Source organism: Rhynchophorus ferrugineus, unplaced genomic scaffold, assembly GCF_030347505.1.
Source record: "Rhynchophorus ferrugineus isolate W39M unplaced genomic scaffold, kcgeb_rfMv2 rfM102, whole genome shotgun sequence".
Taxonomy (NCBI): Eukaryota; Metazoa; Arthropoda; class Insecta; order Coleoptera; family Curculionidae; genus Rhynchophorus; species Rhynchophorus ferrugineus.
In genome coordinates, this window is record NW_027472680.1 from 135278 (window position 1) to 279456 (window position 144179).

Sequence of the window (144179 nt, forward strand, 5' to 3'; positions counted from 1 at the left end):
AATTCTTGACATTTATTTTTGATATAGGTGAATTTTACAGCAGATGAAATTTGTGCCATGATGGTCAAAAAACGAAACATCCGTAATATATCCGTCATAGCTCACGTAGATAACGGAAAATCATTTTTAACAGACTCCTTAGTAGCAAAAACTGTTATTATTGCTGGTGCCGAAGTTAGAGAAATACATTTTACAGACACCGGAAAAAAATAACAAGACAGATTTATAAGCATATTAAGAATATGTAGTCTTTTGAAATATTGAACGACGAAATTTACAAACCACTGAACTTATGTGATAATTTTGATTAGTGATTCTGAAGCTTTATCTCTTTAAAATAAAACTGGGTATTTGTTATAACAAAAATACTAACCTTTTTCATAAATAATATTGATTAACGCGAAAAAGAATAGAAAGTTTTCTTGATTAATTTGATTGGTTCCTCTGGGCACATAGATTTCCGTTCTGAAGTACCTACTGCCCTTCGTATAACTGATGGTGCTCTTGTAGTAGATTGTGTTTCGGATAAGTAAATTCCTAAATAATTATTTGTATAATAAATTAAATAATTATGTATGTATTTTTGGTGTTACTTCACTTTGTATTAATTTTACTAAAGAACATGCATAATGCAATTCAATGCAAATGCAATAACGCATATCTAAATATATATCTGTGGTAAAGACAATTTATTAAGAACTTCCGAATTACAGTAGGAAACATTGTAGTGTCTTTACAATCTTTTAATTAATCGTGTTGTCATATCCAACGGCCCCAGGCCATCATCGGTTAATGATGGGTGCTACTGATGCTGCTAATTCGCTATAAATTATGAATTAAGTTAGAAACAATTTTGTAATAATGAATTATTTGCAGGTGTGTGTACAACCGGAAACTATGTGACGTCAGGCTATCGACGAACGTATTAAGCCAATCTTGTTCATGAACAAGATGGACCGTACCCATTTGAAATTGCAGTTGGATGCTGAATAACTTTACCAAACTTTCTGACGATTAACAATCTATGGGCTTAGGAATATTTCAACCCAAAAACAGAACAATAATCACAAAAGATCGTTTTATATGTACATCTTGAATCCATCTACAAAATTTTTGACTTGATTATGAACTGCAAGTAAACATCTGTTTTATTATTAAAAAAAAATTCTTCCAGCACAATTAGGCCACTATACAGTTTACAAAATAACTTTTATGAAGTCATTAGGAAATAAATATATTGTTGGCAGTGCATTGGAAGAAAATTATTAGCCTAGGTATTAAACTCTTTCATGTTACCTCTATCTTTATATCCTATGGTGACAAGCTGTTATATCCAGAATGCATTATATATTTTTAGCTCTTGGGTGTAACTAAAATTTTTATTTTAGGAAAGAAGAATATTCTCTCTACACTGCGCATTAACTTGAAATATGAAGACAAGGATAAGGATGGAAAACAATTTAGTTGGACATGGTTACCTGCTTGTGGGCCTTTGCTTCAGATGATTGCCGTTCACTTACCATCCCCAGTAACTGCTTTGAAATACAGAATGGAAATGTTATACGAAAGTCCACATGATGATGAAGCCGCTCTTGGTATGTGTCACCTATATGGTTTTTAAAACGCGTTAAATTTTGGTATTTATTTGTACGTGACGATTTGTAATTTACAACTCTAGGCTGATTCCTATGATGATGTGTCTAAAATGGTACTCACTTCTAATAAAGGTATTTTCTACGATTTTGGTCCTGTTTTTTCCGGTAAAGTAGCCACCGGCATGAAGGCCCCTATCCTGGGACCTAACTATATGGCCTCAACAAAGAGGATTTACACGAGAAGACAATTCAGGGAGCCATCCTCATGATTGGTCGTTATATAGAGACCATGGAATATGTCCCATCTGGAAATATTTGCACTTTGTTCGGTCTGGATCAATTTTTGGTTAAGCCCGACGCCATCGCCACATACACAAACAAGTAGAACATGAATGTCAAGAAGTTTAGCTTATCTTCCGTAGTACGTGTAGCTGTGGAACAGAAGAATCCGACCGATTCAGAAAAACCTGTAGAAGGTACGCAAATGTTCGCTTTTATAGTGTGATTATCACTAAGTAGTCTTTACAATCTTTTAATTAATCGTGATGTCATCTCCTACCGCCCCAGGCCGACATTGGTTAATGATTGGTGCTACTGATGCTGCTAATTCGCTATAAATTATGGATAAAGTTAGAAACAATTTTGTAATAATGAATTATTTCAGGTGTGTGTACAAACGGAAATTATGTTACGTCAGGCTATCGACGAACGTATTAATATTATATCGAGAATGCATTATATATTTGGAGTTCTTGGGTGTAACTAAAATATTTATTTTAGGAAAGAATTATATGAAGCCCTTCTCTTCTCACTGCCAACTAACTTGAAATATGAAGACAAGGATAAGGATGGAAAACAATTTAGGCGGACATGGTTACCTGTTGGTGAGACTTTGCTTCAGATGATTGCCGTTCACTTACCATACTCAGTAACTGCTCTGAAATACAGATTGGAAATGTTATACGAAGGTCCACATGATCATGAAGCCGCTCTTGGTATGTGTCACCTATATGGATTTTTTAAACGTGTTAAATTTTAGTATTTATTTGTACATGATGATGTGTAGTTTACAACTCTAGGCTGACTCACTGTGAATGATTGGTATAAACTAAACAACAATTACCAATTATTATTATTATTTTTTTAATATTTGCAAATGACTATATTTTGTTTTTTGTTTTTAGGTATTAAGAACAGTGATCCTAACAGTCCTATGATGATGTGTCTAAAATGGTACTCACTTCTAATAAAGGTATTTTCTACGATTTTGGTCCTGTTTTTTCCGGTAAAGTAGCCACCTGTATGAAGGCCCCTATCCTGGGACCTAACTATATGGCCTCAACAAAGAGGATTTACACGAGAAGACAATTCAGGGAGCCATCCTCATGATTGGTCGTTATCTAGAAGCAATGGAAGATGTTCCATCTGGAAATATCTGTACTTTGTTCGGTGTGGATCAATTTTTGGTTAAGCCTGATACCATCACCACATTCACAAACATGCAGATCTTGAATTTCATGAAATTCGGCGTAACTCTCGTAGTACGTGTAGCTGTGGAACCCAAGAATCCGGCCGATTCACCAAAACCTGTAGAAGGTACGCAAATGTTCGCTTTTATTGTATTATTATTACTAAGGTTTGTGTCATTTGTCTTCAGGTTTGAAACGAATGGCTAAGTCTGACCTTATGGTACAATGTGTCATGGAAGAATCTAGGGAAAACATCATTGCCGGTGCCAGAGAGTTCCACTTAGAAATCTCTCTGAAGGCCTTGGAGGAGGATCGATCATGCGTGAATTCAAGTTACTTAATCCGGCCCAATAGTGCCCTTCGTGTAACTGATGGTGCTCTTGTTCTAGTAGATAGTATTAGGGGTAAGTAAATTCCTAAATAATTATTTGTATAATAAATTAAATAATTATGCATGTATTTTTGGTGTTACTTCACTTTGTATTAATTTTACTAAAGAAACATGCATAATGCAATTCAATACAGATGCAAGAACGCATATCTAAATATATTTCTGTGGTAAAGACAATTTATCAAGAACTTCCGAATTAAAGTAGGAAACATTGTAGTGTCTTTGCTATATTTTAATTAATCGTGATGTCATCTCCAACCGCCCCAGGCCGACATTGGTTAATGATTGGTGCTACTGATGCTGCTAATTCGCTATAAATTATTAATAAAGTTAGAAACAATTTTGTAATAATGAATTATTTCAGGTGTGTGTACAAACGGAAACTATGTTACGTCAGGCTATCGACGAACGTATTAAGCCAAACTTGTTCATGAACAAGATGGACCATACCTATTTGAAATTGCTGTTAGGTGCTGAATAACTTTACCAAATTTTCTGACGTTTAACAATCTATGGGGTTAGGAATATTTCAACCCAAAAATAGGATATTGGTAACAAAAGATCGTTTTACATGTACATTTTGAATCCCATCTACAAAATTTTTGACTTGATTATGAACTGCAAGTAAACATGTGTTTTATTATTAAAAAAAATTAATTCTTCCATCACAATTAGGCTACTACCCAAAGAACTACTTTCCAAATAACTTTTATGAAGTTATTAGGAAATAAATATATTCTTGGCAGTGCATTGGAAGAAAATTATAGGCCTAGGTATTAAACGCTTTCATGTTACCTCTATCTTTATATCTTATGGTGACAAGCTGTTATATCGAGAATGCATTATATATTTGTAGTTCTTCGGTGTAATTAAAATTTTTATTTTAGGAAAGAACAATATGAAGCCCTTCTCTCCACACTGCGCATTAACTTGAAATATGAAGACAAGGATAAGGATGGAAAACAATTTAGTCGGACATTGTTACCTCTTGGTGGGACTTTGCTTCAGATGATTGCCGTTCACTTAGCATCCCCAGTAACTGCTCTGAAATACAGAATGGAAATGTTATACGAAGGTCCACATGATGGTGAAGCCGCTCTTGGTATGTGTCACCTGCATGGATTTTTAAAACGCGTTAAATTTTGGTATTAATTTGTACTTGATGATGTGTAGTTTAAAACTCTAGACTGATTCACTGTGAATGATTGGTATAAACTAAACAACAATTACCAATTTTTTATTAATTTCTTAATATTTGCAAATGACTATACTTTGCTTGTTTTTGTTTTTATGTATTAAAAATTGTAATCCTAACGGTCCTATGATGATATGTGTCTTAAATGTTGCCCACTTCTCATAAAGGTTATTTCTACGATTTTTGGTCCTGTTTTTTCCGGTAAAGTAGCCAACGGCGTGAAGGCCCCTATCCCAAGACCTAAATATGTGGCTTCAAGAAAGAAGATTCGAGAAGACAATTCAGGGGGCCATCCTCATGATGGATCGTATGGTCGTTATATATATAATTAGAAAATGATATATATTAGGTGAGTTAGTGTACAGTTCTTTTGGTTTAATTTTAAAATACTTCTTCCGTACTCTGGAACAAATAAAACACGCACTATATAGAGTTTTGAACGAAAAGTTGCAGGCGTCTGAAAATTTTGAAACAAATGTGCTGTCTGGTATCTAGTACACTAAGAACAACGTTACTAATTATGTTCCTGTTTTTGTCTATATGAATCTTCCACTGGCTTTTGGTTTATAGATCATACCAATTAATAAGCAAAAAAATGGCAACGCCCTCTTAATTTATTTTTTAAATCATATTTAATGGAGTGAGTTTTATTCTTAATTCTATTTACAGGATTCCAATGGGCAACAAAGCAATCCATCGTGGTGGCGGTTAGATCATTCCTACAACCCGTCGTATGTTGTCTTTATGCTTGCCTATTAGTCAATATGTTATTAGAAATTCAATAGTCTGGGCAGACGTCCAGCCCAAACTCATTGAACTTGTTTGTCAGTGTGAAATTCAGGTAAATCTTTTATACAATTATATTTTCACTCCATCTTAGAAATACGTTCCATATCACAGAAAGCGGCACCAGATGATACAGCGTTGTATAAGTAGCAATTTTGAATTGTTTACATAATTATATCCCGGTTGATTTAGAACTTCTATTCATTCTCAGATGATTCTCTAGAATCGACTTGTTGTAGGTATTTGAGTAATTAAAGTACTGGATACAACTTAGTCCATGCATATTTATACTTTACAAACATCTCGATTAAAGCCACAACACAGAAATGAATCAAGAGTGAGGGATCTTCATCTTATCCGGGTGGTTTTATCACGAGCATACGCCGTAGCGTTTTTACGATTTTATATACAAAGCAACTACTCTTAACATTTAATTATTCAACAATATATAAGCCGATTCAGTATATAGGCGCATCCACCCAATTATTATATGTCCAACTATATGTGTAACATTCGCAAGATATGTTATATTAATGGTATATTACTTTCGAATCTAAAGAATTCTTACTTTTTGGCCATTTGGAATAGGGGAACTAATAAAACATTAACAATCGTTAACAAAATTATTATATTAACAAATGTTTTATTAAAATATATCCAAAATTACCTGATTTCTGCTATAGATTTAATTGGCTGGTTTTCACAATGTGTCAACATGCTTGTTGAAAAATATGATTTATAATGTTTCGCATTTATAATTTAATTTTTGGAGATATTTCTTCAAGTTTAATATGTTTAAAAAATATACCAAAAACCATACCATAAGTCATATATCTAATATTTGACCGAACTGTTTTATTATTGAATTTTCCGTTTTAATATTATAATTTTTCTGGAAACATAATTATCAGATTATTTATTTATTATAAAAGCTAGTACTGTACTAATATACGAAATTCTTTTTTAACATATCTAATATTTTATTTTGTTGTTTTTCAGGATACATATAAAATAAAGAAAGTTTTCCAGATCTCAGTCAATACTTGGAGAAAATGTAAACGCGTCGTTAATGACAATCCATTTTTTTCTATAGTACAAATAAAAAGGGCGTGATCCACGTTCTCATCAGAGAGTAGACGGCAGACTGCATCTGCTTTTTAAATCCCAAATATAACAACTTGAGGGAGTCCAAACTTGCTGGAGAAAGCGAATTATAGGAGAATTGGGGAATTGGACAGTAGGGGTTGACAGTACTTTGGTTGAAGGCTGCAATCCGACGAACTGTAGCATTTAAAAAGGATGAGCAATTTAATATATATTTGGGTATACATGTATGCTAGAGCCTGGTCTGGAATAAGGCGTAAAATACAGCTATAAGAATCACTCTCTGTTCGGTGAACTTGAGAGGACAGTTTTGTCCAATTTTAAGGTCCACCCGATAGAGGTGCGGTGGGCGTGGGTAGAAGAATGAGTCCATTAGGTTTATTAAGTTGTCTTTTTATAGCATTCATATGAATCGTAAAATTCAATTAATGTTATCAACGTTTTTAGTATTTAAATTTCAAACGTTAATTCATCAATAAACTATTATATTTCTTGTCATAGATTTTATAATTAATTAATAAATTTTTTTGGAAAAATGACTTGTTTTAATGCTTGACCATAAAAAATGACACAAAGTTTTAAAATTACTTTCCTGACGATGTGCATCCATTATAATATTTTTTAGAACCGATTTGGTGAAGGTAATTGGGCAATTAAAATACTGAATTCAGCTGAGCCGCTCTGTATTTATACTTTATGAATAAGTCGATTATGGCCACATCACAGAATTAATTAAGATGCCGGAATCTTCATCCTGCCCGTGAGGCTATAACTCGATCTTGCTCCGTAGCGTTTTACATATTTATATTTCAAGGCAGCAAAACATTTATTTATGCACTCGTGCTTAAAAGCGCATTTACCATATAGGCGTCTCTAATCAATTATTTGTGTCTAAAATTCGGCCACCCTGACCTCGCAAAACTTCACTCCGACCTGCTCTTGGAATATGGTGGTTCTGGTTTTTCTATAATGGAGACATACTCTTAACTACTTGATCTTTTAAAATTTCTTACCTTGTTGATGATTTTTTCTTTATAGTTCCATTTTATACTTTCCATACTGTGTATTTTATAACTTCTGTGAAGTCAATTTTTTTATTTTTTGGGGTGACCTGCAGTTTATTCCTTCGGTGAGGTCTGGCTGCCAGACACCATTTTAAATTCTCTTAATGGTCTGGTATATTCAATGACTCTTTTTCTGTTTTCTTTTTTTTGTTGTGGTGACTACCGATTGGTTGGCTACTCCTGTGCTGGCAGTAAACGTTCATAGCAACGTCGCTCGTGATGGCCCCCAGTTTTTGCTACCCTTCATATCATCAGCTAATTTGTTGTCACGTGCATTGGTTGTTCTTATCGTTGGAGTACCCCACATAGATATGCCCCTTTTGCAAGCCCTCTTTACTTTCCTAAATATAACTATATATTTGTATTAGATATCGATGTTCTTTCCAGTTGCTCTATGTATTTGTGTTCTGAATCGCATCTTAAATTAATGATTTTTGTCTAACACGATCTCAGAATAGAATATATATTTTTATTGTGTAAAACTATCGAACACTTGTTACCTCCTACTGTCCAACCTCTTTGATAAAATTACTTTGAGCGGAAAGATAAAAAATAATTTGAATACATTTAGTGTCTAATATCTTACTATGTATTTTATAGCTTATCACTTTTGGCGCATAAAAAATATAACACACATTTATCTAATTTTTAGGCATTTAATTTTTAATCCTAAGCAAGCAGACCTTGATACTCAACAAGGCTTCTACCTATTGGCATATCAAAACACCAAATGATAGATAATCGAGGTAATAAAATAAAAAAATTAATGAATATGTTAACAATAAAAAAATAAAATACGGAATAAGTTTTACAAGGAATAGACTATTTATCTCTAAAAATATTTTTCAACTGTATAATTAAATAATATATAGTTAATAAACATACATTAAGCACATTTTTATAACATAAAACAATGAATTTTCAATAAATCACATAAACACTTCATATCGCACACTTATAATAAAATTTTAAAATAGAACATAATTTATTTGGTTTGGATAATATAGCTTTTGGACTTTTCCAATTTTTCGTTATTACATCACTTATTGCGTCAGGTGTTTTGTCTTTGTTTGTGATGAAACCACTGGTGTTTGTGGTATGTTTGCCTAAAAAGAAACCAATCAAAGCAAGTCAAATTTTGAAGAAAAACTCAAAAATTCATATTACATTTTGACGATCCTGACAACTATTCAATTTGGATTTATTGGATACGGCAGTGTCTGTAAGTTGTCCTATTCTCTGTCTTTCAGAATTCCGAAAATTCCGTCTCTTTGAAGCAGACTCTGTGTCTAAACGTCTCAATACTTGATGTTCGAGACAATATTGCTCTGCATTATAAGTTGGGCCCTCACTCTAAAAATACAAAAAAATTATAATATTTATAGATTATTAGGATTTTCTAAAATCATAAATTACGTTATCCCAACTATCATCAACTGGTACAAGTTTAATAGGTTCTAGAGGTGTTACCACCTTTTCAACTTCACTGCCTTCTTTTATTAGCTGCAATTCTATACACTTTTTATCCGGGCACATACTATGGTGTAACTAGTATAAAAAAAGTACTGTATTGATTTTCTTTAATAAATAATACACCTTACATTTAATTCTTCTGGTGGTACACGGTGACATGTATTATAATCACAAGGGACTAGTACAATATTCCCGCTGTTAGCAGCTTTGCATTTCTTCAAATGTAATTCCATCCTTGATACTCTTATGTGATGTGAGTTATTGTAAGGACAAATAACTTTTTCATTGGGACTGTAAAATATCGGTTAAGTATTATCTTTAAATTCTTTGGTCATACATTACTCTCTTAATATCTCCATTGTTTAAATTTCTGTATTATATGTTTTTAAGATATTTTAAATATACACTAATATAAATTGTTAATAGTTAAATTATAAACGTTTATACGTGAATAAATGCACTTAAACTTTGAAATATTTCAAGGTAGCAAACATTGTTTATCAAATTCTTTTGTCAAAATATTTTATGTTTTCTTATTGATTACATATATGGAAGATCAAAGAATAAACTAGAGATGATGAAAGAAAATCGATTGTAACTTCCGATGTATCGATAGTTACATAAATTATTCCATAAATATTATAAAACCTTTTAATCATTTTTAATAAACTATTAAATTTGGTACTTAACCTTAAAAGATTAGCTTCTCTACACAAATTAAAATAAAATATTTATTAAAAAATTCGATACTTTAATGCACATTTTACAATCTTTAAATAATATCGATATTTTTTTGGGCCTGCCCTGTGTGTATGTTAAATCGCAATTTAAAATACTGATTTTATTTCTAACATGATCTTAGAAAAAAAAACATTTCTAAAATGTAAAACATAATCGAAACATAACGATTAATATACTTTGAAAACGGATATTTAATTTTATATACTAATATACTTATTAATATACTTTTTACAGTATTTACAAAACATCGGCCTATATATCAATATTTTTATTTTTTATTAAAAAATCTACATATTTTTTGTGAAATATCGAAGTATTTTCCAGTAGCAGTAGCTGTTAAAAAATATTTATATTTTATTCATCCCTTATATCCATATACTTTTTTTAAAAGTTGACCTTGAAAGTGAAAGGAATACAACAAGGAATACATTCAACATCTTCCATTCAAGATCAAAATGATATTAAGTTGACTGCACGTTGTCGATATGTTCCCGTGCCGCACCACCGAATGGTTCCAGAATAGTCTCCGTTAGTTCGTTGATCGAAACGCATTGCCTTGTCTTACCTGTCGGACCAATAAGGTAGTATTTTTGTCGAATAAATGCCTCTTATTTAAACAAATAAGGTTAGAATATAATGAACATTTTAAAGACTAGAACATCTGTGCTGAGGTTATAACAGTGAGTTAAATAAAAATTTCTTTATTAAAATAAGTGGTGACAGTGATAAAATAGCCGATGGATTATCCCCTTCAAAAATGGTAAAATCAGACTGTGTAGAAACTTTGCTTTTCGTCTTATCAGAACAGAAGCTGGAAATAACTGAATTAGCGTAAAAATGCTGTATGGCGTGGTAAAATTCTTCATCTGGTGCTTCTAATGCACAAGCTAGAATGGTTTGGATATGCAATTAATCTAAACTAAAAATTAGGGGTAAGTGATAACATTATAATTGTTAAGGCAAGTCAATCTGTCAAAGTCCGGTACATACTATACAGTACATAGTTACTATTTGAATGTTAAGCTATATATAATAGTACAGGAAAAATATGTAGCAGACCTTATTCTTGGGTTTACTAACAAATAATTTCCGAGTTAACTTGTCTATAATGCAACAACTCTCTGAATTGGCGTCAATGTCCTGTATGAAATACTTTTATTTCTTGGTAAATAAAATACAAATAATCAAAATACAAATTCAAATATTATAATGGTCACTATCTTGATAATATACTAGGTGTTGCAACGGTGATTACAATAACAATCGTATATCAACTACGTCAGCAAAAAACTCTTCGAGAGACTCTAAGAAACTATATGATTTCTGGTCAAGGCGTCGGCCTTTGTAGCCAAAAAGTGTCCATCTCAGCATTCCCATCGCTCGGTCCCGATACCACGTCTGTCTCGATTAGCGAATGAGTCATCAGGTGCCCTCTATGTAATCGGTTAACAATACCGATCTATATTTTGTTATAGCCCATCTCTCAGTGATTATGGAGAATTTCACTTGATTCATTTACCACAACGATCTACTTTGACGCACTGTATTAAGTAACATTGAATACGGACTATATCTTTTTACTCTGCATAGAAATAAAAAATTCTGGGAATATACGAATAGTTAATTTAAATCCAGAAAGAAGTCATCCGTTTGTATTCAATCATTGCAAAAAGGCCCATGCTGAAATTAGTTGTTGGTTAAAAAATTTTAAACCAAATAATACTAATTGTTCTACTATACAACAAAAGAAATCTCCATAAAATCCCTATTCCTACTCTGTTGTGTGATAACAAGACATAGCATTTCATTATAATGATGACTGTGGTGCAGAAACATCTACTAGAGGATAGAAACACCACTTAAAATCTGTCATTCGAGGGCAAAATGACGGCAAATCGACTGCTACGTTGTCGATATTTTAAATTATTATTTACATATAGGGAAAATAGTTTAGTGGAGGATTTACAGATTTGCGGCTAGCTGCATATTAAAATTTTGCAGTAAGTCTTAAGTCTGCAATACGTTAACCTAATTCACAAACATACTGAATAATTTTTTCTGTTAATTAGATTTTGCAAATAGTAAAATATCGCAATATAATATAGTTTTAAGCAATATAAATAAATATAGTTTTGCATAGTACTAGGATTTGTATTAAAAGTTTGAGTCTCGTTTTCCTCATTTTTCCGCTTTCTACCTTTAAAACTTTTAGGGCGCTTTGATTTCATTTGGATTATTTTATCATATTTCATATCACATCATAATGCAACCAACAGCAAAAAGAACATAAATGAATAAATGGAACTAAAATGTATTAAGGCAAATAATCTAAATTTGCCTACAATATAACGACTACTGTGTGACTATAACTAAAATAATTTTAAAAATAGTTTAATAATATTTTTCTTTGTACTTCGAGATTTTGACTGTTTATGATCTGTGATCGGTGGTTAATTGAAATATTACTCCAAAAATATAAGGTTTTTTTTTGTTCTGGCCTAAAAACCAGGCGGTGGAATGCATGACGCATACCTGGTCGCGGAGACTTGCCCTGGAGTGACAAGTTGGACCGGGTTATGTGGGACTGCCTCTGGGCTTACCAATACACTAAACCGAAACCGCCTCACAGTTGACCCCTGTGGATCACTACTGCTACTGCATTAGATTTGGGGATATGGCACCCGCTGATCGGGCAGCCGTTATTGGGCACGAGGGCCCGGCGATTCTATTGATTCTCGAACTTGAGTTAACACACAACTGGGTACTGTTCTATGGGGGCAAAAGTTATGACTGTAGCGATGGTTGGGGTCGTTTCAGCCTGGAAAAGGGGGAGAGCTTAGCGGTGACGCGGTGCTAAGGTCCCAGCATGTGGACCAGCTCGCGAACAAGCGCGTTTTCAGAAGAACTTGAGCTGAGTTGTTGTTTGTGGAATGATTGAGATATGAAGTGCTTGATTTCTGGAGTGTCAGTTTCCCTATGAATTTGATTATTTCTGACAAACCATGGAGCGTTTAATATTTTCCTGAGGAGCTTATTTTGGGAAACTTGAAGCCGTTTGACCTGGTTGGGTGCAACAAACTTGAAGTAGACATTAGATCCGTAGAGGAGTACGGACCGAATTAACATCTTGTAAAATAAGCATTTGATGGAGATGGGAAGTCTGCTAGAAGGGCAGATCAGAGAAGATAGCAGGTTTGCTATCCCCGAACCTTTATGGATTGCTTTCTGGATTTGGGAATGCCAACCGAACGCCGGTCGAAGTGAAGACCTAGGTACGTGACGTTATCCCGCCATGGAATTATTGCGGTGTCGATCTTAAGTTGCGAGACGCGCAGTGCGTAACGCTTCTTGTGGAAAATGATGGCCTGGGTTTTCAGGGGGTTGATTTGCAACCTCCAGAATTTGAACCACTTGACCGTATGATCGAGCAGCTTCTGTAAACTTCATGAATTGTAACTTCGAACCTGGCGGCCGTGAAGAAAGCAGTGTCGTCAGCGTAAAAGGCGACGTCAGTATGCTCTATTCTCGGCATATCTAAAATAAAGAGGTTAAATAAGGCTGGGGCCAGCGGGGAACCTTGAGGAACGCCAGCATCGATTTGTTTACGACTGGAAAGTGATGCCCTGATCTTGACCTGGAAAGATCTGTCCGAGAGATAGGACTTGATGAGAGCGGTTAGGTCTTCTGGGAGGCCTAACCGCACGCACTTTGCGAACAATCCGTCGTGCCAGACCTTGGCTTTGGTTAGGTCCAGAAGAATTGCTCCAAGCTTTTTACGTTGGTCAAGAGCATGATGGATGCGTGCAGCCAGACGGGAAGCTTGATGGACGGATGATTGGTGAGCGCGAAAGCCGAATTGTTCATCTGGAATGATGTTGTTTTCCTTTCTGAAAGAGTTGAGAGCGTAGAGTATTGCCCTCTCAGCAAGCTTCGAAATGGCGCTGAGAAGGCTGATAGGCCTGTAATCAGATGGAGATGATTTTGCTCCTTTCTTGGGTATAACCGTTATATGTGCGTGTTTCCAAGACGCCGGGAAGTGTTGCAGTCTCATGATGGAGTTAATGATGTTTGCCAGTTCTGCGAGCTGCTTATGCGGGAGCTTTTTTAACTGGGTAATCGATATTCCATCGAAACCTGGAGATTTTTTGTTTTGAAGTTTGGCGATCATAGTCTGTAGAGACTTTGGAGACACAAAATGGTCGAGAAGAAAGGCGGGGATTACTGGTCTTTTGACGGAGTTGGATTCGTTGATGACAGTGTCAATGTCTTTAGCTTTAGTGTTCTGTGCGGGTGGAAGGCATTTAATTTGAGCTTCGTAGGTCTCTGCAAGGAGCTCGACTTTTTCTTGGTCAGTGACTGCGAAATTTCCTGTAACCGCTGACTTCAGGGGAGGGATGACATTGTGCGTCTTCCCCACGACGCATTTGGAGACACGCCAGAAGGAAGGGGGGCCATCCAGCCTTTGGTCCGCGAGAAATGAGTTCCAGTTCTTTGCTCGCCAAGTGGAGACGGCCGCCCTTACCCTCTTGCATGCTCTGGGTGAAGCAGCATCAAGGGTGAATCGAGCTAATCTGCATAAACCGTTTTTGATGCGAATTTCACGTTTAAGAGAAGCGGGAAGGTTGTTTTTCCACGGCTGGGGTTGTGATGAAATTTTGACTGTGGCAGATTCGTGAGCAGACTGAATATTGCGAGTTAGCTTCAGTACGGCTTCCTCGAGGTGTTCTGGTGTGTTAATTTTCGGAATTGGATCGAATTTCAGGAGAAGAGATTGGTAGTTTTTCCAGTCGGTTTTTTTCCTGAATCTTGTTAGTGGGACTTGAGTGGTGGCGCAGATTCCGAGTTTGAGAAGGACCGGACGATGATCAGAGTCTAGTTCGTCAAGGACTCGAACTTCGGAATCACGATTTACGTCTTGAAGAATAAAGAAATCAAGGATTCTTGCTGCGCCTTGAGAGACTGTACTAGGGTGATGGGTGGGTTCATCTGGCAAGGCAAGACCGTAGCCCAGATCTGCACTTAGAGCTACGATGGCGTTACCTGCGGGATTCGCTCTGGAACACCCCCAGATGGGGTGGTGGGCGTTGAAGTCGCCACCTATTATTTTCGGAAATTTTCCTTCCACGAGTGATCGGTATTCGGCATAGTTGAATGCAGAAGATTTCCTGTACAGGGATTTAATCACGAAGGGACGTTCTTGGATATCGGTTTTAATGGAGGTTGTTTCGAAGTTGTTTACTGATAACGATGGAAGGAGCTCGTGTTTGACTCCTTTTCTGACGAGAATAGCGGTTCCACCGCCTCGACTCGGTGTTCTATCGTTTCTGTAGACCAAAAAGTGTTCGAAAGAGAGACGATGCGAAGGTTTCAGGAAAGTTTCCTGGATGAGCACGATGTCGACGTCATAGAATGTCATGACATCTTCCAATTCTGCTTGCTTTCCGCGTAAGCTATTTGCATTCCATGTCATCAGTATAAGAGATTTCGGAACAGCCATTTCGAAGAGTTAAAGGCTGCTGGAAGTTATAGAGACAGGTAAGTGTTGCCGCCTAGGCAGCAACATTTGGAAAAAGACGAGCAAGTTGGTGAGCTAGGGCGATCACTTGCAGGAAAGCCTGCGGGTCAGTAAACGCCTGTATTGTGGAGTTAAGGTCCGGTGTATTGGTTGGAGCAGGAGTTTGAGTTGGAGCAGGCTGGTTGGCGCTGGCTAATTTTTGGGCTAGCTTCCTGCCACCTTGGTTATTCCATGCAGAACCTTGTGGAGTCCTGGTTTCGGTCGGAATTTTTGGTTTTCTTGGAGCAGGAAGGCAGCTGCAACCGCTGAAGTTTGCGGTATGAATTTCACTGCAGTTGCTGCACTTTCGAGGTGCTTCTGGGATTTTGGTACAGTATCTAGTGTCGTGATGCCCGGCACATTTGACGCAACGTGGGGGGGCTCGGCAATATGAGCTGGAGTGCCCGAAAAGTTGACAGTTGAAGCACTGCACTGACTGGCCGTTTCCCCTCTGGACCTCGACCTTCACTGTGATGACGCCGAGTTTGGTCATATATATGATCTGTCGCTCTTCGCGAGGAACAACTACCTGAACAATTGGTAGTTCTATACCGGATTTTAATTTCCATTGTTGTGATTTGGGAGCCTGTTTTCCCTTGTTGCCGGCCTTCGGCAGCTGGCTTTCCTAAGGTGGAGAGACGGGCCCTCTTTTCCTTTTTCCCACCAAGGTGAAACCGTTTAGCTGGTGTCTGGGTCTGGATTTCTATGGCAGCGGGAATCTTTACTTCCATGGCATCTTTTTGATGCTTCATGAATTGTGTTATCGTAGCTGTGAGAGTTTTGATTTCTTCCTTGAGATCTTCGGAAGCCTTTTCGCTCTTTTCCAGCTTTTCCGTCTGTTTGGGCTTTTGCGAACGTTTTAACGTCAGCTATCTGCTTTCGCAGGTCTTCGTTCTGTAAAAATATAAGGTCTAAAAGGATTAGTTTTCCAAACAATTGACAATGATCCTATTTCAATTGTTTAGTATTTTATTTACGTATTTGTTAATATTCGAGAAGCTACCCGGTCGTTCGGTTTTACCATTATCCCTCAAGTCGGAAAGAATTAAACAAGTTACAAAATTTTAAGCATCTGTTGTTAATATGAATTGCTTATCAAAGTTAGGATACATTAAAATACTATCAGATGTTATAATTTTTTTACATTTTTCAAAATATGTTTTATTTTTTTTAATATGGAATTAAGAGATTTCAAGAAATTTTAAACAAATTTAGAATATCAAAAAGACCTATAAATTTTTTTAAAATTGGAAAATATGGAATTAAGAGGTTTCAGAGATCTGACAAAAGGCTTGCCGGTGATAACCCCAAGTTGTCGTTATTGTGGAATATTTGTAATTTTTTCTATATATGTAGGGAACGACACCTGATCCATCTGTCTGACGGAGCCGTATCTACGTTTCAAGAATACGCTCTGAATGGTTAGCTTGTTTGTGGAATAGCCGCCACCGAAAGAATACGTTCGAGTGGCATACAATAATGATTAGTTTTTAATTTTTTGTTATATTAATTTTGGTTATAATTTATATTAACAGAAGCAACCGTACAATTATTATTCTTGGCTTGCCATAAATTATGAATTATGTGTAATGTAACACCTATACACTGATACACCTATATACACTAAACAAGTTCCTGTGGTTTGGTTCGCTTCGATCTTCTGATTTCCCGCGTGTTGTCCAATAGCTGTATAGCTTTCACGTTACTGTGATTATGCAACCGTAGTTCAAGGCGAAATCTTGGATCACTTCTTGTATCCATTTGATTTCGAGGTCATTGATAATTATTCGCAAAACTGTTTGATGTTTGGCGTATTATCAATATATGGCATTTGTCAACCCCTTATGTGCACACCATGGATCCAAATTGGCTTTATGATTGACTGATAAACCAATCTCTTTGATTTTAGGTTAAGTGGAGAGTATATTTCAATTAACCAATACATTTTCTTGACTTTGAATCTAATCTGCTCTGCTTTTTGTCTAACATGAGGTTTTTAGTTTAACCTACTATCGAGACATATTTCGACGTATTTAACTGATTCTGCTTGAATCAGGCATCTGTTAAGTGATATAATTATGTATTTGTCATTTTACTTCAATTCAAAATTAACATGGACGGATTTGGAGCGATTAAGCCATATTTTTCAGTCTCTAGTCCATTTGTAGATTTTTTTACCGCTACTTGTACGTTATCTACAGCCTTAGACAACTTAGACAATTTTTAATATGAAAACTGTGTCGTCGGCAAATGTTCCAAGTATTGTTTCTTCTGTTGTAGGGATACGTGGATCTTCAGCTGAAATAGGGTTGAGTGTAGAGATTGCTCGTGCATCTAAAACTCTAAATTTTTTCAAAATGTTATTATTCGAGGAGTCGACAGTAATTGGGGGGAAGCAATCTGTTCATTTTGTATATTAATCCCAAATGCCGTACCCGGTCAAAAGCTTGTGAGACGTCCAGTAATATTGCAGGGCAGTATTTCTTTTCTTCGAGTTCCTTTTTAATTACCGCTGTTACTCTATGCGCTTCGTCCATTTTTGAGTGGTGATTTCAAACTGCAAATTGGAAATCTGGTATTTCTATAAATTACTTAATGCGTTTTAACAGCAGTTTCTCATATAATATTGTTATCGTAGGTAACAGCGAAATACACTGGTAAGATATAACTTGGTCTACTGGTTTATCAGGTTTTTTAAGCAAATGAATTCGAGCAACATTAAATAATTCCGAAACATGCTTCAGTCTCAAACAGGCATTGAATATTCAATATATCTTTTATTAACCAGCCTTTTTAGGATTGATGTTAATATAAATTTCTGTGGCAACTTCCATTGGAGAAATCTGATTTACAACAACATCGGTCTTATGAACAGGATTTGTATCTATTGCAGATTCTATAACCGTCGGTTGGAATACGTTATACGTTTTTGCATTATAAGACTAAACGGGTCTCTGCTAGTAAATGTGTTAGTTGGATTGGGTTTGTTTGTTTTTTTCAGATTTGTCGCATCTAGTGCTAACAATACTGGAGTGTGATCAAATGATACTTAGCAAAATCTCTCGATTTGTATTTAATTTGAAGAGATGCCTTTCGAAATGTAAAAGTCCAGTAGGTCTGATAATTTTTACTGCCCCAGTAAGTGGGTTTGCGCCCAGAGTAATAATTACATGTAGTTATATTTATTGCTGCGAATAGTTCGCTGGGTTTTCCAGGTATTATTAACCGTGAACCTCAGGCTGTATGTTTAACATTTTTTTATTATTTAGTTATTATATTGTTACTAGTCGTTTCCGTCTAACCTACGATTTGTCTTTGTAATAACTTAAATCTAGGTATATAACTAGGAGGACCCATCGGCCCTATCTCAGTCTTTGGTGAAATAATGTTTATACGTGTCACTGCTGAATTTTTTAATATATGCACCTCACTACACAATGCTACACAAGATCAGGTGATTTGATTTTCTTGAGTCTATGTCGTGTTCTGGTGGTATCTTTCCTCATGCTCCCTTGCAATTCTCTTGATTTCTTGACTGACTGTGGGTATCTGAAGGTCTCGATGTAGGTAACAAGTGCTATAGTATTTGGGTACACCCACAAGACCTCTCAGGACTTTGTTCTGAAAAACTTATTTGATTTATGTTACTCTTTGCAGAACATCCCCATAATTGAACTCCGTATGTCCATATATGTGTTAGTAATTGCTTATATATTAGCAATTTATTATATACTGTTAATTGTGATTTTCTTCCAATTAGTCAGTAGATTTTCCTATTTTTCAACTCCAGTTCGTTTCTTTTCTTCTTCATATGTTCCTTCCAGCGAAGTTTTGCATCGAGATTCATTCGAAGATGTTTAGCGTTGTTGCTATATGGAAATATAGTGTTATTTAATCTTATTGGTGCTTGTACGGTCTGTTTATATTATGAACTGCACGTGTCCAATTATTTAAATTGTCACTTGCCTGTTGTAATTTTCGTGAGGCTTCTTCAGTATTATCTCCGACAGCTATAATCGCAGTATCATCAGCAAATGTAGCCTTCGTAATATTTTCCATTTGAGGTATATCACAAGTGTAGAGCAGATAAAGCATTGATCCCAGTACACTTCATTGTGGTACACCTGCTTTAGCTTCTTTTATTGTAGAGTAAGCTTCTTCTTGTTTGACTCTGAAGATTATGGTTGTAATGTATGATTTTAATAGTTAGGTGTGTTGTTTTGGTAGTATTTTCTGTAGTTTATGCATAAGGCCTTGATGCCAAACCTTATCGAAGGCTTGTGTTACATCTAAAAATATAGCTGAGCATACTTTTTTACTTTCGTAGGCTTTTTCAATAACATCTGTTATTCTGTGGACCTGGTCAACTGTTGAGTGCTTGTTAAAAACCCAAACTGGTGTGTTGGTATTAGGCTTTTTTTCTTTATATGATCGGTTTTATTCTTTTCAACAGGAGTTTTTCAAAACCTTAGATATTATTGGGAGCAGTGATATAGGTCTAATTTTCACATAGGTCTCTTATAGACGAACTGTGTAGACATGAACGCTTTAAATATTTTGGGACTTTCCAGATTGAGTAATCAGTCTCTTTATCACGTGTTACATTTCTCAGATAATCATTTATGGTTTTGTTTTTTATTTCCCTTTTCACTCTTTGAGTTATATTGTTTAAACTATTTTTATTTTCAGGTGTTCTGTTTTGTTGCCATTTTTTTCGTAAGTTACGTTTTTCAGCTACCATTTCCTTCACTTCTTTTGGATAATTAATTCCTTTAGTTGTACTATTAATTTGTGGAGTATTATTCCAAGCAGCTTGTTGAATATCAACTACGAATTTCTCTGCTTCAAAATTTAATTGTTCAGTTGTCTTGAGGGGTACGTTTAGTTAAATTCGTTTGTTCAATTGTTCAGCAAATCGTTCCCAGTCTGTTCTCTTGATTGTTAATGTTGGGTTTCTTTCTTGTCTTATTATATTTTCGCTCAACGTCAGAATCACTGGCGTATGATCTGAACTTATCTCAAAATTTTCTTCGATCTTTTTATAGTTGGCTGTTATGTTTCTTACTATGAAGAAATCTAACAGGTCTGGGGTTTTCTCTTTATTAGTCGGCTAATAAGTTGGTTTTCCAGTTGACATGTAACTACATCATTGTTCAGCAGCTGCTTTATGCCGTTCATTGCCTTTAGTTGATGTCATTCTGGGTCCCCATCTAGTATTTTCTGCATTGAAATCAACTCCAATTTTAAATATTTCTCCCAGGTTGCTTAGGACATTCAAATAAATTTCCTTTTTTTGATTGTATCTTCTTCTTCACTTCCTTCTCTTGCGGTGTTAGCTGGATGTATGGTATGATAAAATGTATATCCTCTAAATTTTATAAGGACTCTTTTGTTAAATGGGTTTCTGATATTAGGCAAATATCTATTTTTTGCATATCTAGGAATACTTTTAAGGTAGCGTGATGTTTCTGCATTTTGCACTGTATTTTGGTTTAGTTCTGCATTAATTTTTCACTTTTAGCTGATGATGGAAGCGCTCTTGCCATAGCTTTGATGCCTCTGTTTTTTTTGTCGTCATAAGAGTGCCATTACAGTTTCAGCAACTCTGAACAATCTATTATTTTTGTGAATATTGTACGACATTCGGCGTCGAGTTTTATTTGTCCATTGTTCAGTACCGTTGCTTTGAATATTATATACTTGGACCTCATCGTAAAGCAAGTCAAAATCGGTAATATTACTTACCATACTTGGGGGTGACCTGGGCATTCTAATTTCTTTATTTTGTTCATTATTTGGTTTTACTTTTATTTGCTGTGATGATGATCCCCGGGGAATTATTTGCTTTTATTTTTTTACTTTTACCCGTTATTCAGCCTATTTCTTTCTGCAATTCTTCTTCATCTGTTTCGTATATAACAATTGGACTGCTTTTGTTGGCTTGGTGGTTTGTCCTTGCCTTCAGAGCTTTGTTTATTTAGTTGTAGCTGGAGGGCATATATTTATTTTTGAATATTGGTTAATGCGATTTCAAGACTCTCTGACTTTTCGTTCATCCACGCATTGTAGAGTGCCCGTTCGTTCTGGGTTCTAGTTGTGTTTTCTACATTCAAAACTGCATTATGTGATATCCTGATGTCGATATTTCCATTTTATCTATTTTTTGTGTAGTGTTCTCATATTTTTTACGTGTTGTTGAAATAATACTGTTATTTTTATGTTTAAAATTATCCTACCCTGCATTTGTGGTCCAGATATTCAGTTTCGGCTCTTAACGTTTTATGACATTTTGCATTTATTTTCTACTGTACTGACCCTTTTTTCCGATGGCACTTTCACTTTTTCTGTTTATTCTAAAATCTCCTCCAATAATATATCTTGGGCTTAATTTTAACAATAAATGTCTATAACATGAACATAATAAAGGAGGATTTAATAAATAATAAATGGAAATTAGAAAGAGAAAACTGGAACACTCTATGAACAAATTATCATGAAACTCAATCAGGGTGGTACAAAAGACACTAGAAATAGAAAATAAGAAAAGCGTAGTAATTCTGAACATGGCGTCTTTGGAAATTATGTGTTATGAAGTTCTAACATCTCTAGGATGTGTTACAACAACATGTCGTCAAAATGTGGACAAATTGTACATTTAAAAAGAAGTGGCAATCCCGTCTAGTTCATTTACACTTTCCTTCAAATTTAAGAAAAAACATAACTGACATTAAATTAAACGGTCTAAAATATCGCATTACTAGATCGATTTCTATGTACCATAGATATTTGGAACCATTCATGATTTTCTTGAATAGTACAAGTCTTCGTCGGTATTTTTGGCCAAAATGTTGAGAAAATATTAACAGTAGAACTCGCTTTTATTCTATTATGTAATATCTAGAGGAATAATACTAAAATTATGGATTTTAAATACATAAGGATTGATAATAAATTTATCATAAACATATAAGTTGCATTTAATATATCTTAATATTAAACTTGAAAATCCGTTGTAGATCCTTCAGGTCTCTCCTAAAACCTTCTCTGAATATCAATAATCAAAATTCCCAAATTTAAATAAAAATATGCTACCTATCTAAATATACATATATTTATCTTAATCAATTTTAAGGCATATTGATATTTATTTTTCTTGTAAATACTCTAATATGCATCAATGATGCTGATGTTATAACAAAGCGATATTTAAGTTCAAAATAGCTATTCATTTCAAAAATATACGAAATATCTAATACCTGCATAACTAGACATTCAAAACTCTTTTGATTTATTTGTAATATAAATATTGTAAGATCAATTTCGTATTAAAATGGTACTGATAAAATAAATTGATTATGGCCAAAAGCATACCCTTTATCTAGTATTATTTTATCAACCACCTTATAATACACTAATATTAATGATTTACTGAAATCCTTATTTGGGATTTTTATTAATTAGACCTCATAAATGAAATTGACGATGGGCGATAATTGAAATTACAATTACTGACATGTTTAAATGTACTAGGTAAACTAATACATATTTATCTCAAAATATCTACGTTTCACTTATGAAATTAGGAAAAATACAAAACAACAATATTACAATAAACATAATTTATTTAAGTATAAAGGACAATAGGATAAAGTTATGTTATTTGTGTTACATCCACTTCATCGATTTTCTCTGGACTATTTCTTAAGGGTCTAAGTTATATAGACTCACTAAGATTGTGGTAACATTGGCCAATAACTGCAAATTTATCATCTTCTTTCTAATTGAGGTAGACGTCCATATATCCACCTTGTGGGTTATATAACAGTATACATCTTGTATCTTTCAACTCATTTGCCCATGGTTCTACACTTATGGCGTCATTTTCATCTCTATTAGCTGTGGATTCAAAACCATAAGCTGCTTTTATGTTTTGGAACTCTTCGTGAGTCACTAAATCTATTCTTCTTACATTAGTAATATCCACATCGTGTCTTACATCATCCTCTATAACATTAAATGGTATTTTAGCTGCTCATTTGGTTACAATTTATTCTCTATTTGTTTTCGAGAGCTGCAGGAGTTTAAGGTATTTTCATGTCCAAAATATGTTTTGGTGAATTCTACTTCATATTCTTCACCTTCGTTCTAATTTAATACTTGCTAGGCAATGTGTATTTATCTTGTTTCTTCCTTGAACTTCCTTGGACCCTGAAATATTATGCTAGCACAATATAAAGAAATATAGCTTCTTCTCTCTTGACACGAGGTTGGGGCTTGCTCCATATCATTTTCCCATATTTGAATTTCTTTAAAGGTATTAAATTTCAATAACTCCTCAACGTTTAAGTTATGAGTTGACTGTAAATGATTCATTAGAAGATTCGCTTACATTGTAGTATGCTCGCATAACTTACATGTGTACAGTATTTTTGTTACTTTGGTATCTTCATTAATAGCAGGATGCTTTGTTTTGGATCCAGGCTGTTTCAATATTTGTTTGCTGCTATATTTATTTTCGCAAGTAAAATATTTAAAAATGAATACACCCTTCAGATTTAATGCAGATATTTTTCTAAAACATAAAATTATTGTAAGATTCAGCAGGAAATTCTCTTGTTATGGACATTCAAATTAGAGCAGGTATATAACTTCGTACAGTTTTCAAAATAGAAAAGCTTCTTTTGTTCCATGTTTTGTCTTTCCATAGCAATTTGATTTTCTTATATAATTACTTAATTCTACTATTATAATATAAAACAAAGCAATATATATAGAAAAAATTAGTGTATACAATAATATAAACTAAATATTTCAATCAAAAACTAAATAAACTAAATAAATTATATTTCAATACAATCGTAAATTAAACTATCTAAAATTATAAAAAAGACTAATTAAGTAATAATTTGGTTAAAAAAAATTTGCGGTTGCACTCGAAGAAGCGCAATTTTCCCCACTAAGAACACAAAGCGAAATGCACGTAACAGCCTTGGCGTGAAATTTAAATAAAAAACAATTTTTTTCTGGAAATAAATTTGTTAAATTAAATTCAATTAAATAAATATATATTTATATATATATATATATAAAAAATATGATATATAACAATAAATATAAATTTATAATGTAAATTTATATACATTTATCTAAATTTATCTAAAAATATAAATATAATATAAAAAATATATATCAATAAAATATAAATATTATATACATAAATATAAACCATAAGCAAAAAACTTTGGTGCATAGCAAAATAAAATTACCTCTTCCATCTTTCCGTCAGTACTTTTAATATTTTATCCGAAAGATCATTATGGAATGTACAATTGAAGGAGTTTTAATTTACATTTTTAAAACATTTGACAAAAATTTTGTTATATAATCGACATGGCAAAATCGCTGAATAATTTAAGATATAGCTCAAAGACCTACTGACTACTTGTATATTAAAACAATTTTGTTAGAGTTTGGGACACGATATATTGTCTTGTCTCTATAAAATCAGTCTCAATTTGTGGGTCTACTAATTTATTCATAATTGTATGTAAACAAAAATCATATTTCATATCTTTTTTAAAATGTTATACTAATTAACCTGAGATATACACTACGGTACAACGTAAAACTTTGTTTGCTGTTATAGGAACAGCTGGACTGAAGTTATAGTCAAGTAATTAACAGTAAAAATGAGCAGAAAGGGGGATACTAGTTGAATGAATACAAACTTTACCATTACCTTCTGGAGTTTGTTCAAATGTCGATGATACTTGCTTCGAACACCCTGGTTGCGGGCCTGGAATGATGGAAATAGGTACTACCAAGTAAGACAGTTTTGAAATTAACAATTATGAACAGAGATGTGATTGAGTCCTTCAATTTACCTTCGATATAATTTTGATTTTGATCCACTTCAATTTGTACATGTTCTGGGCTCGTGATATTATTTTCACCATAACTAAATTGTTCATAAGTACTTAAAGGAAGGTTTAAATGTATCACACAAATATCTCACGTGGTAACGATAATAAATTATGCCTCATGTTTAACCAACCAGTTTAGGATTTTAAAAGTTTTCTACTCACTTCTTAAGGATCGCTTTTTTAACGGAAAACGATGATGCATTTCCTCACTATCTGTGCATCCGGACACACAACACTTCATAGATCGGGAATACATTTCAACTACGGACTTCTACCTAGTAATAAAATAAAATAATAATTTAGTCTATAAACGTTATAAAAAGCTGACCACACTGTTCTCTACATAGGGCACGTTAAAAATGGGGTGCAAAATAAACAAACCATAGAACGAAATGAACGAATCAGATTCCGTCGCGGCTCTTAGCAGTTTCATGTTGGACGTGGCGAAACATTTCGCCAAAATTTCCATAAATTTCCATATATTCGCAAAATTTTACCAAAACACCCACCTACGAAACTTCCTGCCCTACTCGTATTTAACATAATAGTTAGGGGAGCATAATTGCCAACGCCTCCGACCGTTTTAATTTGGTAATATTAGGTACGTCTGTGTTTCTATCCGGTAGTTTCCAGAACAGTTTCAAATTTAAAAAATTAAAATAATATTTTTAAATTTTCAAACAAATTCCGGTACATTGTTACTATTTGATTGTTAAGCTATATGTAATAGTACAGGGAAAGAATGTAATTGACCTTATTCTTGGGTTTGCTATAAATAATCTTGTTCGTTGATTGAAACATATTGCCTTGTCTTACCTTTCGGACCAATAAACTAGTATTGTGGTCGAATAAAGGCCTTCTATTTATCCTGTCAAGTGTGTGTGTTTAGAATATAACGAACATTTCAAATACTATAACATTTGTGCTGAGGTTGTAATAGTGAGTTAAATAAGAATTATTCTATTAACATAAGTGGTGACAGTGATAAAATAGCCAATGGACCATCCCCGTTAAAATGGTAAAATCAGACTGTGTAGGAACTTTGCTTATCGTCTAATCAGAACAGAAGCTAGAAATAACTGAATTAGCGAAAAAATGCTGTATGGCGTGATAAACCTACTCATTTGATGCTTCTAGTGCACAAGCTGTGCCGTCAACTATGATGTCAAAATTTGTTTGTCAAAAATCTAAACTACGAATTGTAAGTGATAACATTATAATTGTTAAGACAAGTGAATCTATCAAATTCCGGTACATTGTTACTATTTGAATGTCAAGCTATATATAATAGTACAGGTAAAGAATGTAATTGACCTTATTCTTGGGTTTGCTATAAATAATCTCCCAGTTAACTTGCCTATAATGCAACCACTCTCTGATACGGTGTCAATGTCCTGTAAGAAATACTTTTATTTCTTGATAAATAAAATACAAATATTCAACAAACATTATAATGGTCACAATCTTGATAATATACTAGGGGTTGCAACGGTGATTACAATAACAATCGTATATCAACTACGTCAGCAAGATCTTCTTCGAGAGACTCCAAGAACCTATATGAATTCCGGTCAAGGCGTCGTCCGTTGTATCCGAAAAATGTACATCTCAGCATTCCCATCGTTCCGACCCGTTACCACGTCCGCCTCGATTAGCGAATGAGTCATTAGGTGCCCTCTATGTAATTGGTCAACAATGCCGATCTATATTTTCTTACGGTCCATCTCTTAGTGACTATGGAAAATTTCACTTGATTCATTTACAACAACGACCTATTTTGATGCACTGTATGCAGCATCATTGAAAAATTCTGGGAATATATGAAAAGTTAATTTAAGTTAATAAAAGCACCAGCCTTCTTTCTGTTCTGTCATCATTGTAAAGTCATCCATTTGTACTTAACCATTGCAAAAAGAATATTTGAAATATGTACATAATAATCCTTGTAATAACTAAATAAAAATAAACAAAAACCTTATCTGTGTTCCTTATTTATTTTTTGAAGTCGGATTAATTTTCTTGTTAAAAACATTATGTTTTTCTCTTTTTGGTGTTAGATATTTGCTCAACAAATTATGCAGTTATTATATTAAGTATTATAATGGGCATGTCAAGTAAAGTTGCAGTCTGTTTGAGGAAAAATATGAATAAAGGAACAATGATTGAAAATAAGAAATGCTTCAGGCACCGGGGTCCGCTACCTAACCTAACTGATTTGACAGGCATTAACCAAACTAGAACACCCACGAAAAGTCGTTGTTTCCACCGGGAATCGAACCCGCGACCTCCACCTGTGGTCTGAAGACTCTAATAACTAATCTCTACGGCTTCTCATATGATATGGTTAGTCTTTAAAAAGCAAACTGAACGAATTTGTACGGATAACTAATAAAGAATAATTAACTTAGATATTATAGACAAACATATGTGCATTTTCAATTTTTCGTTCCCTTTTCAAGACCATAGGAACCTTTAATTTATTTAATAAACTCTGCTTTTTTTGGAATTCTGTTTGGTCAGCTGATTAAAGTCCTTGTTGATGTGGAACGCGTGTTTGGTGTTGATAAGGATTTGGTATAGGAATTTTGCGATTATACTACGGTGAATTTTTGAAAAGGGATGAGTGAAAAATTCCTTTTGAACCTTTGCACTAATGTATTTGAGTAATTCTGTATATGAGGCGCTCAAATTTTTTTCTCCGCTATTTCTAAATTTGTTCATCTCTTCATGGCCGATGTACTTAGACTACTTTAACCCGTCTAAATAAAGGAGTATGTCTTATAGAGAACCATAATTATTAGAGACAATTTGCTTTTTCTACACGTGGGAGGATACAGGATTCTCTGTGGATTATAACGGCCTGGGTTTTCTTTGGGTTGAATTGCAACTTCCAAAAGTTTAACCATTTAACCTCATTATTTAATTGTCCTACAAAAACTTCAATGTGAGAATATTTTTGTCTTCAGAGATATCGAGCTATGTATATCTTGATTGTGAATTCTTCACGCCATAAACAAAATCTAAAGGGCCGGCTTGGTTGGCACAGTGGTCAAGGGCGACAGGAAGGCCCTCTTACTGTTGCGATAGTAGCAGTTTCGAATCCTGCTGGGTAAATTTATGTTTTTGACTATTTATAATACGAAAAAGAAAATCTGTGACTGCGATCAGCCACGCCGGTAACCAAGCTGGGTAAGACCGGATTTCTTCTGAAATCATCTCTTGGACCGTGGGGAACAGATAAACACTATTTAGTAAAAAAGAGACGTTCAGTGTTGTACATACTATGTACATACATATGTAAAATGTTTTCTTGTCAACCCAATATAAACCCAAAAATATCTGAAAAATATGTAAAACATTATTTGAAAATGTCTATATTATGTTGTAGAGCCAGAGAGAATTACAAGAAGATAAATCAAATTGTAGATATATTAAGTTACTATGCTACAAAGGAGTGGAAGTTTGAGAACAGCAACGTGAAAACGCTATGGAAAGAAATGAGAAAGAGCGACCGGGAACTATTTGATTTTGATATTTGTGCTTTGAATTGGGACATGTACTTTTACACTTGTATCCGAGGTAAATCTTACCTAGACTGAAGTTCATTAATGATTGATGCTAGATAAATGATTATAAATATCGATTATATGACAGAAGAACTGAAAAAATCCAAATTAGAAGTTATTTTTGTTATTTCATTTCAACTCATATATATTTTTACATACTAATTACACCCAATTTTTCAATTATTTTGATATACCTTAAAATATTATTTGTTATATCAATTTATTTATGAATCATCATCTAAGTTAAAAAAAATTGGACAATTTGTATTATGATGTGATGGGAAATGATACAGTCATACTAGACTCAATAGTGATTCCTAACTAGTGCTCAAATATTTCAATATTTTAACGACAGATGACGCTGACTTCAAATTTTCCTATAATGTTTCGTCAGTATTATGTTTCGAATAAAATATAAATATAAAATTTAATACTATAATATTTCTATTTCCTTATAAGAACAATATATATAAATCTAGTAATACTTGTTAAAAAAGCTCGTAACACCTAATAACATTTCTAACCTTACTAGCTAAAGAATTTCAGCCTTCCTTCTATTGAGTGTTTTCATTTGTCTTCATCAGATTGCCTATTTTTATCCAAGCACAGTCTGTGATAGGCCACATGAGAACAAAAGTGGTCTGGGGATTAAAATACGGCCTAATATCGGTAATATTCACTATATCACAGGAATTGAGATGGAGGAATTCTTTCTTCAGGTCTTCAAGTCTGAATAAAAACTGAAAATATGTCATTTCCCATTTGGTGGCCTTTATGAACTTGTTTTTCAACTACAAACAGTCGCCTTTGAAATAGAATACCGGGGCATACCTTTCGCCGTTTCTCACCACGAAAAGTACCAAATTATCTACATTAATCTGCAGGAATCCACAGCAATCTTCATGTATGTCATTACATATATTATTAATCAAAACGAACATGATCCTGGTGTAGAATTTCAGAAAATTATACGTCTGCAGAAAGTCTTCCATCAATATTTTTCTATCTTTGCCTTCTACGAATAAAAGCTTCCCAGATGAACCGTCACAATGTTTAAAATTGATCTCATTAAATAAAAAAGCTTCGTATTCGCTAAGGGGATAACAATTTACTCGAAGGCTCTGACAAACTTCTGGTGAATATTTGTTCATCGTGGAGAAAATTCTCTCATTTATAATTCGAACGGAGACATATAACAATAACAAAAATTCATCACCAGCCACTTGATTTTACATCAAATTAGTATTGTTGTTATAAAGGTGATTTTATTCATTTCTATATTCTATTTACAAATTTTATTGCGAATATTTTAGGAGCTTGAGTTTATATTTTGAAGGACCCATTGGACACTATTCCACAAGGAATAAGAAAATTCTATAAGTTAATGATTATTTATTATTTAATATTATGTGTATGTTGGTGTGTTATATTATATAGTGCTTTGTTAATTTTAAAATATTTCGTTATAAACATATGTTAATTTTTGCGTTTGTTTTAATAGTTTTGATACATATAACTCAGCCCAAATATTTAACCATTCTTAATTATAACCTTTTTTTTCTTAATAATAATCCTTATTGTATATGATATTTCTCTTTATTTATCACTATTTACCTTTTATGCCATGTTATATTACTATAATCAAAATACCAGTATATAAAAGAAAAAATAAACGTACAAATGAACAAAAATAAGCCATTGTTGTTATATCATCAATGTTTTTGATATACCGATTATTTTGATTTTGTTTTCAAATTATATATTTGTAAGTAATTTGTAATCAGCTATATTCCTCGTTCAAACGAGTAGATGACAGTGGCGATGACGAATCTGTAGATAATTTTAGATATGACTTACCAACAGCTGTTATCAAATGAGTCATCTACTTGAGGTTTTATAAATTGCAAGAATTCACAACTTGTTCAAAACCACCTCTAACTATCTCACTTAATGATAAATAAAATGCCATAGTTGATATTTCAACTCTGTAACTGAAAAAAGCCGAATAATTGAATCTAACCTGAAATCTAAACATAAACTCAGAGAAACATTAGGCTATATGGACATGCATCCGAGCAGGTTTTATGGACCACTATAATTTGTTCAAAAATAATAAGCAGTAATTAACATAGTACGTTTATTGATGAAAAAACAAATTTCACATAATAGAACAAAAAATTTTAATTTCTTATAAGAAAAATATTAGTGAACTTAATACTAATTTAACAGCCTATAATAAGATTTGGAATGTTACTGACTAAAAATTTTTATTTATTTAACATTTCCATTCATTTGACTGCCTACACTCATCCAAGTGCAATCTACAACGGGCCATTTGGGAACGAAGCTTTCTTGATCAAAATATTGGCTAACATCCACAATATTCACTAAATCACAAGAACTTAGTTGAACATCTTCTTTCTCTAGGCCCTGAAGCCTAAACAAAAACCGCAAATAAGTTAACTCCCATTTGGTGACCTTCACGAACTTGTCTTTCAGCTGCCAGCAGGTTCCTTCGAAACAGAACATCGGTGAATATTTTTCGCCATTTCTTACCACAAAGGGTATGAATTTGTTTTCGTCAATTTGTAGAAATCCGCAGGAATCCTCGTTTATATCATTGTGCATGTTTTTACTTAAAGCGAACATAATTCTACCGCAGAATTTGAGAAAATCGTACATGTGCAGAAAGTCCTCCAACAACATCTTCGTATCTCTGCCTTCTATGAATAAAAGTTTTCCAAATTGACCATCGCAATGTTGCAAATTAATCTCATTAAATAAACACGCTTCCCATTTATTCAGAGGATCATAGTTTACTTGAAAACACTGGTGGACTTCTGGTGAAAACTTCGTAAAATTATTACACAACCTATGTTTTATAATTCTAACGGAGACATATTTTAATTCACCGACAATGATGTAAGGCAAATGCTGCAGGTCTATTGTGTGCCATCCAAATTTTACAACTGGAGAACATGGTGGTTCTTGCAATTCTGGTAACGTTTCGGCCTTACTCACTGCGTCTAGGACAACATGTCGGCTTAATTCGTTATCCATATTTTGTCGGTTCGCTGAGTTAATTGATGCCAATTTAACTACATAAACTTTTTTATTCGACATTTCACTTTTTACTTATATTATTTCAATTAACACTCTTCTTATATACTTAAAAAGTACACTACTCTTATAATCTCTACTTATATACTACCTTCTGTCACTGTCACTTCTGTCATTTCAATTGCGAATAATATATATCAAGTAATCTATGGAGAATGTTTTATGATACCATGGCAACTGTCGAATTGTTATAAGATTGTTGTTTTTAAATTAGTATTAGTTCTATATGCAATTTGTATGCTCTATTAACTTTAATATAAACAAATATATTATTACAGGCATATTAAGTATATGATTTTTTAGGTATAAGAGTTTATATTTTAAATTGTGTCGTTTTATATAGGACCTTTTTAATTTAAAAACATTTGAAGAAATTTGCGAGTGTTGCCTAAGTTTGCAATTGTGACATTACAAATAACTGAATGAACTAACCTAACTTCTATTTAATCTAGGGATATATTCTGAAAAATATGTTATTCTTTTTATAGTATAAATTAATCGTTGAATTTTAAATTGATCTAATTTAATATGTTTATGAGAGCAATAATTCGTTGAGATATACATTTATTTAGAGACATTGGTAATATTCTGCAGAAAATTTGTGCATGATTGAGAAAATCCTCTCACTTGTACCTAATTCGAAATGAAACGTGCTTCAGATCACTGATAGTGATGTAAAGGCTGCGGATATTCAATGGTGTGCCATTCGAATTTTAGAAATGAAGGTTTCTGAAGGAATGAAGAAGGCTGATGTTTCTTTCAATTCTGGCAATATCATTGTTGCCTACTGATTTAGCCATACCGGCTTTGTTATTTAAACTATTATTTATTAACCATTTGAATTTTTATAGCTTATGATGCATTTGATTTATTTAGGGATAAAAATATACTTTTAATTCATTTCAAATTTAAAACTAAAATATATTATTTCAAGAACAAGATGTACTGAATTGGTTCCACCAAGGGAATAACGACTCTGCCATAGGGCTGCCGAAAAAATATTCATATTTTTCTATGTTCATGGTTTCATATCTTTGGTGATATCATGTTCATATATGATATCATCTAAATTAAGGATTTCAAGCAATCTAAGGAGCTTAGATAGGTTTTCCGAAGCGAACAAGTGATAAACCGTGAAGGGAACTTATGTTCGGTTTTCGATGTGGTCCAACTGTGGTATACTCAGTATACCACAGTGTGACATATCTATAAAAAATTTGTTATGTTATCGACATAGCAAAATCGCTGAATAATTTAAGATATAGCTGAAAGAACTACTGACAGTATATTAAAAAATTTAGTTAGAGTTTGGGACACGAGATATTGTTTTGTCTCTTGATACACTACGGTACAACGTAAAACTTTGTTTGCTCTTATAGGAACATCTGGACTGAAGTTATAGTCAAGTAATTAACAGTACAAATACGTAGAGAACAGTGTGGTCAGCTTTTTATAACGTTTATAGATTAATTTATTATTTTATTTTATTACTAGGTGCAAGTCCGTAGCTGAAATGCAGAAAGGGGGATACTAGCTGAATGAATACAAACTTTACCATTACCTTCTGGAGTTTGTTCAAGTGTCGATGATACTTGCTTCGAACACCCTGGTTGCGGGCCTGGAATGATGAAAATAGGTACTACCAAGTAAGACAATTTTGAAATTAATGGTAACAATTATAAACAGAAATGTGACTGAGTCCTTCAATTTACCTTCTATATAATTTTGATTTTGATCCACTTCCATTTGTACATGTTCTGGGCTCATGGTATTATTTTCACCATCACTAAATTGTTCATAAGTACTTAAAGGAAGGTTTAAATGTATCACAAAAATGTCTCACGTGGTAACGATAATAAATTATGCCTCATGTTTAACCAACCAGTTTAGGATTTTGAAAGTTTTCTACTCATTTCTTAAGAATCGCTTTTTTAATGGAAAACAATGATGCATTTCCTCACTATCTATGCATCCGGGCACAAAACACCTCCTAGAACGGGAATGCATTTCAGCTACGGACTTGCACCTAGTAATAAAATAAAATAATAAATTAATCTATAAACGTTATAAAAAGCTGACCACACTGTTCTCTACGTAGGGATTCCGTCGCGGCTCTTAGCATAGCGAATAAAACAAGAAATGTGTTAAAGGTAGCGACATTTACATGTTGGACGTGGCGAAACATTACGCCAAAACTTAACGTTAGAATATAACGAACATTTCAAAGGCTATAACATTTGTGCTGAGGTTGTAATAGTGAGTTAAATAAGAATTACTTTATTAACATAAGTGGTGACAGTGATAAAATAGCCTCTGGACCATCCCCGTCAAAATGGTAAAATCAGACTGTGTAGGAACTTTGCTTATCGTCTAATCATAATAGAAGCTAGAAATAACTGAATTAGCGTAAAAATGCTGTATGGCGTGGTAAACTTCCTCATCTGATGCTTCTAATGCACAAGCTGTGCCGTCAATCATGATGTCATAATTTGTTTGTCAAAAATCTAAACTACAAATTAGGGCTAAGAGATAACATTGTAATTGTTAAGGCAAGTCAATCTATCAAATTCCGGTACATTGTTACTATTTGAATGTCAAGCTATATATAATAGTAGAGGGAAAGAATGTAGTAGAGCTTATTCTTGAGTTAGCTATAAATAATCTCCGAGTTAACTTGCCTATAATGTAACCACTCTCTGATATGGTGTCAATGTCCTGTAAGAAATACTTCTATTTATTGGTAATTAAAATACAAATATTCAACAAACATTATAATGGTCACAATCTTGATAATATACTAGGGGTTGCACGGTGTTGTACGGTGATTACAATAACAATCGTATATCAACTACGTCAGTAAGATACTCTTCGAGAGACTCTAAGAAACTATATGATTTCCGGTCAAGGCGTCGTCCTTTGTATCCAAAAGTGTCCATCTCAGCATTCCCATCGCTCGGTCCCGATACCACGTCTGTCTCGATTAGCGAATGAGTCATTAGGTGCCCTCTATGTTATTGGTCAACAATGCCAATCTATATTTTCTTACGGTCCATCTCTTAGTGATTATGGAAAATTTCACTTGATTCATTTACCACAACGACATATTTTGATGCACTGTATTCAGAATCATTGAATAGGGACTATGTCTTTTTAATCTGAAGCGGCAGTAGAAATAAAAAATTATGGGAATATAAGAAATAGTTAATTTAAATTAAGAAAGAAAAGAATTTTAAGCAAGTTCAAAGCACCGTCCCTCATTCTTCCTGTTCTGTCGGAAATTAATTATCGGTTAAAAAATTTTAAGCTAAATAATACTAATTGTTCTACTATAGAACAAAAGAAATCTCCGTAAATTCCCTATTCCTACTCTGTTGTGTGATAACAAGACATAGCATTTCATTATAATGATGACAGTGGTGCAGAAACATCCTACAAACAACAAATTTCCGAGAAATCGACAGACATAAAGCTTATGATGCAGATCTTTTCAAGTCGAGGAACAAAGAGGGTATTCAATGTCGGCACCTGTGAACATACAGGAGTTTTACGGGCGGCCCAATTGATATTTTTATATATTTGTTGTACATGATAAGGCTTTGCTCCAGGAATTAGATGTCGTCATAAACTGGAATGTGATCAGTAAAACCAATTTTAAAATATATAAAACTACTGATGGGTTGGAAATAAGGTATGACCTATTTATATTCCGAAAACTACGATAGATCTGAAGTATATTAATATAGATGATTAGTATTAATATAGATGGCGAAAAAATACAAAAAATGTTTTAAAAACGTTAAAATGTTCCTTTATTTCGTTTTCCTAAGATGTATTCGCAGCAGCTGTTGTATATGTGATGCGTATTGGGAAAATTCCATGAAGAGTGAAAAATATGTTGATATGCTTGAGATACTGATTATGAGGTTCTTTCGATCAAAAACAAGGGTTATACTCAAGTTCTGATCATAACGGATATAATTTTAAAAATGCTTTTGGCGTTATCTCGTAATAAACAAACAACTACAGACGCACTACTACACAGACATGACTACAGATAGACAATTTTCTACAAAATACTAAAAGGAATACAATATACCACGAAGAGATATAACAGAGAGAGCAGCACAATTTACATTTGTAACTTTTCGCAATTTCCTGGAACATGAAATGTGAAATTACGTCTCATCGCTATTGGAATGCCCCAAAATACATTATCTGTTGGAACTTTTGATCCGCACAGTTTTCAGTTTACTGAAGATCTGCTTAAAAATTAAGAAGGAAAGATAATAATTTGAATTAAAATATCTACCGGGTGTTGTGTTGCTTCGTTTTAATTTGGATTTAAATGGATTGTTAGTTGGACTGCTTCGATTTTGAACATTACACAACAGTATGAAATGCATAATGTATATAATATATATAGTAACTAAGTAGTAACTATATATAATAACTATGTAGTTTAAATGTTTACATATTTGTGAATTAGTTAACAATAAATTATTTTGAATAGATTTCTATTATAAAATTGAGAATTATATTATTTTTATTACTCCAGTTATTTCAAATATAGTAAGAATATACATGGGATTGACACTTAGTTTAATAACTACAAGAAAATTTCATTTTAAATCAATAGCATAAAATACACCAGACGGTTGAACTTTATTTTAATATACAAACAATAGTATGAGCTCTCTTCTGTTATTACAGAAATTTGTTTTATGTTTTTAAATATTACGAATTCTTGACATTTATTTTTGATATAGGTGAATTTTACAGCAGATGAAATTTGTGCCATGATGGTCAAAAAACGAAACATCCGTAATATATCCGTCATAGCTCACGTAGATAACGGAAAATCATTTTTAACAGACTCCTTAGTAGCAAAAACTGTTATTATTGCTGGTGCCGAAGTTAGAGAAATACATTTTACAGACACCGGAAAAAATTAACAAGACAGATTTATAAGCATATTAAGAATATGTAGTCTTTTGAAATATTGAACGACGAAATTTACAAACCACTGAACTTATGTGATAATTTTGATTAGTGATTCTGAAGCTTTATCTCTTTAAAATAAAACTGGGTATTTGTTATAACAAAAATACTAACTTTTTTCATAAATAATATTGATTAACGCGAAAAAGAATAGAAAGTTTTCTTGATTAATTTGATTGGTTCCTCTGGGCACATAGATTTCCGTTCTGAAGTACCTACTGCCCTTCGCATAACTGATGGTGCTCTTGTAGTAGATTGTGTTTCGGATAAGTAAATTCCTAAATAATTATTTGTATAATAAATTAAATAATTATGTATGTATTTTTGGTGTTACTTCACTTTGTATTAATTTTACTAAAGAACATGCATAATGCAATTCAATGCAAATGCAATAACGCATATCTAAATATATATCTGTGGTAAAGACAATTTATTAAGAACTTCCGAATTACAGTAGGAAACATTGTAGTGTCTTTACAATCTTTTAATTAATCGTGTTGTCATATCCAACGGCCCCAGGCCATCATCGGTTAATGATTGGTGCTACTGATGCTGCTAATTCGCTATAAATTATGAATTAGGTTAGAAACAATTTTGTAATAATGAATTATTTGCAGGTGTGTGTACAACCGGAAACTATGTGACGTCAGGCTATCGACGAACGTATTAAGCCAATCTTGTTCATGAACAAGATGGACCGTACCCATTTGAAATTGCAGTTGGATGCTGAATAACTTTACCAAACTTTCTGACGATTAACAATCTATGGGCTTAGGAATATTTCAACCCAAAAACAGAACAATAATCACAAAAGATCGTTTTATATGTACATCTTGAATCCATCTACAAAATTTTTGACTTGATTATGAACTGCAAGTAAACATCTGTTTTATTATTAAAAAAAAATTCTTCCAGCACAATTAGGCCACTATACAGTTTACAAAATAACTTTTATGAAGTCATTAGGAAATAAATATATTGTTGGCAGTGCATTGGAAGAAAATTATTAGCCTAGGTATTAAACTCTTTCATGTTACCTCTATCTTTATATCCTATGGTGACAAGCTGTTATATCCAGAATGCATTATATATTTTTAGCTCTTGGGTGTAACTAAAATTTTTATTTTAGGAAAGAAGAATATTCTCTCTACACTGCGCATTAACTTGAAATATGAAGACAAGGATAAGGATGGAAAACAATTTAGTTGGACATGGTTACCTGCTTGTGGGCCTTTGCTTCAGATGATTGCCGTTCACTTACCATCCCCAGTAACTGCTTTGAAATACAGAATGGAAATGTTATACGAAAGTCCACATGATGATGAAGCCGCTCTTGGTATGTGTCACCTATATGGTTTTTAAAACGCGTTAAATTTTGGTATTTATTTGTACGTGACGATTTGTAATTTACAACTCTAGGCTGATTCCTATGATGATGTGTCTAAAATGGTACTCACTTCTAATAAAGGTATTTTCTACGATTTTGGTCCTGTTTTTTCCGGTAAAGTAGCCACCGGCATGAAGGCCCCCTATCCTGGGACCTAACTATATGGCCTCAACAAAGAGGATTTACACGAGAAGACAATTCAGGGAGCCATCCTCATGATTGGTCGTTATATAGAGGCCATGGAATATGTCCCATCTGGAAATATTTGCACTTTGTTCGGTCTGGATCAATTTTTGGTTAAGCCCGATGCCATCGCCACATACACAAACAAGTAGAACTTGAATGTCAAGAAGTTTAGCTTATCTTCCGTAATACGTGTAGCTGTGGAACAGAAGAATCCGACCGATTCAGAAAAACCTGTAGAAGGTACGCAAATGTTCGCTTTTATAGTGTGATTATCACTAAGTCGTCTTTACAATCTTTTAATTAATCGTGATGTCATCTCCTACCGCCCCAGGCCGACATTGGTTAATGATTGGTGCTACTGATGCTGCTAATTCGCTATAAATTATGGATAAAGTTAGAAACAATTTTGTAATAATGAATTATTTCAGGTGTGTGTACAAACGGAAATTATGTTACGTCAGGCTATCGACGAACGTATTAATATTATATCGAGAATGCATTATATATTTGGAGTTCTTGGGTGTAACTAAAATATTTATTTTAGGAAAGAATTATATGAAGCCCTTCTCTTCTCACTGCCAACTAACTTGAAATATGAAGACAAGGATAAGGATGGAAAACAATTTAGGCGGACATGGTTACCTGTTGGTGAGACTTTGCTTCAGATGATTGCCGTTCACTTACCATACTCAGTAACTGCTCTGAAATACAGATTGGAAATGTTATACGAAGGTCCACATGATCATGAAGCCGCTCTTGGTATGTGTCACCTATATGGATTTTTTAAACGTGTTAAATTTTAGTATTTATTTGTACATGATGATGTGTAGTTTACAACTCTAGGCTGACTCACTGTGAATGATTGGTATAAACTAAACAACAATTACCAATTATTATTATTATTTTTTTAATATTTGCAAATGACTATATTTTGTTTTTTGTTTTTAGGTATTAAGAACAGTGATCCTAACAGTCCTATGATGATGTGTCTAAAATGGTACTCACTTCTAATAAAGGTATTTTCTACGATTTTGGTCCTGTTTTTTCCGGTAAAGTAGCCACCTGTATGAAGGCCCCTATCCTGGGACCTAACTATATGGCCTCAACAAAGAGGATTTACACGAGAAGACAATTCAGGGAGCCATCCTCATGATTGGTCGTTATATAGAAGCAATGGAAGATGTTCCATCTGGAAATATCTGCACTTTGTTCGGTGTGGATCAATTTTTGGTTAAGCCTGATACCATCACCACATTCACAAACATGCAGATCTTGAATTTCATGAAATTCGGCGTAACTCTCGTAGTACGTGTAGCTGTGGAACCCAAGAATCCGGCCGATTCACCAAAACCTGTAGAAGGTACGCAAATGTTCGCTTTTATTGTATTATTATTACTAAGGTTTGTGTCATTTGTCTTAAGGTTTGAAACGTCTGGCTAGGTCTGATCTTATGGTACAATGTGTCATTGAAGAATCTAGCGAAAACATCATTGCCGGTGACAGAGAGCTCCACTTAGAAATCTCTCTGAAGGCCTTGGGGGAGGATCGATCATGCGTGAATTCAAGTTACTTAATCCGGCCCAATAGTGCCCTTCGTGTAACTGATTATGCTCTTGTTGTAGTAGATTGTATTACAGATAAGTACATTTCTAAATAATTATTTGTATAATAAATTAAATAATTATGGAAGTATTTTTTGTGTTACTTCACTTTGTACTAATTTTACTAAACAAAAATTAAAATTTTAAATAATGCATATATAAATATATTACTGTAGTAAAGACAACTTATTAAGAATTTCCTAATTAAAGTAGGAAACATCGAAAAAAGAATTTTGTAGTATCTTTTCAATCTTTTAATTAATCGCGATGTCATCTCCAACCGCCCCAGGCCGACATTGGTTAATGATTGGTGCTACTGATGCTGCTAATTCGCTATAAATTATGAATAAAGTTAGAAACAATTTTGTAATAATGAATTATTTGCAGGGGTGTGTACAAATGGAAACTATGTTACGTCAGACTATCGACGAACGTATTAAGCTAATCTTGTTCATGAACAGTACCCATTTGAAATTGCAGTTGGATGCTGAATAACTTTACCAAATTTTCTGACGTTTAACAATCTATAGCGTTAGGAATATTTCAATCCAAAAACAGGATAATGATAGCAAAAGATGGTTTTGCATGTACTTCTTGAATCCCATATACAAAATTTTTGACTTGATTATGAACGGCAAATAAACATGTGTTTTATTATTAAAAAAAATTAATTCTTCCAGTACAATTAGGCCACTATATAGTTTACAAAATGATTTTTATGAAGTTATTAGGAAATAAACATATTGTTGGCAGTGTGTTGAAAGAAAATTATATGCCTAGGTATTAAATGCTTTCACGTTACCTCTATCTTTATATCCTATGGTGACATGCTATTATATTGAGAATGCATTATATATTTGTAGTTTTTGGGTGTAACTAAAATATTTATTTTAGGAAAGAAGAATATGAAGCCCTTCTCTCCACACTGCGCACTAACTTGAAATATGAAGACGAGGATAAAGATGGAAAACAATTTAGGCGGACATGGTTACCTGTTGGTGAGACTTTGCTTCAGATGATTACCGTTCACGGGCCATCCCCTGTAACTGCTCAGAAATACAGAATCGAAATGTTATACGAAGGTAAACATGTATGGATTTTTAAAAGGCTTGAAATTTTTGTATTTATTTGTACATGGCGATATGTAGTTTACAACTCTATGGTTATTCACTGTGAATGATTGGTATAAACTGAACAACAATTACCAATTTTTTATTATTTTTTTAGTATATGCAAATTACTATACATTTTTTTGTTTTAAGGTATTACGAACTGTGACCCTAACGGTCCTCTAACGATGTATGTGTCCAAAATGGTAGACACTTCTCATAAAGGTCGTTTCCACACCTTTTTTTTTCTGTCTTTTTCCGGTAAAGTAGCCAACGGCGTGAAGGCCCCTATCCCAAGACCTAAATATGTGGCATCAAGAAAGAAGATTTAAACGAAAAGACAATTCAAGGAGCCATCCCCATGATGGGTCGTTATGTAGAAGCTATTGAAGATGTCCCATCTGGAAATATTTACAGGCTGTTCGGAGTGGATCAATTTTTGGTTAAGCCCGATCCCATCCCCACATTCACAAACATACGCAACTTGAATGTCATCGTAGTACGTGTAGCTGTGGAACCCAAGAATCCGGCCGATTCACTAAAACTTTTAGAAGGTACGCAAATGTTCGCTTTTATTATGTGATCATCACTAAAGTCTGTGTTATTTGACTTCAGGTTTGAAACGAATGGCTAAGTCTGACCTTATGGTACAATGTGTCATGGAAGAATCTAGGGAAAACATCATTGCCGGTGCCAGAGAGTTCCACTTAGAAATCTCTCTGAAGGCCTTGGAGGAGGATCGATCATGCGTGAATTCAAGTTACTTAATCCGGCCCAATAGTGCCCTTCGTGTAACTGATGGTGCTCTTGTTCTAGTAGATAGTATTAGGGGTAAGTAAATTCCTAAATAATTATTTGTATAATAAATTAAATAATTATGCATGTATTTTTGGTGTTACTTCACTTTGTATTAATTTTACTAAAGAAACATGCATAATGCAATTCAATACAGATGCAAGAACGCATATCTAAATATATTTCTGTGGTAAAGACAATTTATCAAGAACTTCCGAATTAAAGTAGGAAACATTGTAGTGTCTTTGCTATATTTTAATTAATCGTGATGTCATCTCCAACCGCCCAAGGCCGACATTGGTTAATGATTGGTGCTACTGATGCTGCTAATTCGCTATAAATTATTAATAAAGTTAGAAACAATTTTGTAATAATGAATTATTTCAGGTGTGTGTACAAACGGAAACTATGTTACGTCAGGCTATCGACGAACGTATTAAGCCAAACTTGTTCATGAACAAGATGGACCATACCTATTTGAAATTGCTGTTAGGTGCTGAATAACTTTACCAAATTTTCTGACGTTTAACAATCTATGGGGTTAGGAATATTTCAACCCAAAAATAGGATATTGGTAACAAAAGATCGTTTTACATGTACATTTTGAATCCCATCTACAAAATTTTTGACTTGATTATGAACTGCAAGTAAACATGTGTTTTATTATTAAAAAAAATTAATTCTTCCATCACAATTAGGCTACTATATAGTTTCCAAATAACTTTTATGAAGTTATTAGGAAATAAATATATTCTTGGCAGTGCATTGGAAGAAAATTATAGGCCTAGGTATTAAACGCTTTCATGTTACCTCTATCTTTATATCTTATGGTGACAAGCTGTTATATCGAGAATGCATTATATATTTGTAGTTCTTCGGTGTAATTAAAATTTTTATTTTAGGAAAGAACAATATGAAGCCCTTCTCTCCACACTGCGCATTAACTTGAAATATGAAGACAAGGATAAGGATGGAAAACAATTTAGTCGGACATTGTTACCTCTTGGTGGGACTTTGCTTCAGATGATTGCCGTTCACTTAGCATCCCCAGTAACTGCTCTGAAATACAGAATGGAAATGTTATACGAAGGTCCACATGATGGTGAAGCCGCTCTTGGTATGTGTCACCTGCATGGATTTTTAAAACGCGTTAAATTTTGGTATTAATTTGTACTTGATGATGTGTAGTTTAAAACTCTAGACTGATTCACTGTGAATGATTGGTATAAACTAAACAACAACTACCAATTTTTTATTAATTTCTTAATATTTGCAAATGACTATACTTTGCTTGTTTTTGTTTTTAGGTATTAAAAATTGTAATCCTAACGGTCCTATGATGATATGTGTCTTAAATGGTGCCCACTTCTCATAAAGGTTATTTCTACGATTTTTGGTCCTGTTTTTTCCGGTAAAGTAGCCAACGGCGTGAAGGCCCCTATCCCAAGACCTAAATATGTGGCTTCAAGAAAGAAGATTCGAGAAGACAATTCAGGGGGCCATCCTCATGATGGATCGTATGGTCGTTATATGTATAATTAGAGAATGATATATATTAGGTGAGTTAGTGTACAATTCTTTTGGTTTAATTTTAAAATATTTCTTCCGTACTCTGGAACAAATAAAACACGCACTATATAGAGTTTTGAACGAAAAGTTGCAGGCGTCTGAAAATTTTGAAACAAATGTGCTGTCTGGTATCTAGTACACTAAGAACAACGTTACTAATTATGTTCCTGTTTTTGTCTAGATGAATCTTCCACTGGCTTTTGGTTTATAGATCATACCAATTAATAAGCAAAAAAATGGCAACGCCCTCTTAATTTATTTTTTCAAATCATATTTAATGGAGTGAGTTTTAGTCTTAATTCTATTTGCAGGATTCCAATGGGCAACAAAGCAATCCATCGTGGTGGCGGTTAGATCATTCCTACAACCCGTCGTATGTTGTCTTTATGCTTGCCTATTAGTCAATATATTATTAGAAGTTCAATAGTCTGGGCAGACGTCCAGCCCAAACTCATTGAACTTGTTTGTCAGTGTGAAATTCAGGTAAATCTTTTATACAATTATATTTTCACTCCATCTTAGAAATACGTTCCATATCACAGAAAGCGGCACCAGATGATACAGCGTTGTATAAGTAGCAATTTTGAATTGTTTACATAATTATATCCCGGTTGATTTAGAACTTCTATCCATTCTCAGATGATTCTCTAGAATCGACTTGTTGTAGGTATTTGAGTAATTAAAGTACTGGATACAACTTAGTCCATGCATATTTATACTTTACAAACATCTCGATTAAAGCCACAACACAGAAATGAATCAAGAGTGAGGGATCTTCATCTTGTCCGGGTGGTTTTATCACGAGCATGCGCCGTAGCATTTTTACGATTTTATATACAAAGTAACTACTCTTAACATTTAATTATTCAACAATATATAAGCCGATTCAGTATATAGGCGCATCCACCCAATTATTATATGTCCAACTATATGTGTTGTAACATTCGCAAGATATGTTATATTAATGGTATATTACTTTCGATTCTAAAGAATTCTTACTTTTTGGCCATTTGGAATAGGGGAACTAATAAAACATTAACAATCGTTAACAAAATTATTATATTAACAAATGTTTTATTAAAAGATATCCAAAATTACCTGATTTCTGCTATAGATTTAATTGGCTGGTTTTCACAATGTGTCAACATGCTTGTTGAAAAATATGATTTATAATGTTTCGCATTTATAATTTAATTTTTGGAGATATTTCTTCAAGTTTAATATGTTTAAAAAATATACCAAAAACCATACCATAAGTCATATATCTAATATTTGACCGAACTGCTTTATTATTGAATTTTCCGTTTTAATATTATAATTTTTCTGGAAACATAATTATTTATCAGATTATTTATTTATTATAAAAGCTAGTACTGTACTAATATACGAAATTCTTTTTTAACATATCTAATATTTTATTTTGTTGTTTTTCAGGATACATATAAAATAAAGAAAGTTTTCCATATCTCAGTCAATACTTGGAGAAAATGTAAACGCGTCGTTAATGACAATCCATTTTTTTCTATAGTACAAATAAAAAGGGCGTGATCCACGTTCTCATCAGAGAGTAGACGGCAGACTGCATCTGCTTTTTAAATCCCAAATATAACAACTTGAGGGAGTCCAAACTTGCTGGAGAAAGCGAATTATAGGAGAATTGGGGAATTGGACAGTAGGGGTTGACAGTACTTTGGTTGAAGGCTGCAATCCGACGAACTGTAGCATTTAAAAAGGATGAGCAATTTAATATATATTTGGGTATACATGTATGCTAGAGCCTGGTCTGGAATAAGGCGTAAAATACAGCTATAAGAATCACTCGCTGTTCGGTGAACTTGAGAGGACAGTTTTGTCCATTTTTAAGGTCCACCCGATAGAGGTGCGGTGGGCGTGGGTAGAAGAATGAGTCCATAAAGATACCAGATAACTGAAGTAAGGTAGTACATTCCATCTTACCGTGAACTTGTTAGGTTTATTAAGTTGTCTTTTTATAGCATTCATATGAATCGTAAAATTCAATTAATGTTATCAAAGTATTTAGTATTTAAATTTCAAACGTTAATTCATCAATAAACTATTATATTTCTTGTCATAGATTTTATAATTAATTAATAAATTTTTTTGGAAAAATGACTTGTTTTAATGCTTGACCATAAAAAATGACACAAAGTTTTAAAATTACTTTCCTGACGATGTGCATCCATTATAATATTTTTTAGAACCGATTTGGTGAAGGTAATTGGGCAATTAAAATACTGAATTCAGCTGAGCCGCTCTGTATTTATACTTTATGAATAAGTCGGTTATGGCTACATCACAGAATTAATTAAGATGCCGGAATCTTCATCCTGCCCGTGAGGCTATAACTCGATCTTGCTCCGTAGCGTTTTACATATTTATATTTCAAGGCAGCAAAACATTTATTTATGCAATCGTGCTTAAAAGCGCATTTACCATATAGGCGTCTCTAATCAATTATTTGTGTCTAAAATTCGGCCACCCTGACCTCGCAAAACTTCACTCCGACCTGCTCTTGGAATATGGTGGTTGTTATTCTGGTTTTTCTATAATGGAGACATACTCTTAACTACTTGATCTTTTAAAATTTCTTACCTTGTTGATGATTTTTTCTTTATAGTTCCATTTTATACTTTCCATACTGTGTATTTTATAACTTCTGTGAAATCAATTTTTTTACTTTTTGGGGTGACCTGCAGTTTATTCCTTCGGTGAGGTCTGACTGCCAGACACCATTTTAAATTCTCTTAATGGTCTGGTATATTCAATGACTCTTTTTCTGTTTTCTTTTTTTTGTTGTGGTGACTACCGATTGGTTGGCTACTCCTGTGCTGGCAGCCTGGCAGTAAACGTTCATAGCAACGTCGCTCGTGATGGCCCCCAGTTTTTGGTACCCTTCATATCATCAGCTAATTTGTTGTCACGTGCATTGGTTGTTCTTATCGTTGGAGTACCCCACATAGGTATGCCCCTTTTGCAAGCCCTCTTTACTTTCCTAAATATAACTATATATTTGTATTAGATATCGATGTTCTTTCCAGTTGCTCTATGTATTTGTGTTCTGAATCGCATCTTAAATTAATGACTTTATGTCTAACACGATCTGAGAATAGAATATATATTTTCATTGTGTAAAACTATCGAACACTTGTTACCTCCTACTGTCCAACCTCTTTGATAAAATTACTTTGAGCAGAAAGATAAAAAATAATTTGAATACATTTAGTGTTTAATATCTTACTATGTATTTTATAGCTTATCACTTTTGGCGCATAAAAAATATAACACACATTTATCTAATTTTTAGGCATTTAATTTTTAATCCTAAGCAAGCAGACCTTGATACTCAACAAGGCTTCTACTTATTGGCATATCAAAACACCAAATGATAGATAATCGAGGTAATAAAATAAAAAAATTAATGAATATGTTAACAATAAAAAAATAAAATACGGAATAAGTTTTACAAGGAATAGACTATTTATCTCTAAAAATATTTGTCAACTGTATAATTAAATAATATATAGTTAATAAACATACATTAAGCACATTTTTATAACATAAAACAATGAATTTTCAATAAATCACATAAACACTTCATATCGCACACTTATAATAAAATTTTAAAATAGAACATAATTTATTTGGTTTGGATAATATAGCTTTTGGACTTTTCCAATTTTTCGTTATTACATCACTTATTGCGTCAGGTGTTTTGTCTTTGTTTGTGATGAAACCACTGGTGTTTGTGGTACGTTTGCCTAAAAAGAAACCAATCAAAGCAAGTCAAATTTTTAAGAAAAACTCAAAAATTCATATTACATTTTGACGATCCTGACAACTATTCAATTTGGATTTATTGGATACGGCAGTGTCTGTAAGTTGTCCTATTCTTTGTCTTTCAGAATTCCGAAAATTCTGTCTCTTTGAAGCAGACTCTGTGTCTAAACGTCTCAATACTTGATGTTCGAGACAATATTGCTCTGCATTATAAGTTGGGCCCTCACTCTAAAAATACAAAAAAATTATAATATTTATAGATTATTAGGATTTTCTAAAATCATAAATTACGTTATCCCAACTATCATCAACTGGTACAAGTTTAATAGGTTCTAGAGGTGTTACCACCTTTTCAACTTCACTGCCTTCTTTTATTAGCTGCAATTCTATACACTTTTTATCCGGGCACATACTATGGTGTAACTAGTATAAAAAAAGTACTGTATTGGTTTTCTTTAATAAATAATACACCTTACATTTAATTCTTCTGGTGGTACACGGTGACATGTATTATAATCACAAGGGACTAGTACAATATTCCCGCTGTTAGCAGCTTTGCATTTCTTCAAATGTAATTCCATCCTTGATACTCTTATGTGATGTGAGTTATTGTAAGGACAAATAACTTTTTCATTGGAACTGTAAAATATCGGTTAAGTATTATCTTTAAATTCTTTGGTCATACATTAATCTCTTAATATCTCCATTGTTTAAATTTCTGTATTATATGTTTTTAAGATATTTTAAAATATACACTAATATAAATTGTTAATAGTTAAATTATAAATGTTTATACGTGAATAAATGCACTTAACTTTGCAAAACTTTGAAATATTTCAATGTAGCAAACATTGTTTATCAAATTCTTTTGTCAAAATATTTTATGTTTTCTTATTGATTACATATATGGAAGATCAAAGAATAAACTAGAGATGATGAAAGAAAATCGTTTGTAACTTCCGATGTATCGATAGTTACATAAATTATTCCATAAATATTATAAAACCTTTTAATCATTTTTAATAAACTATTAAATTTGGTACTTAACCTTAAAAGATTAGCTTCTCTACACTAATTAAAATAAAATATTTATTAAAAAATTCGATACTTTAATGTACATTTTACAATCTTTAAATAATATCGATATTTTTTTGGGCCGTGCCCTGTATGTATGTAAAATCGCAATTTAAAATACTGACTTTATTTCTAACATGATCTTAGAAAAAAAAAACATTTCTAAAATGTAAAACATAATCGAAACATAACGATTAATATACTTTGAAAACGGATATTTAAATTTATATACTAATATACATATTAATATACTTTTTACAGTATTTACAAAACATCGGCCTATATATCAATATTTTTATTTTTTATTAAAAAATCTACATATTTTTTGTGAAATATCGAAGTATTTTCCAGTAGCAGTAGCTGTTAAAAAATATTTATATTTTATTCATCCCTTATATCCATATACTTTTTTTAAAACTTGACCTTGAAAGTGAAAGGAATACAACAAGGAATACATTCAACATCTTCCATTCAAGATCAAAATGATATTAAGTCGACTGCACGTTGTCGATATGTTCCCGTGCCGCACCACCGAATGGTTCCAGAACAGTCTCCGTTAGTTCGTTGATCGAAACGCATTGCGTTGTCTTACCTGTCGGACCAATAAGGTAGTATTTTTGTCGAATAAATGCCTCTTATTTAAACAAATAATGTTAGAATATAATGAACATTTTAAAGACTAGAACATCTGTGCTGAGGTTATAACAGTGAGTTAAATAAGAATTTCTTTATTAAAATAAGTGGTGACAGTGATAAAATAGCCGATGGATTATCCCCTTCAAAAATGGTTAAATCAGACTGTGTAGAAACTTTGCTTTTCGTCTTATCAGAACAGAAGCTGGAAATAACTGAATTAGCGTAAAAATACTGTATGGCGTGGTAAAATTCCTCATCTGTTGCTTCTAATGCACAAGCTAGAATGGTTTGGATATGCAATTAATCTAAACTAAAAATTAGGGGTAAGTGATAACATTATAATTGTTAAGGCAAGTCAATCTGTCAAAGTCCGGTACATACTATACAGTACATAGTTACTATTTGAATGTTAAGCTATATATAATAGTACAGGAAAAATATGTAACAGACCTTATTCTTGGGTTTACTAACAAATAATTTCCGAGTTAACTTGCCTATAATGCAACAACTCTCTGAATTGGCGTCAATGTCCTGTATGAAATACTTTTATTTCTTGGTAAATAAAATACAAATAATCAAAATACAAATTCAAATATTATAATGGTCACTATCTTGATAATATACTAGGTGTTGCAACGGTGATTACAATAACAATCGTATATCAACTACGTCAGCAAAAAACTCTTCGAGAGACTCTAAGAAACTATATGATTTCTGGTCAAGGCGTCGGCCTTTGTAGCCAAAAAGTGTCCATCTCAGCATTCCCATCGCTCGGTCCCGATACCACGTCTGTCTCGATTAGCGAATGAGTCATCAGGTGCCCTCTATGTAATTGGTTAACAATAACGATCTATATTTTGTTATAGCCCATCTCTCAGTGATTATGGAGAATTTCACTTGATTCATTTACCACAACGATCTACTTTGACGCACTGTATTAAGTAACATTGAATACGGACTATATCTTTTTACTCTGCATAGAAATAAAAAATTCTGGGAATATACGAATAGTTAATTTAAATCCAGAAAGAAGTCATCCGTTTGTACTCAATCATTGCAAAAAGGCCCATGCTGAAATTAGTTGTTGGTTAAAAAATTTTAAACCAAATAATACTAATTGTTCTACTATACAACAAAAGAAATCTCCATAAAATCCCTATTCCTACTCTGTTGTGTGATAACAAGACATAGCATTTCATTATAATGATGACTGTGGTGCAGAAACATCTACTAGAGGATAGAAACACCACTTAAAATCTGTCATTCGAGGGCAAAATGACGGCAAATCGACTGCTACGTTGTCGATATTTTAAATTATTATTTACATATAGGGAAAATAGTTTACTGGAGGATTTACAGATTTGCGGCTAGCTGCATATTAAAATTTTGCAGTAAGTCTTAAGTCTGCAATACGTTAACCTAATTCACAAACATACTGAATAATTTTTTCTGTTAAATAGATTTTGCAAATACTAAAATATCGCAATATAATATAGTTTTAAGCAATATAAATAAATATAGTTTTGCATAGTACTAGGATTTGTATTAAAAGTTTGAGTCTCGTTTTCCTCATTTTTCCGCTTTCTAACTTTTAAACTTTTAGGGCGCTTCGATTTCATTTGGATTATTTTATCATATTTCACATCACATCATAATGCAACCAGCAGCAAAAAGAACATAAATGAATAAATGGAACTAAAATGTATTAAGGCAAATAATCTAAATTTGCCTACAATATAACGACTACTGTGTGACTATAACTAAAATAATTTTAAAAATAGTTTAATAATATTTTTCTTTGTACTTCGAGATTTTGACTGTTTATGATCTGTGATCGGTGGTTAATTGAAATATTACTCCAAAAATATAAGGTTTTTTTTTGTTCTGGCCTAAAAACCAGGCGGTGGAATGCATGACGCATACCTGATCGCGGAGACTTGCCCTGGAGTGACAAGTTGGACCGGGTTATGTGGGACTGCCTCTGGGCTTACCAATACACTAAACCGAAACCGCCTCACAGTTGACCCCTGTGGATCACTACTGCTACTGCATTAGATTTGGGAATATGGCACCCGCTGATCGGGCAGCCGTTATTGGGCACGAGGGCCCGGCGATTCTATTGATTCTCGAACTTGAGTTAACACACAACTGGGTACTGTTCTATGGGGGCAAAAGTTATGACTGTAGCGACGGATGGGGTCGTTTCAGCCTGGAAAAGGGGGAGAGCTTAGCGGTGACGCGGTGCTAAGCTCCCAGCATGTGGACCAGCTCGCGAACAAGCGCGTTTTCAGAAGAACTTGAGCTGAGTTGTTGTTTGTGGAATGATTGAGATATGAAATGCTTGATCTGGAGTGTCAGTTTCCCTATGAATTTGATTATTTCTGACAAACCATGGAGCGTTTAATATTTTCCTGAGGAGCTTATTTTGGAAAACTTGAAGCCGTTTGACCTGGTTGGGTGCAACAAATTTGAAGTATACATTAGATCCGTAGAGGAGTACGGACCGAATTAACATCTTGTAAAATAAGCATTTGATGGAGATGGGAAGTCTGCTAGAAGATCAGATCAGAGAAGAAAGCAGGTTTGCTATCCCCGAACCTTTTTGGATTGCTTTCTGGATTTGGGAATGCCAACCGAACGCCGGTCGAAGTGAAGACCTAGGTACGTGACGTTATCCCGCCATGGAATTATTGCGGTGTCGATCTTAAGTTGCGAGACGCGCAGTGCGTAACGCTTCTTGTGGAAAATGATGGCCTGGGTTTTCAGGGGGTTGATTTGCAACCTCCAGAATTTGAACCACTTGACCGCATGATCGAGCTGCTTTTGTAAACTTCATGAATTGTAACTTCGAACCTGGCGGCCGTGAAGAAAGCAGTGTCGTCAGCGTAAAAGGCGACGTCAGTATGCTCTATTCTCGGCATATCTAAAATAAAGAGGTTAAATAAGGCTGGGGCCAGCCGGGAACCTTGAGGAACGCCAGCATCGATTTGTTTACGACTGGAAAGTGATGCCCTGATCTTGACCTGGAAAGATCTGTCCGAGAGATAGGACTTGAGAGCGGTTAGGTCTTCTGGGAGGCCTAACCGCACGCACTTTGCGAACAATCCGTCGTGCCAGACCTTGGCTTTGGTTAGGTCCAGAAGAACTGCTCTAAGCTTTTTACGTTGGTCAAGAGCCTGATGGATGCGTGCAGCCAGACGGGAAGTTTGATGGACGGATGAGTGGTGAGCGCGAAAGCCGAATTGTTCATCTAGAATGATGTTGTTTTCCTTTCTGAAAGAGTTGAGAGCGTAGAGTATTGCCCTCTCAGCAAGCTTCGAAATGGCGATGAGAAGGCTGATAGGCCTGTAATCAGATGGAGATGATTTTGCTCATTTCTTGGGTATAACCGCTATATGTGCGTGTTTCCAAGACGCCGGGAAGTGTTGCAGTCTCATGATGGAGTTAATGATGTTTGCCAGTTCTGCGAGCTGCTTATGCGGGAGCTTTTTTAACTGGGTAATCGATATTCCATCGAAACCTGGAGATTTTTTGTTTTGAAGTTTGGCGATCATAGTCTGTAGAGACTTTGGAGACACAAAATGGTTGAGAAGAAAGGCGGGGATTACTGGTCTTTTGACGGAGTTGGATTCGTTGATGACAGTGTCAATGTCTTTAGCTTTAGTGTTCTGTGCGGGTGGGAGGCATTTAATTTGAGCTTCGTAGGTCTCTGCAAGGAGCTCGACTTTTTCTTGGTTAGTGACTGCGAAATTTCCTGTAACCGCTGACTTCAGGGGAGGGATGACATTGTGCGTCTTCCCCATGAGGCATTTGGGGACACGCCAGAAGGAAGGGGGGCCATCCAGCCTTTGGTCCGCGAGAAATGAGTTCCAGTTCATTGATCGCCAAGTGGAGACGGCCGCCCTTACCCTCTTGCATGCTCTGTTCGCCTCCCTTTTGTCTGCAGCATCAAGGGTGAATCGAGCTAATCTGCATAAACCGTTTTTGATGCGAATTTCACGTTTAAGAGAAGCGGGAAGGTTGTTTTTCCACGGCTGGGGTTGTGATGAAATTTTGACTGTGGCAGATTCGTGAGCAAACTGAATATCGCGAGTTAGCTTCAGTACGGCTTCCTCGAGGCGTTCTGGTGTGTTAATTTTCGGAATTGGATCGGATTTCAGGAGAAGAGATTGGTAGTTTTTCCAGTCGGTTTTTTCCTGAATCTTGTTAGTGGGACTTGAGTGGTGGCGCAGATTCCGAGTTTGAGAAGGACCGGACGATGATCAGAGTCTAGTTCGTCAAGGACTCGAACTTCGGAATCACGATTTACGTCTTGAAGAATAAAGAAATCAAGGATTCTTGCTGCGCCTTGAGAGACTGTACTAGGGTGATGGGTGGGTTCATCTGGCAAGGCAAGACCGTAGCCCAGATCTGCACTTAGAGCTACGATGGCGTTACCTGCGGGATTCGCTCTGGAACACCCCCAGATGGGGTGGTGGGCGTTGAAGTCGCCACCTATTATTTTCGGAAATTTTCCTTCCACGAGTGATCGGTATTCGGCATAGTTGAATGCAGAAGATTTCCTGTACTGGGATTTAATCACGAAGGGACGTTCTTGGATATCGGTTTTAATGGAGGTTGTTTCGAAGTTGTTTACTGATAACGATGGAAGGAGCTCGTGTTTGACTCCTTTTCTGACGAGAATGGCGGTTCCACCGCCTCGACCCGGTGTTCTATCGTTTCTGTAGACAAAAAAGTGTTCGAAAGAGAGACGATGCGAAGGTTTCAGGAAAGTTTCCTGGATGAGCACGATGTCGACGTCATAGAATGTCATGACATCTTCCAATTCCGCTTGCTTTCCGCGTAAGCTATTTGCATTCCATGTCAGCAGTATAAGAGATTTCGGAACAGCCATTTCGAAGAGTTAAAGGCTGCTGGAAGTTATAGAGACAGGTAAGTGTTGCCGCCTAGGCAGCGACATTTGGAAAAAGACGAGCAAGTTGGTGAGCCAGGGCGATCACTTGCAGGAAAGCCTGCGGGTCAGTAAACGCCTGTATTGTGGAGTTAAGGTCCGGTGTATTGGTTGGAGCAGGAGTTTGAGTTGGAGCAGGCTGGGTGGCGCTGGCTAATTTTTGGGCTAGCTTCCTGCCACCTTGGTTACCCCATGCAGAACCTTGTGGAGGCCTGGTTTCGGTCGGAATTTTTGGTTTTCTTGGAGCAGGACGGCAGCTGCAACCGCTGAAGTTTGCGGTATGAATTTCACTGCAGTTGCTGCACTTTGGAGGTGCTTCTGGGATTTTGGTACAGTATCTAGTGTCGTGATGCCCGGCACATTTGACGCAACGTGGGGGGGTTCGGCAATATGAGCTGGAGTGCCCGAAAAGTTGGCAGTTGAAGCACTGCACTGACTGGCCGTTTCCCCTCTGGACCTCGACCTTCACTGTGATGACGCCGAGTTTGGTCATATATATGATCTGTCGCTCTTCGCGAGGGACAACTACCTGAACAATTGGTAGTTCTATCCCGGATTTTAATTTCCATCTTTGCACCAATTTTGGATGGAAGCCTTGATCAAAGAGAAGTTCACGTACTTCGTCAATGCAGAGTGATTCTGGGATGTTTTTATTATTACCCGCAATGCTCTCTCCTCCGGATGACAGAAGGAATGGTAAGGGTAATTCCTTTCCTCGAGCAGGGTAGTGAGTTTACGGTAATTGTTGCTTGTGGCGACGAATAAGAAAATGTCCTCCTTTTTGTTTCGGGCTATGATGTCTATTGATTGTGCCTTAGTAATTCTAATGAGCTCCATGTACCTCATCTTGTCACGGAGCACTATAGGCGGAATTTTTTCCTTTGGGGGACTTTGAGAAACAGTCGCCGAAACGGTTGGCACTGTTTTTGCTGTGGAGGTTAAGACTTGTTTAGTGGCCTGGCTTCTTACCTGCGCAGGTTGGGTTGGCCTTGTGGTAACTTGTTTCGGTACTGGCTGTGGGGCCGTCTTGGTGGTCGGCTTGTTTTGCACTGGTCTGGTGGCAAATTTTGTAATCGAAGGCTGTACGTTAGCCTTGGCTTTCGATTGGGTAGATTTAGTGGCCGGCTTGGCTACCGGATTGGGTTGTGATTTGGGAGCCTGTTTTCCCTTGTTGCCGGCCTTCGGCAGCTGGCTTTCCTGAGGTGGAGAGACGGGCCCTCTTTTCCTTTTTCCCACCAAGGTGAAACCGTTTAGCTGGTGTCTGGGTCTGGATTTCTATGGCAGCGGGAATCTTTACTTCCATGGCATCTTTTTGATGCTTCATGAATTGTGTTATCGTAGCTGTGAGAGTTTTGATTTCTTCCTTGAGATCTTCGGAAGCCTTTTCGCTCTTTTCCAGCTTTTCCGTCTGTTTGGGCTTTTGCGAACGTTTTAACGTCAGCTATCTGCTTTCGCAGGTCTTCGTTCTGTAAAAATATAAGGTCTAAAAGGATTAGTTTTCCAAACAATTGACAATGATCCTATTTCAATTGTTTAGTATTTTATTTACGTATTTGTTAATATTCGAGAAGCTACCCGGTCGTTCCGTTTTACCATTATCCCTCAAGTCGGAAAGAATTAAACAAGTTACAAAATTTTAAGCATCTGTTGTTAATATGAATTGTTTATCAAAGTTAGGATACATTAAAATACTATCAGATGTTATAATTTTTTTACATTTTTCAAAATATGTTCTTATTTTTCTTTAATATGGAATTAAGAGATTTCAAGAAATTTTAAACAAATTTAGAATATCAAAAAGGCCTATAATTTTTTTTAAAATTGGAAAATATGGAATTAAGAGGTTTCAAAGATCTGACAATTCATCCGGTGATAACCCCAAGTTGTCGTTATTGTGGAATATTTGTAATTTTTTCTATATATGTAGGGAACGACACCTGATCCATCTGTCTGACGGAGCCGTATCTACGTTTCAAGAATACGCTCTGAATGGTTCCTTGTTTGTGGAATAGCCGCCACCGAAAGAATACGTTCGAGTGGCATACAATAATGATTAGTTTTTAATTTTTTGTTATATTAATTTTGGTTATAATTTATATTAACAGAAGCAGCCGTACAATTATTATTATTGGCTTGCCATAAATTATGAATTATGATACACCTATATACACTAAACAAGTTCCTGTTGTTTGGTTCGCCTCGATCTTCTGATTTCCTGCGTGTTGTCCAATAGCTGTATAGCTTTCACGTTACTGTGATTATGCAACCGTATTTCAAGGCGAAATCTTGGATCACTTCTTGTCTCCATTTGATTTCGCGGTCATTGATAATTATTCGCAAAACTGTTTGATGTTTGGCGTATTATCAATATATGGCATTTGTCAACCCCATATGTGCACACCATGGATCTAAATTGGCTTTATGATTGACTGATAAACCAATCTCTTTGATTTTAGGTTAAGTGGAGAGTATATTTCAATTAACCAATACATTTTCTTGACTTTGAATCTAATCTGCTCTGCTTTTTGTCTAACATGAGGTTTTTAGTTTAACCTACTATCGAGACATATTTCGACGTATTTAGCTGATTCTGCTTGAATCAGGCATCTGTCAAGTGATATAATTATGTATTTGTCATTTTACTTCAATTCAAAATTAACATGGACGGATTTGGAGCGATTAAGCCATATTTTTCAGTCTCTAGTCCATTTGTAGATTTTTTTACCGCTACTTGTACGTTATCTACAGCCTTAGACAACTTAGACAATTTTTAATATGAAAACTGTGTCGTCGGCAAATGTTCCAAGTATTGTTTCTTCTGTTGTAGGGATACGTGGATCTTCAGCTGAAATAGGGTTGAGTGTAGAGATTGCTCGTGCATCTAAAACTCTAAATTTTTTCAAAATGTTATTATTCGAGGAGTCGACAGTAATTGGGCGGAAGCAATCTGTTCATTTTGTATATTAATCCCAAATGCCGTACCCGGTCAAAAGCTTGTGAGACGTACAGTAATATTGCAGGGCAGTATTTCTTTTCTTCGAATTCCTTTTTAATTACCGCTGTTACTCTATGCGCTTTGTCCATTTTTGAGTGGTGATTTCAAACTGCAAATTGGAAATCTGGTATTTCTATAAATTACTTAATGCGTTTTAACAGCAGTTTCTCATATAATATTAATATCGTAGGTAACAGCGAAATACACTGGTAAGATCTAACTTGGTCTACTGGTTTATCAGGTTTTTTAAGCAAATGAATTCGAGCAACATTAAATAATTCCGAAACATGCCTCAGTCTCAAACAGGCATTGAATATTCAATATATCTTTTATTAACCAGCCTTTTTAGGATTGATGTTAATATAAATTTCTGTGGCAATTTCCATTGGAGAAATCTGATTTACAACAACATCGGCCTTATGAACAGGATTTGTATCTATTGCAGATTCTATAACCGTCGGTTGGAATACGTTATACGTTCTTGCATTATAAGACTAAACGGGTCTCTGATAGTAAATGTGTTAGTTGGATTGGGTTTGTTTGTTTTTTTCAGATTTGTCGCATCTAGTGCTAACAATACTGGAGTGTGATCAAATGATACTTCGCAAAATCTCTCGATTTGTATTTAATTTGAAGAGATGCCTTTCGAAATGTAAAAGTCCAGTAGGTCTGATAATTTTTGCTGCCCCAGTAAGTGGGTTTGCGCCCAGAGTAATAATTACATGTAGTTATATTTATTGCTGCGAATAGTTCGCTGGGTTCTCCAGGTACTATTAATCGTGAACCTCAGGCTGTATGTTTAACATTTTTTATTATTTAGTTATTATATTGTTACTAGTCGTTTCCGTCTAACCTACGATTTGTCTTTGTAATAACTTAAATCTAGGTATATAACTAGGAGGACCCATCGGCCCTATCTCAGTCTCTGGTGAAATAATGTTTATACGTGTCACTGCTGAATTTTTTAATATATGCACCTCACTACACAATGCTACCCAAGATCAAATGATTTGATTTTTTTGAGTCTGTGTTCTGGTGGTATCCAATAGTTGCAATATTTCAATATTCGTATGAGAATGGAATCTTTCCTCATGATCCCTTGCAATTCTCTTGATTTCTTGACTGACTGTGGGTATCTGAAGGTCTCGATGTAGGTAACAAGTGCTATAGTATTTGGGTGCACCCACAATACCTCTCAGGACTTTGTTCTGAAAAACTTATTTGATGTATGTTACTCTTTGCAGAACATCCCCATAATTGAACTCCGTATGTCCATATATGTGTTAGTAATTGCTTATATAATAGCAATTTATTATATACTGTTAATTGTGATTTTCTTGCAATTAGCCAGTAGATTTTCCTATTTTTCAACTCCAGTTCGTTTCTTTTCTTCTTTATATGTTCCTTCCAGCGAAGTTTTGCATCGAGATTCATTCGAAGATGTTTAGCGTTGTTGCTATATGGAAAGATAGTGTTATTTAATCTTATTGGTGCTTGTACGGTCTGTTTATATTATGAACTGCACGTGTCCAATTATTTAAATTGTCACTTGCCTGTTGTAATTTTCGTGAGGCTTCTTCATTATTATCTCCGACAGCTATAATCGCAGTATCATCAGCAAATGTAGCATTCGTAATATTTTCTATTTGAGGTATATCACAAGTGTAGAGCAGATAAAGCATTGATCCCAGTACACTTCATTGTGGTACACCTGCTTTAGCTTCTTTTATTGTAGAGTAAGCTTCTTCTAGTTTGACTCTGAACATTATGGTTGTAATGTATGATTTTAATAGTTAGGTGTGTTGTTTTGGTAGTATTTTCTGTAGTTTATGCACAAGGCCTTCATGCCAAACCTTATTTCGTTGGCTTTTTCAATAACATCTGTTATTCTGTGGACCTGGTCAATTGTTGAGTGCTTGTTAAAAACCCAAACTGGTGTGTTGGTATTAGGCTTTTTTTCTTTATATGATCGGTTTTATTCTTTTCATCAGGAGTTTTTCAAAAACCTTAGATATTACTGGGAGCAGTGATATAGGTCTAATTTCCACATAGGTCTCTTATAGACGAACTGTGTAGACATGAACGCTTTAAATATTTTGGGACTTTCCAGATTGAGTAATCAGTTTCTTTATCATGTGTTACATTTCTCAGATAATCATTTATGGTTTTGTTTTTTATTTTCCTTTTCACTCCTTGGGTTATATTGTTTAAACTATTTTTATTTTCAGGTGTTCTGTTTTGTTGCCATTTTTTTCGTAATTTACGTTTTTCAGCTACCATTTCCTTCACTTCTTTTGGATAATTAATTCCTTTAATTGTACTATTAATTTGTGGAGTATTATTCTAAGCAGCTTGTTGAATATCAACTACGAATTTCTCTGCTTCAAAATTTAATTGTTCAGTTGTCTTGAGGGGTACGTTTAGTTAAATTCGTTTGTTCAATTGTTCAGCAAATCGTTCCCAGTCTGTTCTCTTGATTGTTAATGTTGGGTTTCTTTCTTGTCTTATTATATTTTCGCTCAACGTCAGAATCACTGGCGTATGATCTGAACTTAGCTCAAAATTTTCTTCGATCTTTTTATAGTTGGCTGTTATGTTTCTTACTATGAAGAAATCTAACAGGTCTGGGGTTTTCTCTTGACTAGTCGGCTAATAAGTTGGTTTTCCAGTTGACATGTAACTACATCATTATTCAGCAGCTGCTTTATGCCGTTCATTGCCTTTAGTTGATGTCATTCTGTCATTGTTTTTATGATTGTATCTTCTTCTTCACTTCCTTCTCTTGCGGTGTTAGCTGGATGTATTGTATGATAAAATGTATATCCTCTAAATTTTATAAAGGACTCTTTTGTTAAATGGGTTTCTGATATTAGGCAAATATCTATTTTTTGCATATCTAGGAATACTTTTAAGGTAGCGTGATGTTTCTGCATTTTGCACTGTATTTTGGTTTAGTTCTGCATTAATTTTTCACTTTTAGCTGATTATGGAAGCGCTCTTGCCATAGCTTTGATGCCTCTGTTTTTTTTTGTAGTCATAAGAGTGCCATTACAGTTTCAGCAACTCTGAGCAATCTATTATTTTTGTGAATATTGTACGACATTCGGCGTCGAGTTTTATTTGTCCATTGTTTAGTACCGTTGCTTTGAATATTATATACTTGGACCTCATCGTAAAGCAAGTCAAAGTCGGTAATATTACTTACCATACTTGGGGGTGACCTGGGCATTCTAATTTCTTTATTTTGTTCATTATTTGGTTTTACTTTTATTTGCTGTGATGATGATCCCCGGGGAATTATTTGCTTTTATTTTTTTACTTTTACCCGTTATTCAGCCTATTTCTTTCTGCAATTCTTCTTCATCTGTTTCGTATATAACAATTGCACTGCTTTTGTTGGCTTGGTGGTTTGTCCTTGCCTTCAGAGCTTTGTTTATTTAGTTGTAGCTGGAGGGCATATATTTGTTTTTGAATATTGGTTAATGCGATTTTAAGACTCTCTGACTTTTCGTTCATCCACGCATTGTAGAGTGCCCGTTCGTTCTGGGTTCTAGTTGTGTTTTCTACATTCAAAACTGCAATATGTGATATCCTGATGTCGATATTTAACATCGCATAACTTACATGTGTACAGTATTTTTGTTACTTTGGTATCTTCATTAATAGCAGGATGCTTTATTTTGGATCCACGCTGTTTCAATATTTGTTTGCTACTATATTTATTTTCGGAAGTAAAATATTTAAAAATGAATACACCCTTCAGATTTAATGCAGATATTTTTTCTAAAACATAAAATTATTGTAAGATTCAGCAGGAAAGTCTCTTGTTATGGACATTCAAATTAGAGCAGGTATATAACTTCGTACAATTTTCAAAATAGAATATAAAACAAAGCAATATATATAGAAAAAATTAGTGTATACAATAATATAAACTAAATATTTCAATCAAAAACTAAATAAACTAAATAAACTATATTTCAATACAATCGTAAATTAAACTATCTAAAATTATAAAAAAGACTAATTAAGTAATAATTTGGTTAAAAAAAATTTGCGGTTGCACTCGAAGAAGCGCAATTTTCCCCACTAAGAACACAAAGCGAAATGCACGTAACAGCCTTGGCGTGAAATTTAAATAAAAAACAATTTTTTTCTGAAATAAATTTGTTAAATTAAATTCAATTAAATATATATATATATATATATATATATATATATATATATATATATATATATATATAAATATAATATATAACAATAAATATAAATTTATAATGTAAATTTATCTACATTTATCTAAATTTATCTAAAAATATAAATATAATATAAAAAATTTATATCTATAAAATATAAATATTATATACATAAATATAAACCATAAGCAAAAAACTTTGGTGCATAGCAAAATAAAATTACCTCTTCCATCTTTCCGTCAGTACTTTTAATATTTTATCCGAAAGATCATTATGGAATGTACAATTGAAGGAGTTTTAATTTACTTTTTTAAAACATTTGACAAAAATTTTGTTATATAATCGACATGGCAAAATCGCTGAATAATTTAAGATATAGCTCAAAGACCTACTGACTACTTGTATATTAAAACAATTTTGTTAGAGTTTGGGACACGATATATTGTCTTGTCTCTATAAAATCAGTCTCAATTTGTGGGTCTACTAATTTATTCATAATTGTATGTACACAAAAATCACATTTCATATCTTTTTTAAAAAGTTATACTAATTAACCTGAGATATACACTACGGTACAACGTAAAACTTTGTTTGCTGTTATAGGAACAGCTGGACTGAAGTTATAGTCAAGTAATTAACAGTAAAAATGAGCAGAAAGGGGGATACTAGTTGAATGAATACAAACTTTACCATTACCTTCTGGAGTTTGTTCAAGTGTCGATGATACTTGCTTCGAACACCCTGGTTGCGGGCCTGGAATGATGGAAATAGGTACTACCAAGTAAGACAGTTTTGAAATTAATAATTATGAAAAGAGATGTGACTGACTCCTTCAATTTACCTTCGATATAATTTTGATTTTGATCCACTTCCATTTGTACATGTTCTGGGCTCGTGATATTATTTTCACCATCACTAAATTGTTCATAAGTACTTAAAGGAAGGTTTAAATGTATCACACAAATATCTCACGTGGTAACGATAATAAATTATGCCTCATGTTTAACCAACCAGTTTAGGATTTTAGAAGTTTTCTACTCACTTCTTAAGGATCGCTTTTTTAACGGAAAACGATGATGCATTTCCTCACTATCTGTGTATCCGGGCACACAACACTTCATAGATCGGGAATGCATTTCAACTACGGACTTCTACCTAGTAATAAAATAAAATAATAATTTAATCTATAAACGTTATAAAAAGCTGACCACACTGTTCTCTACATAGGGCACATTAAAAATGGGGTGCAAAATAGACAAACCATAGAACGAAATGAACGAATCAGATTCCGTCGCGGCTCTTAGCAGTTTCATGTTGGACGTGGCGAAACAAAATTTCCATAAATTTCCATATATTCGCAAAATGTTACCAAAACACCCACATACAAAACTTCCTTCCCTACTCGTATTTAACATAATAGTTAGGAGAGCATAATTGGCAACGCCTCCGACCGTTTTAATTTGGTAATATTAGGTACGTCTGTGTTTCTATCCGGTAGTTTCCAGAACAGTTTCAAATTTAAAAAATTAAAATAATATTTTTAAATTTTCAAACAAATTCCGGTACATTGTTACTATTTGATTGTCAAGCTATATATAATATAGTACAGGGAAAGAATGTAATTGACCTTATTCTTGGGTTTGCTATAAATAATCTTGTTCGTTGATTGAAACATATTGCCTTGTCTTACCTTTCGGACCAATAAACTAGTATTGTGGTCGAATAAAGGCCTTCTATTTATCCTGTCAAGTGTGTGTGTTTAGAATATAACGAACATTTCAAATACTATAACATTTGTGCTGAGGTTGTAATAGTGAGTTAAATAAGAATTATTCTATTAACATAAGTGGTGACAGTGATAAAATAGCCAATGGACCATCCCCGTTAAAATGGTAAAATCAGACTGTGTAGGAACTTTGCTTATCGTCTAATCAGAACAGAAGCTAGAAATAACTGAATTAGCGAAAAAATGCTGTATGGCGTGATAAACCTCCTCATTTGATGCTTCTAGTGCACAAGCTGTGCCGTCAACTATGATGTCAAAATTTGTTTGTCAAAAATCTAAACTACAAATTGTAAGTGATAACATTATAATTGTTAAGACAAGTGAATCTATCAAATTCCGGTACATTGTTACTATTTGAATGTCAAGCTATATATAATAGTACAGGTAAAGAATGTAATTGACCTTATTCTTGGGTTTGCTATAAATAATCTCCCAGTTAACTTGCCTATAATGCAACCACTCTCTGATACGGTGTCAATGTCCTGTAAGAAATACCTTTATTTCTTGATAAATAAAATACAAATATTCAACAAACATTATAATGGTCACAATCTTGATAATATACTAGGGGTTGCAACGGTAATTACAATTTCGAATTCGTATTTCGAATTTTGATTTTTTGTGATCTGTGATCGGTGGTTAATTGAAATATTACTCCAAAAATATAAGGTCTAAAAGGATTAGTTTTCCAAACAATTGACAATGATCCTATTTCAATTGTTTAGTATTTTATTTCCGTGTTTGTTAATATTCGAGAAGATACCCGGTCGTTCCGTTTTACCATTATCCCTCAAGTCGGAAAGAATTAAACAAGTTACAAAATTTAAGCATCTGTTGTTAATATGAATTGTTTATCAAAGTTAGGATACATTAAAATACTATCAGATATTATAATGTTTTTACATTTTTCAAAATATGTTCTTATTTTTTTAATATGGAATTAAGAGGTTTCAAGAAATTTTAAACAAATTTAGAATATCAAAAAGACCTATAGATTTTTTTAAAATTGGAAAATATGGAATTAAGAGGTTTCACAATTTCATCGAAATTTTAAACAAATTTAGAATATCAAAAAGACATATATTTTTTAAAATTCACTTTCATTTCTTGATATACGAAATCTACAATGGATTTCAAAACCTGAAAAACATTCACTAGAAAATATAAATCCTAAATACCATCGAAAGGAGATTTTTTGAAAACATATTAAGAGATTTATGCTGTCAGAGTGTAATAGAGGTTACATTTATTCCAAGTATATTAAATTTTTCTATTTCATTTTTACTATAAAAAAAGAATAATTCAAAATAAAGAAGCTACCGAATCCACAAATTATTTTAATAGCGACTGACTACTTATATGAAAGATTGTAATGCCGTCTGGGGATATTTGTTTACCATGAAGCTTTGGGGGTAAAAATTTGATCTAGCTCTATTGCAATTTCGTCGTTTTTATCAATATTTTCTTCATTAAAAGAAGCGTTGGGAGCCATTTTAATTTTAAAAGTTTAATAACAAATTTCGGAATTATATCTAATTGTATTGTACGTTCTCCATTTAGAATATTTAAGTTTCAAGCTACAAACATGTTAATTATACTAACTGCATTATCAAAATATAAAGTATAGCCAGTTTGAGTTGGATTTATTAAATAATATTTCATATTATTTTACTAATTTGATGTATATTCACTTTTATTTAATAATAGAATTTGAAAAACTTACAATTCACCTATTGTCTAAGACTTGCAGACGTTTCTTCGTCAGAACGATTTAGTCAAAACATTCAATAAATCAGATCTGACAAAAGGCTTGCCGGTGATAACGCCAAGTTGTCGTTATAGTGGAATATTTGTAATTTTTCCTATATATGTAGGGAACGACATCTGATCCATCTGTTTGACGGAGCCGTATCTACGTTTCAAGAATACGCTCTGAATGGTTCCTTGTTTGTGGAATAGCCGCCACCGAAAGAATACGTTCGAGTGTCATACAATAATGATTAGTTTTTAATTTTTTGTTATATTAATTTTGGTTATAATTTATATTAACAGAAGCAACCATACAATTATTATTATTGACTTGCCATAAATTATGAATTATGGGTAATATAACACCTATACACTGATACATTTATACACACTAAACAAGTTCCTGTGGTTTGGTTCGCTTCGATCTTCTGATTTCCTGCGTGTTGTCCAATAGCTGTAGAGCTTCCACGTTACTGTGATTATGCAACCGTATTTCAAGGCGAAATCTTGGATCACTTCTTGTATCCATTTGATTTCGAGGTCATTGATAATTATTCGCAAAATTGTTTGATGTTTGGCGTATTATCAATATATGGCATTTGTCAACCCCATATGTGCACACCATGGATCCAAATTAGCTTTATGATTGACTGATAAACCAATCTCTTTAATGTTAGCTCAAGTGAAAAGTATATTCCAATTAACCAATACAATTGCTTGACTTTGAGTCTAATCTGCTCTGCTTTTTGTCTAACATGATATTTTTAGTTTAACCTACCATCGAGGCGTATTCCGACGTATTTAGCTGATTCTGCTTGAATCAGGCATCTGTCAAGTGATATAATTATGTATTTGTCATTTTACTTCAATTCAAAATTAACATGGACGGATTTGAAGCGATTAAGCCATATTTTTCAGTCTCTAGTCCATTTGTAGATTTTTTTACCGCTACTTGTACGTTATCTACAGCCTTAGACAACTTAGACAATTTTTAATATGAAAACTGTGTCGTCGGCAAATGTTCCAAGTACTGTTTCTTCTGCTGTAGGGATACGTGGATCTTCAGCTGAAATAGGGTTGAGTGTAGAGATTGCTCGTTCATCTAAAACTCTAAATTTTTTCAAAATGTTATTATTCGAGGAGTCGACAGTAATTGGGCGGAAGCAATCTGTTCATTTTGTATATTAATCCCAAATGCCATACCCGGTCAAAAGCTTGTGAGACGTCCAGTAATATTGCAGGGCAGTATTTCCTTTCTTCGAATTCCTTTTTAATTACCGCTGTTACTCTATGCGCTTCGTCCATTTTTGGTAAGATCTAACTTGGCCTACTGGTTTATCAGGTTTTTTAAGCAAATGAATTCGAGCAACATTAAATAATTCCGAAACATGCTTCAGTCTCAAACAGGCATTGAATATTCAATATATCTTTTATTAACCAGCCTTTTTAGGATTGATGTTAATATAAATTTATGTGGCAATTGGAGAAATCTGATTTACAGTAACATCGGCCTTATGAACAGGATTTGTATCTATTGTAGATTCTATAACTCTCGGTTGGAATACGTTATACGTTCTTGCATTATAAGACTAAACGGATCTCTGCTAGTAAATGTGGTAGTAGGATTGGGTTTGTTTGTTTTTTCAGATTTATCGCATCTAGTGCTAACAATACTTGAGTACAATACTGGAGTGTGATTAAATGATACTTCGCAAAATTTCTCGATTTGTGTTTAATTTGAAGAGATGCCTTTCGAAATGTAAAAGTCTAGTAGGTCTGATAATTGTTACTGCCCCAGTAAGTGGATTTGCGCCCAGAGTAATAATTACATGTAGTTATATTTATTGCTGCGAATAGTTCGTTGAGTTTTCCAGGTATTATTAATCGTGAACCTCAGGCTGTATGTTTAACATTTTTTTATTATTTAGTTATTATATTGTTACCAGTCGTTTCCGTCTAACCTACGATTTGTTTTTATAATAACTTAAATCTAGGTATATAACTCTGCTGAAATAATGTTTATACGTGTCACTGCTGAATTTTTTAATATATGCACTTCACTACATAATGCTACACAAGATCAGGTTTGATTTTTTTGAGTCTGTGTCGTGTTCTGGTGGTATCCAATAGTTGCAATATTTCAATATTCGTATGAGAATGGAATCTTTCCTCATGCTCCCTTGCAATTCTCTTGATTTCTTGGCTGACTGTGGGTATCTGAAGGTCTCGATATAGGTAACAAGTCCTATAGTATTTGGGTGCACCCACAATACCTCTCAGGACTTTGTTCTGAAAAACTTATTTGATTTATGTTACTCTTTGCAGAACATCCCCATAATTGAACTCCGTATGTCCATATATGTTTTAGTATTTGCTTATATAATAGCAATTTATTATATACTGTTAATTGTGATTTTCTTCCAATTAGCCAGTAGATTTTCCTATTTTTCAACTCCAGTTCGTTTCTTTTCTTCTTTATATGTTCCTTCCAGCGAAGTTTTGCATCGAGATTCATTCGAAGATGTTTAGCGTTGTTGCTATATGGAAATATAGTGTTATTTAATCTTATCGGTGCTTGTACGGTCTGTTTATATTATGAACTGCACATGTACATGTGTATTATTTTCCAAGCTTGTGTCCAATTATTTAAATTGTCACTTGCCTGTTGTAATTTTCGTGAGGCTTCTTCAGTATTATCTCCGACAGCTATAATCGCAGTATCATCAGCAAATGTAGCCTTCGTAATATTTTCCATTTGAGGTATATCACAAGTGTAGAGCAGATAAAGCATTGATCCCAGTACACTTCCTTGTGGTACACCTGCTTTAGCTTCTTTTATTGTAGAGTAAGCTTGTTCTAGTTTGACTCTGAACATTATGGTTGTAATGTATGATTTTAATAGTTAGGTGTGTTGTTTTGGTAGTATTTTTTGTAGTTTATGCACAAGGCCTTCATGTCAAACCTTATCGAAGGCTTGTGTTACATCTAAAAATATAGCTATGCATACTTTTTTACTTTCGTAGGCTTTTTCAATAACATCTGTTATTCTGTGGACCTGGTTATTTCTTGAGTGCTTGTTAAAAACCCAAACTGGTGTGTTGGTATTAGGCTTTTATTCTTTATATGATCGGTTTTATTCTTTTCAACAGGAGTTTTTCAAAAACCTTAAATATTACTGGGAGCAGTGATATAGGTCTAATTTCCACATAGGTCTCTTATAGACGAACTGTGTAGACATGGACGCTTTAAATATTTTGGGACTTTCCAGATTGAGTAATCAGTTTCTTTATCATGTGTTACATTTCTCAGATAATAATTTATGGTTTTGTTTTTTATTTCCAATATTTCCTTGCTTCCTTCCTTCCTAGACTTGCCCTAGAGTGACAAGTTGGACAGGGTTATGTGGGACTGCCTCTGGGCTTACCAATACACTAAACCGAAACCGCCTCACAGTTGACCCCTGTGGATCACTACTGCTACTGCATTAAATTTGGGGATATGGCACCCGCTGATCGGGCAGCCGTTATTGGGCACGAGGGCCCGGCGATTCTATTGATTCGTGAACCTAAGTTAACACACAACTGGGTACTGTTGTATGGGGGAAAAAGTTATGACTGTAGCGACGGATGAGTTCGTTTCAGATTGGAAAAGGGGGAGAGCTTAGCGGTGACGCGGTGCTAAGCTCCCAGCATGTCGACCAGCTCGCGAACAAGAGCGTTTTCAGAAGAACTTGAGCTGAGTTGTTGTTTGTGGAATGATTGAGATATGAAATGCTTGATTCCTGGAGTGTCAGTTTCTTAAGTTGCGAGACGCGCAGTGCGTAACGCTTCTTGTGGAAAATGATGGCCTGGGTTTTCAGGGGGTTGATTTGCAACCTCCAGAATTTGAACCACTTGACCGCATGATCGAGCTGCTTCTGTAAACGTTCATGAATTGTAACTTCGAACCTGGCGGCCGTGAAGGAAGTAGTGTCGTCAGCGTAAAAGGCGACGTCAGTATGCTCTATTCTCGCCATATCTGAAATAAAGAGGTTAAATAAGGCTGGGGCCAGCGGGGAACCTTGAGGAACGCCAGCATCGATTTGTTTACGACTGGAAAGTGATGCCCTGATCTTGACCTGGAAAGATCTCTCCGAGAGATAGGACTTGATGAGAGCGGTTAGGTCTTCTGGGAGGCCTAACCGCACGCACTTTGCGAACAATCCGTCGTGCCAGACCTTGTCGAAGGCTTTGATTAGGTCCAGAGGAACTGCTCCAAGCTTTTTACGTTGGTCAAGAGCATGATGGATGCGTGCAGCCAGACGGGAAGCTTGATGGACGGATGAGTGGTGAGCGCGAAAGCCGAATTGTTCATCTAGAATGATGTTGTTTTCCTTTCTGAAAGAGTTGAGAGCGTAGAGTATTGCCCTCTCGGCAAGCTTCGAAATGGCGCTGAGAAGGCTGATAGGCCTGTAATCAGATGGAGATGATTTTACTCCTTTCTTGGGTATAACCGCTATATGTGCGTGTTTCCAAGACGCCGGGAAGTGTTGCAGTCTCATAATGGAGTTAATGATGTTTGCCAGTTCTGCGAGCTGCTTATGCGGGAGCTTTTTTAACTGGGTAATCGATATTCCATGGAAACCTGGAGATTTTTTGTTTTGAAGTTTGGCGATCATAGTCTGTAGAAACTTTGGAGACACAAAATGGTTGAGAAGAAAGGCGGGGATTACTGGTCTTTTGACGGAGTTGGATTCGTTGATGACAGTGTCAATGTCTTTAGCTTTAGTGTTCTGTGCGGGTGGGAGGCATTTCATTTGAGCTTCGTAGGTCTCTGCAAGGAGCTCGACTTTTTCTTGGTCAGTGACTGCGAAATTTCCTGTAACCGCTGACTTCAGGGGAGGGATGACATTGTGCGTCTTCCCCACGAGGCATTTGGAGACACGCCAGAAGGAAGGGATGCCATCCAGCCTTTGGTCCGCGAGAAATGAGTTCCATTTCATTGCTCGCCAAGTGGAGACGGCCGCCCTTACCCTCTTGCATGCTCTGTTCACCTCCCTTTTGTCTGCAGTATCAAGGGTGAATCGAGCTAATCTGCATAAACCGTTTTTGATGCGAATTTCACGTTTAAAAGAAGCGGAAGGTTGTTTTTCCACGGCTGGGGTTGTGATGAAATTTTGACTGTGGCAGATTCGTGAGCAGACTGAATATCGCGAGTTAGCTTAAGTACGGCTTCCTCGAGGTGTTCTGCTGTGTTAATTTTCGGAATTGGATCGGATTTCAGGAGAAGAGATTGGTAGTTTTTCCAGTCGGTTTTTTCCTGAATCTTGTTAGTGGGACTTGAGTGGTGGCGCAGTTTCCGAGTTTGAGAAGGACCGGACGATGATCAGAGTCTAGTTCGTCAAGGACTCGAACTTCGGAATCACGATTTACGTCTTGAAGAATAAAGAAATCAAGGATTCTTGCTGCGTCTTGAGAGATTGTACTAGGGTGATGGGTGGGTTCATCTGGAAAGGCAAGACCGTAGCCCAGATCTGCACTTAGAGCTACGATGGCGTTACCTGCGGGATTCGCTCTGGAACACCCCCAGGTGGGGTGGTGGGCGTTGAAGTCGCCATCTATTATTTTCGGAAATTTTCCTTCGACGAGTGATCGGTATTCGGCATAGTTGAATGCAGAAGATTTCCTGTACAGGGATTTAATCACGAAGGGACGTTCTTGGATATCGATTTTAATGGAGGTTGTTTCGAAGTTGTTTACTGATAACGATGGAAGGAGCTCGTGTTTGACTCCTTTTCTGACGAGAATGGCGGTTCCACCGCCTCGACCCAGAGTTCTGTCGTTTCTGTAGACAAAAAAGTGTTCGAAAGAGAGATGATGCGAAGGTTTCAGGAAAGTTTCTGGGTCTGGGGTTTTCTCTTGATCAGTCGGCTAATAAGTTGGTTTTCCAGTTGACATGTAACTACATCATTGTTCAGCAGCTGCTTTATGCCGTTCATTGTTTTTAGTTGATGTCATTCTGGGTCCCCATCTAGTATTTTCTGCATTGAAATCAACTCCAATTTTAAATTTTTCTCCCAGGTTGCTTAGGACATTCAAATAATTTTCCTTTTTTTGATTGTATCTTGGAGGACAATAAATTGCGGCTATTGTACCCTTGTATCTGCTTGATTTAATAGTTAGTGCTGTTACCTGATTTTCTGCTGTACCGAGCCGGGGTTCTTGATGGAGGCAAATGTTCTTTTTTTTTATTATTACACTTCTTCTCTCTCTCTCTATTTTGACTGATACTATTATATTTTTTCGGTTGTTTCTTATTGGTTCTTGAGGTTTAACTTGAGCTATTCTATTTCTCCTCCCTTGTATTGTTTTAGCAACTACACATCCTCTATAACTTGCCGGATGCGCTTCATTGCGGTTTACACATTTCGGCTTAGCTTCTTTGGGTCACGCTCTGTAGTAATATGTTTACCTGAACATTTTACACATCTGGGTTCTCTTCTGCACAATTTAATCATTGGCATCTTTTACATTGCGGTATTATGTTTGATTTTTTTAGAGGTTTGTTTTTTATTTCAACCCCTAAAATTCTTTTATACCTATTCTAAAATACCAAAAATGTTTTTTGTGCCCGTATCATGTTCAAAGGCTAATAATAAATAGACGTAATGGCTTGTTGTATACTAAAAATTCTCTAATTAATTTTGGTTTTTTATTTTTTTAAACTATTTGTCGCATTTAAGCATTTAAGCTCATTTTGGTTTAGTTCTGCAGTAATTTTTCACTTTTAGCTGTTGATGGAAGCGCTCTTGCCATAGTTTTGATGCCTCTGTTTTTTTTGTCGTCATAAGAGTGCCATTACAGTTTCAGCAACTCTATCAATCTATTATTTTTGTGAATATTGTACGATATTCGGCGTCGAGTTTTATTTGTCCATTGTTTAGTATCGTTGCTTTAAATATTATATACTTGGACCCCATCGTAAAGCAAGTCAAAGTCGGTAATATTACTTACGATACTTGGGGGTGATCTGGGCATTCTAATTTCTTTATTTTGTTCATTATTTTGTTTTACTTTTATTTGCTGTGATGATGATCCTTGGGAATTATTTGCTTTTATTTTTTTACTTTTACCCGTTATTCAGCCTATTTCTTTCTGCAATTCTTCTTCATCTGTTTCGTATTTAACAATTGGACTGCTTTTGTTGGCTTGGTGGTTTGTCCTTGCCTTCAGAGCTTTGTTTATTTAGTTGTAGCTGGAGGGCATATATTTGTTTTTGAATATTGGTTAATGCAATTTCAAGACTCTCTGACTTTTCTTTCATCCACGCATTGTAGAGTGCCCGTTCGTTCTGGGTTCTAGTTGTGTTTTCTACATTCAGAACTGCAATATGTGATATCATGATGTCGATATTTCCATTTTATCTATTTTTTGTGTAGTGTTCTCATATTTTTTTACTTGTTGTTGAAATAATACTGTTATTTTTATGTTTCAAATTATCCTACGCTGCATTTGTGGTCCAGATATTCAGTTTCGGCTCTAAACGTTTTATGGCATTTTGCATTTATTTTCTACTGTACTGACCTTTTTTTCCGATGGCACTTTCACTTTTTCTGTATATTCTAAAATCCCCTCCAATAATATATCTTGGGCTTAATTTTAAAAATAAATGTCTATAACATGAACATAATAAAAGATGATTTAATAAATAATAAATGACACGAGGTTGGGGCTTGCTCCATATCATATTCCCATATTTTAATTTCTTGAAAGGTATTACATTTCAATAACTCCTCAACGTTTAAATTATGAGTTGACTGTAAATAATTCATTAGAAGATTCACTTACATTGTAGTATGCTCGCAAAACTTACATGTATACAATATTTTTGCTACTTTGGTATCTTCATTAATAGGAGGATGCTTTGTTTGGAACCACGCTGTTTCAATATTTGTCTGCTGCTATATTTATTTTCGCAAGTAAAATATTTAAAAATGAATACACCCTTCAGATTTTATGCAGGTATTTTTTCTAGAATATAAAATTATTGTAAGATTCAGTAGGAAATGCTCTTGATATGGATATTCAAATTAGAGCAGGTATATAACTTCGTAAAGTTTTCAAAATAGAAAAGCTTCTTTTGTTCCATGTTTTGTCTTTCCATAGCAACTTGATTTTCTTATATAATTACTTAATTCTAGTATTATAATATAAAACAAAGCAATATATATATATATAGAAAAAATTAATGTATACAATAATATAAACTAAATATTTCAATCAAAACTAAATAAACTATATTTCAATACAATCGTAAATTAAACTATCTAAAATTATAAAAAAAAGACTAATTAAGTAATAATTTGGTTAAAAAAATTTTGCGTTTGCACTCGAAGAAGCGCACTTTTCCCCATTAAGAACACAAAGCGAAATGCACGTAACAGCTATAAAATATAAATATTATATACATAAATATAAACCATAAGCAAAAAACTTCGGTGCATAGCAAAATAAAATTATCTCTTCCATCTTTCCGTCAGTACTTTTAATATTTTATCCGAAAGATCATTATGGAATGTACAATTGAAGAGTTTTTAAGTTACTTTTTTTAAAACATTTGACAAAAATTTTGTTATATTATCGACATGGCAAAATCGCTGAATAATTTAAGATATAGCTCAAAGACCTACTGACTACTTGTATATTAAAGCAATTTTGTTAGAGTTTGGGACACGAGATAATTCTCTTGTCTCTATAAAATCAGTCTCAATTTGTGGGTTTACTGATTTATTCATAATCGTATGTAAACAAAAATCACATTTCATTTCTTTTTTAAAAAGTTTTACTAAATAACCTGAGATATACACTACGGTACAACGTACAACTTTGTTTGCTGTTATAGGAACATCTGGACTGAAGTTATAGTCAAGTAACTAACAGTAAGAATGAGCAGAAAGGGGGATACAAATTTTACCATTACTTTCTGGAGATTGTTCAAGTGTCGATGATACTTGTTTCGAACACCCTGGTTGTAGGCCTGGAATGATGGAAATAGGCACTACAAATATAGTAAGACAGTTTTGAAATTAATGGTAACAATTATGAACAGAGATGTGACTGACTCCTTCAATTTACCTTCTATATAATTTTGATTTTAATCCACTTCCATTTGTACATGTTCTAGGCTCGTGGTATTATTTTCACCGTCACTAAATTGTTCATAAATACTTAAAGGAAGGTTTAAATGTATCACACAAATGTCTCACCTGGTAACGATAATAAATCTGCTTCATGTTTAACCAACCAGTTTAGGATTTTTAAAGTTTTTTACTCATTTCTTAACGATCGCTTATTTAACGGAAAACGATGATGCATTTCCTCATTATCTGTGCATCCGGGCACACAACACTTCCTAGAACGGGAATGCATTTCAACCACGGACTTCTACCTAGTAATAAAATAAAATAATAATTTAATCTATATACGTTATAAAAAGCTGACCACACTGTTCTCTACATAGGGCACATTAAAAATAGGGTGCAAAATAAACAAACTATAGAACGAAATGAACGAATCAGATTCCGTCGCTGATCTTAGCATAGCGAATAAATCAAGAAATGTATTAAAGGTAGCGACATCTACATGTTGGACGTGGCGAAACATTTCGCCAAAATTTCCATAAATTTCCATATATTCGCAAAATATTACCAAAACTACAATATTAGGTACGTCTGTGTTTCTATCCGGTAGTTTCCAGAACAGTTTCCGTTAGTTCGTTGATTGAAACATATTGCCTTGTCTTACCTGTCGGACCAATAAACTAGTATTGTGGTCGAATAAATGCCTTCTATTTATCCTGTCAAGTGTCTGTGTTTAGAATATAACGAACATTTCAAATACTATAACATTTGTGCTGAGGTTGTAATAGTGAGTTAAATAAGAATTACTCTATTAACATAAGTGGTGACAGTCAAAAAATAGCCGATGGACCATCCCCATCAAAAATGGTAGAATCAGACTGTGTAGGAATTTTGCTTGTCCTCTAATCAGAACAGAAGCTAGAAATAACTGAATTAGCGTAAAAATGCTGTATGGCGCGGTAAACTTCCTCATCTGAAGCTTCTAGTGCACAAGCTGTGCCGTCAACTATGATGTCAAAATTTGTTTGCCAAAAATCGACAAATTAGGGGTAAGTGATAACATTATAATTGTTAAGGCAAGTCAATCTATCAAATTACGGTACATTGTTACTATTTGAATGTCAAGCTATATATAATAGTACAGGGAAAGTATATAATAGACCTTATTCTTGGGTTTGCTATAAATAATCTCCAAGTTAACTTGCCTATAATGCAACCATTCTCTGATATGGTGTCAATGTCTTGTAAGAATTACTTTTATTTCTTGGTAAATAAAATACAATTGAATATTTGTATTAAAAAATCATTATAATGGTCAATATCTTGATAATATACTAGCGGTTGCAACGGTGATTACAATAACAATCGTATATCAACTACGTCAGCAAAATACTCTTCGAGATACTCTAAGAAACTGTATTATTTCCGGTCAAGGCGTCGCTCTTTGTATCCAAAAAGTGTATATCTCAGTATGGAAATGCGTTCGGGCCCGTTACCATGTCGAATGAGTCATTAGATGCCCTCTATGTAATTGGTCAATAATGCCGATCTATATTTTCTTACGGTCCGTCTCTTAGTGATTATGGAAAATTTCACTTGATTCATTTACCACAACGACCTATTTTGATGCACAGTATTCAGTATCATTGAAACATTCTGGGAATATACGAAAAGTTAATTTAAATTATGAAAGTAAAGAATTTTAAGCAAGTTCAAAGTACCGTTCCGCCTTCTTCCTGTTCTGTCATTATTGTAAAGTCATCCAGTTATACTCAATCATTGTTAAAAGCATATTTGAAATATGTATATAATTATCGTTATAATAACTAAATAAAAATAAACAAAAACCTTGGGTGTGTTCCTTATTTATTTTTTGAAGTCGGTTTGATTTTCTTGTTAAAAACATTATATTTTTCTCTTTTTGGTGTTAGATATTTGCTCAAAAAATTATGCAGTTATTATATTAAGTATTACAATGGGTAGGCCAAGTAAAGTTGCATTCTGTTTGAGGAAATATAGGAATAAAGGAAAAACGATTGAAAATAGGAAATGCTTCAGGCCTCGGGGTCCGGTACCTAACCTAACTGATTTGACAAATACATTAACCAAACTAGAACAACCACGAAAAGTCGTTGTTCCCACCGGGAATCGAACCCGCGACCTCCACGTGTGATCTGAAGACTCTAATAACTATACCATAGAAGTACTTGCCTGCAATATTTCTACGGCTTCTCATATGATATGGTTAGTCTTTAAAAAGCAAACTGAACGAATTTGTACGGATAAGTAATATAGAATAATTAACTTAGATATTATAGACATCATTTGTGCATTTTCTATTTTCCGTTCCCTTTTCAAGATCTTAAGAACCTTTAATTTACTTAATGAACTATCCTTTTCTTGGAGTCTTGGAGTTTCTGTTTGGTCAGCTGATTAAAGTCCTTGTTGATGTGGAACCCCTGTTTGGTGATGTTAAGGATTTGGTATAGGAATTTTGCGATTGTACTGCGGTGAATTTTTTGAAAAGGGATGAGTGAAAATTTCCTTTTGAACCTTTGTGCTAATGTATTTGGGTAATTCTGTATATGAGGTGGTCAAATTTTTTTTGCCCTCAATTTCTAAATTTGTTCATCTCGTCATGACCGATGTACTTAGACTACTTTAACCCATCTAAATAAAGGAGTATGTCTGATAGAGCAGAACCATAATTATTGGAGACAATTTGCTTTTTCTACACGTGAGAGGATACAGGATTTTCTGTGGAATATAATGGCTTGGGTTTTCTTTGGGTTGATTTGCAACTTCCAAAAATTTAACCATTTAACCTCAACATTTAATTGTCCTACAAAAACTTCAATGTGAGAAGATTTTTGTCTTCAGAGATATCGGGCTATGTATATCTAGATTGTGAATCCTTCACGCCATAAACAAAATCTAAAGGGCCGGCTTGGTTGGCACAGTGGTCAAGGGCGACAGGAAAGCCCTCTTACTGTTGTGATAGTAGCGGTTTCGAATCCTGCTGGGTAAATTTATGTTTTTGATTGTTTATAATCCGAAAAATAAAATCTATGAGTGCGATCAGTCACGCCAGTAACCAAGCTGGGTAAAACCGGATTTCTTCTGGAATCATCTCGAGGACCGTTGTTCGGAGTGGGGAACAGATAAACACTAGTTAGTAAAAAAGAGACGTTCAGTGTTGTACGTACTATGTACATACATATGTAAAATATTTTCATGTCAACCCAATATAAACCCAAAAATATCTGAAAAATATGTAAAACATTGTTTGAAAACGTCTATATTGTGTTGTAGAGCCAGAGAGAATTACAAGAAGATAAATCAAATTGTAGATATGTTAAGTCACTATGCTACAAAAGAGTGGAAGTTTGAGAACAACAACGTGAAAACGTTATGGAAAGAAATGAGAAAGAGCGACCGGTAACTATTTGATTTTGATATGGGTGCTTTGAATTGGGACATGTACTTTTACACTTGTATCCGAGGTAAATCTTACCTAGACTGAAGTTCATTAATGATTGAATGATTATAAATATTGGTTATATGACATAAGAACTGAAAAAATCCAAATTAGAAGTTATGTTTGTTATTTCATTTCAACTCATATATATTTTTACATACTAAATACACCCAATTTTTCAATTATTTTGATATACCTTAAAATATTATTTGTTATATCAATTTATTTATTCATCATACAAGGTAACAAAAATTGGACAATTTGAATTATGATCTGATAGGAAATGACACAGTCATACTGGACCCAATAGTGATTCCTAACTAGTGCTTTTCAAACTTTTCTATAATGTTTCGTCAGTATTACGTTCCGAATAAAAAATATTTAATACTATAACATTTCTATTTCCTTATAAGAACAATGTGTATAAATCTAGTAATACTTGTTAAACCGCTCGTAACCCCTAATAACATTTCTAACCTTACTAGCTAAAGAATTTCAGCCTTCTTTCTATTAAGTGTTTTCATTTGTCTTCATCACAATCTGTAATGGGCCACATGAGTGGTCTAGGGATTAAAATACGGCCAAATATCGGTAATATTTACTATATCACAGGAATTGAGTTGGAGGAATTCTTTCCTCAGGTCTTGAAGTCTGAATAAAAACTGAAAATATGTCATTTCCCATTTGGTTGCCTTTATGAACTTGTTTTTCAATTGCGAACAGTCGCCTTCGAAATAAAATACCGAGACATAGCTTTCGCCGTTTCTCACCACGAAAGGCACAAAATGATCTACATTAATCTGCAGGAATCCGCAAGAATCTTCATGTATGTCAATATATATATTATTAATCAAAACGAATATGATCCTGGTGCAGAATTTCAGAAAATTATACGTCTGCAGAAAGTCTTCCATCAATATTTTTCTATCCCTGCCTTCTACGAATAATAGCTTCCCAAATGAACCGTCACAATGTTTAAAATTGATCTCATTAAATAAAAAGGCTTCGTATTTGCTAAGGGGATAACAATTTTCTCGAAGGCACTGATAAACTTCTGGTGAAAATTTATTCATCGTGAAGAAAATTTTCTCATTTATAATTCGAACGGAGACATATTTTAAATTACTCACTATGATGTAAGGAATGTGTTGAGATTCGATAGTGCTAATCTAGTTCTGCTAACCTATCGCTATTACTTACTGAAGCTGCCGGTACACCATGCCGGTTTGATTCAATATTTTTACTGTGTTCGTCATTACAATTATTTCTTATTATTCTAATATATCTTTGGCTATTTGGCGACGACTTAATTATATCAGTTTTTTTATCTGGATCGTTATTTATCGACATTTTCACTTTTTATTTGAATTTAATCTCTTATTGTTTCCTAGAGACGCCTGCCGTCACGTTGATAACTAAACAATAACAAAAATTCATCACTAGCAACTTGATTTTACATCACCCCCTAACAAAATATATAAAAATATTTTTTTATGTTTATGTTATTATTATAACTTCTGATAAAATATTAATAAAGCAGAGGTGTATTATTCAAAAAGACACCTTACTAATTTAAATGTATTAATTTATATGCTTATATATAAAAATAATCATAATTATTATAGTGACAGTAATAACGTCATTTAAATTATTTTGCTGTCACGGTGACAATATAAATATTAGTAAATATATCAATTTATCATTGGGATCGGTGTTTTATTACATCATAACAACTGTCAAATAATTATAAAGTTATTGTTATGTTAAATTAGTATTGTTGTTATAAAGGTGATTTTATTCATTTCTATATTATGTTTACAAATTTTATTACGAATATTTTAGGAGCTGGAGTTTATATTTTGAAGGACCCATTGGACACTATTCCAGAAAGAATAAGAAAATTCTATAAGTTTATATGTATGTTGTGTGTTATATTATATAGTGCTTTTTTAATTTTAAAATATTTCGTTATAAACATAAGTTAATTTTTGCGTTTGTTTTAATAGTTTTGATAAATATAACTTGCCCAAATATATTAACCATTTTTAATTATAACGTTTTTTATTAATAATAATCCTTATTGTATATGATATTTGTCTTTTATCCCTATTTACATTCTATGTCATGTTATATTACTATAAACATAATACCAGTATATAAAAGAAAAAATAAACGTATAAATGAACAAAAATAAGCTATTGTTTTTATGTCATCAATGTTTTTGAAATACCGATTATTTTGATTTTGTTTTCAAGTTTTATATTTGTAAGTAATTTGTAATCAGCTATATTCCTCGTTCAAACGAGTAGATGACAGTGGCGATGACGAATCTGCAGTTAATTTTAGATATGACTTACCAACAGCTGTTATCAAATGAGTCATCTACTTGATGTTTTATAACTTGCAAAAATTAACAACTTGTTCAAAAGCACCTCTAACTGTAACTACCTCAGTTAATGATAAATAAAACATCATAGTTGATATTTCAACTCTGTAACTGAAAAAAAAACCGAATAATTGAATGAAACTTCAAATCTAAACATAACCTCAGAGAAACATAAGGCTATATGGACATTCATACGAGCAGTTTTATGGACCACTATAATTTGTTCAACAATATTAAGCAGTAATTAATATAGTACGTTTATTGATGAAAAAACAAATTTCACATAATAAACAAAAACATGTTTAATTTCTTATAAGAAAAATATTAGTGAACTTAATACTAATTTAACAGCCTATAAAACTTATAACAATATTTGGAATGTTACTGACTAAAAATTCATCTTCTACTTAACATTTCCATTCATTGGACTGCCTACACTCATCCAAGTGCAATTTGCAACGGGCCATTTGGGAACGAAGCTTTCTTGATGATCAAAATATTGGCTAACATCCAGAATATTCACTAAATCACAAGAGTTTAGTTAAATATTTTCTTTCTCTAGACCCTGAAGTCTAAACAAAAAGCGCAAATAAGTTAACTCCCATTTGGTGACCTTCACGAACTTGTCTTTCAGCTGCCAGCAGGTTCTTTCGAAACAGAACATCGGTGAAGATTTTTCGCCATTTTACCACAAAGAGTACAAAGTAATCTATGGAAAAGATGTTTTATGATACCATGGCAACTGTAAAATTGTTATAAGATTGTTGTTTTTAAATCAGTATTAGTTCTATATGTAATTTATATACTCTATTAACTTTAATATAAATAAATAAATTATAAGTTGATCGGAAATCTTTACCGAAATCGTGTTTTCTGTATATGCTGATCTCTGTGTCATTACAATTTTGGTATATGGCTTAAAGTCGTGACGAAAGTGTTTAGCAAACAAAAACTATTTATTTACTTGAAAATATTATGTTATTTATCGGAAAGAAGAGGGGACTGGCTGAACGGCGATACATTGCGGCACTGAGGGTAAAACACACCTACCCGTCTCACAAAAAAAGAACAGATCGCCGGATAGCCTGGGCCGAAGCGAATACCGAAGAAATAGTTATATCAACATCTAGGTTAAATTTGAGTTAGTGAAGTGTTTAATATATCTATAGATTGTATACATTAGAACAAACTGTGAACGGTTTGTTGTATGCACATATTATGCCATTTAATCATTTTTTCAATGAAATATTTTAAAATCGACTGCTTTCATTCTTATACACTTCAAACTTGTGATGATATTTCAACATTTTCCATTTGTTTTAATAACTCAGGGATAAATATCATTTTGAAGGTTTTTCTTAATAATAATCAATAAGCACGGAATTTGATATTCTATTAAAATTATTAAGATTTTTTCTGGTAGCTATTTACAGCTGAATTTAATGAAATGGGGTACTTGAACTAATTATAAGTCTCGATGCATTCCATATATGTGTAATTGTTTTCTATATCGATATTTATGTGTTTTTGTGACATCTCAGGATTATAAATATAATAACTAACAAATAAATTAACTGGAAATATAATTAATAATTTTAAATTTTATACAATTTCATTGTTTTTACCTATTAAATATAAGTATTAATTAAATTATATTATTACCTCCAAGCAGTTAAAATTTATTATATTGAAAACAAAATAAATTTCCATATAATTATGAAATGAAATATTATTTCCAGAGCTACAAACTAATAATCTAAAGAGTTCTATAGAGAGAGTTCGTAAAAATAAAAATGTAGATATTATGGGAGTTTCTGTTTCTCCAAGTAGGTCAAATTAAAAAAAATTATAATTATAATTTATATGATATTTTAATAATAATTAATAAGTATTAACTCATTACTAAATTGAATTAGTTCATTATTACAATAATATATTTTACAACCTGTGGACGATCCGGTATTTGGAAACAAACTTCTTGTAGTATTCCGAAACAAAAAAATCCATCATTAGTAAACATATGGTTATGGCTGTTTTTTTTAACATTTTTGCATTTTTTTAATACCATACACAATAAAATCCCGTTATAGAATATATAAATACACTTAATATATAGGCATACTTCCTAACATAGTATAATTTTTAAAAATTTTGAGGAAGTGCGAAAATTGATCGATGATTTAATTGAAACTAACATCGTTCTTTAGACACGTATCGCCATGTGACCAGAAAGATGACCAAACACGCATTGCTTAATCGATAGTATACTATTTTTTCTCAACAAAAGTCTTTTTTAAGAGGAAAAATGATCAGAATACATGTAAGGACCTAATAAACAAAAACATTAAAATACATAAATAAAAAAAATAGATACTTAGAAGGGAAAGGTCATTTGTGGTAGACGTTCAGTACAGGCTAATTAAGACTTCCATGGATTAATATCGGGCCCCACCAGCTTGGTGGGGTAGTGGTAAAGGCGATGGGACGGTCCTCCTAATGATGCGATAGCAGCGGATTCGAATCCTGCTGGGGCATGGTCGTAAATTTGTGTTTTTGATTGTGTAAAAATCGTGATTGTCCTAGACAAGAGTGTGAAATCAAGAAAACAACAAGGAAATGATCCCAGTCACGCCAGTAACCAGGCTGGGTAAGACCGGATGTCTTCTGGGATGATTTTTAAAGTTGGCTATTCGCCAGTCGGTACGCTTAATGCTGAGGACCGTGGTTTAATGCCCACTCCAAACTGTAGTATCAGTCCAGATAAACCCATAGTTTGTAAAAGGAGACTTTAAAATGTATTTAAAAAAAATCGAGAATAATATATGCATAGACAGAGTAGCCTCGACCAAGTATTGTAATGCAAGCGGATTAATCTGCTATGATATATTAACATCTATCGGTTTCACGGAGTTTAATTTGTGGCATTACTAAAAATTCACAAAGTTTCATGTCTTTAGATCCATACAGGTTTACTATTACTTTAGCCGCTTAACCAATAAATTTGTAAACAAAATAGTTAAAATAATATAAAATAGAATTAATAGTACGTTTCAATATTTTTGATATATTAACTGTATCCATAACCTATAAATAAAAAATAGATAACGATAAAGAATGACCTTGGGATAAAAGATTGACCAACTCAAAAAACTAATTAATAGTTTTATATCACTATTAGAAAATATTTATAGAATTTATTATTTTTGGTTTTTATATATATGTTTTTTTGAAACATAAGAATAGGTGAAATAATTTTTATGCAAAAATTAAACTTATTTCATATTAACTGAGAGATCAAAGTAATCAAGAAAAACAGTTGGCATAAACTATTCAGCCGTTTTGATTTTATTTTAATCGTCCAGTTTATTAGTCGTATTTTATTGTGTTTATAATTTACAATTTCTGGCTAAAGAAAATAAAATCATTTATAATGCCATCAAATATAGAAAGTGTTGTGAAACATTTACTGATATTGAATATCGAAACTCAAGAACCGTATCTAGGAAATGTTACAGATTTACCGGCCGGTACAAGTACGCCATTAAAGGAAAAGATACCAAGGCCTGCCTCAAAAACACTCGGATGGCTCTACATCGAATCGTCTAATATACCTTATATTATTGTTGATGATCTTTATGTTCGTATCAAAATCTTAAACGACAAAGTGTTTTCGCGTGTGAAGAAATTCTCGCTTGAAGTTTATAACTTGTTTTACGTGATGTGTAGTCGAATGAAAGTAGTAGAAGCAGATCTGTTCAATATGATTAACATTGCACATGAGGAAACTTTCGGAAGCAGATTTCTGGAGGGTAGTGATTATAAAATGTAGTCGAATAATTTTTTAGGGCTGTATTATTTTATAAAATTTTGCGAACATATTTTGTACGATTTAACAAGGAACATGTACCAAACTTTTCCTAAAAATACGTGCGGCTTTTTACAGATAACTGCTAATTGTTACATTCCATTTGTAGTGAGAAACAAAGAACTTTATGCACCCTTGTTTTACGTTGAAGGAGATTGTTCCTTTTTGGAAGACAAAATTATAGTTTGTACCAAGTGGGAAATGTCCTACTTTAAATTATTAGTCAGACTTCAAAATATTCAAATCCAATTAGGCAAACATGACTTGTGCCTAATGGTTAAAATTGATGATTTATTACCCTTCGTTGAAACCAAACAAGTGAATATCAAAATTGTATTGTTCAACAATAATAAATATTGTTTTCTTTTTTTTATATGAATTTATGTATTTGTTTATATTTCTAGAATTTCACAACGCAGTTTAGTAACATTTAAAAAACTAGTTTACAGTGTTTATGTATTAATGTAATATACAGATTAATAATTAATAAGAGTTTAATTTAACAAACTAAATTCATTTAATAATTTATTGTGTCATTTAATAATAATAAATTGAATATAATTTAATATTAGCGTTGGGAACAATCGGCTCAAAACAGTCGATAATCGGAAAACAGCCGAAATAGTCGATAGTCAAAAAACTATATAAACTAGCGACCGAAAATAATAATTACCATTTTCAAATGCACATTATATTATAGTGCAAATGCACAAATTTATGTTTTTGATTGTTTAAAAATCGTGATTGTCCTAGACAAGAGTGTAAAATCAAGAAAACAACAAGGAAAATGATCCCAGTCACTCCAGTAAGCAGGCTGGGTAAGACCGGATATGTTCTGGGATGATTTCTAAAGTTTTACATACAAGTTTTACAGTTTGGTGCCCACGCCAAACTGTAGTATCAGTCCAGATAAACCCATAGTTTGTAATAGAAACATTGACATTGAAATAGTCGATAGTGAAAAAACTTTATAAACTAGCGACAGAAAATAATAATTACCATTTTCAAATGCACATTATATTATAGTTCAAATGCACGGTTCGAATGTTTTTATCAATTCGTGATGTCAGAAGAAGATGTACGACCCCTTTCCTGTATAAATTTTTGGAGAGGAAAGGACGGATATAATTGCTTGGAGCAATTAATTTTATTTATGCTAATATTTTCTAACGGTAGTATAAACGAGACGGAGATGTACATATTCCTTAACGTACTTTACAATAGAAAATTTAGAAACTTACTTTAAAATAGAAAAAGAGAAAAGTAATTACTGAATATTATTAACTCGCAATTAATTCATTAATTATTCATTAGTAAATTTCATTTTAAACGAAGCAGAATTACTTTTATATTTGAATGTTCTCTGAATCTGTGAAAAGGTGATTCTGTGAACACATACATTTACCTACTCGACAGATATTAATAGAGACTAAAGCCCTCACGTTTAAAAGAAAACATCGAAAGTATTAAATAATAGAAAAATAGAAACTTGGAAGACAAAATCAATTCTTGGATGATTTTCAAGAAAGACAATTTGGAAGACATTCAGTTTTATTTAGCTATGGTATTTATCGATTAATATCGTGAAGAATGTATGCGGAGATCATTGAGATGATTAACGATGATAAGTTTATTATGCTATCGCTAATATTATCCACCAAAACTCGCTGGAAAGCTGAAATTCTTAAATACACCAGATCTCATTGTAAAAAATAATAAATATAAAATATAATAGGGCGTAGAGTGTCCACAGATCAATTGATTAACTTCAGTTAATGTACGATTGGTTAATAAGACTGATAAACGAGTAACATTGATTGATGTTTCCACACGGAAAATAAACATCCAAGTTCTTGTATCAAGCAAGCAGTGGCAAAGGAAAATGAGCTGGGTCTGTACGAACATCTATTAAAACCATGCAAAAAGCATCTTTGTTAGTAACAACCTTTACATAATACTAAATCGAAAACCTGAAAAGAAAACTGGAAGAGAAGAAAGAATTTTGATATTCGTATCATTTTGATACTTATATTATCAGGTATATATAAATGTTTCATTTAGAAATAGTGAAAAAATCAACAATCGAATCAATAAAAATAAAACGAATACGTAACAACTGGATTCCTATAGACGAACTTCGATTATGTCGAAGTAATCTACTTTCAAATATTAAATATTTCCTTAGAAGATATCCTGCTTAGTTGATCAGTGTCATCAACTAAGCGGTTTCTGGTTTTACTGTGTTACATGTCCACCATTAAATGTAAAAAATTACATAAAAAATAAACATTAACTGTAAATGTTGTATATTATATAAAATTAATTATATATGCTTATTTCAAACATATTTAGTTACAACAATATACATACCATCTATCTACAAAGACGGTTGGTATCAAGTAATCGGCCATTTTGATATTGTTTTAATCGTCAAGTTAATTACTTGCTTCTTGCCGGGTTTTTCACACCATTTGTGAATTCGGAAATAATTATAATGTCATCTAATACAGGAGGTAACAATTTAGGGCAAATACTAATATTGGAGATGGTACCTAACGAACCATCTCTAGGAAACGTTAGAGATTTACCGGCTGGTACTACTACGCAAGTGCAGGAAGAGGTGCTAACGCCTGTTACTTATACCTATATATATATATATATATATATATATATATATATATATATATATATATATATAAATACAAAACAATACAAAATTGGTAATATAATTTTGTGACATATACAAAACATTAAATTACGAACAAAACAAATCTAATTTGTTGCTCGACACACACGCTCAAAGTGATTAGTTGGTAGTAGTTAAAATAATATTGTAAATAGAATAAATAAGTTTAGGTAGGTATAAGTTAAATTGTGTGTATGTAGTGGAATAAAAAATACGGGTAGTAGATAGGTTTTTGTTCATTTTTATTTAGTTATTACAACGATTATTATGTACATATTTTATTTTAAAATGTTTTTTTGTGTTAAAAATCTAGAGAGAAAGAAGAGAGGGAAAGTCACTTGCCAGGTAGAAAATTGATTCAAACGAGATCATCGCCTGCCTACTTTGCAGTCCTCGAAAAACCGTAATTTTCCAACGGGTTAAAATGAAGGTCGGAAATTATGGATTAAAATCGTCGGAAATTAAAATTGGAAAATATGACTTGTGTCAAATGGTTAAAGTTGATGATTTGTTACCCTTCGTTGACACAAAATTAATATGGCCATTATCCTACATGCTCTGTATGAAGCCAGATAATGACTGAAAATCAAATATTTATTCTTCAACAATAATTAAAGCTGTATAATTTGTTCTTCAGTTTGACTTCAGATTCTAGGGAATAATAAAATATTCATCTTGACGATAACAGTGTATACATACGCTGATCAGACCTATGGAATGCTCGATATTGCATATTTGACATTAATTACTTTCGTTGTGAAATCTGTTGCTGAATAAGCAAAGTGCTTTAAAGGTATATACTCAACCGAGTGAAACTGACCAGCTGATAGCGAGTAACAAACGCAAAGTTAGGATATACTGTTGCAGCTCGAATGACAAGTTACTCACCGGATTTTAAAATGCTGAAGATTTGCGAAACAACCAAATTACCAACATGGTTCTTTCAGCACAGTATCGTCACAAATATGAGGAAGCACTTATTTAATATGTCGTTTTTGCCCCTGTTATAACTATGGTATCTGTATGATTATGTCTCCTAATAATAGTCTCCTAAGTTTTTCTTGTACTATATTTTTTATGTATATATTGACATACATAGTTCGTCAACGTCTCAAAAAGCCAACATAATATCGTTGTTATATTGGCTGATTTTCGTATTGTTTGATGTACTAATAGAAGCATAATTTGATTTTTTGATAAAAATAATTAATATTTAAGAACAACAATACAGCTGTAAGTAAAGCAGGTTTTATTTCTCACTGCCTGAAAGACAAAAATAAATGCAATTGAAATCAGAATAAATTAGTTTCCAAATTCTGAGGATATGTGGGAATATATAAGTTGTAGAAAAAATATTTTGATTTATGTATATTGTGCCAATTTATAATTTAATTAATTTATCTACTATTATTAATTTATTGTTTTAATTAATAAAAATATTACTGAAATGATTATATGATTTATGATATTACTAAACTGAAATTGAGCTCGAACAGTTAATGAAAGAGCAAACCAATAATTACTGGCATGATTTTGTTTAATTGACGTCGGTAGACATCTGCAAAAACAGTTACATTGTATTTTCTGTTTTGTTTAACCCATGAATTGGTGCCTTGGGCTTAGGATTGTCGTAGTACAACCTCTTTTCATCGAATCACAATACACTACAGAAAAATATCCTGTCTTTTTGTCTGTTAAGCTGTATGAGAGTTCCTTGAGCAGAGTTTCCGTTCAATAAGTTTTACGATTTATTGTCGTCTAACTGATATCAATTTCGCCACTTTTAAGTCATTGCAGCCTATACCAACAATTGGAATATCACGAAGCAGCATGACAATACATTTTTAAAAGTGTTTCATGGGCTTCGGTAAGTGATTTCTTCGGTACTAAAAGCAACGAATATCGAAAATACATTTCTGAGAAGTAAATTATTAGCGTTTCCATACAACAAATAAATTAATAATCATAAGAGAATGCCCTTTATAACTATCTGAGATTCTTTATATTGATACAATGCATTTCCAGCAATAAATATCGCTAATTACGCAAATACACGCAAGCTCCTTGTAAATTGTATGACAATTTATCCACTAAGGATGGAGGTTACTGTTCAGTGGACATTTTAGTGCGTAAAATGGATTTAGTTCGTGGGTTACCTATAAACTGACAAAACAACAAACTATAAATATTATTCACATTTTTGTAATGAAACAATTCCTGAATAAAGATTTAATTTGCAGGTTAAAAAATACTTTTATTAAATGAGAAATAATTAGTTGCCATTGAGAGATATTTTATTCAGCATCCAGAAAACCATTATTAGTATGTAATTTTTTTATGTTTACGCATTTTTTGAACAACATGTTGATAGTACAAACCATAATGAGAGTTTGAAAGTAATGTCTGAAATTAAATTGTCATCACTATGGTTATATATTATAAAGCAACATCCCATGCTGCCTTTGTCCATTCGTGATAAACTGAAAATCGACTATACAGAGTTTTATGCGGTTTCGGAAAATTATGCGGAGAAAGGCCCGGGTGTGTATTATCTTGAGGTTTTAAAAATATCGATTGAAATACGAGGATGAACCAATAAGTACTTAGCCAAAAAAAGAAAAATGAAAATTTTGGAAAAGTGTTGATTTATTTCTCAACAGTCTCCTTTTAGCTCAATATACTTGACTCAGAGATGCTTCAACTTCTTTACCCGACCTTCATTTTAACCCGTTGGAAAATTACGGTTTTTCGAGGACTGCAAAGTAGGCAGGCGATGATCTCGTTTGAATCAATTTTCTACCTGGCAAGTGACTTTCCCTCTCTTCTTTCTCTCTAGATTTTTAACACAAAAAAACATTTTAAAATAAAATATGTACATAATAATCGTTGTAATAACTAAATAAAAATGAACAAAAACCTATCTACTACCCGTATTTTTTATTCCACTACATACACACAATTTAACTTATACCTACCTAAACTTATTTATTCTATTTACAATATTATTTTAACTACTACCAACTAATCACTTTGAGCGTGTGTGTCGAGCAACAAATTAGATTTGTTTTGTTCGTAATTTAATGTTTTGTATATGTCACAAAATTATATTACCAATTTTGTATTGTTTTGTATTTATATATATATATATATATATATATATATATATATATATATATATATATATATATATATATATATATATATATATATAGGTATAAGTAACAGGCGTTAGCACCTCTTCCTGCACTTGCGTAGTAGTACCAGCCGGTAAATCTCTAACGTTTCCTAGAGATGGTTCGTTAGGTACCATCTCCAATATTAGTATTTGCCCTAAATTGTTACCTCCTGTATTAGATGACATTATAATTATTTCCGAATTCACAAATGGTGTGAAAAACCCGGCAAGAAGCAAATAATTAACTTGACGATTAAAACAATATCAAAATGGCCGATTACTTGATACCAACCGTCTTTGTAGATAGATGGTATGTATACTGTTGTAACTAAATATGTTTGAAATAAGCATATATAATTAATTTTATATAATATACAACATTTGCAGTTAATGTTTATTTTTTATGTAATTTTTTACATTTAATGGTGGACATGTAACACAGTAAAACCAGAAACCGCTTAGTTGATGACACTGATCAACTAAGCAGGATATCTTCTAAGGAAATAATTAATATTTGAAAGTAGATTACTTCGACATAATCGAAGTTCGTCTATAGGAATCCAGTTGTTACGTATTCGTTTTATTTTTATTGATTTGATTGCTGATTTTTTCACTATTTCTAAATGAAACATTTATATATACCTGATAATATAAGTATCAAAATGATACAAATATCAAAATTCTTTCTCCTCTTCCAGTTTTCTTTTCAGGTTTTCTATTTAGTATTACGTAAAGGTTGTTACTAACAAAGATGCTTTTTGCATGGTTTTGATAGATGTTCGTACAAACCCAGCTCATTTTCCTTTGCCACTGCTTGCTTGATGCAAGAACTTAGATGTTTATTCCACTACATACACACAATTTAACTTATACCTACTTAAACTTATTTATCTATTTACAATATTATTTTAACTACTACCAACTAATCACTTTGAGCGTGTGTGTCGAGCAACAAATTAGATTTGTTTTGTTCGTAATTTAATGTTTTGTATATGTCACAAAATTATATTACTATTTTTGTATTGTTTGGGCTCGGCACCGACTTCAAACTGATCAGTAGGTAGTAGTTAAAATAATAATAAAAAAAATCACATCACATCAACACATTCATCAATCACATTCATCAGCTCAGCGATAAAGTTGTACACAAATATCTGATTATTTTAGATAAAAAATATGTGGAAACTTTGAAATTTGAGCGTTTCCTTCGATTTCCCCCCTTCCCCCCAACATATCCTGTGCAAGTGCACTCTTTCATGCAAATAATAAAAGAATTATAAAAATCGGTCTATTATTGACGGAGAAATTGGCGAACATACATTTATATATATATATATATATATATATATATATATATATATATATATATATATATATATATATATACATACATATATATGTACAGGCTAACATAGAACCTCCACCTTCCACCACGAAGTTGACTAAAAGAAGCCGCGTAGGGCCAAATCTAGAGACTATGGAGGATGGGAGGGCGGTTCGTATCCTAATTAGGAAGTGGCGAACAACTAGAACACGATAACGAATAGCTGGCAACCCCGAAACTTTTATCTGGGATGTTATTGAAGGGTATTTCGATCGTTCAGTAACAGACCATCGTTTGGTTCAAACGTCCCACCATCGACTGCCCAAGCCTCGTCACCAGCTAACACCGCTGCCATCCGTTTTATCTATTTTGTATTTTCCACATTTTTTATATTACTTCAATAAATAACGGTCACAAAATGTAAACCACCACTGTTCCATTTCGTTTTACCACCATTCACCGAACCATCTAATTTACTCTAAAATGTCTTAAAGGAAAATTACAAAAAAAAACATGAAATAATGCCTGGAAGTAACACGAGTAGCAGTATTAATAAAGAAGATGATCTTATTATTTTTGTGAATAGGGAGAGTGACCAACTCTAAAATATAGGGCCTATAAATTAATTTAAGAAATTTCATATCAATTAAATCGCATCGCATCAAACATGTATAACCAACTTCATATTGAAGCCTCACTGACAGGCTCCAGCTTTTAGTATGTGTCATTTTGTCGAAGTGTGAACAATTGTTTTCAATCCATTGAAGATGTCTGAATTTGTACCGAGTAAATCGCTTTTGTGGGAACTTTTTTGTCAATTTGAAGAAAAAAGGCTTCGACGTTTTAGAAGTGGTGATTTTCATGCCGAACACAAATATTTGAAGGCATTACTCGATGAAACCATCCATGGGGATCGCTATCGACTACATTTGGCGCATTTGAGCTGAGCACTGCGCAAAAAACAACCGGAATACTAGCAGACGCAACAATGTTGTTCTTCAGCATGACAACGGTCGACTACATGTTGCTAAACTGGCAAAAACATACTTGGAAAGATTAAAATGAGAAGAGCTGCCCCACCTGCCATATTCTTCAGACCCGTTCTTTCGAGATGATATCCGTAAATTGCCTGGAAGATGAGAAAAAGTGCAACTATCGATAGACATTACTTTGAATAAAATACGTTGTATTTTATTCAGTACCGATTTTTAATAATAAAGCTTCAAATTAAAAAAATCCTTTAAAACTAATTATGGCTAAGGCCAATACAAGATGTGTTTATACAATATAACACAAGTTTGTGCTGATCCAGACCTGTAGAGAGACTGTTTTCTTTAGCAGATTTTTTTCATGTCCCCACAAGAGGTTGTTTAATGGTATATTTAAAAATTTAGTGTTCATGAAAGTTTTATTCTATATACATAATCTAACAGTTGATTGTATTTTGCAATTTGCGTTTTCAGTTTTAAGTAAATAGTTTTAAAATACTGTATTTTGTATTTTAAATATTGTAATTAGTTAATTAGTATTTTGCATCTCGTATTTTAAAAATTCTTTTGTAATTAAATATATCTTTTATATATTAATCGGCCTTGACACTTTTTGGAGCAAAACGGGAGCACTTGTGTAATATGTGCTACAAATAAATAAATTTCAATAAAACGAAATAAGCTTAAATCAAATAACCAGGAATAGGTGTCGGATTGGCGGTACAAATTATATAAACAAATATTTTGGCTCTGACTGACGCCCTGCCAGTTCCAACTCTTATACGGTAGATTAATCGCAAAATGCTTGTCAAAGCAATTTTTAATAGGAAAGCACGGTTCTGTATTATTCTGCCTTTAAAATGGAAAATTAATAAGTTAAAATATTATTAAATCTGTTATTTAATTTTAAGCCATGTTGTTTATGATTTTGTATTCGTTTTGGATATTCCAGTATTGTTGGAACTATAAAAAAGTAATCGTAAGTTGGGAAACAAGTCTATATAGAATAATGTGATAATATAAAGTTACATTTTACATTTTTTGTAGGTATAGTCAGCTGTGAAATAAAAATATGACATGTTAAAATTTTATCCTAATATACAATGACAAAATTCCAGGATAACAAGAACTGTTTGGCCTGTATTCACAAGGTATTTACATTTTCGTAATTAACTTTTTCAAATACATAATATAAACATTAATGAATTGATTTTGAATTTTAAGAATGTCTGTAAATTTGATCTATGGAAAATATAGTACAGCTGAAAATTTATATTCATTTAAGAACCGAAGTAGTTCATATGGTAATGAAAACATAGTAGATCAGATATATTTGATGAACTGGGGAAAAAATATAATATAGACAATGAGTGAATGTGATAGTTATTGCCTTGAAGGTGAATTTTATTTGATAGGTAAATTGCTCTTTTACCAATTAAGCCCTGGTATTACCTTGAATGTAAATTTTAGGTGAAAAATATTATGTAGTAAAATGTGAAGATCCATAATAGATTAATCTGAGTTATTGAAACTATACAGAAAAATTAAGGAAGTAGACACACAATTTATGTTGATGGTCCACAATCGATGTTGCAATTAGAAGAAATTGTGAATTTTTCACAGTAATTTAGTAAGTGCTTCAAAATATTTATACATTTCACTGTTATACATATTATATAATAAAATATGCTTTTTATCAATCATTATTTTAGTTATTTACTTGATAAACATAGTTGTTTAAAAGCCTAATGACCTTTTAATGACTGTATTAGAGTTCTTTTAATATATATATATATATATAATAACCTTATATTTTCATTAATTCAAGAGTTTATTCTGTAAAAATAGTATTAAAAAGCAAGTTTAATACAATAATCAGTAAATTAAAATAATGTTAAGGTGAGCTATTTAAACATGTCACATTCATATTATTATTTCAGTGTATAAGTCCGTTCATTCAAACACTGAAATCACGTCATCTAAATTGATGGCGTCCAAACATCGCAATGTTGCCGCATTAGCTCGAGCTTTAAGTCATTTTGGCTGTAGTATCTAAGTTTATTCTAAATAAACTAATGAATCATCAAATGTTATTAAATATAATTTATTTTAACATTATAATACATCTAGTGCATATTTTATCGGATTAAACTACAATTAATTATACAGTCATAATATTTTGGAGGTTAGGTTCTATTATATTTATATTGAACTCTTTGCCAGACCTTCTATGAGGTAGAGTTCTAGGAGCATTTTTTATGTAGTATCCCCTGGATGCCTAATCAACCTAATTAACAATTGTATATCCAAGTACTGTATTTTACTTTAATTAGATTTAATATATTTATCTTTTACAGTTTGTTCTTGTTTCCTTGTAAAGTCATCCTCATTGATATCACTGTCTCTCCTTAATTTATTATCTTACTAGCTGTATACATCTCTCTTGATAAAACTAGATTTAGTGACTGCATTCTCCCTAATGGATTTGTCATATCTGCAAAACAGTGAGTATTCTTTCTCTCCTAGTACATTACAATTACAAACATATCTATGCACATAAGTTTTTCACACTCCTCAATATGATTTCCTACAGTTATTTTATATAAATTTTATGTACACCTTCAGTTGTTTTCGCTCCCATCACCATGTCTTGGAGATTGTCAGCATTCAATCATAATCCCATATCCACAAAGTTTTATTCAAGCGAATAACTAAGCCGTTAATTTTCCAGTCTATCTAACGCTTGTTCACAATTCCATCATTTGTTAATTTCTTCTTCGATGTGTTTGATTGTGTTCATTCAAGCCGGACGTATTATTAACCATTACCGTTTCCAGCATGAAGCACAATATATCTGCAATGAATTACTAACAAAAATTAATCAATTGTTTTTCCAACCTTTACCTTTTCTCATCAATTTTTGTTTTATTAACACTTTTTATTATCATATTGCCATGAGTGACTCAATGTATAATTTTGCAATATATATATATATTTCATCTAAATACACAAATTGAAATAAGTCCTCCTTGATATTATATGCTTTTGAAAATTGTATTCTTTTGAATTCATAAGCATTGTCTGGACCTCTCTTTGAGTTATTTTTAAGTTATTTAAATCCTATATTACCCAAGAGTGTATAACGGATATTCTGAATGCCCCAAAGAGCTGCATATCTATAAGCTTTCTATCGATACTTTCCAGGCTGACAGTTTCTGAAATAATTGTATAAAATTATCTTTATAATGAAAAAATTACTCACTGTTTTATACATTTCATATATTTGATCTCTGATACAGATCAAATTGAGCTTGATTCGTCACCCGCTTCGTATTAGGACGGTTTCTTTTCGTTGAATCCAAGATTATATTTTTAATTTTTTGAGATATTTTAGTGACTGATAAAGCCCGGTGCAATCGGCATTTTAAATCAGAGTATTAATGTGAAGCGATTTGAAATTTATCAATAGAAATAAACCCTTAAAACAACGTTTGTCGCTTCTTAACCTGTAGTTTCTATAACTATTATTTGAAAGAATTTTTTAAAAACGAAAATGCCTGTTTTTAAAACGGTTTTACAAAATGCGACAAGCAATACTATAAACAACTAACGTGAGCTCACTCTGATTTTGAATAGTTAACTATCGTAATAACATAACTAATTTAACAAAGTATGCTGGAATTTCGACCACTATTATATATAAAGATTGGTTATAATATATCGTATTCGCTAATTTTGATAAATCCTATCGAAGATTAGTTACAATGCTAGTGAGCGGTCGTACCCGGTAGAGACGGGTGCGGGCGCCTACTCCAGGAACCGTCTTGACGGGTGGGGCCGCGTAGCCGTGTGCCTTATACCGCTTGTACGCTGTGAGTCAGTTGTTGCCACACCGGCGTCGCGGAGACGTCGATGACCGTCGACGCTCGTTCGCGCCGAAACGAATGATTTAGGTTATTTCGATATTGTTTTGCGACTTTAATGCCGGTTTAGTGCCAGTTATTTTTTACTTTTTTAATAAGATTTATTTTATATGTACACTCATGCAATAGGATTTTATGCTTTTTGTTCGTAATATAAGGTTTGTATTATTTTTATGACACATTATATTATCGCCATTATATATCAGTTCGTTTAGATGATTATAAAATCTGAAAACAATGTTATTTTTTACATTAATAATCTTTTTAATAAGATTTCTAAACAGGATTTACATAGTTCCTTAATTCAATCTTAACACTGATTTTTTATTTAAATTTATATAGTTTCAGGTATTTTAATTAATTTAGTATAAAAGTTATCTATTTTCAGTATTAACATATATTTAACTTAATAATATATCGGTTTTTATTTCATTTATTTATATACTACATACATAATATTGAATTATATTGCGACTCAAATAAATTGTAATTTATTGAAAATATTTTTTACATAATATTGAAAACATAAATTTATTATTATTAATAAAAGCAGTTTTAAAACAATTATTATTACTAAATATATTTATGATTAAGTGTTTTCTTATTATTTTTAGCTGCATGTTAATATTCCATTATAGAAACTAAAAAAATCAATGTAGGATGAATCAAATAACTTATAAAGTATTAAATAAAATGATGCCTAATTATTGATATTTGAATAAATATACCTTTGTTGTAACTAACACTATTTACATTTAATTAAAGTAATATAAAAGTTGATTGTTTTCATTATTATATTTTTTAATATTTAACATATTTTTAATATCAATAAGTTTTATTTTGGTAAATTTGTTGCCAAGTTGCTTAATTATTTCGATATCATAAACACATTTATTTCTTACCACTCCAAGGAATATGTTTCCCTTTAATAGTTTTTCGAAAAATAAAAATTGTTGCTTGCCCGTTTCGGAAATAGTTTGTGCTATGTCTTATATTAAGTATGAATCTGTGAATTTTAGTGATGTGCAATTCAGGTTTATATTTATATAAAAGTAATTGAAAATATAATGTAAATATTTTCCATGACATTTCTTGTTCGATGTCGATATTATGAAAATCCTCGGCAGTGAAAGTAAATTTAATTAATTTCAATACATAAATTATAATATTTAATCAATATACTTATAATATTTATCATTACATTTGTTTAAATTTATATTATGTGTTTAAATTACTTCTATTATTATATTACTATACATTTATTTGACAGTTCAATTGTTGAATATGCATAAATAGAAAACTGAAAATAATTTAATTCGTGAATATCTAGTCTACAAATATTAAGCTCTATTACTATATTAGATAAAATTAATCGATAATATGATTATGTAAAATATTCCGATATCATTTCAGTATTATCTTGCTTTTATGGTCGATTTTCACTGCTTGTTGAAGTTCGTCGATGTTGAAATTAATAAGTCAGTGTGCCCTGGAAACATTTCAGCATCAAACGTCATATTAATTTTGACAAAATAAAGTTAATCGTCGCTATGAAAAGTTAAATTGTTTCAGTTCTTTGTAATTGTGATATATTATTAAGAGAATCTATAATATAGGAGGTGTTTCAAATATATATGAGTGTGTTATGGATACTCAACGTAACAATTGTGATACAAAATGGTTTATTCGGCGTAAGCACTGATAATTATTATGTTTATTTTATTTGTATTATATATTTAATATGATTTACCCGTAACGCATAAATAACATTTTTTTAACGTCCAGCACAGACATTCATATAGAACAGAATATTATTACATGAGTTTTTATTATTAATATTTAGTTAATTATTTTAAAGATGCTTGTAATACAAAAAATTAGCTTTATTACTTCTTTTTTTATCATTTTACTAGCGACCCGCCCCGGCTTCGCACGGGTACAATGCTGATACTAAATTAAATACACTACAGAAAAAATATGAACGTTGTATATAAAAACATAGCGGCCCGCTCCGACTTTGCACGGACATAAAATATATATGCCTATGTCACTCAATGAAAACATGATTAAAATCGATCCAGTATTTTTGATTCATTCATTACTGCCCTTGGCCTGCACGCATTAAATTTGGAGTAAAACAATTCCTCTTCCCCTATACTTACTATGAAGATTTCCTGCTATCTTTGGAATATCTAAATTCATACAATTTTTATTACATTACACATTTTTAAACGCAAATTTTAAATTTGTAATATCTCCGAAAATATTTGTTTAATTTACATGCTCTAAGGAACCATATTGATCTATATTAATTGCACACTGTATTTAAGGTACTTAATTCGATAAGGATTAATGCCGTATTGCTTAAAATAGCTTCGTAAATAAGCCATTTTCTCACGTAAAAAGTAAACAATAAAAATGGTTAATGTGGGTTATCCCTAAAAGATAAACATATACCATCGCGGACTTTTTTGTAGACCTTTTTATGGTGTACAATACTGTATTACATTAATTTGATCTAACTCGTAGGGTTAGGCAGCGTTTTTGCTAATTGCTAAATAAGCCTAAAAAAATAGGTTAATTTACGACATCACGTTAGAAACCTCTAATATTAGCAATGTCGCCTTAGTATATTATGCATGTATTATACATATAAACCTTCCTCTTGAATCACTCTATCTATTGAAAAAAACCGCATCAAAATCCGTTGCGTAGTTTTAAAGATATAAGCGCACATAGGGACATAGGGACAGAAAAGGCGACTTTGTTTTATACTATGTAGTGATGTAAATGATGATTAAAACTATTTTAATAACAAACCAATTATTGATAGCAGGTTTTGTAAATTTTGGTTTTTTTCGTAGTGGTAAAAATACTTAAAATTACAACACTTTAACATATTTATTTTTATATTTTGTGTAAAGCAACGTCTTTAGCAGTCTTTATTCTTATTATTATTATTAACTATTAACTCGGAATAATAATTAATTATTAGAAGTTCAATTATATGCCTTTATTGTCAAAAAACGAAAGAACTTTTTGATTTGATATACATGAATTAAGCCAATTTTGGTAATTTAATTAATATATGAGTTGTTGCTCGGATAAGTTATTCATTTCAGCAACTAGAACAACAAAATAAGTCCTAACTTGAATGAATCATGTCCAACGAATATGTCCATGGAATACAACGGATAAGTGATAGGATATAAGGGTTTTAACGTAGATTTTCAGAGATTTTGTTCAAAACTGGTTATTTCTTTCAATGCTAAACTCAAACACATTATTTTCAACGTTATATAAGTCTGTTCTTAAATTAGATGAATTATTGGTGACATATTTCTTTGGATATTTTTGTCTGTATGTTATGTTAAAAATCTATATTAAATTAGTTCAAATTAGATAAGATATGCACTGGAAATATACAGTTTAAATAAATTAATTGCTTTTTTATTTAATTAGCTTTTGTTAACTTCAGAATTGAGATTTCTATTCGTAGTAGCTGTTTATTTTAAATATTTAATTACGGATAAAAATAGGATGTTATATAACTTGAATTATTGGATCTATCATTTGAGATTTATACATGAGTGAATTATATATGTTGTACTTGTTTCGGTGGTCGGTAAATTCCGATGACCTTCACGCACAAATATTGAATTAGACGAAACACACCTATTTCAATTTTTGACCGAACACAAACAGAATCGAGAACAGACTTCCGTCCATAGCAATTTTTTGGAAATAGAATGATGGAAGTCGTAGAATGGCCAATTCAAACTTTAGAATTTTATAAAAGCACAACAACGTCCCAAATATATAATAAATAATAACATAGTTTTATTTGGTTATATATAATATATTTTTATTATAAGTCTGCTTTAACCGTTCTATTATTTTTATCGGATTAACAGCTATCATGTATGTTTTGAATTTACAGGAAAAATATATATTCCGGAAATATATGAAGTATAATACAGTCTTGATACCGTGATAACGTATCTATTATCTCCCCTTAGTATTAATGATGAGTTTATTAATTTTACATTCAGTATAGATAAAATGTTTACAATTATATTTTTAATTGGTATATCATTAGCTATCTGTCTTCCTGTTATTAATAGCTTTATTTGTTGTTCTTTAGTTTGAGTGATTCAATAATTAAAATCACATGGCACGCATATTACAACTGGTTCCTAACTATAAGTATCTAGACATTTTTCCTTTATATTGTTTTTATAGCCCAAATAAAAGACCTAAACTGAATTGACATTTGATGGACGTACTTCCAGTAGTGCATTCCACATAGTTTTAAAGCATGGCGCAGTTTTAACGAATAACTATGTTAGTTCAGATGGTATTTTGTCTCTTCAACCTCCGGATCCTGACAATCCAAGTATGTTAATGTCCAATGTGGACGTCTTTTCGTAAATCTTTTAATATCTTTGTTGACCCTTGATATCCGTAGATCTTTGTGGATAACATCATTTCTAATGTACCATGGGTGTTAATATTGCTGCAGAGAACTTAAGTAGTAAATTCGTAATAGAAGGCTTCAAGATCTACGTCTATAATAAACGTTTATTTCTGAAGTCCTAATTCAAATCGATCAAACAATCACCACATTCGCTTAAGCCTCATAATTATTAGTTGATAAATTGATAATGATTAACATATTATGGTATAATATGTCAAACTGTATGACATATCTATAAACATATCTATAAACATTTTGTTATATTATCGACATAGTAAAATCGCCGAATAATTTAAGATATAGCCAAACGACCTACTGAGAGTATATTAAAACAATTTTGTTAGAGTTTGGGCCACGAGATATTGCCTTGTCTCTATAAAATCAGTCTCAATTTGTGGGTCTACTGATTTACTCATAATTGTATGTAAACAAAAAGCACACTTCATTTCTTTTTTTAAAAGTTTTACTAAATAACTTGAGATATACACTACGATACAACGTAAAACTTTGATTGCTCTTATAGGAACATCTGGACTGAAGTTATAGTCAAGTAATTAATAGTAAACATGAGCGGAACTTACTTACTTACTTACTTACTTACTTACTTACTTACTTACAAACTTACCTTCTGGACAAATACCTTTACCTTCTGGAGTTTATTCAAGTATCGATGATACTTGCTTCGAACAGCCTGGTTGTGGGCCTGGAATGACGGAAATAGGCACTACAAATGTAGTAAGACACTTTTGAAATTAATGGTACCAATTATGAACAGAAATGTGACTGACTCCTTCAATTTACCTTCTACATAATTTTGATTTTGATCCACTTCCTTTTGTACATGTTCTGGGCTCGTGGTATTATTTTAATCATCACTAAATTGTTCATAAGTACTTAAAGGAAGGTTTTAATGTATCAAAAAATGTCTCACGTAGTAACTACAATAAATCTGCTTCATGTTTAATCAACCAGTTTAGGATTTTTAAAGTTTTCTACTCACTTCTTAAGGATCGCTTTTTTAACGGAAAACGATGAAGCATTTCCTCACTATCTGTGCATCCGAGCACACAGCACTTCCTAGAACGGGAATGTATTTCAACTACGGACTTGCACCTAGTAATAAACTAAAATAATAATTTAATCCATAAACGTTATAAAAAGCTGACCACACTGTCCTCTACATAAGGCACATTGAAAATGGTGTGCAAAATAAACAAACCATAGAACGAAATGAACGAATCAGATTCCGTCACGGTTCTTAGCATAGCGAATAAAACAAGGAATGTGTTAAAGGTAGCGACTTCTACATGTTGGACGGAAACTTCCTGCCCTACCCGTATTTAACATAATAGTTTGGAGAGCATAATTGGCAACGCCTCTGACCGTTTTAATTTGGTAATATTAGGTACGTCTGTGTTTCTATCCGGTAATTTCCAGAACTGTATCCGTTAGTTGGTTGATCGAAACACATTGCCCTGTCTTACCTGTTGGCCCAATAAACTTTTTATCTTAATTAATTACTGACATCAGAAGTGAGATTCTTATCCTGTCAAGTGTGTGTGGTTAAAATATAACGAATATTTCAAAGACTATAACATTTGTGCCGAGGTTGTAATAGTGAGTTAAATAAGAATTACTCTATTAACATAAGTGGTGACAGTGATAAAATAGCCTATGGACCATACCCGTCAAAAATGTAAAATCAGACTGTGTAGGAACTTTACTTGTCGTCTAATCAGAACAGAAGCTAGAAATAATTGAATTAGCGTAAAAATGTTGTATGGCGTGGTAAACTTCCTCATCTGATGCTTCTAGTGCACAAGCTGTGCCGTCAATCATGATGTCAACATTTGTTTGTCGAAAATCTAAACTACAAATTAGGGGTAAATGATAACATATAATTGTTAAGCAAGTTAATCTATCAAATTCCGGTACATTGTTACTATTTGAATGTCAAGCTATATATAATAGTAGAGGGAAGAATGTAATAGACCTTATTCTTGGTTTAGCTATAAATAATCTCCCAGTTAACTTGCCTATAATGCAACCACTCTCTGATATGGTGTCAATGTCCTGTAAGAAATACTTTTATCTCTTGATAAATAAAATACAAATATTCAACAAACATTATAATGGTCACTATCTTGATAATATACTAGGGGTTGCAACGGTGATTACAAAACCAATCGTATCTCAACTACGTCAGCAAGATACTCTTCGAGAGACTCTAAGAAACTATATGATTTCCGGTCAAGGCGTCGCCCTTTGTATCCTAAAAGTATACATCTCAGCATTTCCATTGTTCGGACCCGTTACCACGTCCGCCTCGATTAGCGAATGAGTCATTAGGTGCCCTCTATGTAATTGGTCAACAATGCCGGTCTATATTTTCTAACGGTATATCTCTTAGTGATTATGGAAAATTTCACTTGATTCATTTACCACAACGACCTATGTTGATGCACTGTATTTAGTATCATTGAATAGGGCTATGTATTTTTAATCTGAAGCGGCAATAGAAATAAAAATTTGTGGGTATATACGAATAGTTAATTTAAATCAAGAAAAAAAATAATTTTAAGCAAGTTCAAAACACCGTCCCGCCTTCTTCCTGTTCTGTAATAATTGTAAAGTCATCCCTTTGTACTCAATCAGTGTAAAAAGCCCCATGCTGAAATTAGTTTTCGGTTAAAAATTTTAAAACAAATAATACTAATTGTTCAACTCTAGACCAAAAGAAATCTCCATAAATTCCCTATTCCGACTCAATTGTGCGATAACAAGACATAGCATTTCATTATAATGATGACTGGTGCAGAAACATCCTACAAACAACAAATATCCGAGAAATCGACAGACCTAAAGCTTATGATGCAGATCTTTTCAAGTCGATGAACAAAGAGGGTATTAAATGTCGGCACCTGTGAACTTCAGCAGTTTTACGGGCGGTCCATTTAATATTTTTATATATTAGCTATACATGATAAAGTTTTGCTCCAGGAATTAGATGTCGTCATTACCTAATATTTTTCTTTTTTAGTTTTTTAATACCTTCGGGAAAATATTCGATCATTTTTTCTTGTTTGTCCAGCTTTCCTATTAGTTTAAGTAGTCCTTTGTGTCTCTTTGCTTATTTTGACTCATACTTCCATGAACGTTATTATATTTTTTCGGTTGTTTCTTTTCACTTATTGGTTCTTGAGGTTTAACTTGAGCTATTCTATTTCTCCTCCCTTGTATTGTTTTAGCAACTACACATCCTCTATAACTTGCCGGATGCGCTTCATTGCAGTTTACACATTTCGGCTTAGTTTCTTTGGGTCACACTCTGTGGTGATATGTTTACCTGAACATTTTACACATCTGTTTTTTTGTGTCCGTATCATGTTCAAAGGCTAACATAAATAGACGTAATGGCTTCTTGAGGACTAAAAGTTCTCCTTTGTTAATTTTGATTTTTTATATTTTAAAACTATTTGTCGCATTTAAGCATTTAAGCCCATTTTGGTTTAGTTCTGCATTAATTTTTCACTTTTAGCTGATGATGGAAGCGCTCTTGCCATAGCTTTGATGCCTCTGTTTTTTTTTTGTCGTCATAAGAGTGCCATTACAGTTTCAGCAACTCTGAACAATCTATTATTTTTGTGAATATTGTACGACATTCGGCGTCGAGTTTTATTTGTCCATTGTTTAGTACCGTTGCTTTGAATATTATATACTTGGACCTCATCGTAAAGCAAGTCAAAGTCGGTAATATTACTTACGATACTTGGGGGTGACCTGGGCATTCCAATTTCTTTATTTTGTTCATTATTTGGTTTTACTTTTATTTGCTGTGATGATGATCCTGGTGAATTATTTGCTTTTATTTTTTTACTTTTACCCGTTATTCAGCCTATTTCTTTCTGCAATTCTTCTTCATCTGTTTCGTATGTTGTCGTTTGTTGGCTTGGTGGTTTGTCCTTACCTTCAGAGCTTTGTTTATTTAGTTGTAGCTGGAGGGCATATATTTGTTTTTGAATATTGGTTAATGCAATTTCAAGACTCTCTGACTTTTCGTTCATCCACGCATTGTAGAGTGCCCGTTCGTTCTGGGTTCTAGTAGTGTTTTCTACATTCAAAACTGCAATATGTGATATCCTGATGTCGATGTTTCCATTTTATCTATTTTTTGTGTAGTGTTCTCATATTTTTTTACGTGTTGTTGAAATAATACTGTTATTTTTATGTTTAAAATTATCCTACGCTGCATTTGTGGTCCAGATATTCAGTTTCGGCTCTTAACGTTTTATGGCATTTTGCATTTATTTTTTACAGTACTGACCTTTTTTTCCGATGGCACTTTCACTTTTTCTGTATATTCTAAAATCTCCTCCAATAATATATCTTGGGCTTATTTTTAATAATAAATGTCTATAACGTGAACATAATAAAGGAGGATTTAATAAATAATAAATGGAAATTAAAAAGAGAAAACTGGAACACTCTATGAACAAATTATCATTAAACTCAATCAGGGTGGTACAAAAGACACTAGAAATAGAAAATAAGAGAAGCGTAGTGATTCTGAACATGGCGTCTTTGGAAATGATGTGTTATGAAGTTCTAACATCTCTAGGATGTGTTACAACAACATGTCGTCAAAATGTAGACAAATTGTACATTTAAAAAGAAGTGGCAATCCCGTCTAGTTCATTTACACTTTCCTTCAAATTTAAGAAAAAACATAACTGACATTAAATGAAACGGTCTAAAATATCGCATTACTAGATCGAATTCTATGTACCATAGATATTTGGAACCATTCATGATTTTCTTGAATAGTACAAGTCTTCGTCGGTATTTTTGGCCAAAATATTGAGAAAATATTAACATTAGAACTCGGTTTTATTCTATTATGTAATATCTAGAGGAATAATACTAAAATTATGGATTTATAAATACATAAGGATTGATAATCAATTTATCATAAACATATAAGTTGCATTTAATATATCTTAATATTAAACTTGAAAATCCGTTGTAGATCCTTCAGGTCTCTCCTAAAACCTTCTCTGAATAACAATAATCAAAATTCCCAAATTTAAATAAAAATATGCTACCTACCTAAATATACATATATTTATCTTAATCAATTTTAAGGCATATTGATATTTATTTTTCTTGTAAATACTCTAATATGCATCAATGATGCTGATGTTATAACAAAGCGATATTTAAGTTCAAAATAGCTATTCATTTCAAAAATATACTAAATATCTAATACCTGCATAACTAGACATTCAAAACTCTTTTGATTTATTTGTAATATAAATATTGTAAGATCAATTTCGTATTAAAATGGTACTGATAAAATAAATTGATTATGGCCAAAAGCATACCCTTAATCTAGTATTATTTTATCAACCACCTTATAATACACTAATATTAATGATTTACTGAAATCCTTATTTGGGATTTTTATTAATTAGACATCGTAAATAATATTGACGATCGGCGATGATTGAAATTACAATTACTGACATGTTTAAATGTACTAGGTAAACTAATACATATTTATCTCAAAATATCTACGTTTCACTTATGAAATTAGGAAAAATACAAAACAACAATATTACAATAAACATAATTTATTTAAGTATAAAGGACAATAGGATAAAGTTATGTTATTTGTGTTGCATCCACTTCATCGATTTTCTCTGGACTATTTCTTAAGGGTCTAAGTTATATGGACTCACTAGGATTGTGGTAACATTGGACATTAACTGCAAATTTATCATCTTCTTTCTAATTGAGGTAGACGTCCCATATATCCACCTTGTGGGTTATATAACAGTATATATCTTGTATCTTTCAATTCATTTGCCCATCGTTCTACACTTATGGCGTCATTTTCATCTCTATTAGCTGTGGATTCAAAATCATAAGCTGCTTTTATGTTTTGTAACTCTTCATGAGTCACTAAATCTAATCTTCTTACATTAGTAATATCCACATCGTGTCTTACATCATCCTCTATAACATTAAATGGTAATTTAGCTGCTCATTTGGTTACAATTTATTCTCTATTTGTTTTCGAGAGCTGCAAGAGTTTAAGGTATTTTCATGTCCAAAATATGTTTTGGTGAATTCTACTTCATATTCATCTTTGTTCTAATTTAATACTAGCTAGGCAATATGTATTTATCTTGTTTCTTCCTTGAAATTCCTTGGACCCTGAAATATTATGCTAGCACAATATAAAGAAATATAGCTTCTTCTCTCTTGACACGAGGTTGGGGCTTGCTCCATATCATTTTCCCATATTTGAATTTCTTTAAAGGTATTAAATTTCAATAACCCCTCAACGTTTAAGTTATGAGTTGAATGTAAATGATTCATTAGAAGATTCGCTTACATTGTAGTATGCTCGCATAACTTACATGTGTACAGTATTTTTGTTACTTTGGTATCTTCATTAATCGCAGAATGCTTTGTTTTGGATCCAGGCTGTTTCAATATTTGTTTGCTGCTATATTTATTTTCGCAAGTAAAATATTTAAAAATGAATACACCCTTCAGATTTAATGCAGATATTTTTTCTAAAACATAAAATTATTGTAAGATTCAGCAGGAAAGTCTCTTGATATGGACATTCAAATTAGAGCAGGTATATAAATTCGTACAGTTTTCAAAATAGAAAAGCTTCTTTTGTTCCATGTTTTGTCTTTCCATAGCAATTTGATTTTCTTATATAATTACTTAATTCTACTATTATAATATAAAACAAAGCAATATATATAGAAAAAATTAGTGTATACAATAATATAAACTAAATATTTCAATCAAAAACTAAATAAAATATATTTCAATACAATCGTAAATTAAACTATCTAAAATTATAAAAAAGACTAATTAAGTAATAATTTGGTTAAAAAAATTTGCGTTTGCACTCGAAGAAGCGTACTTTTCCCCACTGAGAACACAAAGCGAAATGCACGTAACAGCCTTGGCGTGAATTTCAAATAAAAAACAATTTTTTTTGAATTAAATTTGTTAAATTAAATTTCAATTAAATATATATATATATATATATATATATATATATATATATATATAATATATAACAATAAATATAAATTTATAATGTCAATTTATCTACATTTATCTAAATTTATCTAAAAATATAAATATAATATAAAAAACATAAAAAAATAAAAATCTATAAGATATAAATATAAACCATAAGCAAAAAACTTTGGTGCATAGCAAAATAAAATTACCTCTTCCATCTTTCCGTCAGTACTTTTAATATTTTATCCGAAAGATCATTATGGAATGTACAATTGAAGGAGTTTTAATTTACTTTTTTAAAATATTTGACAATAATTTTGTTATATAATCGACATGGCAAAATCGCTGAATAATTTAAGATATAGCTCAAAGACCTACTGACTACTTGTATATTAAAACAATTTTGTTAGAGTTTGGGACACGATATATTGTATTGTCTCTATAAAATCAGTCTCAATTTGTGGGTTTACTGATTTATTCATAATTGTATGTAAACAAAAATCACATTTCATATCTTTTAAAAAGTTATACTAATTAACCTGAGATATACACTACGGTACAACGTAAAACTTTGTTGGCTGTTATAGGAACAGCTGGACTGAACTTATAGTCAAGTAATTAACAGTAAAAATGAGCAGAAAGGGGAATACTAGTTGAATGAATACAAACTTTACCATTACCTTCTGGAGTTTGTTCAAGTGTCGATGATACTTGCTTCGAACACCCTGGTTGCGGGCCTGGAATGATGGAAATAGGTACTACCAAGTAAGACAGTTTTGAAATTAACAATTATGAACAGAGATGTGACTGACTCCTTCAATTCGCCTTCGATATAATTTTGATTTTGATCCACTTCCATTTGTACATGTTCTGGGCTCGTGATATTATTTTCACCATCACTAAATTGTTCATAAGTACTTAAAGGAAGGTTTAAATGTATCACACAAATATCTCACGTGGTAACGATAATAAATTTGCTTCATGTTTAACCAACCAGTTTAGGATTTTTAAAGTTTTCTACTCACTTCTTAAGGATCGCTTTTTTAACGGAAAACGATGATGCATTTCCTCACTATCTGTGCATCCGGGCACACAACACTTCCTAGAACGGGAATACATTTCAACTACGGACTTCTACCCAGTAATAAAATAAAATAATAATTTAATCTATAAACGTTATAAAAAGCTGACCACACTGTTCTCTACATAGGGCACATTAAATATGGGGTGCAAAATAAAAAAACCATAGAACGAAAAGAACGAATCAGATTCCGTCGCGGCTCTTAGCAGTTTCATGTTAGACGTGGCGAAACATTTCGCCAAAATTTCCATAAATTTCCATATATTCGCAAAATGTTACCAAAACACCCACCTACGAAATTTCCTGCCCTACTCGTATTTAACGTAATAGTTAGGAGAGCATAATTGGCAACGCCTCCGACCGTTTTAATTTGGTAATATTAGGTAAGTCTGTGTTTCTATCCGGTAGTTTCCAGAACAGGTTCAAATTTAAAAAATTAAAATAATATTTTTAAATTTTCAAACAAATTCTGGTACATTGTTACCTTTCGGACCAATAAACTAGTATTGTGGTCGAATAAAGGCCTTCTATTTATCCTGTCAAGTGTGTGTGTTTAGAATATAACGAACATTTCAAATACTATAACATTTGTGCTGAGGTTGTAATAGTGAGTTAAATAAGAATTATTCTATTAACATAAGTGGTGACAGTGATAAAATAGCCAATGGACCATCCCCGTTAAATTGGTAAAATCAGACTGTGTAGGAAATTTGCTTATCGTCTAATCAGAACAGAAGCTAGAAATAACTGAATTAGCGAAAAAATGCTGTATGGCGTGATAAACCTCCTCATTTGATGCTTCTAGTGCACAAGCTGTGCCGTCAACTATGATGTCAAAATTTGTTTGTCAAAGATCTAAACTACACATTGTAAGTGATAACATTATAATTGTTAAGACAAGTGAATCTATCAAATTCCGGTACATTGTTACTATTTGAATGTCAAGCTATATATAATAGTACAGGGAAAGAATGTAATTGACCTTATTCTTGGGTTTGCTATAAATAATCTCCGAGTTAACTTGCCTATAATGCAACAACTCTCTGATACGGTGTCAATGTCCTGTAAGAAATACTTTTATTTCTTGATAAATAAAATACAAATATTCAACAAACATTATAATGGTCTCAATCTTGATAATATACTAGGGGTTGCAACGGTGATTACAATAACAATCGTATATCAACTACGTCAGCAAGATACTCTTCGAGAGACTCTAAGAACCTATATGAATTCCGGTCAAGGCGTCGTCCGTTGTATCCGAAAAATGTACATCTCAGCATTCCCATCGTTCCGACCCGTTGTCCGCCTCGATTAGCGAATGAGTCATTAGGTGCCCTCTATGTAATTGGTCATCAATGCCGATCTATATTTTCTTACGGTCCATCTCTTAGTGACTATGGAAAATTTCACTTGATTCATTTACCACAACGACCTATTTTGATGCACTGTATGCAGCATCATTGAAAAATTCTGGGAATATATGACAAGTTAATTTAAGTTAATAAAAGCACCAGCCTTCGTTCTGTTCTGTCATCATTGTAAAGTCATCCATTTGTACTTAACCATTGCAAAAAGAATATTTGAAATATGTATATAATAATCCTTGTAATAACTAAATAAAAATAAACAAAAACCTTATCTGTGTTCCTTATTTATTTTTTGAAGTCGGATAAATTTTCTTGTTAAAAATATTATATTTTTCTCTTTTTGGTGTTAGATATTTGCTCAACAAATTGTGCAGTTATTATATTAAGTATTACAATGGGCATGTCAAGTAAAGTTGCAGTCTGTTTGAGGAAAAATATGAATAAAGGAACAATGATTGAAAATAAGAAATGCTTCAGGCACCGAGGTCCGCTACCTAACCTAACTGATTTGGCAAAGGCATTAACCAAACTAGAACACCCACGAAAAGTCGTTGTTTCCACCGGGAATCGAACCCGCGACCACCACGTGTGATCTGAAGACTCTAATAACTAATCTCTACGGCTTCTCATATGATATGGTTAGTCTTTAAAAAGCAAACTGAACGAATTTGTACGGATAACTAACATAGAATAATTAACTTAGATATTATAAACAAACATTAGTGCATTTTCCATTTTTCGTTCCCGTTTCAAGACCATAGGAACCTTTAATATACTTAATGAACTCTGCTTTTCTTGGAATCCTGTTTGGTCAGCTGATTAAAGTCCTTGTTGATGTGGAACGCGTGTTTGGTGTTGATAAGGATTTGGTATAGGAATATTGCGATTATACTGAGGTGAATTTTTGAAAAGGGATGAGTGAAAAATTCCTTTTGAACCTTTGCACTAATGTATTTGAGTAATTCTGTATATGAGACGCTCAAATTTTTTTCTTCGCTATTTCTAAATTTGTTCATCTCTTCATGGCCGATGTACTTAGACTACTTTAACCCGTCTAAATTAAGGAGTATGTCTTATAGAGCAGACAATTTGCTTTTTCTACACGTGGGAGGATACAGAATTCTCTGTGGATTATAACGGCCTGGGTTTTCTTTGGGTTGAATTGCAACTTCCAAAAATTTAATCATTTAACCTCAGTATTTAATTGTCCTACTAAAACTTCAATGTGAGAAGATTTTTGTCTTCAGAGATATCGAGCTATGTATATCTTGATTGTGAATTCTTCACGCTATAAACAAAATCTAAAGGGCCGGCTTGGTTGGCACAGTGGTCAAGAGCGACAGGAAGGCCCTCTTACTGTTGCGATAGTAGCGGTTTCGAATCCGGCTGGGTAAATTTATGTTTTTGATTGTTTATAATACGAAAAAGAAAATCTGTGACTGCGATCAGCCACGTCGGTAACCAAGCTGGGTAAGACCGGATTTCTTCTGAAATCATATCTAGGGCCGTGGGGAACAGATAAACACTATTTAGTAAAAAAGAGACGTTCAATGTTGTACATATTATGTACATACATATGTAAAATATTTTCTTGTCAACCCAATATAAAACCAAAAATATCTGAAAAATATCTAAAACATTATTTGAAAATGTCTATATTATGTTGTAGAGCGAGAGAATTACAAGAAGATAAATCAAATTGTAGATATGTTAAGTTACTATGCTACAAAGGAGTGGAAGTTTGAGAACAGCAACGTGAAAACGCTATGGAAAGAAATGAGAAAGAGCGACCGGGAACTATTTGATTTTGATATTTGTGCTTTGAATTGGGACATGTACTTTTACACTTGTATCCGAGGTAAATCTTACCTAGACTGAAGTTCATTAATGATTGATGCTAGATGAATGATTATAAATATCGATTATATGACAGAAGAACTGAACAAATCCAAATTAGAAGTTATTGTTGTTTTTTCATTTCAACTCATATATATTTTTACATACTAATTACACCCAATTTTTCAATTATTTTGATATATATTAAAATATTATTTGTTATATCAATTTATTTATGAATCATCATCTAAGTTAAAAAAAATTCGACAATTTGTATTATGATGTGATGGGAAATGATACAATCATACTAGACCCAATAGTGATTCCTAACTAGTGCTCAAATATTTCAATATTTTAACGACAGATGACGCTGACTTCAAATTTTCCTATAATGTTTCGTCAGTATTACGTTCCGAATAAAAAATATTTAATACTATAATATTTCTATTTCCTTATAAGAACAATATATATAAATCTAGTAATACTTGTTAAAAAGCTCGTAACACCTAATAACATTTCTAACCTTACTAGCTAAAGAATTTCAGCATTCCTTCTATTGAGTGTTTTCATTTGTCTTCATCAGATTGCCTATTTTTATCCAAGCACAGTCTGTGATGGGCCACATGAGAACAAAAGTGGTCTGGGGATTAAAATACGGCCTAATATCGGTAATATTCACTATATCACAGGAATTGAGATGGAGGAATTCTTTCTTCAGGTCTTGAAGTCTGAATAAAAACTGAAAATATGTCATTTCCCATTTGGTGGCCTTTATGAACTTGTTTTTCAACTGCAAACAGTCGCCTTTGAAATAGAATACCGGGGCATACCTTTCGCCGTTTCTCGCCGTTTTCACAGAAAAGTACCAAATTATCTACATTAATTTGCAGGAATCCACAGGAATCTTCATGTATGTCATTACATATATTATTAATCAAAACGAACATGATCCTGGTGCAGAATTTCAGAAAATTATACGTCTGCTGAAAGTCTTCCATGAATATTTTTCTATCTTTGCCTTCTACGAATAAAAGCTTCCCAGATGAACCGTCACAATGTTTAAAATTGATCTCATTAAATAAAGAAGCTTCGTATTCGCTAAGGGGATATCAATTTACTCGAAGGCTCTGATAAACTTCTGGTGAAAATTTGTTCATCGTGGAGAAAATTCTCTCATTTATAATTCGAACGGAGACATATAACAATAACAAAAATTCATCACCAGCCACTTGATTTTACATCAAATTAGTATTGTTGTTATAAAGATGATTTTATTCATTTCTATATTCTATTTACAAATTTTATTGCGAATATTTTAGGAGCTTGAGTTTATATTTTGAATGACCCATTGGACACTATTCCACAAGGAATAAGAAAATTCTATAAGTTAATGATTATTTATTATTTAATATTATGTGTATGTTGGTGTGTTACATTATATAGTGCTTTGTTAATTTTAAAATATTTCGTTATAAACATATGTTAATTTTTGCCTTTGTTTTAATAGTTTTTATACATATAACTCAGCCCAAATATTTAACCATTCTTAATTATAACCTTTTTTTTCTAATAATAATCCTTATTGTATATGATATTTCTCTTTTTTTTATCACTATTTACCTTCTATGCCATGTTATATTACTATAAACAAAGTACCAGAATATAAAGAAAAAATAAACGTACAAATGAACAAAAATAAGCCATTGTTGTTATATCATCAATGTTTTTGATATACCGATTATTTTGATTTTGTTTTCAAATTATATATTTGTAAGTAATTTGTAATCAGTTATATTCCTCGTTCAAACGAGTAGATGATAGTGGCGATGACGAATCTGTAGTTAATTTTAGATATGACTTACCAACAGCTGTTATCAAATGAGTCATCTACTTGAGGTTTTATAAATTGCAAGAATTCACAACTTGTTCAAAACCACCTCTAACTATCTCACTTAATGATAAATAAAATGCCATAGTTGATATTTCAACTCTGTAACTGAAAAAAAACCGAATAATTGAATCTAACCTGAAATCTAAACATAACCTCAGAGAAACATTAGGCTATATGGACATTCATCCGAGCAGGTTTTATGGACCACTATAATTTGTTCAAAAATAATAAGCAGTAATTAACATAGTACGTTTATTGATGAAAAAACAAATTTCACATAACAGAACAAAAAATTTTAATTTCTTATAAGAAAAATATTAGTGAACTTAATACTAATTTAACAGCCTATAAAACCTATAATAAGATTTGGAATGTTACTGACTAAAAATTTTTCTTTTATTTAAAATTTCCATTCATTTGACTGCCTACACTCATCCAAGTGTAATCTGCAACGGGCCATTTGGGAACGAAGCTTTCTTGATGATCAAAATATTGGCTAACATCCACAATATTCACTAAATCACAAGAACTTAGTTGAACATCTTCTTTCTCTAGGCCCTGAAGCCTAAACAAAAACCGCAAATAAGTTAACTCCCATTTGGTGACCTTCACGAACTTGTCTTTCAGCTGCCAGCAGGTTCCTTCGAAACAGAACATCGGTGAATATTTTTCGCCATTTCTTACCTCAAAGGGTACAAATTTGTTTTCGTCAATTTGTAGAAATCCGCAGGAATCCTCGTTTATATCATTGTGCATGTTATTACTTAAAGCGAACATAATTCTACCGCAGAATTTGAGAAAATCGTACATGTGCAGAAAGTCCTCCAACAACATCTTCGTATCTCTGCTTTCTATGAATAAAAGTTTTCCAAATTGACCATCGCAATGTTGCAAATTAATCTCATTAAATAAACACGCTTCCCATTTATTCAGAGGATCATAGCTTACTTGAAAACACTGGTGGACTTCTGGTGAAAACTTCGTAAAATTATTACACAACCTATGTTTTATAATTCTAATGGAGACATATTTTAAATCACCGACAATGATGTAAGGCAAATGCTGCAGGTCTATTGTGTGCCATCCAAATTTTATAACTGGAGAACATGATGCTTCTTGCAATTCTGGTAACGTTTCGGTCTTACTCACTGCGTCTAGGACAACATGTCGACTTAATTCGTTATCCATATTTTGTCGGTTCGCTGAGTTAATTGATGCCAATTTAATTACATAAACTTTTTTATTCGACATTTCACTTTTTACTTATATTATTTCAATTAACACTCTTCTTATATACTTAAAAAGTACATTACTCTTATAATCTCTACTTATATACTACCTTCTGTCACTGTCACCTTTGTCATTTCAATTGCGATTAATATATATCAAGTAATCTATGGAGAATGTTTTATGATACCATGGCAACTGTCAAATTGTTATAAGATTGTTGTTTTTAAATTAGTATTAGTTCTATATGCAATTTGTATGCTCTATTAACTTTAATATAAACAAATAAATTATTACAGGCATATTAAGTATATGATTTTTTAGGTATAAGAGTTTATATTTTAAATTGTGTTGTTTTATATAGGACCTTTTTAATTTAAAAACATTTGAAGAAATTTGCGAGTGTTGCCTAAGTTTGCAATTGTGACATTACAAATAACTGAATGAACTAACCTAACCTCTATTTAATCTAGGGATATATTCTGAAAAATATGTTATTCTTTTTACAGTATAAATGAATCGTTGAATTTAAAATTGATCTAATTTAATATGTTTATGAGAGCAATAATTCGTTGAGATATACATTTATTTAGAGACATTGGTAATATTCTGCAGAAAATTTGTGCATGATTGAGAAAATCCTCTCACTTGTACCTAATTCGAAATGAAACGTGCTTCAGATCACTGATAGTGATGTAAAGGCTGCGGATATTCAATGGTGTGCCATTCGAATTTTAGAAATGAAGGTTTCTGAAGGAATGAAGAAGGCTGATGTTTCTTTCAATTCTGGCAATATCATTGTTGCCTACTGATTTAGCCATACCGGCTTTGTTATTTAAACTATTATTTATTAACCATTTGAATTTTTATAGCTTATGATGCATTTGATTTATTTAGGGATAAAAATATACTTTTAATTAATTTCAAATTTAAAACTAAAATATATTATTTCAAGAACAAGATGTACTGAATTGGTTCCACCAAGGGAGTTCCACCAACGACTCTGCCATAGGGCTGCCGAAAAAATATTCATATTTTTCTATGTTCATGGTTTCATATCTTTGGTGATATCATGTTCATATATGATATCATCTAAATTAAGGATTTCAAGCAATATAAGGAGCTTAGATAGGTTTTCCGAAGCGAACAAGTGATAAACCGTGAAGGGAACTTAAGTTCGGTTTTCGATGTGGTCCAACTGTGGTATACTCAGTATACCACAGTGTGACATATCTATAAAAAATTTGTTATGTTATCGACATAGCAAAATCGCTGAATAATTTAAGATATAGCTGAAAGAACTACTGACAGTATATTAAAAAATTTAGTTAGAGTTTGGGACACGAGATATTGTCTTGTCTCTTGATACACTACGGTACAACGTAAAACTTTGTTTGCTCTTATAGGAACATCTGGACTGAAGTTATGGTCAAGTAATTAACAGTAAAAATGAGCGGAAAGGAGAATACTGGCTGAATGAATACAAACTTACCTTCTGGACAAATACTATTACCTTCTGGAGTTTATTCAAGCGTCGATGATACTTGCTTAGAACAGCCTGGTTGTGGGCCTGGAATGATGGAAATAGGCACTACAAATGTAGTAAGACGCTTTTGAAATTAATGGTAACAATTATGAACAGAAATGTGACTGACTCCTTCTATTTACCTTCTACATAATTTTGATTTTGATCCACTTCCATTTGTACATGTTCTGGGCTCGTGGTATTATTTTCATCATCACTAAATTGTTCATAAGTACTTAAAGGAAGGTTTAAATGTACCAAAAAATGTCTCACGTAGTAACTATAATAAATCTGCTTCATGTTTAATCAACCAGTTTAGGATTTTTAAAGTTTTCTACTCATTTCGTAAGGATCGCTATCTGTGCATCCGAGCACACAACACTTCCTAGAACGGGAATGCATTTCAACTACGGACTTGCACCTAGTAATAAAATAAAATAATAATTTAATCCATAAACGTTATAAAAAGCTAACCACTCTGTCCTCTACATAAGGCACATTGAAAATGGTGAGCAAAATAAACAAACCATAGAACGAAATGGACGAATCAGATTCCGTCACGGTTCTTAGCATAGCGAATAAAACAAGGAATGTGTTAAAGGTAGCGACTTCTACATGTTGGACGGAAACTTCCTGCCCTACCCGTATTTAACATAATAGTCTGGAGAGCATAATTGGCAACGCCTCCGACCGTTTTAATTTGGTAATATTAGAAGTTTTCAGAACAGTCTCCGTTAGTTGGTTGATCGAAACACATTGCCTTGTCTTACCTGTTGGACCAATAAACTAGTATTGTGGTCGAATAAAAGTCTTTTATTTAAAAAAATACGACCTTTTTATCTTAATTAATTACTGACGTCAGAAGTGAGATTCTTCTCCTGTCAAGTGTGTGTGGTGGTAAAATACAACGAATATTTCAAAGACTATAACATTTGTTCCGAGGTTGTAATAGTAAGTTAAATAAGAATTACTCTTTTAACATAAATGGTGACAGTGATAAAAATAGCCTATGGACCATCCCCGTCAAAAATGTAAAATCAGACTGTGTAGGAACTTTGCTTGTCGTCTAATCAGAACAGAAGCTATAAATAACTGAATTAGCGTAAAATGTTGTATGGCGTGGTAAACTTCCTCATCTGATGCTTCTAGTGCACAAGCTGTGCCGTCAATCATGATGTCAAAATTTGTTTGTCAAAAATCTAAACTACAAATTAGTGGTAAGTGATAAAATTATAATAGTTAAGGCAAGTTGATCTATCAAATTCCGGTACATTGTTACTATTTGATTCTCAAGCTATATATAATAGTAGAGGGTAAGAATGTAATAGACCTTATTCTTGGTTTAGCTATAAATAATCTCCCAGTTAACTTGCCTAAAATGCAATCACTCTCTGATATGGTGTCAATGTCCTGTAAGAAATACTTTTATCTCTTGTTAAATAAAATACAAATATTCAACAAACAATTACAAAAACAATCGTTTATCAACTACGTCAGCAAGATACTCTTCGAAAGACTCTAAGGAACTATATGATTTCCGGTCAAGGCGTCGCCCTTTGTATCCAAAAAGAGTACATCTCAGCGTTCCCATTGTTCGGACCCGTTACCACGTCCGCCTCGATTAGCGAATGAGTCATTAGGTGATCTCTATGTAATTGGCCAACAATGCCGGTCTATATTTTCTAACGGTATATCTCTTAGTGGTTATGGAAAATTTCACTTGATTCATTTACCACAACGACCTATTTTGATGCACTGTATTCAGTATCATTGAATAGGGCTATGTATTTTTAATCTGAAGCGGCAATAGAAATAAAAAATTGTGGGTATATACGAATAGTTAATTTAAATCAAGAAAGAAAAGAATTTTAAGCAAGTTCAAAACACCGTCCCGCCTTCTTCCTGTTCTGTAATAATTGTAAAGTCATCCCTTTGTACTCAATCATTGCAAAAAGCCCCATGCTGAAATTATTTTTCGGTTAAAAATTTTAAAACAAATAATACTAATTGTTCTACTCTAGAACAAAAGAAATCTCCATAAATTCCCTATTCCTACTCAATTGTGCGATAACAAGACATAGCATTTCATTATAATGATGACTGTGGTGCAGAAACATCCTACAAACAACAAATTTCCGAGAAATCGACAGACCTAAAACTTATGATGCAGATCTTTTCAAGTCGATGAACAAAGAGGGCATTCAATGTCGGCACCTGAAAACTTACAGCAGTTTTACGGGCGGCCCATTTGATGTTTTTATATATTAGCTATACATGATAAAGTTTTGCTCCAGGAATTAGATGTCGTCATAAACTGTAATGCGATCAGTAAAACCAATTTTAAAATATATAAATCTACAGATGGATTAGAAATAAGGTATGACCGATTTATATTCTGAAAACTATGATAGGTCTGAAGTATATTAATATAGACGACTACTGTTAACATAGAAAGCGAAAAATACAAAAAATGTTTTAAAAACGTCAAAATGTTCCTTTATTTCGTTTTCCTAAGATATATTCGCAGCAGCTGTTGTATATGTGATGCGTATTGGGAAAATTCCATGAAGAGTAAAAAATATGTTGATATGCTTGAGATATTGATTATGAGGCTCCTTCGATCAATTAACAAGGGTTATACTCAAGTTCTGATCACAACGGATGCAATTTTGAAAATGCTTTTGGCGTTATCTCGTAATAAACAAACAACTACAGACGCACTACTACACAGACATGACTACAGATAGACAATTTTCTACAAAATTCTAAAAGGAATACAATATACCACGAAGAGATATAGCAGCACAATTTACATCTGTAACTTTTCGCAATTTCCTGGAACATGAATTGTGAAATTACGTCTCATCGCTACTGGAATGCCTCAAAATACATTATCTGTTGGAACTTTTGATTCGCACAGTTTTTAGTTTACTGCAGATCTACTTAAAAATTAAGAAGGAAAGATAATTGAATTAAAATATCTAAGGGGTGTTGTGTTGCTTTGTTTTAATTTGGATTTAAATGGATTGTTAGTTGGTCTGTTTCGATTTTCAACATTACACAACAGTATGAAATGCATACTATATATATACATATATATATATATATATATATATATATATATATATATATATATATATATATATATATACATATATATATATAATAACAATATAGTTTAAATGTTTAATATTTGTGAATTAGTTTATCTATTCAAAATAACAATAAGTTATTTTGAATAGATTTTTATTGTAAAATTTCGAATTATATTATTTTTATTACTCCAGTTATTTCAAATAAGGTAAGAATATATATGGGATTGACAGTTTAATAACTACAAGAAAAGTTCATTTTAAATCAATAGCATAAAATACACCAGATGGTTGAACTTTTATATACTATTTTTAATTTTAATATTCAAACAATATTATGAGCTTTCTTCTGATATTACAGAAATTTATTTTATGTTTCTAAACATTACGAATTCTTAACATTTATTTTTGATATAGGTGAATTTTATAGCAGATGAAATTTGTGCCATGATGGTCTAAAAACCAGACATCCGTAATATATCCGTCATAGCTCACGTAGATAACGGAAAATCATCTTTAACAGACTCCTTAATATCAAAAACTGGTATTATTGCTGGTGCCAAAGTTAGAGAAAAACATTTTACAGACACCAGTATAAATGAACAAGACAGATTTATTACCGTTATATCATATAATCATATATCAATATATAATTACCATATAATCATATGATAATTATATATAATCATATTCATAGCAACGTCGCTCGTGATGGCCCCCGGTTTTTGGTACCCTTCATATCGGAAGCTAATTTGTTGTCACTTGCATTGGTAACTTTAGTGGTTGTTATTATCGTTGGAGTACCCCTCATAGGTATGCCCCTTTTGCAAGCCCTCTTTACATTTTTAAATATAACTATACATTTGTATTACATATCGATGTACTTTCCAGTTGCTCTTTGTGTTCTGAATCGCATCTTAAATTAATGACTTTATGTCTAATACGATCTGATAATAGAATATATATTTTCATTGTGTAAAACAATCGAACACTTGTTACCTCCTACTGTTCAACCACTTTGATAAAATTACTTTGAGCGGAAAGACAAAAAATAATTTGAATACATTTAGTGTTTAATATTTTACTATGCATTTTATAGCTTATCACTTTTGGCGCATAACACCAATATAAAATGAATTTCTGGAGAATTTATCTTCCTTAAAAATATAACACACATTTATCTAATGCTGTCTTCTAATTGATCCAATATTCAATTGGAATTAAATTGAGTTATATGGTGGCATTTTCTATGGAGGAATGTTGTTTTGTATATAGATTTCTTATTATTTTGATTATTTTTAGTCATTTAATTTTTAATCCTAAGCAAGCAGAACTTGGTACTCAACAAGGCTTCTACTTATTGGCATATCAAAACACCAAATGATGAGATAACCGAAGTAATAAAATAAAAAAATCAATGAATATGTTAACAGAAAAAAAATAAAATACGGAATAAGTTTAACAAAGAATAAACTATTTATCTCTTAAAATATTTGTCAACTGCATAAGTAAATCATATATAGTTAATAAACACAAATTAAGCACATTTTTATAACATGAAACAATGAATTTTCAATAAATCGCATAAACACTTCATATCGCACACTTATAATAAAATTTTTAAATAGAACATAATTTATTTGGTTTGGATATTATAGCTTTTGGACTTTTCCAATTTTTCATTATTACATCACTTATTGCGTCAGGTGTTTTGTCTTTGTTTGTGATGAAACCACTGGTGCTTGTGGTACGTTTGTCTAAAATGAAAACAATCAAAGCAAGTCAAATTTTGAAGAGAAACTCAAAACTTCATATTACATTTTCACGATCCTGACAACTATTCAATTTGGATTTATTGGGTACGGCAGTGTCTGTAAGTTGTCCTATTCTCTGTCTTTCAGAATTCCGAAAATTCCGTCTTTTTAAAGCAGACCCTGTGTCTAAACTTCTCAATACTTGATGTTCGAGACCAATATTGCTCTGCATTATAAGTTGGGCCCTCACACTAAAAATACAAAAAAATTATAATATTTATAGATTATTAGGATTTTCTAAAATCATAAATTACATTATCTCAACTATCATCAACTGGTACAAGTTTAATAGGTTCTAGAGGTGTTTTCACCTTCACTGCCTTCTTTTATTAGCTGCAATTCTATACACTTTTTATCCGGGCAGATACTATGGTGTAACTAGCATAAAAAAAACTTGTATTGGTTTTCTTTAATAAATAATACACCTTACATTTAATTCTTCTGGTGGTACACGGTGACATGTATTGTAATCACAAGGGACTAGTACAATATTCCCGCTGTTAGCAGCTTTGCACTTCTTCAAATATATGTACATAATGTAATTCTTCAAATGTAATTCCATCCTTGATACTCTCTGTATGATGTGTGATGTGAGTTATTGTATGGACAAATAACTTTTTCATTGGGACTGTAAAATATCGGTTAAGTATTATCTTTAAATTCTTTGGTCATACATTACTCTCTTAATATCTCCATTGTTTAAATTTCTGTATTATATGTTTTTAAGATATTTTAAAAAATACACTAATATAAATTGTTAATAGTTAAATTATAAACTTTTATACGTGAATAAATGCACTTAAACTTCAAAATATTTCAAGGTAGCAAATATTGTTTATCAAATTCTTTTGTCAAAATATTTTATGTTTTCATATTGGTTACATATAAGGAAGATCAAAGAATAAACTAGAGATAACGAATCAAAATCGATTGTAACCTCCGATATATCGATAGTTACGTCAACAGATATTTTTAAAAAATTTTTAAAAGTATTCCATAAATATTATTAAACCTTCTAACTATTTTTAATAAACTATTAAATTTGGTACTTAATTTTAAAAGATTAGGTTCACTTCACTACTTAATATAAAAGATTTATTAATAAATTCGATACTTTAATGTACATTTTACAATATTTAAATAATATCAATCTTTTTTTGGGCCGTGCGCTGTGTGTATGTTAAATCGCAATTTAAAATACTGACTTTATTTCTAACACGATCTAAAAAAAAACATTTCTAAAATGTAAAATATAATCGAACAACACTTACAACAATAACATTTGCAGCATTTTTAAGAAAGTTTAGAAGAAATTTGAGTTATATCATAAGCGATTCACACATAAATAAACGCATTTAAAGTTTAAAATATTTCAAAGGAGCAATTCTTTTTTCAAATTTTTTAGCAATTTGTGGTAGATCACAGCGTAAACTAGAGATGGCGAATGAAAATCGATGTTTTCGATTGATAAATCCATATTTATATTTTTGATATTTCCTTCAATAATATTTTGAAAACGGATATTTCATTTTAAAAATTAGATGCACCTTGCTACTTAATTTTAAAGATTTATTAATATTACCATATTTTAATATACTTTTTACACTATTTACAAAACATCAGCCTATATACCAATATTTTTATTTTTTATTAAATCAACATCAAATGTCTACTAAGTTTTTGTGAAAGATCGAAGTATTTTCTAGTAGCAGTAGCTGTTAAAAATATCTATATTTCATTCATCCTTTATATCCATATACTTTTTTAAAAGTTGACCTTGAAAGTGAAAGGAACACATAAAATTAAACAAATTAACTCGGCGGGCATGTGACACTAGAAGTTGGAAATATCATTCAACTTCTTCCATTCAAGATCAAAATGATATTAGGTCGACTGCACGTTGTCGATATGTTCCCGTGCCGCACCACCGAATGGTTCCAGAACAGTCTCCTTTAGTTCGTTGATCGAAACGCATTGCCTTGTCTTACCTGTCGGACCAATAAGGTAGTATTTTTGTCGAATAAAGGCCTCTTACTTAAACAAATAAGGTTAGAATATAATGAATATTTTAAAGACTAGAACATCTGTGCTGAGGTTATAAGAGTGAGTTAAATAAGAATTTCTGTATTAAAATAAGTGGTGACAGTGACAAAATAGCCGATGGATTATCCCCTTCAAAAATGGTAAAATCAGACTGTGTAGAAACTTTGCTTGTCGTCTTATCAGAACAGAAGCTACAAATAACTGAACTGAATTAGCGTAAAAACGCTGTATGGCGTGGTAAAATTCCTTATCTGATGCTGCTAGTGCACAAGCTAGAATGGTTTGGATATGCAATTAATCTAAACTAAAAATTAGGGGTAAGTGATAACATTATAATTGTTAAGGCAAGTCAATCTGTCAAAGTTCGGTACATACCATACAGTACATACTTACTATTTGAATGTTAGCTATATATATATATAATAGTACAGGAAAAATATGTAACAGACCTTATTCTTGGGTTTACTAACAAATAATTTCCGAGTTAACTTGCCTATAATGCAACAACTCCCTGAATTGGCGTCAATGTCTTGTATGAAATACTTTTATTTCTTGGTAAATAAAATACAAATATTCAACAAACATTATAATGGTCACTATCTTGATAATATACTGGGTGTTGCAATGGTGATTACAATAACAAACGTATTGTATCGTAACATCAACTACGTCAGCAAAATATTCTTCGAGAGACTCTAAGAAACTATATGATTTCTGGTCAAGGCGTCGGCCTTAGTATCCAAAAAGTGTACATCTCAGCATTCCCATCGCTCGGTCCTGATACCACGTCTGCCTCGATTAGCGAATGAGTCATCAGGTGCCCTCTATGTAATTGGTTAAAAATACCGATCTATATTTTCTTATAGCCCATCTCTTAGTGATTATGGAAAATTTCACTTGATTCATTTACCACAACGACCTACTTTGAGGCACTGTATTAAGTAACATTGAATACGTACTATATCTTTTTAATCTGAAGCGGCAATAGAAATAAAAAAATCTGGGAATATACGAATAGTTAATTTAAATCAAGAAATAAGTCATCCGTTTGTACTCAATCATTGCCAAAAGGCCCATGCTGAAATTAGTTGTTGGTTAAAAAATTTTAAACCAAATAATACTAATTGTTCTACTATACGACAAAAGAAATCTCCATAAAATCCCTATTCCTACTCTGTTTTGTGATTACAAGACATAGCATTTCATTATGACTGTGGTGCAGAAACATCTACTAGAGGATACAAACACCACTTAAAATCTGTCATTCGAGGTCAAAATGACGGCAAATCGACTGCTACGTTGTCGATATTTTAAATTATTATTTACATATAGGGAAAAGAGTGTAGGATTTACAGATTTGCGGCTAGCTGCATATTGAAATATTGCAGTTTATCTTAAGTCTACAATACGTTAACCTAATTCACAAACATACTAAATACATTTTTTTGTTAATTAGATTTTGCAAATACTAAAATATTTTACGAATCACTTATGATTCGGAACGGGACGGAATTAATACACCACTTATGGCCTTGGAACAAAAGAGAAACTTTATTTTGATCCCTGGTAATTTATACCCACTCGATTCAAGTCACAGCGCCCTCTACTAACTTTTCTTCCTCCTTTCTATACTGGCTCTTGTATCGAGACAAGTCATATATTAAACACTCCCCTTCAATTTAAATGTACTATATAACTTAACCTAACTAAGATTGTAAATAAAGATTACAAAAGTACATTTAAATGGCCAGAACAAAACTATTACATTGTACATACAAATTTGTTCAAACTTAAAGAACTATTTTATTTATACATCGCGAGAATTTTGACTTTAATTAATAATTTAATCAAATAAATCTACACAATTATGTGATAAACAAACGTAACGGTCAGTTTTCTACTTAAAAACAATTCTCTCTTTGAACAATCATATAAATAGTCGCTACAACACTGTCAATTTAATATCGATTTTATAGTTTGTTCTTGGGATGCCAAATATACACATGTATTTCTCTTCATTGAATTTCTTCCATGCCTCTGGGATGCTTTTATCAAATAGTATGAATCCATTAAAACTTCCTAGTTGATTACCGTACCAGTCTTCATAACTTGCTCCTTCAAGTCCACTTCCGCCTTAGATTAGTCCAGGGCCTTCTGGTATCACTGAGGTATCATGACTAATTCATCACTACTATCTCCATTTTCTGCTTCTAATATTGTACTCAATTTGGTTTTCTCCAGTTTTCTAACTCTATCACCTTTATTTATTACTTTCAACTCAATCATTCACTAACATTATTCTGCTTTATGAGCTTTCTTCTGATCTTTATCTCTATACTCCAAATCAATTATTAATGGGTGTTCACTTTTGTTTTTTCTTTTCTTTTAACATTCTTCATAGTTCCCTTTGTTTTATTCTTATTTTCATCTAGACCAGATTCATCAGAATCAAATCCTAATATGTTTGTTATTTCCATTACTATCAGATTCATTATCACTCCATTTCCAGCTCGAAATCAGAATCTTTTTAATATAACCCTGAACTGTCTAAGTGCTGTTCGTCTTTATCATATCTTAAATATTTTTGCTTAGGGCTTTCTTCTATGTCTTCGGATAAAGCTTCAGCTGTTGGTGTCTTTTCTGTTGAAATAAGCAGACAATAGGCGACACATATCTCATGGTCGTCTAATTTCCTTTCTCTTGCAAAATTATCTGCATCGGTTTACTCACAGATTCTTGTTTGGAATTTTATCTGCTCATCTTATATATATTCTCTAGTCTCTCTATATATTTTCAAATTGGTCTGTTTAGATGCGATTTTGTAACTAACGAAACTTATATAAAACTGCCTTTTAATCTTCTTTATAGTACCCTTTAAATTATAACTAAATTATTTTCCACTTTTGCTGGTATTAATATTAATATCAATTTGTGTAATAATCTCCGCTTTTTCCATTCCAATAAACTGTTTAACTTCATAAAGACAGTCCATTAAATCCACTATATGCTCTTCATGTCATTTTGTATTCCAACCTTTAGGTGAATTTCTCATCTATACAATGCTCGATTTAATCGATGGTATCTTGTTTAGTTCGTATACAGAACTAAATTTAATTAATTAATAATGTCCTATTTAATCTTTCCGCTTTTCCATTACTTTGTGATGAATGGGCTATTGCTATATTCTAAATGAATTCCTTTTTTCCTCCAAAATAGCTTTACTCCATGCTGTTTTTCTAATTCATTAATGTATTGTTTGAAATTATCTTCAGCTTCGTTTTCTGTCTTAAGGATTTTTACTGGTAAAATGGGACAAATCATCTAGTATTTTCTATCCTTTATAAATATCTTCCTCCATCTTCAGATATTGGGTTTACTAGTCTATAAATATCTGAATAAATTAACTCTTCGATTGCACTTGTGCTTGCCTCTTTAAAGTAGAAAGGGCTCCTGGTTGCTTTAGCTTCTACTCTCATAGAACAAGATTTATCCTTCTTCTTAAGTCCCAATCGTATTGATATTTATATCAAAGTTCTAATATTTTGTAATTAAACTCTGCTAAGTAACTTTGTTCTCTATCCTTAAAAATTAAAAATTCTTCATTGGGTTCAATAGATTTCATTCTACCTGTAATTCTGTTCGACCCCTTGTTCCTAGTTTTCAATAATTCTCTGATCCTTGCAACACACATGGTTGATTTTCTAAACTCTTCTTCATTACTAATTGCTACATTGATTACAATGTTTCTTTGTCCTACCGATAATTATGTTGGACCCCATGTTACTCGTTTTCACACTAGTTTCCCTGATCGTTGTAAATCATACACGTGGTTAGTTTTCTAAACTGTTGATTACTTCATTACTAATTACTACATTGATTGCAATGTTTTCTTCTATCCTACTGATAATTCTGTTGGATCCCATGTTACTAGTTTACTAGTGCTTCATTGATCCTTGAATATTATACACGTTATTGATTTTCCAAACTCTTGGTTACTCCATAAATATTTACTACATTGATTACAATCTTTCCTTCTATCCTACTGGTAATTCTGTCAATTCTCATGTTACTAGTTTACTAGTGCTTCACTGATCCTTGTATATTATACATGTGATTGATTTTCTAAAATCTTAATTACTCCATAACTATTTACTACATTGATTACAATCTTTCCTCCTATCCTACTGATAATTCTGTTAGATCTCATGTTACTAGTTTACTAGTGCTTCACTGATCCTTGTATATTATACATATGATTGATTTACTAAACTCTTAATTACTGCATTACTATTTACTACATTGATTACAATGTTTTCTTCCTTCTTACTGATAACTCAAGATCACATGTTTCTAGTTTTCTGGTGTTCCTTCTGATGGTCATTGATCTTTGAGTGCTCTAGTGCCCCGAAATTAATTTCCGTCTGTTGCATACAACCATCTTGTTACTTCCACTTTCCTTCGTGTATATATAATTATATATACACTATACCGAACTAAAAACTTTACCTAATTTACATTCCCCTGCACCCTCCGTCGTGACCCTACTACTTCTCATTTACACCGAGAACTCTGGGCCCATAACCTTTTACGAATCACTTATGATTCGGGACGGGACGGAATTAATACACCACTTATGGCCTTGGAACAAAAGAGAAACTTTATTTTGATCCCTGGTAATTTATACCCACTCGATACAAGTCACAGCGCCCTCTACTAACTTTTCTTCCTCCTTTCTATACTGGCTCTTGTATCGAGGCAAGTCATATATTTAACAAAATATCGCAATATAATATAGTTTTAAGCAATATAAATATAGTTTTGCATAGTACTAGTATTTGTATTAAAATTTTCAGTCTCGTTTTCTTCATTTTTCCGATTTCTAACATTTAAACTTTTAGGGCGCTTCGATTTCATTTGGATAATTTATCATATTTCACAGTAAAAAAAATAGAACATAAATGAATAAATGGGACTAAAATATATTAAGGCAAATAATCTAAATTTGCCTACAATATAACGATTTTAAAAATAGTTTATTAAAATTTTTCTTTGTATTTCGAGATTTTGATTGTTTCTGATCTGTGGTCGGCGGCTAATTGAAATATTACTCCAAAAATATAAGGTCTTAAAGGATTAGTTTTCCAACCAATTGACAATGATCCTATTTCAATTGTTTAGTATTTTATTTCCGTGTTTGTTTATATTCGAGAAGCTACCCGGTCGTTCCGTTTTACCATTATCCCTCAAGTCGGAAAGAATTAAACAAGTTACATAATTTTAAGCATCTGTTGTTAATATGAATCGTTTATCAAAGTTAGGATACATTAAAATACTATCAGATGTTATAATTTTTTTAAATTTTTAAAAATATGTTCTTATTTTTTTAATATGGAATTAAGAGGTTTTACAATTTCATCGAAATTTTAAACAAATTTAGAATATCAAAAAGACCTACATATTTTTTTAAAATTCACTTTCATTTCATGATATACTAAATCTACAATGGATTTCATTTTCTTAGTTAGTCAAGTATTTTCGGCACTACCCCAGTTGGAGAATTCCATGGCGATATTCTAATATTCTCTAATCAAATAACTTTTAAATTTGATTTTTAATTTCTTGTTTTAGGTTATAACAGCACCCATAGGTTTAGTAATTGTGGGATACTCAAAATTTGTTTTTATGTGATATTTTATTTTACAACTGAAAGTCAAAGGATCATCCTTATCCCAAACAATGCCAAAACATATATACGTACATATTTAATTTTATTTTGTAAATCAAAATTTAAATATTTTGTTAAAAAATTGTTTCACGTAATTTGCTTCTTTGCATCTTTTGAATTGGATGAATATTTGGATGAGGATTGTCTTTGATTAAAAAAATAGTTGATAGCTTTCCTCGCTTATAAGCTATAAGAATTCAAAACCTGAAAAATATTCACTAGAAAATATAAATCCTAAATACCATCGAAAGGAGATTTTTTGAAAACATATTAAGAGATTTATGCTGTGAGAGTGTGTAACATAGGTTACATTTATTCCAAGTATATTAAATTTTTCTATTTCATTTTTACCATAAAAAAAGAATAATTCAAAATAAAGAAATTATTATTTATATTAACACAAATTATTTTAATAGCGACTGATTACTTTTATAAAAGGTTGTAATGCCGTCTGGGGATATTCGTTTACCATAAAGCTTTGGGGGTAAAAATTTAATCTAGCTCTATTGCAATTTCGTCGTTTTTATCAATATTTTCTTCGTTAAAAGAAGCGTTGGGAGAAATTTTAATTTTAAAAGTTTAATAACAATTTCCGGAATTATATCTAATTGTATTGTACGTTCTACATTTAGAATATTTAAGTTTCAAGCATCAAACATGTTAATTACACTAACTGCATTATCAAAATATAAAGTATAGCCAGATTGAGTTGGATTTATTAAATAATATTTCATATTATTTTACTAATTTAATGTATTATTCACTTTTATTTAATAATAGAATTTGATAAAACTTATAATTCACCTATTGTCTAAGATTTGCAGACGTTTCTTCGTCAGAACAATGATTTAGTCAAAACAATCAATATATCAGATCTGACAAAAGGCTTGCCGGTGATAACGCCAAGTTGTCGTTATTGTGGAATATTTGTAATTTTTCCTATATATGTAGGGTACGACACCTGATCCATCTATCTGACGGAGCCGTATCTATGTTTCAAGAATACGGTCTGAATGGTTCCTTGTTTGTGGAATAGCCGCCACCGAAAGAATACGTTAGAATGGCATACAATAATGATTAGTTTTTAATTTATTTATACACTGATGCACTTATACACACCAAAGAAGTTCCTGTGGGTTGGTTCGCTTCGCTCTTCTGATTTCCTGCGTCTTGTCCAATAGCTGTATAGCTTCCACGTTACTGTGATTATGCAACCGTATTTCAAGGCGAAATCTTGGATCACTTCTTGTATCCATTTGATTTCGAGGTCATTGATAATTATTCGCAAAACTGTTTGATGTTTGGCGTATTATCAATATATGGCATTTGTCAACCCCATATGTGCATACCAATTATTGATCCAAATTAGCTTTATGATTGACTGATAAACCAATCTCTTTGATTTTAGATCAAGTGGAGGGTATATTCCAATTAACCAATGCAATTGCTTGACTTTGAGTCTAATCTGCTCTGCTTTTTGTCTAACATGAGCTTTTTAGTTTAACCTACTATCGAGACGTATTTCGACGTATTTAGCTGAATCTGCTTGAATCAGGCATCTGTCAAGTGATTTAATTATGTTTTTGTCATTTTACTTCAATTCAAAATTATGGACGGATTTAGAGCGATTAAGCAATATTTTTCAGTCTCTAGTCCATTTCTAGATTTTTTTACCGCTACTTGTACGTTATATACCGCCTTAGACAACTTAGACAATTTTTAATATGAAAACTGTGTCGTCGGCAAATGTTCCAAGTATTGTTTCTTCTGTTGTAGGGATACGTGGATCTTCAGCTGAAATAGGGTTGAGTGTAGAGATTGCTCGTTCATCTAAAACTCTAAATTTTTTCAAAATGTTATTATTCGAGGAGTCAACAGTCATTGGGCGGAAGCAATCTGTTCATTTTGTATATTAATCCCAAATGCCATACCCGGTCAAAAGCTTGTGAGACGTCCAGTAATATTGCAGGGCAGTATTTCTTTTCTTCGAATGCCTTTTTAATCACCGCTGTTACTCTATGCGCTTGGTCCATTTTTGAGAGGTGATTTCAAACTGCAAATTGGAAATCTTGTATTTCCATAAATTACTTAATGCGTCTTAACAGCAGTTTCTCATATAATAATGATATCGTAGGTAACAGCGAAATACGCTGGTAAGATCTAACTTGGTCTACTGGTTTATCAGGTTTTTTAAGCAATGTCAACATGATTGTTACTTTTCGTGGAAGCTCTTTTATTAACCAGCCTTTTTAGGATTGATGTTAATATAAATTTCTATGGAAACTTCCATAGGAAAAATCTGATTTACAGCAACATCGGCCTTATGAACAGGATTTGTATCTAGTGTAGATTCTATAACTCTCGGTTGGTATACGTTATAGGTTCTTGCATTATAAGACTAAACGGGTCTCTGCTAGTAAATGTGTTAGTAGGATTGGGTTTGTTTGTTTTTTTCAGATTTGTCGCACCTAGTACTAACAATACTGGAGTGTGATCAAATGATACTTCGCAAAATCTCTCGATTTGTATTTGATTTGAAGAGATGCCTTTCGAAATGTAAAAGTCCAGTAGGTCTGATAATTTTTACTGCCCCAATAAGTGGGTTTACACCCAGAGTAATAATTACATGTAGTAATATTTATTGCTGCGAATAGTTCAATGGGTTTTCCAGGTATTATTAATCGTGAACAACAGGCTGTATGTTTAACATTTTTTAAATTATTTAATTACCATATTGTTACTAGTAGTTTCCGTCTAACCTACGATTTGTCTTTATAATAACTTAAATCTAGGTATATAACTCTGGTGAAATAATGTTTATACGTGTCACTGCTGAATTTTTTAATATATGCACTTCACTACACAACGCTACACAAGATCAGGTGATTTGATTTTTTTGAGTCTGTGTCGTGTTCTTGTGATATCCAATAGTTGCAATATTTCAATATTCGGATGAGAATGGAATCTTTCCTCACGCTCCCTTGCAATTCTCTTAATTTCTTGACTGACTTGACTTATTTGATTTATGTTACTCTTTGCAGAACATCCCCATCATAATTGAACTCCATATGTCCATATAGGTTTTAGTATTTGCTTATATAATAGCAATTTATTATATACTGTTAACTGTGATTTTCTTCCAATTAGCCAGTAGATTTTCCTATTTTTCAATTCCAGTTCGTTTCTTTTCTTCTTTATATGTTACTTCCAGCGAAGTTTTGCATCGATATTCATTCAAAGATGTTTAGCATTGTTGCTATATTAAATGATACTGTTATTTAATCTTATTGGTGCTTGTACGGTTTGTTTATATTATGAACTGCACATGTACAGATTTACTTTCATTAATTCTTATTTTCCAAGCTTGTGTCCAATTATTGAAACTGTCACTTACCTTTCGTAATTTTCGTGAGGCTTCTTCAGTATTATCTCCGACAGCTATAATTGCAGTATCATCAGCAAATGTAGCCTTCGTAATATTTTCCATTTGAGGTATATCACAAGTGTAGAGCAGATAAAGCATTGATCCCAGTACACTTCCTTGTGGTACACCTCCTTTAGCTTCTTTTATTATAGAGTAAGCTTCTTCTAGTTTGACTCTGAACATTCTGGTTGTAATGTATGATTTTAATAGTTAGGTGTGTTGTTTTGGTAGTATTTTCTGTAGTTTAAGCACAAGGCCTTCATGCCAAACCTTATCGAAGGCTTGTGTTACATCTAAAAATATAGCTAAGCATACTTTTTTACTTTCGTAGGCTTTTTCAATAAGATCTGTTATTCTGAGGAACTGGTCAATTGTTGAGTGCTTGTTAAAAACCCAAACTGGTGTGTTGGTATTAGGCTTTTTTTCTCTATATGATCGGTTTTATTCTTTTCAACGGGAGTTTTTCAAAAACCTTAAATATTACTGGCAGCAGTGATATAGGTCTATAGACCCTTATTTCGTTTGGTGACCTCCCAGGTTTTGGGATCATTATAATTTCCTACAATCTTCAAATGTCTGGGACATGTTTTAATCTAAATGCTGTATTGATCTAGTTGGTGAGTTTTATAATTCCCTTTCTTGGTAGTTTTTGCAGTAGTTCTCCTGTTATTAAATAGTAGCCTGGTGATTTCCTGGGGTTAATGTCAGTTTTAATAACTTTGTTTAACTCTTTCGACGTCACTAATTCAATCATCGAATTTTCAGCCTCTATATCCGGCAAAATATGTTCAATATTAGTTTCGTTTGGTTTGAAAGTATTTTCTAGATATTCAGCAGATGCTTCTGCTTTTTGGTGATTGTCACGTGCCTAATTTCCACATAGGTCTCTTATAGACGAACTGTGTAGACATGAACGCTTTAAATATTTTGGTGCTTTCCAGATTGAGTAATCAGTTTCTTTATCATGTGTCAAATTTCTCAGATAGTCATTAATGGTTTTGTTTTCAATTTCCTGTATTTCCCTTTTCACTCTTTGGGTTATATTGTTTAAATTATTTTTATTTTCAGATGTTCTGTTTTGTTGCCATTTTTTTCGTAATTTACGTTTTCCAAGCAGCTTGTTGAATATCAACTACGAATTTTTCTGCTTCAAAATTTAATTTTTCAGTTGTCTTGAGGGGTACATTTAGTTAAATTCGTTTGTTCAATTCTTCAGCAAATCGTTCCCAGTCTGTTCTCTTGATTGTTAACGTTGGGTTTCTTTCTTGTCTTATTATATTTTCGCTCAACGTCAGAATCACTGGCGTATGATCTGAACTTAGCTCAAAATTTTCTTCGATCTTTTTATAGTTGGATGTTATGTTTCTTACTATGAAGAAATCTAACAGGTCTGGGGTTTTCTCTTGATCAGTCGGCTAATAAGTTGGTTTTCCAGTTGACATGTAACTACATCTTAGTTCAGCAGCTGCTTTATGCCGTTCATTGCCTTTAGTTGTTGTCATTCTGGATCCACATCTAATATTTTTTGCATTGGAATCAACTCCAATTATAAATTTTTCTCCCAGGTTGCTTAGGACATTCAAATAATTTTCCTTTTTTTGATTGTATCTTGGAGGACAATAAATTGCGGCTATTGCACTCTTGTATCTGCTCGATTTAATAGTTAGTGCTATTACCTAATTTTCTTCTTTACTGAGCCGGGGTTCTTGATGGAGGTAAATGTTCTTTTTTGTTATTATTATACTTCCTTCTCTTGCGGTGTTAGCTGGATGTATGGTATGATAAAATGCATATCCTCTAAATTTTATAAAGGACTCTTTTGTTAAATGGGTTTCTGATATTAGGCAAATATCTATTTTTTGCATATCTAGGAATACTTTTAGGGTAGCGTATATAAAGCGTAAAAATATTCGATCATTTTTTCTTGTTTGTCCAGCTTTCCTATTAGTTTAAGTAGCAATTCGTTGGTGGTTGCTTCATCTTCCTTTGTGTCTCTTTGCTTATTTTGACTGATACTTTGGGCATAAGTCATTTCACCATGAACGTTATTATATTTTTTCGGTTGTTTCTTTTCACTTATTGGTTCTTGAGGTTTAACTTGAGCTATTCTATTTCTCCTCCCTTGTATTGTTTTAGCAACTACACATCCTCTATAACTCGCCGGATGCGCTTCATTGCAGTTTGCACATTTCGGCTTAACTTCTTTGGGTCACACTCTGTGGTGATATGTTTACATGAATATTTTACACATCTGGGTTCTGTTCTGCAGAATTACTGTATGTGTCCATGCAATTGGCATCATTTACATTGCGGTATTAAGTTTGATTTTTTTAGAGGTTTTATTTTTATTTCAACCCCAAAAATACTTTTATACCTGTTCTAAAATACCAAAAATGTTTTTTGTGTCCGTATCTTATTCAAAGGCTAACATAAATAGACGTAATGGCTTCTTGTGGACTAAAAATTCTCCTTTGTTAATTTTGGTTTTTTCTTTTTTTTTAACTATTTGTCGCATTTAAACATTTAAGTCCATTTCGGTGTAGTTCTGCATTAATTTTTCATTTTTTGCTGTTGATGGAGGCGCTTTTGTCATAGTTTTGATGCCTCTGTTTTTTTGTCGTCATAAGAGTGCCATTACAGTTTCAGCAACTGTAAACAATCTGTTATTTTTGTGAATATTGTACGACATTCGGCGTCGAGTTTTATTTGTCCATTGTTTAGTACCGTTGCTTTGAATATTATATATTTGGACCTCATCGTAAAGCAAGTCAAAGTCGGTAATATTACTTACGATACTTGGGGGTAACCTGGGCATTCTAATTTTTTTATTTTGTTCATTATTTTGTTTTACTTTTATTTGCTGTGATCCTGGGGAATTATTTGCTTTTATTTTTTTACTTTTAACCGTTATTCAGCCTATTTCTGTCTGCAATTCTTCTTCATCTGTTTCGTATGTAACAATTGGACTACTTTTGTTGGCTTGGTGGTTTGTCCTTGCCTTCAGAGCTTTGTTTATTTAGTTGTAGCTTTAGGGCATTTATTTGTTTTTGAATATTAGTTAATGCAATTTCGAGAATCTCTGTCTTTTTGTACAAATTGTACAATTAAAAAGAAGTGGCAATCCCCTCTAGTTCCTTTACACTTTCCTTCAAATTTAAGAAAAAACATAACTGACCCTAAATGAAACGGTCTAAAATATCGCACTACTAGATCGAAAGTTATGGATTTTTAAATACATTAGGATTGATAATCAATTTATCATAAAGATATAAGTTGCTTTTAATATATCTTAATATTAAACTTGAAAATCCGTTGTAGATCCTTCAGGTCTCTCCTAAAACGTTCTCTGAATAACAACAATCTAAATTCCGAAATTTAAATAAAATTAATAATTAACGATATTTAAGTTCAAAATAGCTATTCATTTCAAAAATATACGAAATATCAAATACCTGCATAACTAGACCTTCAAAACTCTTTTGATTTATTTGTAATATAAATATTGTAAGATCAATATCGTATTAAAATGGTACTGATAAAATAGTTTGATTATGGCCAAAAGCATACCCTTAATCTAGTATTATTTTATCAACCACCTTATAATACACTAATATTAATGATTTACTGAATTCCTTATTTGGGATTTTTATTAATTAGACCTCATAAATGAAATTGACATTACTGCGATAATTGAAATTACAATTACTAACATGTTTAAATGTACTAGGTAAGCTAATACATATTTATCTCAAAATATCTACGTTTCACTTATGAAATTAGGAAAAATACAAAACAACAATATTACAATAAACATAATTTATTTAAATATAAAGGACAATAGGAGAATGTTATTTTATTTATGTTGCAGCCACTTCATCGATTTTCTATGGGCTATTCCTTAAGGATCTCAGTTATATGGACACACTAAGATTGTGGTAACATTGGCCAATAACTGCAAATTTATCATCTTTTTTCTAATTGGGGTAGATGTCCATATACCTTTTGGGTTATATAACACTACACATCCTGTATCTCTCAACTCATTTGCCCATGGTTCTACACTTATGGCGTCATTTTCATTTCTATTAGCTGCAGATTTAAAATCATAAGCTGCTTTTATGTTTTGTAAATAATTATGAGTTACTAAATCTATTCTTCTTACATTAGTAATATCCACATCGTCTCTTAGATCATGCTTTATAATATTAAATAGTATTTTAGCTGCTCATTTGGTTACAATTTATTCTCTATTTGTTTTCGAGAGCTGCAGGAGTTTAAGGTATTTTCATGTCCAAAATATGTTTTGGTGAATTCCACTTCATATTCTTCACCTTTGTTCTAATTTAATACTAGCTAGGCAATGTGTATTTATCTTGTTTCTTCCTTGAACTTCCTTGGACACTGAAATATTATGCTAGCACAATATAAAGAAATATAGCTTCTTCTCTCTTGACACGAGGTTGGGGTTTGCTCCATATGATTTTCGCATATTTGAAATTCTTTAAAGGTATTAAATTTCAATAACTCCTCAACGTTTAAGTTATGAGTTGACTGTTGATTCATTAGAAGATTCGCTTTCATGGTAGTGTGCTCGCATAACTTACATGTGTAAAGTATTTTTGTTACTTTGGTATCTTCATTAATAGCAGGATGCTTTGTTTTGGATCCACGCTATTTCAATATTTGCTTGCTGCTATATTAATTTTCACAAGTAAAATATTTAAAAATGAATACACCCTTCAGATTTAATGCAGATAATTTTTCTAAAACATAAAATTATCTTAAGATTCGGCAGGAGAGTATCTTGATATGGACATTCAAATTAGTGCAGGTATATAACTTCGTACAGTTTTCAAAATAGAAAAGCTTCTTTTGTTCCATATTTTGTCCTTCCATAGCAATTAGATTTGCTTTGATTAAATACTTAATTCTACTATTATAATATAAAACAAAGCAATATATATAGAAAAAAGTTAATAAATAATATAAACTAAATATTTCAATCAAAAACTAAATAAACTATATTTCAATACAATCGTATATTAAACTATCTAAAATTATAAAAAAAAGACTTATTAAGTAATAATTTGGTTACCAAAATTTTGCGTTTGCACTCGAAGAAGCGCACCTTTCCCCACTAAGAACACAAAGCGAAATTCACGTAACAACCTTGGCGTGACCTTTAAATAAAAAACAATTTTTTTCTGAACTAAATTTATTCAATTAAATTCATTTAAATATACATATAAATATAATCTATATCAATAAATATAAATTTATAATGTAAATTTATCTACATTTATCTAAATTTATCTAAAAATATAAATATAATATAAAAAATATATATATATATATATATATATATATATATATATATATATATATATATATATATATATATATATATATATATATATATATATATATATATATATATATATATATATATATATATATATATATATATATATATATATATAATATATATATATATATATATATATATAATATATATATATATATATATATATATATATATATATATATATATATATAATATATATATATATATATATATATATATATATATATATATATATATATATATATAATCATAAGCAAAAAACTTTGGTGCATAGCAAATTAAAATTATCTCTTCCATCTTTCCGTCAGTACTTTTAATATTTTATCCGAAAGATCATTATGGAATGTACAATTGAAGGAGTTTTAATTTACTCTTTTTTAACATTTGACAAAAATTTTGTTATATTATCGACATGGCAAAATCGCTGAATAATTTAAGATATAGCTCAAAGACCTACTGACTACTTGTTGTATATTAAAACAATTTTGTTAGAGTTTCGGACTCGATATATTGTCTTGTCTCTATAAAATCAGTCTCAATTTGTGGGTCTACTGATTTATTCATAATTGTATGTAAATAAAAATCACACTTCATTTCTTTTTTAAAAAGTTTCACTAAATAACCTGAGATATACACTACGGTACAACGTAAAACTTTGTTTGCTCTTATAAGAACATCTGGACTGAAGTTATAGTCAAGTAACTAACAGTAAGAATGAGCAGAAAGGGGGATATTGGCTGAATGAATACAAACTTTACCATTACTTTCTGGAGTTTGTTCAAGTGTCGATGATACTTGTTTCGAACACCCTGGTTGTAGGCCTGGAATGATGGAAATAGGCACTACAAATATAGTAAGACAATTTTGAAATTAATGGTAATAATTATGAACAGAAATGTGACTGACTCCTTCAATATACCTTTTATATAATTTTGATTTTGATCCACTTCTATTTGTACATGTTCTGGGCTCGTGGTATTATTTTCACCATCACTAAATTGTTCATAAGTACTTAAAGGAAGGTTTAAATGTATCGCAAAAATGTCACGCGTAGTAACGATAATAAAACTGCTTCATGTTTAACCAACCAGTTTAGGATTTTTAAAGTTTTCTACTCATTTCTTAAGGATCGCTTTTTTAACGGAAAACGATGATGCATTTTCTAACTGTGCATCCGGGCACACAACACTTTCTAGAACGGGAATGCATTTCAGCTACGAACTTTCACCTAGTAATAAAATAAAATAATAATTTAATATATAAACGTTATAAAAAGCTGACCACACTATTCTCTACATTAGCATGGCGAATAAAACAAGAAATATGTTAAAGGTAGCGATATCTACATGTTGGACGTGGCGAAACATTTCGCCAAAATTTCCTAAGAAGTTAAATTTCTATTTCTCTATGAGTATATTCGCAAAATATTACCAAAACACCCACCTACGAAACTTCCTGCCCTCATATTTAACATAATAGTTTGGAGAGCATAATTGTATTTGTATCCGGTAGCTTCGAGAACAGTCTCCGTTAGTTCGTTAATTGAAACATATTGCCTTGTCTTTCTTACCTGTCGGACCAATAAACTAGTGTTGTGGTCGAATAAAGGCCTTCTATTTATCCGGTCAAGTGTGTGTGTTTAGAAAATAAAGCACATTTCAAAGACTATAACATTTGTGCTGAAGTTGTAATAGTCAGTTAAATAAGAATTACTCTATTAACATATGTGGTGACAGTGATAAAATAGCCGATATACCATCACCGTCAAAAATGGTAAAATCAGACTGTGTAGGAACATTGCTTGTCGTCTAATCAGAACAGAAGCTAGAAATAACAGAATTAGCGTAAAAATGCTTTATGGCGTGGTAAACTTCCTTATCTGATGCTTCTAGTGCACAAGCTGTGCCGTCAACTATGATGGTGCCGTCAAAATTTGTTTGTCAAAAATCGACATATTAGGGGTAAGTGATAACATTATAATTATTAAGGCAAGTCAATCTATCAAATTCCGGTACATTGTTACTATTTGAATGTCAAGCTATATATAATAGTACAGGGAAAGAATGTAATAGACCTTATTCTTGGGTTTGCTATAAGTAATCTCCGAGTTAACTTGCCTATAATGTTAATTAATACTTTTATTTCTTGGTAAATAAAATACAAATATTCAACAAACATTTTAATGGTCACTATCTTGATAATATACTAGGGGTTGCAACGGTGATTACAATAACAATCGTATATCAACTACGTCAGCAAGATACTCTTTGAGAGACTCTAAGAAACTATATGATTTCCGGTCAAGGCGTCGTCCTTTGTATCCAAAAAGTGTACATCTCCCAAACAAAAAGCATTCCCATCGTTCGGACCCGTTACCACGTCCGCCTCATTTAGCGAATGAGTCATTAGGTGCCCTCTATGTAATTGGTCAACAATGCCGATCTATATTTTCTTACGGTCCATCTCTTAGTGATTATGGAAAATTTCACTTGATTCATTTACCACCACGACCTATTTTGATGCACTGTATTCAGTATCATTGAAAAATTCTGAGAATATAAGAAAAGTTAATTTAAATCACGAAAGAAAAGAATTTTAAGCAATTTCAAAGTACCGTCCTGCTTTCTTTCTGGGCTGTCATTATTATAAAGTCATCGGTTTGTACTCAATCATTGCAAAAAGCATATTTGAAATATGTACATAATAATCGTTGTAATAACAAAGTAAAAATAAACAAAAACCTTGTGTGTGTTCCTTATTTATTTTTTGAAGTCGGTTTAATTTTCTTGTTAAAAACATTATATTATTCTCTTTTTGGTGTTAGATATTTGCTCAATAAATATGCAGTTATTATATTAAGTATTACATAGGGTAGGCCAAGTAAAGTTGCAGCTTGTTTGAAGAAATATAGGAATAAAGGAACAATGATTGAAAATAAGAAATGCTTCAGGCCGGTACCTAACCTAACTGATTTGACAAATGCATTAACCAAACTAGATCAACCACGAAAAGTCGTTGTTCCCATCGGGAATCGAACACGCGATCTCCACGTGTGATCTGAAGACTCTAATAACTATACCATAGAAGCAGTTGCCTGCAATATTTCTACGGCTTCTCATACGATATGGTTAGTCTTTAAAAAGCAAACTGAACGAATTTGTACGGATAATTAACATAGAATAATTAACCTAGATATTATAGACAAACGTTTGTGCATTTTCTATTTTCCCTTCCCTTTTCAAGATCTTAGGAACCTTTAATTTACTTAATGAACTATCCTTTTCTTGGGGTCTTGGAGTTTCTGTTTGGTCAGCTGATTAAAGTCCTTGTTGATGTGGAACCCCTGTTTGGTGATGATAAGGACTTGGTATAGAAATTTTGCGATTGTACTGCGGTGAATTTTTTGAAAAGGGATGAGTGAAAAATTCCTTTTGAACCTTTGTGGTAATGCATTTGAGTAATTCTGTATATGACGCGCTCAAATTTTTTTCTCCCCTCTTTCTAAATTTGTTCATCCCTTCATGACCGATGTACTTGGACTACTTTAACCCGTCTAAATAAAGGAGTATATCTTTTAGAGCAGAACCATAATTATTGGAGACAATTTGCTTTTTCTACAGGTGAGAGGATATAGGATTTTCTGTGGAATAAATTGGCCTAGGTTTTTTCTGGGTTGATTTGCAACGTCCAAAATTTTAACAATTTGACCTCAGCATTTAATTGTCCTACAAAAACTTCAATGTGAGAAGATTTTTGTCTTCAGAGATATCGGGCTATGTATATCTGGATTGCGAATCCTTCACGCCTTAAACAAAATGTAAAGGGCCGGCTTGGTTGGCACAGTGGTCAAGGGCGACAGGAAGGCCCTCTTACTGTTGCGATAGTAGCCGTTTCGAATCTTGTTGGGTAAATTTATGTTCTTGATTGTTTATAATCCGAAAAAGAAAATCTGTGACTACGATTAGTCACGCCAGTAACCAAGCTGGGTAAAACCGGATTTATTCTGGAATCATCTCTAGGACCGTGGTTCGGAGTGGGGAACAGATAAACACTAGTTAATAAAAAAGAGACGTTCAGTGTTGTACGTACTATGTACATAGATATGTAAAATATTTTCTTGTCAACCCAATATAAACCCAAAAATATCTGAAAAATATGTAAAACATTATTTAAAAATGCCTATATTGTATTGTAGAGTCAGAAAGAATTACAAGAAGATAAATCAAATTGTAGATATGTTAAGTTACTATGCTACAAAAGAGTGGAAGTTTGAGATCAACAACGTGAAAACGATATGGAAAGAAATGAGAAAGAGCGACCGGGAACTATTTGATTTTGATATGGGTGCTTTGAATTGGGACATGTACTTTTACACTTGTATCCGAGGTAAATCTTACCTAGACTGAAATTCATTAATCATTGATGCTAGATGAACGATTATAAATATCGGTTATATGACAGAAGAACTAAAAAAATCCAAATTAGATGTTATTTTTGTTATTTCATTTCAACTCATATATATTTTTACATACTAATTACACCCAATTTTTCAATTATTTTTATATCAATTCATTTATTCATCATATAAGGTAACAAAAATTGGATAATTTGTATTATGATGTGATGGGAAATGATACAGTCATACTGGACCCAATAGTGATTCTTAACTAGTGCTTTTCAAACTTTTCTATAATGTTTCGTCAGTATTATGTTCCAAATAAAAAATTATTTAATACTATAACATTTCTATTTCCTTATTAGAACAATATATATAAATCAAGTAATACGTGTTAAACTGCTCGTAACACCTAATAACATTTCTAACCTTTCTAGCTAAAGAATTTTAGCCTTCTTTCTATTGATAAATTTACAAATGAAGGTTTCTGAAGGAATGAAGAAGGCTATGCTGCCGAAAAAATATTCATATTTTTCAATGTTCATGGTTTTATATCTTTCATGATATCATGTTCATATATGATATCAAGTAAATTAAGGATTTCAAGCAATCTAAGGAGATTAGATATGTTTTCCGAAGTGAACAAGTGATAAACAGTGAAGGGAAGTTAAGTTCGGTTTTCGATGTGGTCAAACTGTGGTATACTCAGGTTGGAGAGCCATAGCGAGCACACCGAGGAGGGGGTATCCCTTCAGAAAATGGGAATATGTGCATTTATAACGACTTAGCGTAAGTGGGTTAGGCATAACTTGGCAGGATCATTAAGTATGAGCGTCAATTATTAATGGATGATCACATGAATATGCTTGAATTGCGTTCAGCGTAGTATAGAAATCCGTGCAGAATAGCTATTCACCAGGCCCTTCTTTCAATAGCTATCGAAGCTATCTCCAAACGGCAAACCTGTCAGCAGTAAAAATTATTATGTGTTTTGGGGTGCTGAAAATTAAGGAACTCGAAGGGCCTATAACGGACATGTTAACGCTCTCATTGCGTTTTAATCCATCGTTATTTGGGTAGGGATGTAAGTTGATCGGAAATCTTCACCGAAATCGTGTTTTCTGTATACGCTGATCTCTGTGTCATTACAATTTTAGTATATGGCTTAGAGTCGTGACAACAAACAAAAACTATCTTGGAGCATGGTCGTAAATTTATGTTTTTGATTGTTTAAAAAACGTGATTGTCCTAGGCAAGAGTGTAAAATCAAGAAAACAACAAGGATAATAATCCCAGTCACGCCAGTAACTAGGCTGGGTAAGACCGGATGTCTTCTGGGATGATTTCTAAAGTTGGTCATTCGCCAGTCGGTACGCTTAATGCTGAGGACCGTGGTTTGATGCCCACGCCAAACTGTAGTATCAGTCCAGATAAACCCATAGTTTGTAAAAGGAGACTTTAAAATGTATTTTAAAAAAAGCGAGAATAATATATGCATAGACGGAGTAGCCTCGACCAAGTATTGTAATGCAAGCGGATTAATCTGCTATGATATATTAACATCTATCGGTTTCACGGAGTTTAATTGGTGGCATTACTAAAAATTCACAAATTTTCATGTCTTAAGATCCATACAGGTTTACTATTACTTTAACCGCTTAACCAATAAATTTGTAAACAAAATAGTTAAAATAATATAAAATAGAATTAATAGTACGTTTCAATATTTTTAATATATTAGGCAAAATCCATTCTTGGAAGACATTCAGTTTGAGATGATTGACGATGATAAATGTATCATGCTATGGCTAATATTAACCACCAAAACTCGCTGGAAAGCTGAAATTCTTAAATACACCAGATCTCATTGTAAAAAATAATAAATATAAAATATAATGGGGCGTACAGTGTTCACAGATCAATTGATTAACTTCAGTTAATGTACAATGGTTAATAAAACAGATAAACGAGTAACATTGATTAATGTTTCCACACGGAATATAAACATCCAAGTTCTTGCATCAAGCAAGCATTGGCAAAGGAAAATGAGCTTGGTCTCTACGAACATCTACTAAAACCATGCAAAAAGCATCTTTGTTAGTAAC

At 32.5% G+C, this 144179-nt stretch overlaps 5 protein-coding genes, 1 long non-coding RNA gene and 3 pseudogenes across 12 annotated transcripts in view; 8 read left to right on the forward strand and 1 right to left on the reverse strand.

Annotated features, from left to right (window-relative positions):
* The first annotated feature begins 1445 nt into the window (after positions 1-1445).
* Positions 1446-1871, forward strand: LOC143205941 (elongation factor 2-like). The gene is made up of 2 exons (XM_076418950.1): positions 1446-1595; positions 1679-1871. Exons 1-2 carry the CDS (start codon positions 1575-1577, stop codon positions 1862-1864), a joined length of 207 nt encoding a protein of 68 aa, XP_076275065.1. The 5' UTR covers positions 1446-1574; the 3' UTR covers positions 1865-1871.
* A 13-nt stretch (positions 1872-1884) lies between these two features.
* LOC143205957 (translation elongation factor 2-like) lies at positions 1885-3476 on the forward strand (annotated as a pseudogene). The gene is made up of 5 exons (XR_013008017.1): positions 1885-1893; positions 2004-2071; positions 2376-2590; positions 2780-3191; positions 3253-3476. The product of XR_013008017.1 is annotated as a translation elongation factor 2-like (transcript).
* A 357-nt stretch (positions 3477-3833) lies between these two features.
* LOC143205935 (eukaryotic translation elongation factor 2-like) lies at positions 3834-4951 on the forward strand. Its single transcript, XM_076418948.1, has 3 exons — positions 3834-3972; positions 4343-4557; positions 4748-4951. The coding sequence occupies exons 1-3, from the start codon at positions 3968-3970 to the stop codon at positions 4813-4815; spliced, it is 288 nt and encodes a 95-aa protein (XP_076275063.1). The 5' UTR covers positions 3834-3967; the 3' UTR covers positions 4816-4951.
* A 347-nt stretch (positions 4952-5298) lies between these two features.
* LOC143205940 (uncharacterized) lies at positions 5299-6692 on the forward strand. The gene is made up of 2 exons (XR_013008006.1): positions 5299-5491; positions 6436-6692. It is a non-coding gene; the product is annotated as an uncharacterized LOC143205940 (long non-coding RNA).
* A 1955-nt stretch (positions 6693-8647) lies between these two features.
* On the reverse strand, positions 8648-9575 carry LOC143205958 (uncharacterized). The gene is made up of 5 exons (XM_076418956.1): positions 9420-9575; positions 9206-9368; positions 9021-9152; positions 8772-8957; positions 8648-8710 (listed from the first exon to the last, which is right to left on the reverse strand). The coding sequence occupies exons 1-5, from the start codon at positions 9434-9436 to the stop codon at positions 8648-8650; spliced, it is 561 nt and encodes a 186-aa protein (XP_076275071.1). The 5' UTR covers positions 9437-9575.
* An 18899-nt stretch (positions 9576-28474) lies between these two features.
* LOC143205934 (putative fatty acyl-CoA reductase CG5065) lies at positions 28475-73733 on the forward strand. Of its 3 annotated transcripts, none has more exons than XM_076418947.1 (2): positions 28475-28874; positions 73692-73733. In XM_076418947.1, the coding sequence occupies exons 1-2, from the start codon at positions 28598-28600 to the stop codon at positions 73712-73714; spliced, it is 300 nt and encodes a 99-aa protein (XP_076275062.1). In that variant the 5' UTR covers positions 28475-28597; the 3' UTR covers positions 73715-73733. The 3 variants fall into 3 exon arrangements, 1 of the variants encoding a protein (XP_076275062.1); XR_013008000.1 differs by lacking the exon at positions 73692-73733 and adding an exon at positions 37597-37730 and having other exon boundaries at positions 28740-28874; XR_013008001.1 differs by lacking the exon at positions 28475-28874 and adding an exon at positions 46952-47045 and having other exon boundaries at positions 73692-73711.
* LOC143205917 (translation elongation factor 2-like) lies at positions 39092-40244 on the forward strand (annotated as a pseudogene). Its single transcript, XR_013007989.1, has 3 exons — positions 39092-39311; positions 39501-39912; positions 39974-40244. The product of XR_013007989.1 is annotated as a translation elongation factor 2-like (transcript).
* Positions 40702-43145, forward strand: LOC143205923 (eukaryotic translation elongation factor 2-like; annotated as a pseudogene). The gene is made up of 5 exons (XR_013007994.1): positions 40702-40787; positions 41048-41235; positions 41416-41816; positions 41878-42093; positions 42960-43145. The product of XR_013007994.1 is annotated as a eukaryotic translation elongation factor 2-like (transcript).
* A 22040-nt stretch (positions 73734-95773) lies between the features above and the next one.
* LOC143205931 (eukaryotic translation elongation factor 2-like) overlaps positions 95774-144179 on the forward strand; it is a 52071-nt gene continuing 3665 nt past the window's right edge. For both annotated transcript variants that reach the window (XR_013007997.1, XM_076418944.1), the window contains exon 1: positions 95774-95913. The gene's annotated coding sequence lies outside the window, so the exon portion shown is untranslated. The remainder of the gene's footprint in view (positions 95914-144179) is intronic.

Coding starts and splice junctions, on each gene's coding strand:
- LOC143205941 (XM_076418950.1), top strand. CDS start 1,575: ATGATGATGAAGCCGCTCTTG. Junction 1,596..1,678: donor TGATGATGAAGCCGCTCTTG/GTATGTGTCACC, acceptor TTACAACTCTAG/GCTGATTCCTATGATGATGT.
- LOC143205935 (XM_076418948.1), top strand. Junction 4,558..4,747: donor TGATGGTGAAGCCGCTCTTG/GTATGTGTCACC, acceptor TTTTGTTTTTAT/GTATTAAAAATTGTAATCCT.
- LOC143205958 (XM_076418956.1), bottom strand. Junction 8,958..9,020: donor TTGATGATAGTTGGGATAAC/GTAATTTATGAT, acceptor TTGTATTTTTAG/AGTGAGGGCCCAACTTATAA. Junction 8,711..8,771: donor GTTGTCAGGATCGTCAAAAT/GTAATATGAATT, acceptor GTTTCTTTTTAG/GCAAACATACCACAAACACC.
- LOC143205934 (XM_076418947.1), top strand. CDS start 28,598: ATGTTTTCTTGTCAACCCAATATAAACCCAAAAATATCTGAAAAATAT. Junction 28,875..73,691: donor CTTTTACACTTGTATCCGAG/GTAAATCTTACC, acceptor TTGCTGTTATAG/GAACATCTGGACTGAAGTTA.